Below are 106,155 nucleotides of genomic sequence, written 5' to 3' on the forward strand. Positions count from 1 at the left end.
AGGTTTAGCGCATAGTATGAAGTCGATTTCATTTTTATCTCACCATTGGGGCTCTTCCAGGTCCACTTCCTGTTTTCTCGTTTGTGGAAGAAGGTATTCATGATCCGTAAATTATTTCTATCCGCGAATTCGACTAATAACTCTCCCCTGCTATTTCTAGAGCCTATCCCATAGTCACCTACCGCGTGGTCGTCAGCCTGCTTCTTGCTCACCTTCGCATTGAAGTCGCCCATCAGTACAGTGTACTGCGATTTTACTCTATTCATTGCTGATTCTACGTCCTCATAGAAGCTTTCAACGGTCTGGTCATCATGGCTGGATGTGGGTGCGTAGGCCTGCACTACTTTCAGCTTGTACCTCCTATTCAGCCTAATTACTATAGCTGCTACCCTCTCGTTAATACTGTAGAACTCCTCTACGTTGCCAGCTATATCCTTATTAATGAGGAAACCCACACCTAGTTCTCGTCTATCCTCTAACCCGCGATAGCACAGTATGTGTCCGTCCTTTAGTACTGTATACGCCTCACCTGTCCTCCTAACTTCGCTAAGCCCTATCACATCCCATTTAATTCCCGCTAGTTCCTCGAACAGCACTGCTAGGCTAGCCTCACTAGCTAAAGTTCTAGCGTTAAACGTTGCCAGGTTCAGATTCCAATGGCGGCCTGTCCGGAGCCAGAGATTCTTAGCACCCTCCGCTGCGTCACAGGTCTGACCGCCGCCGTGGTTAGTTGCTCTGCAGCCGCTGGGGACTGAGGGCCGAGGGTTAATTGGTTTGATCATAGAAGGTTGTGGCCAAGTACTACACCAGGGTGGCCAAATCCTGCTCTGGTGAGAGAGTGCGTTGTCGGTTCTGGTCACCGAGATAAGGCCGCACTCCAGGCCTGGTTATGCAATTCCATCGACACGCGGATTTTTTTTTTTTGCATCTATGAGGAAACAAACCAAATGCACCGATTGTTCATAATGCCTGGAAATTTGCCTTAACCAAGTTTCTAAGCACGAGTCCGCTGTACATTCCACAACCCACAAACAGGAAAATGCAACACTTTACTGTTTCAAGATGCAAAGACTGCCCCCTCACAGTGAAGTAACATAACTAACCCTTTAAGACGCAATTTATGCTCTGCTATCGAGAAAGAGGTGAAAGTTCATGTGTGTATATTTGCAACTCCCTATGTCACAAAAACCAGATGAATGGCTAAAAGACTTTAGGAATTCACGCACATTACATGTTTCCATGCTCATCGGATTTAAGCCCTATCCTTCAAAAAAAATACATTTATTCCCAATTAATAACTATCATCCAAAGCTGTTACCGCGGTGCAAAATCAGCAACAGTGTCCTTTACTAAAACACTCCATGTGTGAGAGAAGAAAAAGTTACAGCACCAGACAGCACTTTGTAGGTGCACCGTAGAACTTTGCGACATTCATTTTTACTTCTTTCTCAAAAGTGATCCGTTTTATCTAGGCATGAAATGGCCGTACGATTCTGTCTTGCAGGGATTACAAATGCAGCCGACATCACTGATTCCACGAACACAGCTCTAGACGCTTTGAAAAAAGTTTGAAAAGTCATGTGCACAATCATAGATGCCGTGGCACAAAGGGTTAAGCTTGTAATTTCACAGACTGAACAAAATTTCAGAATGCGACACAAAGCATACACTTAGAAGTATACATATGTGATTAGTAGCTCCCTTCGAATTTAAAATATCCAAAAGGAGTGAGAGAGAAAGTTCTCGCAGTCTAAACTGGTATGCGAGTTTTAACATTCGGGAGCTGTATAGAGGCTATGAGGGATGCTATAAAGGTGTGCTCCAGGTTAATTTCTACCTTCTTGGGATTTTCTAACATGCAAGAGATCCGTGGTTCAAATCAATGTGCCATCACAACTCTCCAGCTGTAAAAAACAAACAGAAAATGGGTGCACCGAATTGAACAACCAAGCTTGTCCCCTGCCCAGAGCACAAGTGAGGCCATGCTAGTCAAAGCTCAACCCAACTACTATAAAGGCTCATTGAGGGAACAGTGAATACCAGAACAGGATTTGGCAACCAAGGTGCAGTAACTAGCCATCACCTCCTGTATGCAATTATACAAATACAGTATTTAACCAGCACCCTCAGTTCACAGTGGCTGCAGAGCTACTGACCAAAAGAGGTCAGACCCGTTACACAGCAGAAGATGCTAAGAATCTTTGGATCTGGCAATAACTGATGGTGGCCGTAACTAGTGAAGGACACAGTTATTGGAGGTCAATGGGAGAGGCTCTCATCCTGCTGTGAAGACAGTTAGGCTGATGGTGCTGATTACAACACTGCACTGCACACAGGTCGCTACAGTCGGGACTCGATCTTGTGACATGAGATCAGCAGCCAAACATAAAAGCCATTGAGCTACCGAGGCCGAGGCAAGTTACATTCCAGAGATTTGAAGCCCTGATGATGAGCGGGCATAGATGTAAACTGAATGGCAAGGAAACCTTGTAAGAAAAAAAAAAGGAGATAGTCGGTCATTTGGTGTCTACATGCCAAAGGTACGATGTGAGTTATGAGGTGTGCTGTAGAAGAGTGTTACAAGTTCATTTCATCCAACATACACTGAAATCTCAAAACATGAATGCTTTGACATTTCGCTTCCATTAAAATAAGGCCGCTGTGGCCAGGATCAGGTGTGCATGACTGCCGAGACATTGTGACAGGTGGAAAGCCACACAATTCAAGCAAGACCAACATACTAGTTAATGGCACATAAAAACAGGGTCTTCCTTCAGGGTTCATGACCATGTTTTACTGATCATGAAGCCCCATAAATTTCATGATCTACATCATGATGAATGACTTCACGATCTATTGATTATGAAGTCATGACCAGAGGTAACAGCAGCTCGTGACATCAGAGATTCATAATTCATGACCTACTTCACAATCTACTGGCAAAGTCAAAAAACGTCAGATGCATGTGCTAAATAGACAAAAAAGGTTGCCTTAATATTAGCAAAGCAACACTTTATCTTCCTTACGATGCATACCACAGCAAAGAGATGCTAGTACAACTGAATAATTTAGATAAAAGCTATGGATCTCAAAAAGTAATATCACATACAACTGAAAACTACAAGGAGACCATTTAAATATCATGCCTGCGATATGTAATCACAAATTAAAGGAACATCAAAGAAAATTTGTGTGTTTTTTATTATACACTTGTCAAGTGCACAGTACAACAGACACCACAAACGAATGGCCTGGGTCACTAAGACCAAGTTATATGCCACGAAAAACAAACTAAATACACAATGCCCAAGAGGAGTTCCTATCAATCTCATGATGCAAACAAACATGCTGTTGATCTTCTTCATCCCATGTTTTTCCTGTTGCCACTGCCTCTTCGGTTCTCTGAAACAAGTCATTCCCCACACGTCTCAGCCTTTGCAACTATAACCTCTGAGGAGATATGCTCCTAACATCTAAAAAAACCAAACACTTGAAGCGCACAAACTGACGAGGATGAAGAAAGAAGACGTGACACACATGATGGTCCTCATGTGCATCACGTCTTCTTTCTTCGTCCCCGTCTGAGCACTTCCAAGTTTTTGGAATGTCTTACCAACACGCCCAAGCAATCACTTTGCTGTCCTAACATCTGCTTGTCGTGCTTTTTTCTTTTCACTTCATTTATTAGGACCCAATTACAAGCAATTGGAGGGGGCCAAAGTAAGAGCCGCTATTGTATTGCACGATTCTAACGTGCACCTTTTTAAAATAAAAAGGCATTCGAATTTGAATGCACAATAGAATCAGAGTCACAAACCAAAATGAAAAATGGTAATTTCCCGATTTTCGGGCTCAAAATATACCTGGGCATTACAATAAGGGGTGCATAAAGATCATGCAAATATGGTACTTCGCAGCATGACTGCTGGAGCAAGCCTTAATGCAAGAGCGGATTCCAGCTGATGCACATAATACACAGGGTGCCATTAATTTTGAGGATACTTTTCTTTTCAATAAAGAGCTGCCTTTCTCTCTATGGCACCTTGACTACACCATCAGGTGCAGTTCTAGCCATGAACGAGCCAAAATGAGGGTACTGGTTGAGAAAAAACGACAACCCGCGTGAAGGGTCAATGTAATGAACATTTTGAGCACTTTAAGGAGCTCTTCAGCTTTGTGAGTACAACAAAACGAAGATATATTGGTGAATAAAAATGAGGGCACACTTGCTTAAGGGGGTTAAACAACACTTTAGGCAAATACAGCCTCCTGCAACGTGCAATTAATGTGAGAAACGCCAAACTTTTCTACAGGCATGACTATTGAGCGTATCAGTAAGTGGCATGCCACTGCTGAACTACACTTTGTGCAAGTAAAAAAAGAATATAGAAACAAAGAAGAAAAAATGTTTTCAACAAACTCCAAGGCAACTGTTGACAGGCCTACATGTGCAGTGCTTGCAGTGGCACACACTGCACGTGTAGACCTGAAGCCAATGTCAGAAAAGTGAAAAAGAGATGTGGCAGAATTCAAGGGGTTTCTAAGATGCTAAATAAATAACCTTGCTTGCGAAGGTTTACAAAAGGCAATATTCGCAAAAAACAAACAAACAAACAAAAACAACTTTTTCGATGTGTTTGCACATAGCTCCGAACAGGTGTGTGCAACATAATTCTGAGTGTGTGACTTTACACAGTGCACTACTACATCTCAAGGAATCCACCTGGAAGCCAGGGATGTAAATTTTTTTCCAAATACTATAATTTTTCAACTTATGAAGGCTGATGTACCTGGCTGTGAGCTATTATCTACGAATCAATTTTGGTTGTCCACTTCTGCCCCATGGTGTGTACGGCAGGCAGCTACATTGTGGGGCTTAGTCACAAGATAGTTGGCTAACCGACGGGCAATAAAAGTGACTACAGCTCTACTCCTTTTTTTTTTACTTCTTCAGTAAATCTTGGATACTAATCGTAACATGGCCAAAATAACTGACAACTACGCTGGCAAGCTCACCTTAAACAATTACTACTAGCTGCAATCAAAAAGCAGTGAACATCAAACCTACTCATCTGCGGCCGTCATTGGGCATTTGCGACTACACACCTCTTCTGTACTTCCTTCTCAAATGATGTCCCCACTGCATCAAATTCTGCACTTACAACCACACAGAGCAGAACCATATTGGTCACAGGATTGTTTTAATTGTTCACAACTTGTCATGCTTTTCTGTACTTTTGCTCTGCTATTCAAATCTCACACTAAACAAACTGCTCTAAGCAACAAAATATTTCACCTCACTCCGGGTACCAGCCTTTCTAGCAAACAATTCATAAAACTCAGCCAATCAACTTTCTTGTTGTGAAGTAGACACCACCCATAGTGCACTAAGGCTAGCAGTGAGTTGCCCCGGGGCAGGTCAAAGATTATTGTCTGCCTTAGCAACGCTTTGTGTCTGGTACGATTTGCATATTTCATATGCCTAACAGATCCCGTATCGGATGGGACTGGCACAACTTAAATACTAAACTCCTGTGACCCCTCCACTCTGAGGTTTAAAAACTTTTTCATTACTGTGTCCATTGGGCATCATTAGCCCTCTAATGACTTTACGCACAGATTTCAGAAGCTTCTGCATTGCTTACTGGAATGCTGCATGTCTGGCTTGCAGTTAGACAACTGAAGTTTCCCCTTTTCCCGCGAGGCGGCATTTTTTTACTGCGCGCCGAAGAAATGATACTGATTCCACTGCCCACTAACAACTTTGCCACTCGACTTCGGAGCTTTCCGCATTGCATATGGCCATGTTGCACTATCTAGATTTTAGTTAGGCAACTGAAGTTTCTTGTTCTGCATAGTTTTTTTTTCTCCGCGAGGGGGATTTTTTTTAGTACACTTCGAAAATGCAGTAGCATCAAAGTCACTGCATGCTTGGTGCATGCGCAACACAAGCACCAAGACGTCTCAAACCTCAGGACTCTGTTTTGTCTGCGATTGATTTTATTGCTGACCCAAGCAGCAGTGAGTCTGAAGATGGTGCCCTTCAGTCAGAATTCATTTCTGACAGCAACAATGACGGAAACCAGCCTGGAACACAAGCGGCCACACTCCACTGCCCAACTATAGGATTTCCAGTTATTGCTTTGTAGCAAGAATAATATTCAAGATTGAACTTTGATTTTTTTCACAGATAGTGGCCAATAGAATGGCAAACATTTTGCATATCTCAGAAAAGTTTTAACATTTTTTTCTTTTTAGATACAAGAGTACCTCTATAAGTTTTGTTCAATTTTTTCTAAAATCTTGTTTTTGGCTAATAAAATTGTGTGGTGCAAGGCAAAATCCATTATTCAAACTTATATGCCTAAGAAGCACATTTATTTAGCTTTATTCTCGCACATTGCATTAAATTATAAATGTAATAGTTTTTACAATAAAAATAAAAACTTCTGAAACTTACAAAAAAACGGTCATTTTCCCCACGGTAGGGAAAAAGTTAAAAACCACATGTCAAGTTCTCATATCGAAGGCCGCGCTGTCTTAATGCGAACTTACTAAGTGTGATACCAACAGCCCCAAGAAAAGAGAGATTTAGAAACACACTATGTTTCTTTGATCTAGTTATATGCACTTCTTGAAATGGGCGGAATGGTGCCTCTGAGAATTTATGCTAAAAAGACAAAGTACAACAGATTCCCACTCACCGTCCTTCCAGTCATCCATGGCACGCTTGTAGTCCAGAGCACCTTGGTCATCAGCTTCAACCAGCTCTTCCTTCTGAGCCTCCTCCTCCTCCAGCTCCCGTGATGCCTTCTCTGGATCAGTTGCCCAGTCCTGCAGGCTCCAGCTGTGCAAGAGGGCATGCGTGAACCAACACAAGACCATTGGCCTACATATCTGTGTGCGCTCCTGCATTACAGTGTAAGCTGATATATGGCCAGGCGCCACCCCTAAGATCTCAAGGTCGAAGTTGGCAAGGAATGATGTCATTGCATGGCAAGGTCACACTATCGTAGCTGGTTACATGTCTTATGTGACATCACGCTTAGCTCTCTTTGTTGCGGCTAGAACTCAGTAACTGCAGAACTGAACACATTTTCCTGTCATCTTCTTTCTTCCATACCTCGCTTACTCACACAGCTAACACAGAAACTCAAGTCACATTCCATCAATGCAACTTAATCTTTTGGATAGATTTAAGTTACCTAAGATTCTTACACCTCTCCACTGTTCTTTTGATGACTGCGTTCAGGCACCACCCCAAAACATGAAGGACCTGGGAAGTATAAGCGCACACTGCTATGTCAAAGCATGATAACCCAAGCTTTCAATTGGTAAATCAAGAGCAGGGTAAAACCAATAGATTCACTATTTGTGCGCAATGACACAGGAAAAGAAAAAAAATAAGGCATCATGAGAATGGCTGGCAGAAGGGCTCTGTATGCCTTCAACAATCTGTGCATGTAACCAATGCTGCCTCAAAACAACCATATAAACGTCAGAATGAAAACTGGCTGCTCTCAACCTTGCAGTAATAGCATAATACTGTGCAATAAGATGCAACTAAGGTAGATGGAGCATTATTTCAGTGACTGTTCATGCACTGTAGGGAAACGATATCAACAAACTAGTTGCCCCTCAATGTAAGCAACCTTTCTTTCAGTAATATGCAGCCCCATTAGTTTGAGGGTACATGAACTGGGAAAAGAAAGGAATGTCCGTGTTCTCATCAATCCATCATCTTTACCATCAGCCTGACTGCACCCACTGCAGGGCAAAGGCTTCTCCCATGTATCTCCATGTATCTCCAGTTAATCCTGTCCTTTGGGAGCTGCAGCCAGCGTATCCCCGCAAACTTCTTAATCTCTTCCACCCACCTAACTTTCTGCCGTCCCCTGTTACTCTTGCCTTCTCTTGGAATCCACTCCAGCGGCTATCTTGCCTTCGTATTACATGCCCTGCCCAAGCCCATTTCTTTCTCTTGATTTTGACTAGGATGCCATTAACATGTCTTTGTTCCCTCACCCACCGGCTTAGCTTCCGGTCTCTCAATGTTACACCTATCATTTTTCTTTCCATAGCTCGCTGCGTTGTCCTTAACTTAGGCTGAACCCATTTTGTTAGCCTCCATGTTTCTGCTAGTAGGTGAGTACCGGTAAGATACAGCTGTCGTATACTTTTCTTTTGAAGGGTATGGACAAACAGCCATTCATGATCTGAGAGAACCTGCCATATGCGGTCCACCCCGTTCTTATTCTTCTAGTTATTTCCCTCTCATGATCTGGATCAGCGGCCACCACTTGCCCTAAGTAGACGTATTTCGTTACCAATTGTGAACTGCTGTTCCCTTGCGAGACTGTTGAACATTACATTACTTAGGTTTTCTGCACGTTAATTTTGAGACCTACCATTATGCTCTGCCTGTCTAACTCATTTATCATGCTTTGCAGCTCATCTCCTGAGTGACTTAGGAAGTCTATGTCATCAGCAAATCGCAAATTACTCCGCTATTCTCCATTAACTCTTATCCCCAACTGTTCCAAATCCAGGCCTTGGAACACCTCCCGTAAACAGCCGGTGAATGGCATTGGCGAGATCGTGTCTCCCTGCCTGACACCGTTCCTTATTGCTGACTTTATGAAGGACTATGGTAGCTGTGCAGTCATTACAGGTATCTTTCGGTATTTTCATGTAAGACTCTTCTACACCCTGATTCCGCAATACCTGCATGACTGCTGAGGTTTCCATTGAGTCAGATGCTTTCTCAGGCTATATATAGGGGCTGGTTGTATTCTTCCCATTTCTCTATCACCTGATTGATTGTGTGAATACAATCTATCATAAAATATCCTTTACAAAACCTGCCTGATCATTTGGTTGATTAAAGTCTAAGGTTGCATTGACTCTTTTAGTGATTACCTTAGCAAATACCTTGTAGGCAAAGGACAGTAAGCTGATCGGCCTGTATTTTTCAAGTCCTTGACATTTCCATTTTTTATGAATTAAAATAATGTTAGGCTTCTTCCAAGCTTCTGGTATGGTCAAGGTCATAAGGCACTGCATATACAGAGTGGCTAGTTTTTCTAGCACAATCTCTCCGCCGTCCTTCAACAGACCTGCTGTTACCTGATCCTTACCAGCTGATTTCCCCCTTTGCATTGCTCCTAAGGCATTCTTTATTTCCTCTTTCGTTACTGGCAGGATGTCCCATTGCTGTGCTCTACTGCCTCTCTCATTAACGTTCTGATTACTTTGACTACTGTATAGATTTTTGTAGAACTCTTCGGCTACTTTAACTCTTTTATCCATATTGCTAATGACATTGCCCTCTTTCTCTCTAACACACACAGGCTACCTCCGTTCTTTAGAGCATGCTTGATTTTCTCCATGTTTAACTTCCTTATGTCAAATACCTTATGCTTATTTATTAACTTTGATAGCTCTGCCGTTCTATTTTATCCGAAGGGTTAGATGCTTTCATGCTTTGGCATTTCTTAATCAAATTTTTCGTCTCCTGAGATAGCTTGCCGGTATCCTGTCGAGCCATCCTACCTACATCTACTACGCACTCCGTTACGATAGCTGTGAGATTATCGTTCAGTGTTTGAACTTTAAGATTGTATTTTTCAGTTAAAGACAAATATCTGTTCTGCAGTAATATCCTAATACATCAATGACTAAGTCATTGATCCCTTTTTTAAAATATTTTTGGAAAAAGTCACACAACTATGCAATAACCATCATAAAAAAGCATCATGCTCACGGTTTGACAGCAGAACTGTTTGACGACTCCTGCTGTGCATGTTCGGGGTAGCGCTTAGCATAGAACTCGTCCACCGTCATGCTGGGAATGCTTGGGTAGCCCACTCCGTACACTCGCTTTTGAACTTCATTGCGGGTTATGATGATGGGCCGCAGTGGCTGCAAGGCAAAGATACCTTTTTTTGACAGTGTGTCAAAAGTGGACAATGCCAGCCAGGTGAGCAGGTCTTCGTGCTCTCAAGAATGCGACACTGCCTTGGAAAACAAGGGGCCAGTATGACGCTCAGAGGATGCACCAGTTCACTGAGCAAAGCCTCCAGGCTCATCACAGAGCTAAATAATCTTTCTTGATTTAAGAGCCTGCAGGGGAACCTTTCAGTAAGCCAGTGCATGCAGACCTAATGCAGTAAGGCAGCGCATGCAGACATAATACAAATGTAATTCCCTTTTTTTCAACTCTATGGAAACACATCTTACGGCTATGCATTTATCAAGTGCAGCCTGTAGCGGCAGCTTGCCCTAAAAGCTTTCTAAGCAGAACATGACCTAAAAAATTTCAATTTCTGAACTAAAAAGTAACACAGATTCAGAAATAATGATAATAAAAATAGCAAAAAAAGTGAATTAAAGCAAGGATATTTAAGCTGCAATCTGCTTCATACAAAACACAGTGCTTATCCACTGTGCCACAGCACTGATGCATAGGATTGCTTTTAGTTGTGCTTTCATCCATTGTCATAACATGCGTCCATTTTTCCACTAGGTGTGGCTAACTAGCTGGAAGCTGTGCCTTTCAGACAACAGAGTCATGCGTAGCAACACCGATGTGCTGGGCACAAATGAAGTGAGCTGAGCTAAAGTCCCTAGGTAGTTCTCTAGGTAGCAAGCAGTGACAAGTTCGTCACGTGCAGTCATTTTCTAAACTTGCATACTCGAGGGTGGCATTGATAACCACTGTTATGCAGTTTACACAACTTTGACAGAGTGCCGGCCGAATCGATTAGTTGAGAGAAAAAGCTCCTTTTGTGAAGAAAAGATGCAACATGTTCTCTATTCTCTTCCTTGAACTTCTTACATTTTCCCTCAAAAATGGAAGCCGAGTCGCATTCTTTATAAAGTTCATGTAAAATGCTGGCATAACAACCCCACCAGTTCAGAAGCAGCTGCCATCTTACATTTACTTTTTATATGTATACTATTTCGTTATGAAGAGAAAAAAATGAGGGGGAAAAAGGGGGAGTGGTCTACCTGTCTTCCATTATGTTAGAGCTCATCAACCCGCCCCCTGAAAAAGATAGGGGAAGAAGAATAAAAGATAGGATGAGGTGGGATAAGCACTTTTCATTCTTGTATTACACTTGCATTATTGGCCGATTCTAGAACATACACTAGTGCCGGTGAGCAGCCTTAGAAAGAAAATGGTGGATGCCAGATGTTGCCCATTACAAAGGTCTTCACTACTTAGTTTCTTTTTTTTTTTTAAATTGTAATCAGCGATTTTTAGGGCACAATTTCACTTCTGCAGCTCTCCCTTTTAAATCTCTTCATCCCTTCCCTCCAACACAGTTAAGGTGTGCACCTGATGTGAGACAGCCCCACACATTTCCTTTTTCATAACCTCCTCTTACTCTTTATTTAAGCCTGCATGGCAAGTGCATCTTTCCTTTGCTAAAATTCTTGTCACTGCAAGCCGCTGTACTTCCTGCCCATAACAGCACTGCATAGCACAATACAGTAATCCCTCAGTATAACGAAATCACCTTACTTGAAATTTCTTCCGGTCCTAAACCAAACGGATGCATTTTAAGCCTCATTGCTCGAAGTGCATGAATAGCTTGACCCGCTAAGAGCGAAGTCTCATGCAGGCACAAAAGAGGCCACAAAATTACCAAACCTACGACCAATGACACTGACCGCAGACGTGCCGGGCAACGAACTGAGCTGCCATAGTCGTCGCTAAGCCTAACCGTTTCACATCGGCCAAAGCAGACGAAACTCTCGAAAGCGTGCAAACGTCATTCCCGAGAGTTTTCGTTTCAAACGAGAAGGCAACCCGCAGGTTGCACTTGCAAGTGGGAACAACGGTGTTTGTCGAGCTGCTGCCTGGTTGCATGCCCTTTGCAGTGTTTGACGCGAGGAGTTACACTAACAAATCGGGAAGACGACTTTGGGGAAGCCGGTATAGAAATTTTGCTCGCCGCTCGCTAAAACCGGCTTGCATCGCAATAAAACATCGCCCCTAGCTTCGTTGCACTCTTCCCGATGCGAATCGACCGATAACTTGCCGAAAACATGAAAAACCCGTGCGTCACCAGCAGCGAGTCCGGCTGTCAACATGGCAGGTCAAAGCAACCATGGTGTTCCCTCGGCGATTTTCTCAAGCTGGTCATGCTCGAATCGCACCATCCGACTAGACAAATGGTCTAAATCAGTGGTAGGGTCATTGAATTCTGTTCCTAGACATTTGTCAACGGCGCAGATGCGACGCTACAAATACCGACACTCGTACAGTAGAATTAGCACAGTGTCGTCGGCAACGGTGCACCCAATGACTCTTGCTTTGCGAACTTCACGGCTGTACATCTCAGGAAAAAATTGCCCAGTAATCCCGCAAAGCACCTACTGCAAATCCGTTCGGTTTTTACGATCACGCTGCGTACACATGCACAATGAGCTGCTAATTGTTTTTTGAGTACACCAAGCACACACACTCAGACTTGAGCCTTGGCATTTGCGGCACTTTCCGGCGAGACACTCTTGTAGCCTTCAGTGACCCCCTCCATAAAAGCGGCTACTGCCTTTGAGATTCCAAATACACTGAAGGTTGAATGCATGGGCGGCGACCATTGCCTCGTACAATGCTTGGTCAGATTAGAGCAGGGGCTGCATGTGCCCCGGTAAGAACTTGAAACAGCCAAAGCTCACTACCTTTTCCGCACCTGAATAAAGTTTTGCTTCACTGAATACATTCTATTTTGACATCCATGCAGTTGCGGAGCAATTAAAGCTCGACTGCTTTAGCTTTTCTCAGGTTGCAGCTTATATCGAATTACCGCTTATAACGAATTTTTTCGCTGTCCTGCTGACTTCGTTATAACAGCAGGAACATACAGGGCATGTGCTCACATTTTGTGCTCATGATTATTAAGCAAGAAAGTAGTTAATCGTGTAAATTAAGTGGCAAGTAGCAGAAGCAGCAATTAACTCTTTCACTACTGTGCCACAGGCCATCAGTCATAAATGATCATCGTTCTGAACTTGCCAGCAAAATTCAAGACAGCGCTCATGGATTTCATGAAATTCAAGATGGCGCGGTCCCCCTCTCACCTAGCCCCTCTAAAAGTTTCCTGTTAATCTGCCCATCTGCCACACAGAAGGCCTAAGCCAGGTGCCCAAAGCTACAAGGTAAAGAGGATGACATGAGCCTCTCGAAACGACCACACCGACCTTTTTTGGCTGTTGCTGAGTAGACACCTCGTGTGTTGGCTTTCCTTCTGCTTTCATCTTGGCCATGTACTGCAGGATGGGCTTCTCCTCTGAGGGGTGACAATAAAGCGAACTAAAATCAAGCTCTGGCAATCCAACCACCAGGCTGGGCAAGCAGGGCTGCCCAGGATGTTTCAACAAACCTTCAATGCTCCGAAGTTCCTCGATGGAATTGTTGACCCAGTATTTCAGCAACACAGTGTAGTACTCTCTCTGCAAGTTTTTTGGGGAAAAAAAAGAAAGGAAAGGCAACACCAAACAATTCATCAGTTCTTGCTCTGTATTAAACCCCCCCGCACATTCAAGGAAACAAATGCAATATGGAAAGTATCCAGAAATGTAAAGCTTCAGAAAAACATCCGTGGCCAAAACTTCTAGTACACTGCAGTGGTGGCCTAGAGGTTAGCATCCAACTCTTTCTTTCTTTCTTTCTTTCTTTCTTTTTATTTTGACAGAACTGGTTACAATACAAGACCGAATAACACACATTGGTATAAAGCACTGCCAAGGTAGACGAGGCAAAAAGCGTTTAATGCACGCCTGACGAGGCCTCCTCTCCGGAATATTGCATCAGGACAGACGAGTGGCCGGTCGCGCCAACAACAAGAAAGAATAAGGAGGCAGCAAAACTGTGCAGTTACAAAACAATCAGAAAGATTCGGTACAAGACGCCATTATTAGAAACATCAATCACTAAGCAGGTAGAATACAATGCAAAGGCAATACTCAAGATACAATGGAATACCGTACATAAAAAAAACACTTAAGAAAAAATCAAACAAATTAAAACAGCATACATCAAAACAGCGCAGTTATGCTTTATCTAGTAAAAAAGTTTTAACTTGTCTCTTAAAACTGTTACTTAAAACTTAAAACTAAAAACTCTTAAAACTCGCATGTGGAAGGTGTGGGGTTCAATCCCGAGTGCCGCCAGGTACCCACCGGTGATACAATGCGTACAAGTTGCCCCTGGCCTCGTGCTCGGCTTAATCAGGGTGAAATGCTAGGGAAATGGGCCTTGATCCTACCTTGAGCAAATGGAAAATACCTTGTGCCATGGCGCACTTTGGCCGCAGATGCCCTTGAGCCATAAAAATTCACTATCGTCAAAACTTCTAGTACAGCTATAACTGTTTGTCAAGAAGAGGACATCGAGTGCCCTGCTAGATACCAACTGCTCTAGACAAAAAATCTTTCCGCCGATAGCTCGCTGTTCAGTCAGTCACAGTGAAATAATAAAAAATGTACAATGCCCATTTAAATGAGAAAAATAGTATTCACAGAGCATGAAGCACCCTGTTTTTACATCTCATTACCAAGACAATATAAGACAATTATTATACTTTCTTTGTGCAGTTATGAAGGAAAAGTAGTTCCCTTCAGAAGTCTGAAATTAGCTTGCCTGTAACAGGTAAAAAAACTAGGAACAACTTTGTGCTACCAACAGCATTCAATGATTTTTCACGCCAGCTGCCATGGTACCTTGCACCTGATTCCACATGTGGGTGTATAATTCTACTCCTGAGCAGTTTACTTGATCCACCATGGCAGAGAGGCGTGAGCACCGTGGTGGCTGGCCGTGGTAGAGGTTAGGGCCCTTGGCTACTGAGCGGAGTACTCGAACCAGACCACGTCAGCCGCATTTCGATGATGGATGTGGAGGGGAAATGCAAAAGGCGCTCCTGTGCTGCAGATGTCAGTGCATGCTAAAGATCCCTAGGTGGTCGAAATTATTCTGAAGCACTCCACTGCAGCACCCCTTTCTTCCTTTCTTCTTTCACTTCCTCCTTTATCCCTTCCCTTACTACAGGCTGTTTGGGCATCCACAGAGTTATGTGAGACAGTTACTGAGCCATTTCCTTTCCTCAAAAGCCATATTCTATTTCATTTTCATTTTACTTCTCTAGAGGAGTTATACAAGGCGATTTTTTAACCTTTACGAATTTTAATTTTAAAAACTGCGAGAGATACATTGGTGCAGCCTATGAACTGGATTGTAAGTAAGGCGGACATTGTGCACCTCATATGAATGAATAATTAATTAAATAATTAGCTAAAATTAACTAATACACTTTTTATTTTTGATTTTAGGGGGCAAGGTTATACTGCAAAATTGATGGCTGTCAACAACGACATGCAAGTTTCAGCAACAGTGTACTTGACTTCCTGCCACCGTACACTACTTTGGTGCTTCAACCCTTGGACCTGAGGATAATCCGCGCGCTGAAGGTCAGTTGTAAGGAACATCTGATTCGATATTGCGCGTTGATAGAAGGCTGTGGTCGCAGCTGTTTGGAGTCCATCGATACATTGAAAAATGTGTTTTCTTTGAGGCAATTCACGCCTATTTCGCTTGATAATCTGCACACAGTAAGTGGCTACGATAGAAATACATTATTTCCCATCTCAATGTGTATGTATACTATTAAATTTACTGCTACTTTTGCACTGAATTACGCGTTATATCAAACTATTAGTCGATTCTTTGCGAGTGTGATATATGCGAGTTCGACTGTAGTACTATTGCGTCCCCAAAGCAGCTTGTGGGTAGCAACATTACCGGCGAGATGTATGTTACTGCTCTGGAGAGCTTGGAAAGTGCCGTAATTGTCTAGTTTGAATAATCAGACGTGCATAACAAACTTACACTGCATGACTTTGTAATTTTGGCTGTAACACGGGAACTCCACTTACTAGAAATCTATGATATAATGAGCGCAATCCATATGAGCATCAGGTTCGTTACAAGTGGGCTCGACTGTATTCCTAATAGAGCACCTCTAGTTGCAATTCTTCAATGCTCTACTTTGCTGCTAACAGTTTTTGCTCTGCAGGTCCTTCCAGTCAGAGGGAACCTTATTACGAGCAAATGTTCAAACTGTTATTATGAGCAAAGGATGGACAAACTGAGTTGTTCAATGATACTTGCTTTGATTTTGTTGGATTTGTTTCTCGAGACCAACAGAACACCACATCCACAGAATTCATTTTTGGTCGGCCAAACAAACACATCACGACTCAAGAAACGTAAATGGAACTCGATGGAAACAAATAGGAACCGCAGGATACCCACACGATTCCCAGCAGCTACACTAGTATTATTCATTCATTGCTCTTCCTAAAAGGATACTGAGGACAATCTGAAGTTGGCCTCTATCGGCTGATTACTATGCTCTAATTGCAAGGGGGCTACTTTCATCGAAAACCGAGCTTTTGTAAAGCCAGAGACGTGGCCAAAATCTGAAATACAGGCATCACTACCGCATGTCACTGCACAAACTGCGATACTCTCAATGCTTTCTTTTTTTTTGGGGTGGGGGGGGGGGGGATATCTTGAGGCTAGGTGACACTGCCATTTTTTGATCACCGGTTTCTTTTTACCACCGAAGTCACAAGCTTGAATTGAGTGGCAGCAATAAGCTTCTTCCATTTTATAACTACAGTATTCGCAATAATAAATGCACCTTTTCCTGTCAAACAAACATCAACATAGCTCCAAATAGCCAAACATCTGATTTTTACTAACAAAGAAAACTGGATGTAGTTGTCCTCAGTGTCTTAGCTGACACAGTGATAAATATGCACCGTAGATCATAAAACCATGCTCTCCTACGATGCACACACCAGGGTCTCGTCGTCAATGTTGGGGTTGTCCATGAGGTCCTTGAGCTGCCGCTGCCGCTCCTCCATGGCTTTCTGCTCTGTGAAGCGAGCGATCTTCTCTTTCCGTTTCCTGGTGCAAACCGAAACCCCGTCACAGAGTCAGGTGATTTGGAAGTGCCTCACAGAAGAAGCGAATTCAAGTTCAAAAAAAGGCAGCCATGACTATGAACTCCCTCAGAATGAACCCGCATGAGCGGCAACTCCATATACACCCCATATTTTAGTTTCATCACAAGGCCCAGCCATTTTGGGCTCGCAAAGGGATCCTGAAACTGGTTCAAGCTGCAGCCTCTTTGCCCTTAGGGGTTTCTCTTTTCTTCCAAAGTGCTGCTAACATAGCGCAAGGTACAGGCACGGGTCCAACATAGAATGCAAAACTTCCTTCATACACAGTATATCATTATGCCATCACAATGCTTCCTTTAACTTAAGGGGGGAGGTGAGGATCGGAGTGAAATTCCTTATTTTTTGTAGTAGAGCAATGAAATTTGGCCCGGTTATTGGGAATTGTGCTGAATGACTAATTTCAAAGTTTCATTGATATATTTTGAGTAGTTTTGACATTACAAATGTTTATTTGCACCCTACTTGCAGAAAGCCTGGCGTGACAAAGAAACGTGGTAGAAGCCCATAGTTGCTTTTATATTTTGGCCAATTGAATAGTTCATGCAGTGACAACGTTCTGCAAATATTTTTATCACCCGTATTTTTTTTTTACACAGGACATTATACCCATGTTTGAAAAATGTGGTCATTATCAACATGCCAATTTAGCTAACAGTAAAAAAGTTGAGATAGTTATTAAAAATATAGGAATGTCACTGCATGGAGAATTTACTAAGAAATACAGTGCTACAAACCCCATGCAAATCCCACAAGGCATAGCTGTTCTATGCTTTCTGCAAGCAAGACAGTCGGCTCAAAACTCACTTCTGAGAAAACTGGCTCTAAAGTTTTGCAAGCACTGCAGATTTATTAGAAAGCACCAGAGCTGTAATATTTTGCACCATTGCTGTCAGGCATCTTCTTGCACCTTTGCCTCTTTGCTTGGTGGGCTTTCGATGCCTTCTTCTGGTGTTTTTGGTCCTTTTCTTGAGCCCTCTGGACAGCAAGGGCTCCATGATGCACACCCAAGGTGGCATACATTGCCGAGTAGGCTCCTTGGCTCCCTGAATTGTACTTCACGACTACCTCATTTACTACAGTCTCTATCGCAAAAAGCGAGGCATGCTCGTCCTTTGACAGCACTGACCAAACTTCCATTCAGTTGAGGACGCTGCGCGAAGGGAGTTGCGAACGCTGCATGTCTGCACTTCTCCCGTCACTGCCGACGACACGGAACGCGGCTCGAGGTGCGCCTGAATGGTGCTACGTTCGGGCGACGATTTGTCCGGTGAATCTTCAGCTATCGCACCGTAGCTCGTCGACGGATGGGGCTCACTCGAAGGCTGCGTGTCCGTGTCGCACGATGCGCCAGAAACAGGACAGCGTCTCTGCCAACATCGCCTCCAACGCTGCGATCTCGGCTACCCATTCGTGCGGCTGTACGCAAAGGTGCAAGAGACTCCGCTGGCGCATCTTCCGTCGACTGGGTTATCAGCGTCGATGGCACAGGGCGACTGTCAGCTTCGCTGCTGGTGTAACGCGGTGCAAGATAGCGCGGCCCATTTCCGTATGTTCATTTGGGTGCTCCGCTTCTCCCGTTGGCCGCCATCTTTTTCTCATCGTACGAGGCTTGCACTTCCATTTTCCGAATGCGTACTTCGTCAAAAATTTATTTTCAAATGAGCGACGATCCATTACTAACCTGGGGGCTATCAGAAATCCTAATTCTTCGTGTCAAATGAAAACTCCGGCGTGGTTTGCGAAGCAGAAAACGGTGGTCCGCTGTGGTTGCCAGCTTGCCCACTACCGCAGCAGCAACCAATGGAGGGCGCTTTTCAGACCGGCAGCCAATCGGAGGGCCGCTTTCATTGGAGGGCCCCTGTGACCACCCCTGGCATACCCGCGCTTCTTTTGTGTTTGTGCGAATGTTACAAGATGGCAACGACTGAAGAATTCAGAAACAAAACGGCGGAACTTTGAGCTTTCAAACGATACCAAGATGGCAGCGCTCGGTGGTGGGAAAGATGAGATATGGCTCCGCGAACTGCGGTGATTTTGTGAGACTTATAACTGTTTTCTCGCCCTGCACACTGACAAATTAAAATTTTTCGGGCACTTTTAGTACGTTTTCAGCGAAACCATTTTGATACAACGTAGATTAGGGGTTGCAGATACCGAAACGCGTGGTTTCCAAAAATCGACTTTTTCCGCAATTTTCGCGACCTGATCCCCGTGTCCTTTCTTAAACCAAACACAGCCTAAAACCAAAGTGCAAAGACTGATGGTGCCGCATCAACAATAGATAATGAACGAAAGACGTGACATATATCACCCATGTTTACTAACAAAGCAATAACAGGATGTTCAAGTGCTAGGATTTGCTGTACAAGTCCTTGCAGCTTTAAAATGCCAAGACAACATAAATAAGGGCAAATTAATGCATGATACATATATACTGTATTATTCCACCCTTATCAAGTGATTTTGGGCTGCCTGCTACGATCATAGTTCAACATGCGATGTGCTGTTAATATTCATTTCGATCACGTATTAGGCTGTGTGACACCACTCCTATGAAAGCCCTAGTTAGGATGACAGCATATCTAAATGAAATAAAAAATAAAAGCCTGCAGTGCAAAAAGACGCAAAAATCATGCTTATATATTTAGCGTTTAAATACCAACACTGTTTTAAACGGACACTGAGGAGAACTCCATTCAACTACTGTTCACAGTAAAAATTGACTCTCAGACTCTTTCTGGCTGTGCTGACATTTGTGCTGTAGCAAGACATGCATTTACTGCTCAGAAATTGGATTTAAAAATCTTCAAATCCCTCATTTCAACTTGTGACATCCTCATCGAAAAAGATTGGTTAAAGGGCGGTGTAGTGTAACCTCTGGGATCCATGCACAAAAAAAAAAAATCCATGTCCTGCATAGATTTTACATATGAATATGGCCGGTGATCACGACACCTGTTTTGCGTTATGGTCTTTTCTAGCTACCCACCACGGTGGCTCAGTGGTTAGGGTGCTCGGCTACTGATCCGGAGTAGCCGGGATCCAACCAGACCGCGGCCGCGTTTCGTTTCGATGAGGGCAAAACCCAAAAGGCACCCTCACTGATCCCGACATAGGCCAGACAATTACTGCGCCATTTCCTTTCCTCAAAAAGCATGTTTATTTTTTCTTTTCTAGCTTATAACAGCCCTGTGGTCCATTTGTGATTAGATCGCGGCACCCTATTGATACAGGCCAAGTTCTACTTGTCCTCAGTGTCCTTTTAAGCAAGGGCCCTGAACCTACAGCCACTGAGCACCAGATATCAACTCAAGCATATAAACAGTTGTCGCAGAAATAACTACACAGGAGAAAGCACGAACGAAATGTTTTGGTATCAAAAGTACTTTTTTTTTCCTTTGTGACCCACTATGCATAAGGCCCCTAATTTTGTGTGGCGGAAAATTACAAATTCTGCAAGAAGCCTCCCATGTATTAATGCATGCGGCCTGCCGCCATGCCGCCACTTCTTGACTGGATGATTATTGCTGCAGTTTTATGCCCGTTCGCCCCCTTTTTTGATTTCAGCACTCTTCACAGCTCCTTCACTGCCTTCTCTCCTTTCTCAATGAACTGTGCAGCCTTCTTTCCATATTTGTAGAAACTCGTTCTCGCCAGCATGTGCCGCGCAGTTCGCCCCGACAACTAGTGGCGTCGAGAAGTTGGCTTTTCCTGGCACCCCACAAGCTTGGTGGGTGAGCTTGCTGTGAACATATCGAAGAACAGTGAAAAAAAAAATTGTGCTATATTTGTGATTCCGTTCCAAATATAATGACCGGTGCTTTCTGAAACACATTATTCAAGGATAAAGTTTCACGCTATATTTGCGAAAATACAGTAATACTGGTTTCAACTGACACCAGTATCATGACTAATCCCAAGAAGCTTGCGCGCTGTCGCCAGAGCCACAGCGCTTGACGCGTTAGCTGGCTGGATTACAAGGGGAGCAAGCATGTCAAGTCGTTAGCAAAATTTTGTCCGTTACAAGATTATACGTTTCGAAGGAATTCACACGACAAAAAAAAATCCCATCCCCAGCATTTTATCATTTCTATTGATGTCCTTAAAGGAACACTGAGGAGAAATTGAAGTTGGCTTGTATCGATAGAATACCAGCTCCTGATCACAAAAACACCGCTCTTATTGAAAACAAAGCTCTTGTAAGGTAGAAAATAGCAAGAACCAAAATAAAGGTATCGCCGCCACAGGCCAATCTCGCAAGTACAAGCGTGGTGACGCCATAGCACAAGAGACGCCACCTTGGAGGAATTTTCCTTCCTACATGGGCGTGCGAATCTCTGAGGCTGACAAAGGAAGGTTGCGCGGTTCAATATTGAAGTAAGTTTTATTTTAAAACTGATAGTGCACTTTTATCACACAAGGAAGGCAGACAAAAGACAACCTGAAAGTTGGAAGCAAAGAAAACCGATGCTTGGCAGCGCCACAGGCAGCCAGGAGAGTTCGATTTGTTATGGCGCTTCGCGTCTATGAGCTTTGCGTGCTCCGTGGTTTTGTTTTTGACACGCCTCGATTTACAAGCGCCGAACAGCAGAGGAACTCCAAGCGTCGCTTCAAGTGCTAGTTAACCTTTGAAGGAGCCTGTTAAGGCTTGTCAGATGATTGCCACGGTTGATGAAAAACTATGATGGCACAATGGTCGGTGATCGTACAAGGCAACACTTGTGTATTCGCACGCTCGCCCGGCAAAACATTCCCGGCTGTGCCAGTCAACTTCAAACTACTTAACAGAAATCGTTTATTAGGGACGGGAGACAAGGTACAAGGCAGTTCAGAAAAATTTCTGATGGCCTAGCTCTGCTAGCGAAAGCGCGGAGATTTCTGCATCAGATGAGTGCATTCACTAGATGCGCCTTTATTGATGGTTGCAACTTGAGCCGTCGTGGCGGAGTGGTAGCGTCTCCGCCTCAAACGCCAAAGGCCCTGGTTCGATTCCGAACCTCGGCACAGGATTTCTTTTTTTATTCAGTGAGTGGGCGGGGGGTTTCAGTGGCTCCCATAGATGCCGCCACCGAATACGTTGGTTAGCGGTTCAGCGCAGGCTCTGTTAAGACGCGTTTATGCTCCGGCGTAACACGTGTGCGCGCTGCACGGCGACGTCACGTCGGCCAAAGTGAGACTTTCTATACTCAAACTGCGCTTGACCGCCGACACGTTCGGCGGCTTCGGCGCACTCTGACCGCACTGGCGGGAAGACTTGGAGCATGTCTCTATTTCGCACCGAGTGCGCCAGCGGCCGCCGGCCCGGCCAGACTGATTCGGCTCCGCGGCGAGGTGCGTGTTGTGACGTAATTCAATAGCGTCGGCAGTTGGGCGGAGCTGTTCTTTTCGAGCTCGGCAAATTTAATCCAGTCACAGTACATATCTAAAGGTACATGCAAGTGGGCGAGAGAGCCCGATCCAGTGGACCCGTTGGATCTAGCGGAAGCCGTTGAAGAGTCGTGCGCCTGCTTTAAATTCAAGCCGCCAACTTTAAACGCGACCGCCCTTGAGCACCCATCCATTTTTTTTTGGCAAAAAAATAAATAAATAACTTGGCCCTTGCAACTGTGGGAGACCTCAACACCGCCTGCTGTGCCGTGCAACCACGCCGTTCAAGGAATCACAATTCTTTGGCCCCAAAGCACTGGCCGGCCTCCGACGGGCGCAACGCGGTGACCTTGTCCTTGCCACTCGCGACTCCCCGCATTGGGGTTATGATATTTAGTTTGCAACGGCTGCTCACTAATAAAGGAGGAAACGACCCGCCGGCGCCTAACCTAACCGTGCTCCCTCAAAAGCATTGCACGCTCTGTGGGGCTGAGGTCGCTGAAATGCAGGCCAGAGTTTTTGCGAGAACTACGTCGTCGGGTTCGGGAACAGGGTCCATGGTAACGCCGGCAAGACGCCGGTGCAAACGTAAACGAAGCGACGGTAGTGACCCCCGATAGATGCTTTCAACGTGCGGTGGCGGTAGCTTTCATTTCGGCAGCTGCTAGACCGCACCGCTTGCCGCCAGAAATCATGGAGTCTCCCTTTATGTCATGTTTCACGTCACTCCATCCTGTGACGTCTTAAGAGTTGTCGGTGACGTCATAAGAGTTCTCGAGTTTGAATTGGAGTGGCGGGAAAAACTTTTTCAACTTCGAATCCAAATTTCTTTGAAATAAATGCATCTTTCGCTCCCGGACAAGCGGCAACAAAGCCATGAAATGCCGAACTATCAGATTTCGCTAACAAAAAAAGTTTGATAGGGTTCTCCTCAGTGTCCCTTTAAACACAATGCAATAAAAAAAAATGTGGCTGCTAATACAATACTCCGCAAAATATGCCACAATCCGCGATTTTCTGTGGACTCACAGGAAATCAGGGCCCTTACCTATGCAAAATGCAAGCTCAAATTGCTGCTGCCATGCGCTCCGCACTTAAGCAACAGCTCATACTTGACACAAGCTTCAAGGCCTTTCAAAACAGCAATGGAAAGGTGTAAAAGATCAAGGCAACTCAGAGAATCTAGAACTGAAAGAATGGAATTCCAACCTGCAAGCATCCACAAGGCTGTCAGCTTCCGACTTCTTTGGACTAGCAGCATCAGCTTTCTTATCACACGCATCTTCGTCCTTTGCCTCGGGGAGTTCGTAGCTGGTGACCCCATACTGCCGGCAGCGTGTCAGGTAGTCACGGAAGTAAACCTGTCCAACAACATGTGCTATCAGCCAACACTGAAATGCAGACAAGACAACTGAAATGGAAACAGCAAAAAAAAAAAAAAATTTAGATGAGGGGGACTAAATACTAGTGCACTTTATTTTAACTTCGATGGTGTGAAGACAGTTTCGTGGATGAGTTATTGCACCCCGCCTGTATTTCTTCTCCGGCAGCTAATATCTTTTTAATTCTTGTGTTCGCGTTACAAGCACCCTGTTTACATTTCATTTGCTGCTCATAGTAAATTATACAACACAGTGATGCACCAAGCAACCAGGAGTGGCCACTGGCTGCACAAGATGGTGAGGAAAAACGCCCACAGACATCTGTGATGACATGCTCCAAAAAGCAAGAGCAGTGCACAGATGAATGGCGTTGAGCCGTATCCTGATTCATTCAGGTTGGACAGGTCGCATTATCTAGCAAACACTCACATAACTATGTAACACATTATTAGTGCTGTCGAGCGCATTCGATCATCAACACTAAACACTGGCTTTCAAATTTCACAGTAATGGATCGTCTCTCATCATGTCTAGGTTCAATAACATTACCTGGCTGTAACTCTTCCTACTGTGAAATGCATTTTGTAAGCACGACGCATGTCTCCAGTTAGACGCGCTAAAGATGCATGCGAAGTACAAAAGACTATTTTAGATGTTTTGCATCCCACAATACATATTGAATGCCTGCCCATCTAAACAGCCAAATACACAGAACATGGCTGCTGTTCTGCACTTGTACTACTACACAGAAATAGTAGGCTGCTATAGTGCAAGGTACAAAACATGAAGAAATATATATATATATATATATATATATATATATATATATATATATATATATATATATATATATATATATATATAAAACTCCCAAACTGTCAGCCAGCCGACCCTGATGACAACTGTAAAAGCTCCACAGGTGCTCTCTCGATCCGATGTTGAAATTAAGTGCAATTAAAGAAGGCGATCATAATCCTGTTTTTACTCATCGGATATGGCGATGTGCATACAGATTTGTATGAAATTTAAAAGGCTTGTCAACAAAATGAGTTACTCTGAACTGTAGAACATCACGTATTGTCAAACATAAGAAAAGGGTTCCTAGAAATAGCATTAAAATAATTAATAACATGTTCAATAGAAGAAAACTTTCTGGATGTCAACACTGGTACAGTAGTTATGAAGACCATGTCAGTTTCTTTCTCTCAACACAACCATTTCTGTTTCAACTGCATGTAATTTTATTCTGCTTGATGCTTTTGTGCATCTTTCCGTCGTGACAGTCTCATCCGAGCTTGTTTGCTCGCAGTGTAACAATGAAACAACAACTATGAGCATTCCGATACGATAGGGATGCGACCGAAAGTGTCGTTTAAAGATATGCAGTCGGCAAAGCAAAGAAAGTCTTCTTTTTTCAGTCAATTTAGCTCCCTACAATGTTTAGCATGTGGTTGGAAGGTGACCAGTGATGTGATTGACAGAAGTCACCTCGCATCAGCTTTTGGAGCAGCCAAAAGTGCTTTCTGGTGCAGAAAAGTGAGCGTTTGGCGCAGATATATGCTGTATTTTCTGGAGTACAATTCGCGGTTCTTTTCTAGATTTTTCGTCGCTGCAACTTATATACAGTCAAAAATTACGTGCCACCACATGCCATCTCTTGGCATTCCCATGAACTATGTTTTAAAAAAGAACACCGATGCCGAAAAGAGGAAAAGAAAAGAGTTCTTAGAAAGTTTCAGTGCATCGCAGTCCACTACCATGATTTGCTTCCGCGGGGACCCAGCTGCACCTGCGCAGTGACAAGTGTGTGCTCCTCGATCAAGGCAATCTGTGCATGTGCATGTAGCTCCCTGCGGAAGCAGTTCACGGTAGCAGAATGGGGATCATGCTATGTTAAAACAGTATTTTTAAATGTTATCCTGTGGGCAGAATCACATAACCTTGCTACAACCAGACAGAATGCAGCAGCAGCATGTAGCGTGCACCGCCGCCACATCCAGTACAGTCACATTCTCGAAAGTTTGGATTTCAGCGTCATATTCGTACGGCGTCTCATGCATCGTGCGTTGTTCGCCTGCGAGGCGAAGAAGCTACAATGCAAAAGGTTCCATGCCATTGAATATGTGCTGCAAAATGGAAACCGGCAGCAGGGAGAATATTGAACATGAATGAAAAAAATAATATCTAAGACTGCCGTAAGCCCACAAGAATGCTCCGGTCGATAAGCCAACAAAAAAGGCAGGCCTCGTGAAGAATTAAGGTACGCCTGTCAGAGCTCGAGGATCACACTCATCGCCGAAGCAATCCTAAGTGCGTTTTTATAGCGCTTATCGAATTTAGTCAACATTTATTTTTAACGCGGATTACAGAGGCTATGCAGCACCACCATTCACTTCAAATCGGTGGTAGCCCATCTTTTTTGGTAAGGACCTCACGAGTTTGAATCGACTGGCAGGAAGATTCTTAAATGAAATTTGCTTGGCAATAAATGCGTCCTTTGTTCCAGGACAAATGTACAGTCTGAACGAGCCACAGAATCGATTTCTACTGGTAATAATAACTGGGTGCTGTCCTGAGTGTCCCTTTAAGTTGGCTTTTAATTAAACACAATTTTCTCCCCAATCAAATGCATCCTTTGCAGCCGGACAAACGTCACAGCACCCAGAAAGAGCTATAGAATTGACTTATTAAGAATAAAAATTATGGTTTATGGGAGTTTAGCGTCCCAAAGCGACTCAGGCTATGAGAGACGCCGCAGTGAAGGGCTCCGGAAATTTCGACCACCTGGTGTTCTTTAGCGTGCACTGACATAGCACAGTACACGGGCCTCGAGAATTTCGCCTCCATCAAAATTTGACCGCTGCGGCAGAGATCGAGCCCACGCTTTCGGGTCAGCAGCCGAGCGCCATAACCACTGAAGCCACCGCAGCTGCTTAAGAACAAAAATTGAATGCAGTTGTTCTCAGCATCCCTTTAACATTAAAACGAGAGAGACGTTGAGGACAAGTGCATTCAATTTTTGTTCCTAAGCAACCGCCGCGGTGGCTCAGTGCTTATGGCGCTCGGCTGCTGACCTGAAAGACGCGGTTCATCCCTTTAACATTAAAACCAGCGATGGCTGTACAGCTGTCGGTTAGAATGCAGAAAAATATGCCTTCAAGGATTCACAGTTGCTAAGCTATCACATTGTATAGAGAAATGAGCAACTGTAAAAAAAAACTATTCCCAAAAATCCCTTCTTTCTCATAACCTCAATGTATAAGCAGTTTCAATTACCATTGGTTCGACAGTTGAAAGAAAAAACGCCAAATATTTTGGCAGGGGAACACAAGGGTTAACTAGCCCTATGCAGAATCTCCTAATGAAGATTACCTGAACAGAGTCCCATCTGACACAGGTAATCCTCAATTAGGTGAGAACACATCACACAGTAGGGGCCAAAAATTTTGTGTCTCCAGATATGACCAACTGGGAACAAATAAAAAGTAAGCAGGTATTCTACTTTGATACCGAAGACTACACTGAGGCTGCCCGACTCATTAAGTCACTGGAAGCTTTAAGCATAGCCTATACCGCCTGGCACTACCACATACAGTATCCACTAGCCTCGTGTGTACATGCGTCAATGGCCCAGGCAAGCTGCAGGCCAAGTAAAGATGCATGAGGCACTCCAGGGGCCATCTACACACGTGTACTGGTAGCTGGCAGTTGCGGTAAATGGTAGCACTAGGCAGTATATTACGCTATGCTATATTATGCTATGACTCTATCATTTCTGTGACATTATTTACAAGTAAAAAAACCGGATGGCGCAGTATTTTTTTGTACAATAGATAATGAACAAAGGATGCAAATTTTCGTCTCATAGCCCTGTTAACGTTGGTGACCTCCTTTTAATATTGAAGTCCTACACCTGACAATAACCTCAAAAGTAGCTTCATGCTTTCAGAAACTGAGAGTGCAACTCCAAGGCAGAGATTTGTGCCTTCACACACTTGCACACATGACGTTGACTCGGGTTTTTCACCACGACTCAGAGGGAATAGACCACAGCATAGAAATTTTCTGTGACCAGCGTTAAGCGAGTTTACTTGGCAGTTCCAAACTGCCAATCCTAATAAAAAGAACAGAACACATCGAATCTGGCAGTTAAGTGCATGTAAGCAGATGATAGGTGCAAGGCATCAGCACATAAACTACAAGGCAATTTTAAACTGCTCATTCTTAACGTTGCGTGGCTGCCTAATGGCAGATCTGTAAAGTACGAAAATAGAATATACTAACGTAGTTTTTGTTTTATGAAACAGAAAATGTTAAGGCAGTTTTAGTGACAAGTGCATCTGTCTAGTGGCACGGCCGGGACATTCAACTGAGCAAGTTCCACTCGGCCAGCTGTAGCTATCGCGTCACTCCAGGTTTAACCAGAGCTAAACCACTGCCAATTTTTTAAAACTAGTCCCACCATAGTATTTGCACATCTGTCAAGCACTAGCGTGCATGATCAGCACTTTATTTTTGCTTTACTCAAGACCAGTGGTAGCATTACTAGGGATGGGTGTGACGTGAGAAAGCCAACTGAACGAATTATGGAAGAAATCCATTGCTTGGCAAAATAATTTCAAGCACTGTAGTAAAGTTGCGCAAGTAATACCTATGAAACTAGAGAATAATTCCAAAGTGCTTGCTCAAGACACACCTCTGATAACCGCAGGATTTCACTTCGGTCTGTAGTAACCTTCTTCTGGGTCAGAGATCCAAGCAATGCTGGCAACAGGAGAAATCTGCAGCATTGGAAAGTAAGGGTTGCAATTACGGCGATGAACACAAGACATGCAAAAAACTGGCGTGGACACTGAAGCTCCGCCTTACAGGTACGACATGTAGCGTTAATGAGTTAATGCCCCCATATGCAGAATTGGTCATTCTATACTCAACATTCATAGGTCCCTGGGAGTCCTGATACCACTCCTGGTGCAGTGGTGCAGCAGTTAAGCGATGGCCGTGCAATGGCAGGCATTGCCATTGGTGGGGCTTGTGCAACCTAGGTTGCTCTTCCTGAGCAACCTTGCACTGCCAATCATTAATTTAACTGCCTCCTGCCACGGTAATCAGTTTGCTCATAATCCGGTGAGCAGGTTGTGATGACGCCACAAGGTCACGTGACTTAGGCTTCCCACCTAGGTAGCATCTCCAGGGATTTTTTGCTCACAATGCGGACACCAATGATGCCGATGCCACATTTTCTGCGCAATGGGAGCCCTAAAGCTATTGCTTTAAAATCCTCACATTGTCATGAGTAACAGCACAGCACTTTTGGATATGTTGCAAGACCCACCAATCAGTAGAAAGCGCCAAAATTTCTATCAGTGCATGAGGCGTAGCATAAAAGTGGGCTAAAAAACATGTGCACCTTATTTCATCCCATGGCGTGGTATAAACAAACCACAAACAAAGCTGAGATTTTTGCAGTAGCCTTTCTCAGAGGAGGCTTTCCAGCACTCTTCTGATGCACTAAAAGAACAAACAAAGGCAGTTCTCAGTGCACTAAATCCCATTGAAATATTTGCCAAGCTGTGCGTCCTCAGTAATGCACGGTGATAACCAAGACACATCTTTGGGCAAACTGAGTCTCTCCTTAAGCTGGCACAATCTGCCTAGTTGCTGGGTAGCAGAGAAGATGAATTCTGGACAGCACAAGGTTGAACAAGGGGAACGAGGGAATCATCAGTTTGCTGAGCAATGTTTCAATAATAGGTCACGCTGGGATGTTGGTTTGCGAACTGAGGTTTTCCTCTTACTCCCGTTTTTTTTTTTTGTGCCAGTTGCCTAGCTGTGACATTTTTACTGCCTGGAAAAGCTGCCTATTCCAATTATCAGCCATAACAATCAGGGAAGCATACTGGCACTGAAATTTCGAACAGCTAGTAAAGCATGCTGTAACTGAAATATTTTAACGGCACTGAAAAATAAGCAAGAACTTGTGCATTTCACTATAAAAGCTTTCTACAAGGCATCCTACAACACACAGAGGACTCCTAGGGGATTTCGCTATGGTTTTCCTTCTCTATGCTTGTTCCGCTACTCTGGGTGATGCTTCCCTTGCAGCACATAAATCACAACGGTGACCTTTCGCAGCAGCATAGGTGTGTGTATATTTGGTTTGGGCATGAAACTAAATTTAAGGTCTACTTGTTTTGGCTGCACTTTCTGCACCAGTTCAGGAGGCGCAGCACTTTCGCACTCGATTGGCTTTGTGCTGCACGAGTTCTTCCACACTAGCCTCCTGGCGAGTTCTTTTCGTGCAAGCAGTGCAAGGTGCTTAGTGTGCTCCATAGCAGATGGCTCCACGGCCATGCTTGCTTTGGTGAGTGGCATTAAGACGGCCGCGTACCTGTGCTAGGCGCAGCACCTGTTGCGTGCCCTCACCAATGACCTGGAATGACAGTGCATGTGTATGCATGCCTGTGTACGCACGTGTAAGCGACAGGCTGGCAGGTGCACTGCATAGGGGGTTCCCAGCCTCGCATTTTGCTTTACACCATTTCTCTTTTGTGAGCAAATATTATTATTACACGCAGCACGATGGAGCGTTTGTATAAGAAGTAGATGGTGAGATGTTTTTAATACGTGAATGATGACAATGTTTGTGATGACTTGCTGCAACATCATCTGCACCTCCGCTTACAGTAGTGAATGTCTCTGAGGTCGCTGTTAGCCGACGCCTTCGCCTGCCAGTCTCTCACAGTCACTCCGCCACACCGTCCACCGACAGTGAACACGAGTTGTTGTTCAAGTTATCAGGCAACTCTTTTCTGCTGTAACTGGCGGACAACTGCCAATTCAGATAGAATGGCAAAAGCATGAAACACATGTATAACCTGTCAAAGGTCATCTCGTGCAACAGTCTGAATAACTTCTTGAATTCAAAGTTTGTTGCCTCTTTGAAGTACCTGTCAGCCTGCGCCACTATGCGAAACACAAAGGATAGTGCGGTATCAAATTCTCCATCCCTTTTGGAATTAACAAACTTAATGGCCGCTCTACGAGATACACGACTTCGAACAAATGCACAGCGTTCAATACAATTAGTACAACACCACACTGAGAGTACTAGTATGGAGGTTAGAAGAGGCAGTGTGAAGGGCGACGTATCAGCTCCTTGTGAGTGAGAGGCGCGATGTACGATGAAACTTGCCGGCCCCGCAAGGGGCGCTGAAGCGCACTGGTCTGCAAGGACAAGTCACCGCACGGGTGGGTACAGTAGCGCGGGTGAGGTCCACTGGGCAAGTGTAAACATGTAGACTGCATGGAGCGAGCTCGTTTGCATATGGATCGCTACCACTTTGAAAGTCACACGTGTGCCACTGTGATTATTTTGAAATGTGAAGTTGGTGATATTGTACTGTTCCTGTGCTATGTTTTGAACATGTTTTGTACCCGCAAGCAGAAGCAGGTAAAGAATGTGCAGTACCAAGGCCTCCCTTTTTCAGACCACCTAAAGACGCAACTCAACGCGAACTGCGGTAGTGAAATATCAAATGTGCTAACAAGGACAAACATTTTTAAAATTGTGCGACTCACCTCTTCACGCCTCCAGTATAATATTTCTTAGTCAACCTTCCGTCTTTTTTAGTGCCGTCTGGTCTCCTTTTCATACTCCGCAGATATGTTACATGCAGTCCCTCCTTGATCCCATAAACATTCATTTGACAGATGTCCGTCAAATGTATAATAACTCATCTTCTGTCCAGATTGAATTCGATGACATTTTCCCATCGGATGCAAAGCTGCAGCCCTTCCCGCTTCTTCAGGGTCTGTTGCAGGACCACCTAAGGTCCTTTCCCTCTCATGTTCTTATTGCTACCGATGCCTCACAGGATCGCGAAAAGGCAGGTGTGGGAATTTTTTTGCCTTCACTGGGTTGGTCTTTTTCTCTTTGTCTTCCTGACTTCACTCCAATTTATCTGGCTGAATTATTAGCAGTAATCTTAGCCTTACGAAAATTAGAAACTACCATTTTTGAGGTCGTGGTTATGACGGACTCTCTGTCGATTTGCTCTTTGTTACCCTCACCCACTGAGTCTCAGGCATTACGCCTCTTTAAGTTCCTGATTCCACTCCATCTAAATTTGGTAAGGTTGCTTTGGGTGCCAGGTCACATGGGCTTTCATTTAAATGAGGTTGCAGATTCCTTAGCAAGAGCCTCTCTCTGCGGCCCAATTGTTGCTGTTCTGCTAACCTATGCATATATACAGCTGCGGTGAGGTTTCGCAGCTACACAATATTTCAGGAATTTATTGCTTTGGCTCTTGCATCATCTCCCGAATATCAGCATCTTCTGCATCCTTGGAGTAGCAAAGACTGGTGCTCGCGCAGACTAGACGTCTCTTTCACGCATTTGCGTTGCCGGGTTCCCCTTCTAAATTTCTACCTTCACAGATCTGGTCTGAAGGCCTCCCCATTGTGCCCTTTTTGTGCTGAACCTGAGGCAATAGCTCACTTCCTGCTGTTCTGCCACCGCTTCTCTCACTTGAGGAAGCGTCTTTTGCAAATTCCATTTCATCAACTGGGTTTGCCTGTGTCCTCCGCGGTTGCTCTTTCCATTGGCGCTTCTTTGCTTGGACGAAGCGACAGGAGTGTGCGCTCTGCTGTGCAAAATTTCCTTCAAGAAAACGCAGCGACTACCATTCTAATTTCTTTTTCCCGCTCTCAGTCTGTACGACATTGAAACATTACAGGCATTGTATACTATTATGCACATTAAGCCATTGTCCTGTCTTCGATCTCCAAGTTAACAGGACCCCCTGTCCTTGCGTTTTCCAATCTATCAGCCTACATACTATTACCACTCCTTTTCCCTTCAAAACTTTCCTGTATCCAGCAATTGACCGCCTGTATCTTGGCCACTCCCCTGCAGTGGGTATGTGCCAGCAACGTCTGAATACTACTACTACTACTACTACTACTACTACTACTACTGCTACTACTACTCTGCGGGCCCCGCCGGCTCCCGCACGTCACACTGCCCCTTCTAGCCACCATAGCACTGGTGTCAGGCTACACTCGCGCCGCAAGAACTGGCGCTGCACTGGCATGACACTTTTGTGAGCTAATGGAGAATGTGCGGCCAAACTGAAGATGCCTCTAAATACCTTTCAAAAAGTTACTACTGCCATGTGTGCACCACCTGCAGCAATGCCTTCGTACAGCGTTACACTTTCGCTCTGTGCGCAGTCATGCACTCATTTCTGAACGCGCTTTTTAACTCACATTTCAACAACCTTTGAACACAAATATTCAGCATGCCATACAGCATTTTATAAGGAGCAGAGATTCTAAAAAAACAAAACATGAAGAGCATGACAATATAGGCATGACGCAAAGTTAAGACATCACGACTGCAATGGCTAAAATAGGTTCCCAATCTAGTACAACCAAAATAAGTGGGGGCTTTAAATGGCACATGCAAAGCAGTGACAAACATATGAGGACAGGGATACATCACTTAACTTTGTAAAAACTGTCTTACTTGAGATGTGAAGTGGCTACTTCTTCGATTTCTTCATTTTCACTGAAGATCGCGAGTTCACTGACGAGATGCGTCGCATTTTCAAACTGTGACGTTGCCTCGCGAACTTTGTCCTAGACAAAAGACCAGCATATATGAATATAAAAAACCGTGCACAGAATAGTTTGCTGCATACTCAAAACAACGACACGTTATTTGCCGACTACTGAGGCGCGCAGCACTTGGCACATCCACAGACGACAATGATGAACCCCGAGGAGTTCAGTACAAACAAGAGGTTAGTAGTCAAAAGCGCCGTTACAAATCTGCTCACTTGGTAGGCTTTGTCATTTGCGCTGACTGTCGACTTTTCGATTTCTAGAAACAAATTAAATCCACTGTCAAAGAGGTCGTTTAAAGAACCCAAATTGCCTTCTCCGCTACCGTTGCTGTCACCCATTATGGAGTCCCCCAGGTTAGACAACTGAAACCAGCAATTTAGTCTCAACAGTATGTTTCGTATTTGACAATACTTTTCTTTACGGCTGTTAAAAAAGGCTAACTACTCTACATAATAATATACTTTGTTGCTAGAACGTACTAAAATTTTATTTATATTTGACAACATTAAAGGTGATACAAAATGTACCAGAAACTTCGGCAGTAAAACTAATCCTAGCGGTATGTAAGTACGTTAGGCATCATGGCGGCTTCCAGTCAGTCGCGGGTTTTGATCCGTTCTGTTCTCAGTGAGCTGCGAAAAAGCCTGCCGCAGGTGCGTAGCTCTTTGTATTCTGTAGACCAAAGCGCAAAGTTTCGTTTTTGTGTGCTAAAATAACTTTCAAACATATGCGACTGAACGCTGTGCCATAATTGCATTGGTCGTTGGTGAGCAGCCGCGACTCGAACCGTTACACACGCTTTTCTTGCTAGCCGGTCTAAAGCTTTAAATTCCAAACAGTTGACTGATATTACTCTGGTTTTATGAAAAGAAATCAACCCTTAGCTATTAGTCTTTTGGGGCTTTTCCGTCTCATTTTAGTGGGCAAATATGAGGTCAAGTGTATTTGGCGTGTGTCTCAGAAATCCGTGCAGTGTTTTGAAACAGTGCGCAGTTGAGCGTGTTTCGAACCTGTTAAGGACGTGATCGTGTTTGTAGTTGAGATTTCGCCTTTTTTTTTTTTTCAACGTAAGATCCGTTCGATTCGCCTGCATTCGCTGTACCAGTTCTGCATGGTTCTGCGGCAGTGCCGCCTAGGTTCCGTGAGCGCGCAGCGCCCCGTTCAGGCAGTTCAAATACAGCTTGGCACTGGCTGCTTCCAAAACGAATGGTGTGGTGCAGGCCTGGTTGTCTGCTAGTCTTGGCGTCGCAGCAAGTGGCAGGCAGCTGTGTGCCGGTCACCTTAACTGCCGCCGACGTCCCGAACTGCGTAAAGAACTTTCCAACAGCCCATCGCAGTGAAATGTAACCACGAACCAGCCTCGATGCGTGTGCTTCGATGTGTTTCGCGCCAGCGAAACGCACGTGTGTTCTTTTAGAACACAACTGAGGTGTGCGCGCGCCGAGTTACGTGCATTATGCTGCATGCACTTGTTTGATTTCTAATTAACATACTTGGTGTCAAGTATTGTTATTGTAATTATGCCTTAATTGGTCTGAAGGAAAAACGCCAGTGATAGGTCCGTCGCGAGGTCCACGAACCCCCACCTTCTGTTGCAACCTTCTCAGGTGGAGCCCTAATTATAGGGCTCCAGCGATTCCTGAGTCAAGCACCATTCTCTTTGACGAGTGGAATAACTTAAGTCTCTTCGCCATTTATCACAACAAGTAAGCCATCGTCTCCTACAATGGTGGCTGCAGCTGTACGATTTTGGCACAGACCACTGATGAGGTGGAGTTTTCCAGAACATTTTTCTGAACTATACCTGCATGACATCTGAATATTTTTTAAACAAATGGCCAAGGGCAGAACTGCAAAAACCAGTTCATGTAATGCAGGCAAATTGAACTTTATCGATCCAGTAAATTAGGCGCAAGGCACTGTTCCGTTCAGCTGGCTGCATGTCGTCTTCCACACAGTAAGTTTAGCGGATTGAAAGCGTTATTTGTACCCTGCGATCCTTGGTTGTGCCTCTAGTCGATGTTGTGTACACTCTGAAGTACTAAAATAGAGGGTCATGTAAGCAGGATAAACGTGAAGGATGCATGAAGTTGGGATGAAGGAAAAGGTGAGTCTGTAATGACTGTGTGTCTAGCCCCACTGTGATCTGTTATTAGAGACAGTAAGTTCCTAATGAATTTTTATTTTGCAATATTTTCTACTTACTGAAAATGGCTTAGTGGTGCCTGTGCAAATTTTTTAGAGTTCATGACAGTTTGCAGGGTAATACTGCTTCGTCTTTCAGCCTTCGGATCATCTCTGTGTCTGTTTTCTTATTGGGAGATACATGCACATTATATTTAGTTCTGCAACTCTCTTCCATCCATCCCCTGGTCCTCAATTTTTAGAGGGATGGTTCCTTAGGCAACTTATTATGGAGAACTTGATGCGCTTAAATTTTTGTTCTCATCTTGAGGGTAAGAATTTTCATTTCCTCTCTAAGTGATGCTGTTTTAGTTGTTAATTTACGTTGCTTCTACTGGCTGTCAGTATTGCACTTTGATAACTGTGGCAATAAAAAAAAGATTATGAGCTGTGCTACAGGTGTTACAGCAATACTACGGTACAGGAGAATAAAAAGGCCATGGTGAGTTGGCAATATATTGTGGTCACGGTGTGTAATAAGTTAGAATGAGCAGAAGAAGCTACTGTACATATGCATGCTCAGTGCCTTCTGTGTATTCATTTTTTTTTATGCTGCTGTACCACAACACCTTGGTGCTATAGTAGTTGTAAAAAAAAAAAAAACTATATTAAGGGGAGTTTTGGTGTGCTTAGCAAAGATGAGGCTTAAACTACCATAGTACAATTCTGGGCTCATACACTTGGTGCTTCCATCACTCCCTTTTGCTAATCAATTCGGTTAAGCTTCTGAAAATCTTATTTTCTTCCATCTTACAGTTAAACTCATTACTTGATCTACTCTGTGTTAAATTCTTTTTCTGTTTGTTAGCAGCTGGCAGTATTGGTCATCATTTTGTTTTTTAAATAACGACCATATGAGGATGAAGTTATTTTTCATTCTGGTGAAAGTGAAGGCCATTAATGTGATCAGTGACGCTACCTCACAACATTGCCCACACCAAGAAAAACTACCGAAGGATGCTAGCATCGATTGAAGCTTCCTTGTGTCCAGCCGCTAGTTGGCGCCAAGCTGAAGAACCCTCTGGCCTATCGTTCAAAAATGTTGTTCACCAGAAACCACAGTGCCTTATATGCAAGATCTGGTGAAGAAGATGGAGCAATCTGTGTGTAATTCATTGCATGAAGTCTGGAGCCTGGTTTGTTCACAGAAGGAATGTGCTGACGAGTGGGGCTTGCTTAAGAAAACATGTACTGAGGTGGCGCTCCCTATTGTCCTTCACTGTGGCTGCTCCGTGAAGGCTGGCTCACTGATTAGTTTGTCACCTTTGTGGCCACTGATTGCAGGAGCAGTTTTGCGTTCAAGCAAGGAGCAGGCCCTAGGAAAGTGCCTCATGAGCCCCTGTGTCACCTGTGCCTACCTGGCGGAAAGAACCGATGGACTTCAAAGTCTTGGCCCTTTTCGAATCGTCCTGTCCATGCCGTGCTGACCGTTGGAACTTTGAATCCTGCCCTGTATTCAAAGCGTGCGCCCTCGCTTCCAACATGCCTGGACCCAGCGCCAGTCAAAGTGTGTCAAGTCTGCAGAAGGTGACGCAGGAATGTTCGGTCACACTGCAGCGGCTAGAAGACATGGTGCCTGGGTTCCGGTACAAAACAAGAACAGCACGTGCTTTGGCAAGAAAAGAGCATCGCTTGAGAGCAGAGGTGTGCGCAAACGGTACAGGAGCAGTGGCAGCCAATGATGACTGGATACGAGACATTGTCCATAGAGAGCTGCGGCGCCGCCGAAGTGATGAGCATAGAGTGATCAAGCGTGGGTGGGGATATACCGTTACATGCAAGGACTTGAAAACCGTGCTGGGCACGGGCTGGGTGAATGATGTTGTCATTGACTTCTACATGGGACTTGTCACCGAGCGTGCGGCAGAGCATCCTGATGGCCTTCGTGTGCATGCTCTGACAGCACACTTTTTTAGTGTGCTCCGTAACCGTGGCTACGACGCTGTGCGTCGCTGGACCGATAGTGTGGACCTGTTTTCTTTCGACCTATTGCTGGTGCCCATCCACGATCTGGACCACTGGTCACTTGCTGTTTTGAACATGTCTAACCGGTCATTTGACTTTTATGACTCAATGGGTCGCAAGAATTGGAACTGCTACCAGATCTTGATGGCCTATCTGCGGAAAGAACACAAGGATAAGCGGAAATCTCCTCTTGTGCCTGATGGAAAATGGGACTGCCAGTATGTTAAGGGCATTCCACAGCAAACAAACAATCATGACTGTGGGGTGTTCGTGTGCCTTTATGCGGAATGCCTTTCCCGTGGTGCGCCTTTCAACTTCACAGCTAAGGACATTCAGCGAATGAGATATAGAATTGCCTATGAGATAATTTCTGGGAAACTGATGGAACGTTAAGACTACAGTATCTTCCTCTCCAGAAAAAGAAAATGTTTCTACTTAAGGTCTGAGGCTACTTTTCTGGAAAATTTTTCAGTACCAGATAGGAACAGAAGTTTAGTTGTCTGTGTTAAAGACCTTGTTCTATCCAAAGTCTCCGTGACGCTCACGCTCTTCGCTTTTTTAAGTACTGCCAATATTTGAAGCACGCCGCCACTTTTTTTCCGCTTCTGCAAATTACATTTCCAGTTCTGTTTTTACGGTTTTCGCCACAAGTCGCGTCCAGTCTATTTCTGCGTGTATTCGAGCATCTGTGCATCGGCTCGCCTCTGCATAGCATATGTCAGCAGTCGGGCAAATTTTGTGCTATTTCGCCACTACGGTGTTTCTCGGCCTCAAGGCTTTGGTCAGCGCTTTCTTCCGGGCAAAGCGGTGAACTACTCTGTGTAGTGGGTCGGTCATGGTGTCATCTCATTTCGAAAGCACAAAATGGCAGCTCTTCCATTCTAGACCGGACGGTTGATACTGGAGACACTTTGCAGAGAAGGAAGTGCCGGGGGCGGGGGAAGGTTGGCAGTACTTAACCCGGACAGCAGAAACGCTATGGGGAGGCTTTAGTTTTATGAAAAACAAAATGTCAAAGCAGACTTTTTATGAAAAAAGTTATTTTTATTTTTATTTTTTAAGTTGTACTAAATATACCTCTGATGCCAGCAGTCTCAACTTTAATCTAGTTCAACTCACTGTTATACACATAAAGACAGGAGCTGTGCAGTGTACCAAGATAATTGATGCCAACAATTGTTATTGTGTGAAAGGTGATTGACCATAACCAATCATTTCCATATAGGCATCGTTTCAAGAAAAAATGCAGCAGTGTAAAAACAAGTTACACACTCATTAATTGTGGTTCATTGCACAACTAAATATATAAGAAGTAAGTGCACAAAGTATGAATAAAATTTTTCTACATGTATAAAGTTAGGATTTCTCACTTAAGAAGGAAAAGCAAGAAAGTGAGTTTTGAGAAAAACGAGAGAAGATTAGGAATAACTACAAATGCCATAAATGAATGTCCAAGACAGTTAATCTATTATGCTTAAAGCTCAGCTCCTCCTTAGTCTTGCTCTTGCATGCCTGGCAGCTCACTTTTCTTTCTAGTTTTTTTGGGTTTTTTTTTGGCATCAGTAAACCAGAATGAAGATTTCTAGATACGCTGTTGGTCAACTGTCAGGCAAGCTATCTGTGTGGGTGGACCAGGCTTGATCCCTATGTGCTTCAAAACATCTGGCGCACCTATGTGACCATTGTTGAAATGACATATGCCATGATGCAAACTAGTGTTATCCTGACGTGTTCGTATCCTGACGCAAGTTATTAAATACAAAGAAAAGTAGGCATGGATGGTGAGGAACAATTATTGTGAGTCTAAACTGAAAAAACGAACAAGAAGAAAGTAACTAATAATGAAAAAAATTATGTTTTTGTTTAGCTGGAAGACTTCGGAAAAAGTTTTAGTTTCGCGAGGTGCGTAGGGGGTTACGACTTTGGCTGTATCTTTGTAATGGTATTAACTAGAAAGAATTTTTGTTGCATTGATTTAGGAGTGAATTGGCATTTTCGTAAACCAAAATTTGAAAACTGAATTTTTATCAAAACTGCCTTTTTTTAAAAGTGGCCTCATACCTTAAAAGAGTTATGTGTTGCAATTTGCAGCATCCAGTGCCTATTTTCTAACATGGCTGACTAAGTCTCCCCTGGTTAGGAAACTCATATACTTGACTTCTGAGCACTTTAAATATCCCCTTCATGCACTGTGTCCGCACGTGTGGATATGTCCTGAGCACTGTCAATCCTCGTCTACACAAGGCACAATTTCCACAAATATGGACACAGTAAAATCCATTATAGTCTTAAAAATCTTGTTTACAAAGTTACTGAGTCATGAACATACAGGCATGAACACAGGAATAATTTTTTTTTAAGAGTGGCTTTGTGTTTTAGGGTAGCGGTGGGAAGGCTCTGGTCAGTGTCACTTGCTTGTTTTGCAAGCGTAAATGCTTTAAAGTTCCCCAAATGTGTTGATTTGTTTGTGTAACTTATATTGAGTCATGATGTGTATAGACCAGTACTCAACAGATTGCATAATTAATCACTGGGGAAGGTTGGAATTTTTTTGTGCAATCATTATAAAATTATGAAATTTTTCTTCCATTGGATTAAGTTGCACCTGAAGGGGATATCTACAATCTTACACTCATGTAGGCTGTGCTAGTTTTTTTTTTTTTCTTCAATGCAATTTACTCAAGTCATGTACACCTCTCCATTGCTGATACATCAAAGCTAGGTTTGTTACATGTTTGCACAACAGTGCAAAATTCCTTCATGAACTCTTTGAAAGCTTCACTCATGCTGGCTGCACTGAGCCGAAGTTTTTTTTTTTCAGTCTGATACAGATTGCTTATTTCATTATACCTTTCAGTTGCTTACATAGAAGAGTAAAAGACGATTCGCTCTTTGGACCACTCTAAACAAGTGCAAATTGTGAAGCGGCCAAAGCCCTGTGCATGCTTGGGCCCTCTGCATATACAAAGGCCAACAAAACTAGGGAAAGTTTTCATCGTGTTTTAACAGGATGCCTGTTTGTTCTTTGTTGTGTGCGAGTTGACTGCTCAGGTCTCACTCTTAGTCGGTTGGTGTTTTTCTCTTACAGTGGATTGTAAACGGTATGTGGGTCGTGCATACAGCGGGAAGCCCCTGGTAATGAGTTGTGTTTGAGAGCCGTGATCAGTCGAAGGCACGTAACTGACACTCTAAACCTACTAGCCATGCTCTTCACAGGCCAAGCCATGCAAGCTCGCATCTGATTATTTTAAATGGCTAGCTACTCCATTGAGCTTGTTGCTATATGTGAGAAGGGCTATGTGATGGGAGAGATTTGGGTTCTCATGTCGTCCGTATTGTTGTACAGTTTAATACCAAATTTGCTTGAAGAAAGTTCAATGGAAGTATTGGATTAAGGGAATTAAGGCAGAACTGGATGCTACTTTATATGTCCTTGTTGTGGTTAATTTCTAACAGTTGATGATAAACTTCAAATGCTCTTTCTGCATTGTCTGACTTGCTCCAAAGGTTGGAACAGGCTTCCTTGCATAACCTTTTGCAGCACAGTATATACGTCTTTGTATGTGACATTTAAAATTTTTTACAATGCGTCTAGTAGTGTTGTCATGAATTTAGTGGTCCTGGCTACATTTTAAATTTCCGCTGAGCAGAATGGTAGGGCTATTTTGCATCTAAAAAATACAATCGCTTTTCCAAACCAAAAAATAGAAATGGAGATCACTGAGCCCTACTGTGCTCTTAGGTGTCTGGTGCTGCCACTTCCTCTGTGACATGGTGGTCACTATAGCTGAGTTTTTGTTGCGGAATTATCTTCAGATGGTAAGGAATGCAACTAATTAGGCATAAATGTGTGTGTTAGAAGAATAAGGCTGCAAATCCGTAAGCATGGAGGTGTGAGGCATGCATAAATTCGTAAAACTTTTGAACCATTCAAGCTTTTTCGTGTAATAGATCGTTGTTAATGTACATATGAATTTTCAGATTTTTCTTCATAGTAGAACATACCATGTGTCTGAAAGGGTTAAGCTGTTGAAGATGTGTCATCCATGGTTGCTAGCAGTGTTGAACCGTTGCCAGGATACAGCAATCTACTCATGGTTGTTTGCTAAAGACACTAAAATTGCATGATGAAGTAACTTTGGTAATGATTCATGGTCAGGGGAATCGCTATTCAATGAGACATGTTCCTTTAAAATGTGCACGTGTCACTACAAAACATGCCTTACATTCCACTGCCAAAATTCACAGTGAACTTTCTCGCCAACTCAGTCAGCGATGGGCTGGCAAAAACTATAGTTGTATACAACTCAAGGACGAAGAGGCAAGTGCCTCTCAATGGAGACCCTCTAGACTGTGGTGTGGGCTGATTGTCATGACGTTCCTGTTAATTTCTTTACAAATGCTCAGCCACCTGATGTGTTGCAATAGCAGGTGCAAGGGCATCAATATGGTGGCGATGTCATGACAGTCGGTCAACACGATTGGCTGGAGGGCCTCCATATAGGGGCACTTGCCGCTGAGTTCTTGAGTTGTATCCGATTAAAGCTCCCATATGACTTTGAAGTGAAGCTGAGGCTTCTGGTGCAGTCACTCATTTTGCTTCTGTGCAAGTTTGCTGCAGTGAGATGGCTGTGCACCATCCGCACAGTGGGGAATGTTTAGAGTACACAGCCAGCTTGCCTCGTCAAGCCAGTGCCAAGGTGCATTAAAGAAAAAAAGTTGTTTGTGCAAGTTTTGTTTGTGCCCGTTATCTTGCCAAGGAATGTACTTATGTTGCTGAGAAGGGCTACTGCTTTTTTGGAGGTACCAGGTCGAGTGAAAGGAGGAAACAGAGAAAAGGCCTTGAAGGCAACACAAAGTTAGGTCTTAAGAAGCCATAGTAGTGCTAAGGTGCCTAATCGGAACTTTGTTGTACATGCAGAGAAGTTAGGTGGTGGTGTGTGCAAGTAGAGAGTGTGTGCGTGGATGATGAGAGGTTGTGGTTTGTATGAATGATTTGGTGCACGGAGGCAGCGCAGTCGAACCTTAGAAAAATGAGCAGGAAGCCACGAGGTACGTCCGCACAGCAAAGTCGAGATGCGTCTACCTCCCAGCATTCCCAGATTAGCCCAATGACTGCCGTTTCCTCTAAAACTATGTACATGTCTTATAAGGTACTGTGCTGCATTAATTCTAACCTCATGCATATATCAGCTGTTCCTTCTAATGCAGTGTGGATTTGTGGTAACAAAGTTTCTCATTGAACAAACTCTTTTTATGGGATTGGTTTTGTACATACGCTTGAGGTGCTGTCTTGCAGACATTTTGTAAATTGTTGTTGGGGTGCCAGTTGTTAAGTGCAGATGTGAAAGCTGTTGCACATCATAAGTCTCTGTAAATAAATGTTCATGTATTTTTTTACTGTTAAATTTTTTCCTGCACACTTGTTATTTCAGCTTGACCATTCTATCTGCTTTGGAAAGGACATTGCACATATGCTAGGGCAATGGGCACCTTCTCCAGTGAACGGGTGATATATATAGGCCACTTGGGTGTACAAAACCGCCATCTTAATTGTAAAAAAGAAATAGTTTTGTGGAAAGGAAAGACCCAGTAACTGTCTCACTTCTTGGTGGACAGCTCACTTGCAACAGGAGGAAAAAAATAATTTGTCTTAGTACAATGGAAGGGATGGCATGAAGGAGGGAGTGCAAGGAGGGGAGAGAAAGGTGCTGTAGTGGAGTGCTCTGGAATAGTTTTGACCACCTGGGGAACTTTGGTGGTTTTAATATGTGATAGGATTAGGAGGGTAGTTAAGGTGAACTGCCCAGTGTCTGTGTGAAGCCGCCACCTGCCAACCGTGGCAGGCGGTGTTTAGGACGATTTCCAGGAAATCGCTTGTGAACGTCTAATTGTGTCCTCTCCTCAGTCCCTCGTCCGTATTTTTGGCCTGTCTTCTTCACAACAGCCGTCCCCTCGCCTCGTCTCCACGTATAGAGGAGAAGAGGGAGACTCTGGTCCAAGAATGACTCAGAAAAACTGAATAACAGGTTAGGAATAAAAATCGAATAAGGATAGAATCAGAATTTGAGTACATTGGTATGTGAAAGACAATTGAGTCAGAACTAGAAGAGATTGGCAGGTGAGAGAAAATTGCTTCTGCATTTCCACCACATCAATCCAGCTGGTAGTGCCAAATTCTTTTCGAACATTTTGAGTTGATAGCTTGTCACGTCACAGACCCTTAGGGTCCCCTCTCTCTGCTGCAACAAATTGTTTTGCTGAATACTGACTGGAAGTATTTTGAAACAGTGAAAATAGCCAACTGAATCTCTGTCCATATTGAGGGACGATGCTTTTGCATGATGCAGCAGTTACGTCACAAACATTACTTAAAAAGCACTCGTATGCATGTTGAATGGCTGAAGCAGTGACTGAAAACTATGAATCTGAATTGAGCCCACAGAGACACCAAACTTTTATTGATTTGCCCCGGAATGATACATTGCATGGGTGCCATTTGGTGTAACCAGAACCAAGAGGAAAACTTACAATATAAGTTTCATTATAATATGGTAACCTCGAAAAAAGTTACCCCGATAGACCATGAGCCCATGGACCAGGCGTCGCGTGACGTCTCATTTCCGGTTCGTCTGATTCATACCTGGCCAACAATGTTGGTAAACTAGCATAGGGAATAACCATGGACATGTATAATTCGTTATCGCCATGTGCAAAGGTGAGGGTCGGTCGGAGGAGCGACGGTAAGTGCATTAGACATGCGCGCTGCCTTTCTACCTACGCGGACCAGGCGCGAGTCAAACAGAGCGGGAGTAGGATGTCACGTGACGCCTGGTCCGCGAGTAAACGGTCCGGGCGTCTTTTGTGTTTCGCCTCCATCTAAACACGGCCGCCACGGCAGGAATTGAACCCGCGGCTTTGGGCTTAGCTGACGAGACTGAGCCACTGCGGCGAGAATTTTTTGGCGTACTATTCGAACCGGCAGTCCGGAGCAGCTGTCAGAATCCGCGAAGGAGCAAGATATCCGTCGGGGTCCAGTCAGAACTCGTGGTCTGAATCTAAGGCGCCCGCTGAAACATGCTCCTCTGTTTCGTAGAGTAAGAAAACTTGCTCCCGACCGCCGATTGGAGAGCGCCATTAATTGGGTGTATAGTTGGAAAGTTCAAATATACGTGCTGAAATAAGAATTTCAGCAAGCTCGACAAATGAAAAGCTATGAGCTCATTGAAAGACAAAAAATTAAGAAGCAAAACGAAAAATTCCTGGAGTTAAAACGCGAATTCAGAAACAAAGTTGAGAAAATTACGGCTATACTTCGGGAAGCAGCATTTCAGATATGCGTTGCTTCTGTGCAGCTGCTTTGTTAGCACTCCATTGTCACACAGAGAATGCCTTTCTAGGTCTGCATTGTGTAGTTGCGCTCTGGTACAGAGTTGCCTGGTCTGTGCGGTAGGGACGGCGACCCGGGCCTTATCGGAAGAGCGAGCTCAGTCAGCTGTAGCTGATTGGGGTGAGGCTGTCGGCAGATGTCAATCCTATTTGCCTGCGGTCCACTGGTCTGGCTGAGTCGGCTAATCAGCTTCCTGCTTTGAGGGCCGGGCTCGCTGACAACGCAGTTTTCCATCTCGGCCGCATAAACCACGAGGGCACTGGGGCTACCGAGCCGGAGTACCCAGGTTCACCCGACCGCAGCGACCGTGTTTCGATGGAGGCGAAACTCAAAAGACTCCAATGTGCTATTGATGTCAGTGCAGTGAAAGACCCCCAGGTGGCCTAAATTATTCCGGAGCTCTCCACAACTGCGCCTCTTTTCCTCCCACTTTCCCCCTTCTGTCACGGCGCGGTTGAGCTAGGTGTCCCCCTTGAAGTGAGAGTTACTGCGCCATTTCCTTTCCTCAAAAACCAGTTTTTTTTCAGGTGTCCACCATAAGTGAGATACAACCTCTGCAGAAGGGTTGAAATGCGGGCCAGTTGGTTCATAGTAACTTGAAAAAAACCAGTCACAAAAGACAAGGGTCGTGAACACTCCTTCTCTTGTCCCTTGTCTTTTGTGACCGTTTTTTTCACAATACAACCTTTGTCCGTAAAGTTCCGAGACTGAGTACCCCCCCAAAAAAGCGTTTAACATTGGAATCGTTTGTGCAGCACCCCTTCGAAATAGTATTCCTTGCAGTCTATACACAGCTTCCAACGCTTCCTGAGATCTTTGAAACAGTTGGAAAACGCTTCTTTTGGCAGGGCTGTCAGCTCCTTTGTCGTGGCATGTTGAATGGCCTCCACGCTCCCCATCCAGCGGACTTTTAGGCCTCTGTTCACACGAGGAAACCGGAAAAAATCGCATGGGGAGAGGTCAGGCGAGTATGGCAGATGGGGAAGTAAAGTATTGCTGTGCTTGGCGAGAACATTTATCACGCTGAGAGCAGTGTGCGACCTTACGTTATCGTGGAGAAGGCTCCATTGTCCAGATGCCCATAAGCCAGGGCGACGGCGTCGCAGTGCATCACGCATGTGTTGGAGCACGCGGATATAAAACTCCTTATTCACCGTCTGCCCTTGTGAGAAGAACCCGTGGTGTATGACAACTCTGGCATCGAAAACAAACTATCAGCATCGTCTTTGTTTCTGTCTTCATTCGCCGCACCTTTCTCGACGCCGGAGAGCTTGTGGACCGCCATTGGGCGCTCTGCCTCTTGGTTTGAGGATCGTATAGAAAACACCATGTTTCTTCTTAGCTTTGATGCTGTCGACGAATGCAGCATCCTTCTCTGCCTCGGAGAGAAAGTCAGCGCTCACTGATGCCCGCGTGTCCTTCTGGTCCTGTGTGAGGGAGTGCAGCACAAGTCTGGCATTCAGCTTTCGTTTCCCCAAGTTCTCACGCAAAATTTGGTGGCATGTTGTCTTACTAATTTCGAGAGCATCGATAGCATGCGGACTGTAATGGTGCGGTCTTGCTGTACGATTTCCCTGATCCGAACCACGTTGTTTTCATTCCGTTACGTTGAAGGGCGCCCTGCCTTGTGTCGTGTCGTCTTCCACCGCTATTCTCTCCGAAACGAACCTCTTGTGCCACTCGAAAACTCGCGCCCGCGATAATGTCTCGTTGCCTTAAGCGTCACGAAGGAGCTCATACGTCTGTGTGGCTGTCTTGCCAAGCTTCACACAGAATTTATTTTTACGCGCTGTTCGAGGTGGACGTCCATCTCTCGACATTCACTCACAGTAGAATGCGCAGGCGACTAGTGACAACGTATTTTTTTACATGCATTGCCACCTAGCGGCTGCCACAACAATTAAGATAAATAGCTCAGGTTAGCCCGAAAAGATGGCGCTATACATAGGTACCAACATTTGTTTCGGGGAATCATGTCTATCGGAGTTCCCGGGTTCGAACCCGACCGCGGCGGCTGCGTTTTTATGGAGGAAAAACGCTAAGGCGCCCGTGTGCTGTGCGATGTCAGTGCAGGTTAAAGATCCCCAGGTGGTCGAAATTATTCCGGAGCCCTCCACTGCAGCACCTCTTCTTCCTTTCTTCTTTCACTCCCTCCTTTATCCCTTCCCTTACGGCGCGGTTCAGGTGTCCAACGATATATGAGACAGATACTGCGTCATTTCCTTCCCCCAAAACCAATTATTATTATTATTATTATCATCATCATCATCATCATCATCATCATTTCTAGAGAAGAAAATAAATCAGTCTCGAAACTTTACGGACAAACGTTGTAGGTACTGCGCCTCTCCTTTCCTCGTAACCAATTTTAACTGCCTCCTGCTGAGGAAGCCATCATAATTAGAGGAGGAGGAGGAAAAACTATTTATATTTGATATTAAAATGTGTTATTAGCGGTCGCGGGCTGTCTTCATGTTCCGATGAGTTATTGCAGCCCGTCTTAACAGGGTTGGGGCCCCTGGTCCAGGGCTCCACTGAGATATGCCGCCAGGTAGGCTCTCCGCACCAGTCCGCGCTGGACGGCCGGGTGCATTCAACGTTGTTGCAAGCTGTTGCGTCTGTTAAGGTGCTGTTAACGTTGCATGTCATGGTTGTCATGCCTTGGGCAGCGCGCTTCTCCATCTGGCTGTGCTTCATGGTTGCAAATTGTATTAGAAAATGAAAGCAGTAACTATCTCATTTCTCAGTGGACACCTCAGCAGCGCCATGAGGGAAGGGAGGAGAAGTAAAAACATTTATTAAGAGCATAAATACTGAGTGGGGTCTGTAGGAAAACCCATTGGTAGCCATCATAATCCGGTTCCTCTCAACCAGAGATTTCTGGTCGAGGGGACTGTGGCTATGAAGGGTTGCCTCCCAGCGCTCGGGATTGCTGTCCAAGTCTCGGTTTTCTTGACATTCCCAAACTGTGTGAAAGAGTGTGCCAACTGCTCCACAGAAAAGGCAGGACGAATCGTATGTGTCTGTATACCATTTACTCATTAAGTATGTATAGGGCAAAGTATTAGTTTGTAGTCGCCAGATTATGTGCTCTTCAAATTTGGCAAGGCTCTTGTGAGGAAGAGGGTATTTCCCTCTTATGATCTCATAGTGCTCCATAATTTCTGCATAGCTTAGTAAGGGTGAGGGGTTAATTGTATCAGAGGCTGCGTGCCAGATGCTCGGAGGAAAGCTCGAGCAGCTGTGTTGGACGCCTCGTTGCCCGTCGTTGAGAGGCGCCCTGGCGTCCAGAAGGTCTGGACGTCGGAAGGTTTAGACGCTTCCAAAATTATCCAACACGGAGCGCTCACGCGACCCCTGAGGTAACTACGTACAGCTGCTTGTGAGTCGGGCATAACCGTTACCTCGCTATTGTGTGGTATCGCTAGTGCGGTAGCTGCTTCTTCAGCCGATGTGGTACCACCTCTTGGATAAGGCTGCTTACGATAATATCCCCCCCCCCCGGGGGGGGTGAAACTGCTGCAACTGCGGTGACCCCGTTAACGGGTCCAGCCGCATCGACGTAAATCGTGTCTTTGCTTCCATCCCAACGCTTACAGAGGTGTTAAGCTCTGGCTTGTCTGCGTCCTCTGTTCTGTTCCTCATCCATGCGCTTTGGTATGTGTGATCTCATCTGCTTGGACATGTCGATCTTTTCGGCTCTTGTCTTTTCTCTGTCGGTCGTTTTTTGTGCTGTTGCAGCCATGTTTCGTCTGCGTCGTACCTCCGACCTTCGAAGCACCGACGCTGCTGTCGGGGCGGGCGCGTACTCAGCGGGGATTCCATGCATCTTCCCCCATACCTTTCGGTGCGAACCGGATTGGAAAGTTGTTTCTCTCTCGCCTATAAATTCTTTGCTTAGGCTTTTGTTTTTAATTATTTTGTTTGTCGATGAACTGATTTCTTTTTTTTTAGAGGAAATGTGGGAGGGGTGGGGGGCTGCCTTCTTAGTTTCCGCGACTAGCGCTAACTCCAAAAGGGTTTGAAGCAAAGCGGGAAGTGGCGCCCTTGACGTATTCGTATCGCTTTTGCTCCGTTAGAAATATTTGTGCGATTTTTTTTCCTTTTCTGCAATACGCAGATACATTCTTCTTGAATTCATTTGCAAATTGTAAAATGGCCTAGGCCCAACTGCAAGCCCAACGAACTGAAAAAACAGTGGTCGGTGTTGTTTTCCACCTCATGTCCGCTGCCGAAACCACCGATGCGTTTCCCCACCACCTACCCGAAATGTCCATTTCTGAAAATGAAATTATTCAGTATTACTGGTGTAAGAAGAGATAAGAACTCTATAGCCAATTGTCAAGGATTGCTGCTTAGGTGTCAACTCTGTTATCGGTGTGCACGCCCAGTAAAGAAAAAAAACACTGGGTCCAATAGCAAAAATTCCAATTGAAACCAATTGGACCAAGACCCATTGTGTTTGCGCCACCCATTAGGATTCGACCAATTGAGCCCTACTGCTGGTTCCTAGCTAGAAATATATATATATATATATATATATATATATATATATATATATATATATATATATATATATATATATATATATATATATATATATATATATATTTCTACAACGGAATTGAAACTATAATGACACTCTTCTATGAATATCAAACGAGACCAACAATCATGCATTACACACAGGAACATTATAGGCAGTTCTCAACATATATCCAGAGAAAACACTTTTGCAGTTACTTACATGCCAATATCGTGAGGCCCTATTGCTGGGGCCCGTGGCGGTTGACAATTAAGCGAAGTTATCTCATTTAAGAATGCCCGTGGTGATGGTGAAAACGATGAAAATAATTCACAAGATTAAGCTTCTAATATCTCTTCTACAGAATTTAATTAGATTAGTGTTTGGTTTTATAGACACACACACAAGATCTCAGTGAAGGACATCGTTGACTTGCACTTAGATTTTCCAATTGGATCGCCCAATCGGAACCAACTGGAGCTTCCAATTGGGATACCAGCTTTTAATTGAGTTTGTGGGTTCCAATTGGGAGCTCCAATTGCTTTCAGGTTGTTCCAATTGGGCTGGGAGTGCCGAAACTAGTTGGATAATCCAAATGGAAATGCAGAACGAATTGGGGTGCCCAACTGGAACTAGTAAAACCAAATGGACTACCCAATTGGATTCATGAGCTTAATTGGCTGACCTGTTGGGCCCAACTGGTTGCAATCTGAACCAAATCGTATGCCCAGTTGGACCCATTGTTTTTTGACCGGGCGGTTGTTGGCTTGTGCTGCGAAGCGGTTCACCTGAATTGCTATGCATGGTCTTCACTGTATTCAGTGTACGAGAACACCTGTTAGTGCAAATAGCACGAAAGACTGGAGAGAACACTTAAGCTCCTCCTTGAGGTATGACGCGATAGCGTTAACGAGTTGATCTCCATATATGCAGAATTAGTCACTCTCTACTTTGCATTCATAGCTCCCTGGGAGTCCTCATTCCACTCCTGGGGGGGGGGGGCAGCGGTTAAGCGATGCATCACTGCCCCGGTTGGGGCATGTGAGGTCTAGGTTGCTCTTCTTCCAGAGCAACCTCTCGCGACCAGTCATTAATTTACCTCTTACCTGCAACGGTGTACAGGCTGTGATGACGTCAGAAAAACACCTCTGGGGATCTTTCGCTCATGCCGACGACGCCGCCGCCCGATTTTCCGCTTAACGTGGCCCTTAACGCTATCGCGTTAAAAGGAACATGAAAAGGGAAACAGCCAGCTGTTCCCATTGAGCGGCGAGGCACTTTCCTGGCACCAAGCTCGTCAAGCTTGAGTTTGGCGTTTGTGTATGTTTAGAATGTACGTATACAACTTTGTATGTACACTTCCTTGTGAAATCGTCAGATTGTACTGAAAAGCAGATTGAAACAATCTTATACTGCTGTACAAACTGACGCATGTAGTTGAGAGGTGCAAAAAGGTGTACTTCCACGTGTGACGAGAAAGATGCTGTACTTCTTTTTACTCGGGTAGCAGCAATAGTGTGTCAGAAAAATACATTCTAAGAGTACCTTGAAGTTACGCTTAGAAAGAAATTAACTTGGCGAACGCGCATCTTTGCTATTTATTTCACAGCGCTTTAAATCTTGTTGTTCCTCAGAGAAAGCTTGGGGCTGAACAAGTCAGTAGCGAGTTGCCACTGCATTTGGGCTGCACAGCAAGAGTACCAAACAAAAGATAATAAACATTTTCGCGGATGACCGAAGAAAGAAGGGGATGTTGATCTGGCAAATGCAGGAGAGAAGACCCGTCTGTATAGGGTCCCGGGAAAGTCAGGCTAGTGGCCTCGTCATTTTTTTTTTATCTGGAAATAAAAACAAGCTTGTCAAAGTGTGTAACAATTCGCAGTACGATGAGTGCTAGGCACACCAACGAGCATTCACTGGCCATAATTTTCGTCAGAGCAAGTACAGTTTAAACAATCAGTTTTTTTCCGAAACTATGTCTGGAAACAAGCGAGATTGCAAAGCAGCTGGAACGTCACTTTCTTATTCGTATTTTCGATTGTTTTGGTACGAACGTGCCTTTTTTTTCGATGTCTTACATTTGAACATGCTTGTTATTCGGCTAATAACGTTTTTTTTTTGCAATAAGCCCCTCCCGCTTGGGCGAAATTAAAAGCAATTGGGGCACGTCAGCTCCGCCCGCCTTTAAGAATATGAATCGATAGCGTTAAAGGGACTATGCAATAAATTAATTGAGATCATGTAAAGCAGACGAGAGATAGGCATTTCATCACTCGTCGCCCCAACGCAAGAATTTTCAAGCTAGCATCAATAACAACGACGATATAGACGATTAAAAATAACACTCCTCTTCTCCCCCTCAACTCGTACACGCGGGGCACCAGACAAAAATAAAGAAAACAGCTCGGGGACTGGGCCCCGCCTATGAACACGTCATCCGCTGACGTTCGGTTTGCAACTTCCGGTTGTCGCACCCAGTGCCCCAGCAGCAGCGTCAGCGGCGTGATTGCGGCGCGCGTCGGGTTTCTTTGCTCGTCGTCTGTTGTAGTTAGCAGTAATGGACCCGGACCTCGAGGCGCGACTGCTCGCTTTTACGGCCGCGATGGACATCGAGCCCTATGCGTTGACGCCGTACCGGCTGAACGCCAGCGACGACAGTAGCGAATCGGCGAGCAGTGGCTCCGGAACTCCCGACAGAAGGAGGCGGCAGAGTAAAATTGAAACCATGTGCGCGAAGGCAATGCCCTGGCTCGCGCTTGCCGAAGAGGGTCGCGCGGCGGCACGAGCAGACGGTTTTCACGGCTTCCGGAAGTGTGCCCGTGACGTGGCTGCCGTGGGTTCAGCTAATGACAGCGTGTGGTGGCCTGGTGACGAAATGGGTACAGTGACGTCTTTTTTCACGATTTTAGTTTCAAAATCGGTCACTACGAGCACCAATCCGCCCGCGAATTTAAAAAAAAAAACGCGGTTTTTAAAAATTCATAATAAATTGCCGGCTCAGTTCCGAAGACTCATACTTGGTATGAATTCTTCTTAGCATCATTTCTAAGCATTGAAAACATTTACAAGCGACATTTTATGCATTGCATAGTCCCTTTAAGGGTCCCAGCAGCGGCTTCTCTTGCCCACGCAGACACTGACACTGTTTCCATATGATGTGGAAGACCGCACAACATACATATAAAGCTCCGCGTTAACCTAGCTGTATGAACATGCTTGCGCTGCTAGCGGTGGAGTTTTGTTAGTTGCAGTTTGTCGATAATTTCATGTTCGAGGTACCGTTTTTTTTTTCTGGAAAATTGCTGTGCATCTTTTTGGGGCTATCAGTGCACATTTCCACATCCTGCAGCCGTCGTCCTGTCAGCGGGATCAAGGAGGAATATAGCTAACATGTTTTAACAGTGCACATCGTAACTACCGGGCAGAGGTTACACTGGACGAATGCGGCTCAAGTAGGTTTCGTACCTCTAGAGCATACGAAACAGCACTCGTGTTTATGCGAACAGGGATTTACGACTCTTGGCCGCCCCAGTCTAACGAATGCTGTCACCACTGTAACCGTACCAGTGGCACGGCTCATGATGAACCAGCAGTGCAGCTCTCAAGTGAAACGTGTCAGACTCGCCATGCGCAGCGTCGTTTGACGGTGAACAACTTGGAATTTGAGGTCGCGCCGTCCCCTGACGATTGTGCCCACGCATACGAACCGTGCAGAAACCGCTGCGTAGCCACCTGGCGGCGCGCTACCTGCTGTCCGAGGCGCGCAAGCACCAGACGACCGAGAAGCGGCTGTGCCGGGCCCACCAGGAGCTCCAGGCCAAGATGGACACCTACCGCTGCTACCTGGCTAGCTCGCGCAGGGGCAGGGTGAGTGGCTCCGCTGACGGAGTTCCTTCATTGATGGTGTTGCTTTATTGAAGCATCTAGTATCTATTAGACACCCTCATCATATATCATGCACCGTATTACCGTTACCGCTACCGGAGCACCGGCAGTCCGCGCGCCGTCAGTGCGCATGCGCAGATCACTTAGAGCGACCTGGCAGCTGCTCATGCGTCTGCCGCATCACCAACAATCAGCGCGTGCGCGCTGGAGGTGGGCGGGCTCCCGATACTTCGATAACGGTAAACAGGCGCTTTACAGCAACAGCAGTCCCGGTCTGCCCACATTCATCGCCATGTTTAGGTCAGCGGTCACTGTCAGCCAGCGTGAAATTGCCATGCACGAATGCGCCAAGTGACTGCTGCCAGTCGCATTGTGCTGGACCGATATAGAGGGAGCGAGTGAGGGAGCAACCTTATTGGAAGCCCATTACGGAGGTGTCGATGGTGATGTGTTGGGCATGGCTTAGATAGAAAACGCTATGGAGGGGCTTTAGGCTCACCATGACCAACTGTTCACCTAGTCGGCCTGAGGTAAGCAAGCGTTCCAGTAGGAGGGAGAGGAGAGGGGGAGGCAGAGTGAAGGGTTATGGTGCGGGCAAAAAGGAAAAAAAGGTGAAGAAAAAAAAACACAGGGTAATCAAGACGTGATGCGACGATTCAGCGTTAGCTGTATTGGTTGTACATTTCGCTTTTACATCGATATGGCCTTCCCATAGCGTCTTTGAATTCGATGGTTTTTTTTCGTCCATTTTAGAGCCCAGTTTTTATGCGCCCGTTGATTGGTTGAGCGGCGCCCCTCGCCGTCGGCCTCGGCGTAACCTGCAGAGCGAACGAGCAGCACATAGGAGGATGAAAAAGAGCGAACGCGGAGCTCAGCGGAGGATAAGAGTACGGCGATAGTGAGGAGGGTGCGAGGAGGAGAGCGGAAAAAGTGGATACGGCTGCAGCCACAAGACGGGTCCCGCGGCGGCGACCGGCTAAGAGATGGCGCCAGAGCGCGCGCGCGCTGGTGGTGGTAATGGTGGCTGACCCGACAACGTGGCCTCGGAGTTACTGGATCCGACACTGCGAACCGCAGGGACACTAACTTACGGAGCACGGACTTTCAAGTGGACAGTTAACGTGCACCCCCCCCCCCCCCCCTTTCCGCCCTCTGACTTTTTCTTGACCATGCTTTCTTTTTTTATTCTTTCTATGTAACGGTTTGAGGGGAAAACTGTCGCCCACCCGATGCATAGGGAACAGCCACATAATCATCATCACCGCTCCGTCGTCTGAGGAGAGGCACAGGGCCGCTGTGCTCTGCCCAGGCCGGAACACAGAGCCGCCTCGGTTCGGCACTGCGTGTTCCGTATATGCGGTCGCCTACGGTTCAAATGCCGCAGCAGCAGTAGCGTAATCACTGGCCTATTTTTTCGTTCCGCGGCCGCGCGGGTTTCTCGTAAAGGGAGGCTTTAGGAGGGTGCAGGCTCGTAGGTTGGAGATGCATTTGGAGGAGGGTGCCTGTGAGTGGGTGGACTGAGGCTTGTAGGTGGGAGGTGCTTTTGGTGGAGATTGATGCTGGGTGGAAGGTGGGTGGGCGGTGGCTTGTGGTAGCATACACATTTTTACCGGATCGTGCCTGCATGGAGGTGCAACCAGCAGAGGGTGCTTCCGGAGAGTGGTGGCTTCACACACATACGCACAGACCACTGGTTTTTGGGAAAAGAGGACTGTACTGGTAATTCTGTAACGAGGGATTCGTATACTCGGGGCCGAAACTCAGTTCCCGCTTTGATCCTGCCCGTTGCACTCTGAACTTCCCCACCGAAGTGTGTGTTTACTGTTTCTTTCACTGAAATAAATGGCGCAGTAAGCCGGAAGATACTGCGCTTATGTGTGCCGCACTTTTCAGTTGCTTGTGCAGTATGTGTGATTCCTTGCCTTTGCGTAGCTTTTCCGTTATGCTTCTGAGCAACCTCCTCGTTTCCTCCCGTCTTTTGTAAATATAGGGGTTGGAGTTTTCGGTTAAAAAAAATCCATAAGCGTACGCCGAATTATTTTTTTAAATTTCGGTTTAACCGAGAAAGGTCAATATCCTTCAGCATACGCCATAGCTTGTTGGCTGTTATGTACGGGTTGCAATCAGTCACAGTCGAGAATTAAAGCGTTGTTTGCCACGATAGTGGTGAGACTATTCCGTTGGATTAAGTAGTGTAGTGTCCTTTTAAGGCATTGCCACGCTACTTTAGAATAACCCCGAGTTCAAAACGAGAGGCTCCACTACCTCGACAAGCTTCATGCACTAGCGTAATGCCCTCTGCTCACAGGCTGTCATTGCCTTATTAGAGCAGTTACTTCGTGAAGCAGCTTTCGTGCGGCGTTAATTGCTCTGACAATAGTAACCCTATCAAGCCGCCGCCAATTCTAAGCGTTAAGAAAAAAAAATAATTTCGACCACCTGGAGATCTTTAACGTGCACTGACATCGCACAGCACACGGTCAGTGCACGTTAAAGATCCCCAAGTGGTCGAAATTATTCCGGAGCCCTCCACTGCGGCACCTCTTTCTTCCTGTCTTCTTTTACTCCCTCCTTTATCTAAAAACCAATTTAATTTAAGACCCCTCCTTCTGGATTTCGTCCAAGGCCACTTTCTTTATTTCATTCCAATGCGAAAATTATTTCTTGTGTGAAGAGTTTACGGCTTTCACAGTTCGTTCCGTGACAACGAGTGAGCAGTGTGTCGCAAGCGCACCCTTTGAACTTTCGTTGGTCTTTGGAGATAGCTAGGCTGTTGGGTTCGGTGCGCTGTTTGTGTTGACAGCACTTGCATGGCAGCGCTTAGTGCATCGTAGTGCATCGGTAATGCATTGCCGCTGACAGGGGCTGCGTTGAGAAGGGATGTGCGTGGAGAAGGGATGTCCTAGAGGACTTTTCGAACTTTGATTTGAATCTGTCGTCTTTCGCTACTGTTTCTTAGTACTGTCTCTTAAGGAGGCAGGACGTATTGAACAAACTTCGCGTAATAACACAGCTCAGGCTATAGGGGCTTATTTACGCTTGGCAGTTATGTGTTTTCGGGTGCCCTAAAACCCCATACTCCGTTTCATGCGTAGCAGACAACGCTATGGAGGCTGCGGAAGTAGTGCTTCCGCAAAACCGTATTACTCCGCCACGTATCTTTTGTTCTTCTCGAAGCCTCGGCGGGTGTTTGAACGAAAACAAAGAGCGGTATGAAATGAAGTGGTACCACCGAAAATCACGGTCAAAGCTGTGAGGCGCCCAGTACTCGGGCGTTCTGGATATAACTGTCACCTGATGTGAACTACTTTTTGGGCGCGGATAGTGTAAGAGCGATTCGGCCTACTAGCCGCGTACGTACCGCCACATGTAATTCTTCGCGAACTCTCGATCAGTCGCAGGACGAAATTGTGTCAAGAGGTAAAACGAAGTGCAGGGGTTGCTAGTCGCAGTACTTGAGGTCTGCTGTAACGAAATGTGCCTGTGTCCACTTAGGTTGTATGCCGAACTACTTTTTTTGCGCGGGATTTAGCTTGCGCGAACAGGCGCGCTGGCTTTGGCAGCGTTGATTGCTATGTTATGAAATGGAGTATAGTGCTATGGGCGTTCTTATATTCGCTATTTTGAAAGAAATGCCGTGAGGAAAGCAGTGCCTGAATGTCGTGAAGGCGAGAGCACGTGACTGACTTGAGCACATCCTTTTTCCTCTCAGTGCTTTTAACCGACTTTGTGTAAAGAGTAGGTTCCTCCCCTAAAAAAATGCATCAACAGTCCCGTCCTCCCCACCATCCATCTTCTTGAAGGGACATTGAGTACAACCCCATGCCATTTTTGTTTGTACCACAATTTTGTTTGTTTTTTTGCGGCCCTTGTCGTCGATTCGGCAGCAAAATATATAGTATACATCGCCGATGGTCCTGGTAATGACGTCGAGTACATTAGGGCTTCGTGATCACCGATTAGAAGTGTATGGCGGCGTGGTCAGGCTCAGAGATCTGCGTACAAAAAAATGGCTATGGTTTAGCTCTGGTTAAACCTGGAGTGACGCGAGAGCTACATCTGAGCTCTCGCCGCCGCCTCCTGGTTTCGTTCCAACGCCGAGCCCTGGCTTCTTTCAGAGCCGCCGAGCTCAGTTTGTCCTCTCCACCGCTCTCCATCTTTGCCCCGGCGGCTCCGCTGAGCCGCCTACTTATACAGCTGCGGCACCTCTCCACATCCCCCCCCCCCTCCCCACTCGACACGGCGCATGCGCACAGCTGCTGCAGCTCGGTTTCACCGGCGCGCCGCGCCGCCGGCAGCAGCAGCTACTCCGCACCACGTGACCAACCACGTGACCACGGCGCCGCCACGGAACTCAAGCGGTGCTACGCTGAAGGCTCGAAGAGCTGGCGTAGTGTAGCTCTCGCTACAAAAGCACTTCACGTCCCCGAAGTCAGTTTGTTAAAGCGACGCTTGGCGGCGACACCTCTGTTTTATTTTTGTATTTTTTTCTAGCTTGTAAAAGTATTTTGGGGTAAAAACAGAAGGCAGTAATCAGTCGATATGGGCCAGCTGCACTTTCTCCTTGGTGTTCCTTTAAAACATTCTCTAGACAAAAGCTTTTGACTGCGGCGCCGCTCTGGTGACATATGGCTTTTTTCTCTCACTTTGCAGGAGCTCTACTTACAGTACCACGCTCGTGGGGAGCGAAGTGTTGAGGAGTCTGCTCGCCTCGTGGGGCTGGGTCTCCCGGAGCCCTTTGACAAGACCCGAGACTGCTGAAGGCTGCTGCCTCACATGGCCAGTTAGTTTGTTTTGGATGCGTAGAGCAGGAGCGGCAGGCCAAATTTGACGCGTCCCGATGCGAGCGGGTTGCTACCGCCCAGGAGGACGAGTTTCCTGCTGAAGAGAACAAAACTTCGTTGTAGTGTTATTGGGCCACACTTCAAATAAACGCCGCTTGTTTCAAACTTGTTCTGGCATTTGTGATGGCTGTCATGTAGCGTTTAGTGACGGGGCCTTGGAAGTTAACACGATGGACCTCTTTCTGCGCCCGCGTGCAACATGGCAGGGAATCTTCTAACGAACATGATGTGCAGGGCGATCATACTGTGTTCTTGCTTTCTTGCATATATGCATATGCACCTCTGCAACAGTAGTATATATGCCTGTGCCACATTTAGTGATAGCTGTCAGGCGCCCGTTCCTGGCTTGCGCGTCGTAGTCGTCCGGCGTCGTCGCCATCGGCGTAAATAGTGGGTGCGCACGGTCAACCTGTGTCGCATAAGCCTACGGGTGGCTCTGTTTCGAACAGCCGCCTGCCAAAACTAAATGCGTAGACAGCTATCGCTGAATCTCGCCTTACACAGCCGTAACCGTCCTGTGAATTTTACAGCGATAGCTATTAGGCGACCGTCCCTGGCTTTCTCATCAGCGTCGGCGTAAGCGGTGGGTGCGTTAATGTCACGGTCACGTAACATTCATGTCACGTGACGTGGTATGTCAACTCACCCACCGGTCATTAACGCACTCGCCTTATATTACGGTCAACCTGGGTCGCATAAGCCTACGGGTGGCTCTTTTTGGAACAGCCGCCTGCCGGTGCAGGGGTGCATCACTTGACCACTATACGCCACTGCGATATGAGGTAACTGTGTTTCTTCTACCTCAAAGTTCCATCAAACTAAACGCCTAAACAGCTGTCGCTGAATCGCGTTACACAGTTGTAACTGTCCTGTGAGTTTTTTTACCATGGCGGTGCGGCTTAGCTGTTGGCAATTTGCTCATCGACATTTGTTATGAGACATGCGAGACACGAGTACTGTAAATCCGACGTGCTCGTTATGCTCCGCAACTCTCTCAAAGATGAAGCGCGTTGCTGAGTGTGGTGACTTACTTCAATATGACATCAATGTGCAGTACGAAAATAGCGTTACAGTTTCGTCGAATGTGAATGTGGAAATGCCAGACTTGGTATTTTTTGAGGGCAATAAAAATGAAATGCAACAGGGTAAAAATTAGTAATGTGCAGAGGCAGTTCATTACTCCCAAAATCGACAGTTTTTAACTTAGCCATGCCATTGTTATTCCGGCCGACCTATCCACCCTTCCGCACATTAAAGATGTATATCTATGTCTTTCTTACTATCTTACTATATGTCATTGCTACCACGCCTGACGCACGCCTATCTTGCTGTCATCTAATGTCACTGTACGATGCTATCTACCTCCATTGAACCAGGGATATAGTATAGTAAGTATGAAAAATAAAAGTATGAAAATAAGTGGCAAGTTATGAAAGCCTCTAACCCTATAGACCGGATACAACTGTCAGAACTGTGAAAACAATCAATGAGCGTAAGGTAAACGACATTAGGAAGTATAATATGGAAAGAGTCGAGCAGGCTCCAAAGAAGGGAGGCAGCCTTAAAGCGGACAAGAGGAAATCGGTCGTTGGGCTAAATCAGATGTACGCCGGCCCTTAGAGAAAAAGACAAAGTCATTACAAATATGGATAAAATAGTTATAATAACGGAAGAATTCGACACAGGTCTCTACAATAGCCCAAATAGGATACTAATTATGAAGCCAGGGACGTGGAAGAACCGGACATCCCGCTGGTAATGAAAGGAAGTATACAAATCCTTGCATGGAATGAAAACAGGAAGAGGGGCTGGTGACGACCATGTAAATCCAGGTTTCTTGAAATAAGGTGGGGAGATTGTGGTAGAAACTAATATTAGTCACCCTGCATACGCAATGCCTTGTGACCTCGAGCTTACGGGAATCTTGGAAGAACGCTAAGATTATCTGAATCCATAGAAATGGGACGTCAGGGACTTGAAAAATAAGACTCATCAGCTTACTGTCCGTTGTTTACATGCTGTTTACTAAGCTGATCACTAATTAAATTAGATCAACCTTAGAGTTCAATGAAATAGAGACTAGGTGATGGAGAAAAACGCAGAATATAACCATGCTCTGTACTTCTCCTTCTTCTTCTCCTCAAGTAATCACATACCCACGTGGGGGGGATTGGCCAAGGTATAGAGTAGAATGCCAATGAAGCATTTGCGTGGGGAAGGAAACGTCAGAAGACTGAATCAAGATAATGCCCTTCGTTTTTCTTTTTGCTGAATAACCCAATTTGAATCCCAATTTGAACTAAAATAATATCGTCCGATTTTTACCCCCGAATTCTTAAAAAATAAAACCCTAAACAGAAGGGCCCTATCTATCTATACATAACCATTATATATTACAAAAAAAACATTTGACTTAGTCGAAACCTCGGAAGTAAAGCAGGCATTGAAAACTAGGGTGTTGAAGAGGGCTCTGGAATAAACGGAAGAGTAAGGATGGGGTGAAGTGCATCTGGGACGCACTCTGAAGTGACAAACAGCTCTCTGCCGATATCCCACAAGGAAGGACTAAGTAGCTTAACGGTACTCAGCTGTGAGGGAGAAATGTAGAGACCAATGAAAAGGGTTCAACTGAGGACAAGGCAGCGAGCTAAGGGAAGGAAAATTATTGGTGGAACATTAACGGAGAGGAAGAGAACAGAGTGGGTCACGGAACAAAAGCGAATTAATGACATCGAAGGCGAGATCAAGAAGAAATGGCCATGGGTAGGGCCTACAATGCGAACCAAAATAACTAATGGTCGTAAGGGACCGAACACTGAAATTTAAGAACCCAAGTTTTTTTCGGCACAACGAAAAGCTTGTTACATAAGGTGCTCGGTTCTGCAACGGAAACGTTGTAGGAGACATTTCCCAAGAATTGTGAAATCAGTGCGTGCACCCATTGTTATGTATCCCGATTGTGGAAACTATGATCAGCAAGCGCGCGATGGCGGTTGAACGTTCGCAAAAGCGCTGTACCGAAAACTAATACAAATCTCACCCGCCAGACAGTAATAAGATATGTTTTAGTATAGAGTAGCGCGTCCATTTTTGTTTCCACACTTAATGCTGTTACGGCACGGGATGTTCGTTCCGCCGAGGAAAGTTTTTGTGGACCGTGGTTACCGCTCCATCCAGGAACTTCAAAACAATGTGGCGTCATCTAGCGAGAAAAGCTAAAATCAGATGGTCAACGACGCGAAGGCAGCGTTGCTTTTCATCGAAGGGCGCACTGGATAGAGTGTAGACTATAAAATATGAACACTCCTGAAAGAAAAAAAATACCACTGTGCACTTAAAACAAGCGAGATTATACTGAGATAGAGTCACGTGGTAGACTACGCTGATAATGAGGGGTTTCACCGAAAGATGGCTCTTTATGTGATTTTCAATGCGAAATTAAAATTATAAATCATCGTTTCTTTCATATTGCAGTGCTTGGTACTTACAGTATAATGCATGTTTTGAAGACATTTCTCACCACCACACAAACAATTGTCTTCCTCGGATGCCATTGACTGGAGGAGACTACAAACAAACACACATCTTAGTCTTCACATTTTACACAAGATCAGACCCATACAATACCTAAGTTACTGTCCTTGGTGCTGAGCAAGCCCCATGCTCTACTCGACCCACGAGCAGTGCGAGGAGGCATTGACCAGAGACAAGGTGGACCAGCAAGCCTGCGTAATCCAGCTAGTCCGCAAGTCAGCTGCCGCCAGCGGAGCCCTGGACTGTAGGGACCCCGACCACCCGGCTCCTGCGAATTGCTCTAGTCTGAATAAAAGTTCTCTCTCTCTCACTCTCTCTCTCTCTTTGGGGGAAAGCCGTTTAAAAAATAATCAATACACAAATATGCATGTCGCCCATATATGGGGTGTAACTCCGTTTGCCTTATGCCAGGATTGTGTTCCGTTTCAGATTGCTTGGGGGAAAGCCAGTAAAAAACAATCAATACACAAATATGCATGTAGCCCATATATGGGGTGTAACTCCGTTTGCGTTATGTCAGGATTGTGTTCCGTTTCAGATTGCTCCGGAATACACTTGTGACCTTCACTCAGGATGACGTGATAGATCGTACCGTGCCGTTCGCCTTCATAGTTATCGTACTGGGTTGGTCTTGAACGGTGACCAAAGTGATGGAATCCTTTCCGAGGCCTTCCGCGAGTGCCTCCAAATCATTGCTTTAGCACTGGAAAGTCCATGCGAACGAAAACCCGGCGTCCGTCTCTCGGTATACATCGTTCAAGAAAGCAGGAAAGAATTACCACTCTTATCGCCATGAGCCGGATTCGAACCCGCGGTGGTGTGAACAGAGCAGCCTCGCTTGTCGCTGCTTTGGGCCACTCGGCTATCCACCCTTTGGTCTCTACATATGTTTTTCAGTGTAAAAAAAACAGTGAAGCAAAAAAAAGTTCTCAATGACAATACAATAACATTAGAAGCGGCAGCCAAAACGAAGGCTGCGTTGTGTTTGAAAGGCGTTTTAGGTTAGCCGTGCGCAGAGAAAGGCTGTGGCGATAGCTGAGTGAGCTGGCTAACTCAGCCAGTGCAACAGCCTTTATACCCGCGTGTTAAACTGTCCTGCCAGCCTCTCGCGCTGTTTTGATTTTGCGCATGTGTTTACCTGCCATGCCTGTGATAACTGATTTCACATTGGGTATATAAGCAGTGGTTGTCTCAGATATAAAAACCGGCTGGAAATTTGCGCTGTGTCCTGTCCTCACGCCTCTTTATTCTTCAATCGCTTTGCGCAAGTTTATTCCTTTGATTGCTGTTATGAACCAACTCGCCCAGACAAAAATGCGTTTTGGAAATCGTTCATGAACTTTCAACCGTGCGCGATCTGTTTTCTTCTACCGCGCACAAACGCAAGTGTAAGCGGGAATTTGGACGCACTAGCCAAAGTTCGAAGGCGTTGCCGGTTTGAAGCCTGCGTTTTGATGGCACTTGATCAAACGTTTCATCCATCAGGACATCTCGTGTGAACGTATTGTACAATATCCCAAACAATTTCAAAGATTTGGAAAACATGCCAAACAGACTCATCCACGCGTGTCCAACTTCCAGCCTCTCGCGCTGTTGTTCTAGTTTGCTCAGCTGCGCCGAGAGGGAGCCACATATCTGTGGCACAGGCTCTAGTTATTGTTACTGCACAGAGAGGGTGCCAATAGTGCACCGACGAAATCGGAGCCCATATGCTAACGCATTCCCCTCCCCCTCAATCGCATTGATTGCCTGTGAATATTAGAGCGGAAGCTCTACTCCTCCCGTACAAAGCTGAAGGCCATGTGGCTATAAAGTTTAACCTTGACACCAGGGGGAGCGGAGGTTTGGCTCTGACGCCATGCCACGTGACTCGCCAGGCCTCGTCACAGCTGCGCGCTTTGAGCCGACTACGCTCGCTCGCCTCGCAACTATCGAATCACGTGACAGCTGCGTATGCGGAGACGACGGCACTCTCGCAACTGCCGGAAATCGCGTGGCGCGCCGTTCGCTGTATGAAAGTGTGCGACGTGTGCTTACCCTCACACAAAACCATGGATGGGCAACGTGCCGGAACTATATGCTTCGATGATGTATCGTCGCCGCCAAGCGGAATCTGATGATCCTTACGACATGGAAAGACCTCAGATTGGATAACCGTGCTTAACAGAGCTTTCGCTCGTCTTACTAGGCTCAGCCGGGATAAAGCACAGCTATTTTTTTTCTCTTCGAATGTGTTGGTCTCGCGTTACCACATATTATCAGGTCACCTTCAAGAGCTCGCCTTGCATAATCTCTTCAGTGCCAGTGTACTTAGCCATCTTTGTATTCGTATACAATACCAGACGAGCTTGTTTTATCTTCTGTCCAGTTTCGTATACGTAAGATTTACCGGTCGGCAGCAGCACGTAGGTACGACATTTGATTCGCTCGTTTTATATAAACTCTTTCCTTACAGATTGTCCATCGCGATTATTCGCAACCTACGTATGTGCTTTTTTTCCCTGATGCGAGTTCTACCATTTTCAAGATGTCGAAAGTATATACAGTAACCAGAAGAATAATTTAACAAGAAATGTCTTTCTCTACAACTTTGACGGGCAGCGAATGATTGCCGCTCTGCGAACCTATTTATAAGGTTAACTGACGGCATGCTACAGAGCCTATAGCTACACGAGAGACAACGATAATATGCGCGACGTGTGCACTTCGTGGGCACTTCATTAGTGCGGCCTAACAGCTAGACCTATGGCAGCTGTCTCTCCGTTTGCTGAATGCGAGAACCCGCCGCGGTGGCTCAGTGGTTAGGACGCTCGGTTACTGATCCGGAGTTCCCGGGTTCGAACCCGACCGCGGCGGCTGCGTTTCGATGGGGGCGGAACGCTAAGGCGCCCGTGTGCTGTGCGAGGTCAGTGCACTTTAAAGATCCATCGGTGGTCGAAATTATTCCGGAGCCCTCCACTACGGCACCTCTTTCTTCCTTTCTTCTCTCAGTCCCTCCGCTATCCCTTCCCTTACGGCGCGGTCCAGGTGTCCGCCGATATGTGAGACAAATATTGTGCCCTTTCCCCAAAAACCAATTTTCCAGAAGCTGCTTGCTTATTAATTTTAGCGCGAAGGCACTACTTCACGAGGACAAACCGGCTCACCCAGCTTGTGTGAAGCTCCGCCTTGGGGGTGACTTTGGGCAAATCATAAATACGTAAGCAAAATAAATATTCGAACCCGCGGCGTCGCGAACGGATCAGCTTCGCCGGCTACTGCGGGAAAGCACTATGCTACCGCAGCTGCCGACCACGCCTCGTGTGAAAGTGCAACACTCTCGCGCGCTGCGCACTGCACATTGTCTTCTTCAGCAACTGATACTACTATCAATCTAATATTAGCGCTTTGAGATATGCGGCGTTAGTGGCAGAGAGATGTGCGCTGCATGCATTGCCGTGCATTGACACCGGTGTGGCAGAAACACGACACTAGTGCAACACGCGTTGGCGCAGACACTGCAGAAACACGGCGCTAGAGCATAGGCCCCCGAAGTACATTGGATAAATTGGCACTGACGATGAAAAAGTTGAAGACGTGCATAACTGGCTGCCTGGGTCTGTGGATACCTCAATCGCGCCTTCAGGTACTTGGCGATGGTGTCCACCTGCAGAAAACTGCTTTCGCGCGATATTTCGTGCTTAGCAATGCCAAACTGCCAATCATTTTTTTTTCTATCCACGCAGGCCGTGGTTCTTCATTTGCATCACTAAGGCACATAGCGTAAGTTAGCGAAAAATACAGGCGCTTTTCTGTATTAAATCCCAGGAGTGATCTGCTGGTTGATCGAACTTATGGCGTTCGTGTAATTGAGTTTATGACGTCGCTAATTCGTGCGACTAGAGTTACTGAATAAGTACCTGGAGTTGCGCGCTTGTTTTCCCTGCGCCGCTCGTGCCTCTATTGGCTAAATGCGAGAACATGTTGTAAAAGCATCCATTAATTGCAGAGAAGCCAACTCCTTTACATCGTTTAGCACATAGACCTACTAACTACCAACTAGACGTTGCTGACAGTCCATTCGCACACCTACCGTTCTCGTGCTTAGCGGTATTTTACTTTGTCCGAGTGCACATGTTAACTGAAAGCGATGTTTTCTTATCAATAATACTCAATTTTGTCACAGGTGTTCGCCGAATGTTAAAAGAAAACATTTCTGATTTGTGTAGTTTACAACATGGCGAGTATTCTGTTCGTAACTCATTGAGATAGGCCTTTGTGCAGCCGACGCATACTAGCGAGCTGTGCCATTCATGTCAGCAGTAATCTCGGGCCAGTGTGCTGCTGCTGTGGTCACAACTTCCAACTTTTCGCGCAGTTTCTCCGAAATACAGAAAGAATCGTTAACCCAGTTTGGCTGAATGCTGCTCCGCTCGCATCTTTCCGGCATTACACTGGTGCTGTTGCATGAGCAATGTGCCGCTGCTCCATCAAGTGGTGACAGACTGCTTTGGTCTGCGTCATAGTAGTTACTGCCTCGTGCTGTTGATGCGAGGGTTGCCATCCGGTCGTATTTGAAAACGTATCCATGCGTTTCGAAACAATCACGGTTGTACGTTCTCGGTGGGGTATGAACCAAGCTCTTAGAAACACAGGTTTGATTAGTGGCCAGACAGTTTGGAGCATAGCCAGCATCCCAAATGAGGAACTGCTTGAAGTTTTGCTCATCCCATTGTCCGTCGAGCGAAAATGCGTACAATGCTTTGTAGATGGCACCTGCCTGCAAAAGCGACATACCATGGTCGTGACAAAACTGGGCGCCGGAGGTTGCGGTGAAATTGTCGCTCTTCGACATCCAGTATTGCAAGCTTCCAAGGAATGCCGGTTGGTTGACGCACCGGCGGAAGGACTGGCCAAGGTTGCGTTGTTTGCTGCCATCGCAGATCACGGGGTAGGTTTCACTGCAGTTTCGCTTGAAGAACCATGGTACTAGATGTCCAAGCCAGACCGTCACGCAGGACACGTTTCAATCGGTTTCTTGAGTGTCGAACGCAATGACGCCGTTTAATACGCTCAAGTCTTTGTCCTGGAAATCGATCCAGAACTGCAAGTCAGTACGAATTATGCCATTGTGTCCTGCATTCCTGGTACGTTCACTGGTTCTGCTGACTGCGCATTACACCCGTGAATAGCTTTTGCCGCTTCGGCAGCTTGCTAGGAATAGCAGTACTACACTTGTTTCGGACCTTCCTCGGTTGCCATGCATCTAGACCCGTTTGAAAGGTAGAAGTCCATCTCGCACACTACAGCGATGTTGCAGTAAACACAGCTGTTGGGTGCATCTGACGTCTTGGCGTGAAGGTCTTGCGGGTCGCGGTGTTCCCACGATATGATCTTCGCTTCTCCGTATGCATCGTCCATCCAAATGCCCTGGTTTTCCAATTCGAGGCGCCTCACTACTTCGTAAAGGCGGTCCATAGGCGTATTCTGCGCGATCAACCACCTCATGGACAGGGCTACGCAGGGAAGCTTCGCCTCGTTGGCATTCAGCGGTCCCTGCAGGCCCAGTACGTAACAGTAGATACGCAGTGGCGCTGTGTCGAAGTAGATGCATTTCACGGGTCTTGGCTCGAGATTTGGCGATGTGTACCATTGGGGGCCTGGAGCTTTTCAGGGGCAGCGGTGGCGAATGGCTCATCCTGGATCTTGTGGAAGGCGATCACAGTATGTGGGACATTCGCGCTGCAGAGAACCAGTAGGACATGAAAATGGGCGCCAGTCAATGGGAGCACGGCGCTCGGTTTTCTAGACGGGCTTGTTGCGGAAGTTAGGAAGCGAACACCGGCAGCTGCGCATCTACCAGTCATTGTGCTCGTCACTGGCCCAAGACCGTCGTTGTTGTTGTTGTTGCCCTCACACAATGGCACGTATACCCACAAGGGGGATTGGCGATAACCAGGCGGTGACTATTTAAATGACCAGTTGCATGTGGCAAGCATGGGATGACCTACCAAAATTTGGATCGCACAGGTTCCGTAGCCGAGGTGGTTGCAGGAGGTTAGGGGGGTCATACAAACTAAAATTTAGGCAAAGAAGGGGTAGGGATTACTATAAGTGGTTGTAAAAACCGAAATACAGAAGCTGATAATGGGATGGGCAGGACGAAAGCTCATGATGGTAGACGTTTTGATTCTAGGAGATAATTTTGAATGGCAGAGCAAACATTCCCATTGTTATGGCCAAGCATAGAAGCGCCAAGAGACAGAACAACCGCAGAAGACAGGCGAAAACTGAGATTCGGTATTGGAACTTCTAATAGTCGCCTCCTAATCGATGAGCAGCGACGGCAAAAAAGAAGAAAGTGCTCTATTGTTTCCGGCTCCGCACAATACGGACACAATGGGGAGATTACGACAAAATATTCGCGCCAAGCGTGAACTTTGAAAAATGTGTCAATGAAAAACAGCAGAAGAAGATTTAAAGTAAAGTAACAAACAGCGTTCTGGTGAAAAAAGAAGAGCTCGAAGAATTTTGAAAGGGTTAGCAAATCAATCTTCCAGTTGCAATTATGTAATCATGAAGAATCCCACAGATTTAGCCAAATGCAAATCTCTTGGCGCTCGCACCGAACGATAATAACACTGGCAGAGATAACGGGAGCCCTAACCTGGAAAGAGGGACCTCCAGGTAAATCTTTCTCTGAAGTGCGAACTGTGGACAGTAGAGGAGAAAATGGTCTACAGATTCGGCTTCCCTGCATGAACCACATAGGTTTGTCGGTGTCCACCTACATCGGTATAGATATAAATTGAAACCGGGAATCCTGCCCCACAGCCACGTCACTGATACCTTACACAGCCTGGTTTTACACGAACGGACGTTCCAATTATATGCTAAGTGCTGATAATCAGTTGTATTTAGCAAGGGATCGCGTAACCTGGCCGATATGTGTTGGAACCGCTGAAACCTGGAAATCGTCAGTAGACTGAAATTCGGGTCGGGATGTGTCATTGACACGTCAAAACCCGACCTTCCCAAGTAATCAGCCACCTCGTTTGAATGAATACCTGCATGGCCAGGCACACAGACAAAACGGACTTCCTTCAGAGTGCATGGGTCAAAAAATCGTAGAAAACGGCTCAAAAAATCATCTCGTGAAATTTTAAGGAAGACTAGAACTGACAAACAATCTGCGAGGATGACAACGTGTGACACGTGATATGGAATTTCGTGCAGGGGCCATTCCAAGAGCCAAAAATTCCGCAAATAATATAGGAATATAATCTGGGATGCGGAAGGAACAGCTCCATGCCAAATCCTGTGAAAAGATGCCGACTGCAGCTTTTTGGCAGCTCACGGAGGCATCGGTAGAAAGCACCGTATGATGGGGGTATTCCTCTATGTGATCAGAAAAAAGAACGTTTGAAATGTTTGCGGGCTTGTGTTTCGCATGAGATGGAAAGATGTGGTCAAAATGGAATTCCACTGCTGCCGGCCTGTCATCAATCCACTGCAAAGAACTGAGATCAACACCAATCGGTGATTAAAGTTTCTGACTTAACGTAATCTGTGACAATTGATACCGTGGCCAATGATAAAAAAATAATAAGGCCGGCTGAGACAGAAAAATCGGAGTACTGACATCAGTCACCGGGTCCAACGACCTGACGAAAGTTCGCACCGTGAGTATTTGAAAGGGGGAATTTAGCTCAGGGATACGGGCTTCGATATAAAGCAGGGCGTTTGAAATTGATTTTGGGGAACCAAGGCAGAGACGTAGAGCGCGCCTTTTCAATAAGATTAAGGGCTGAGTCTTGTAGTTTGCGCTACCAGAGAACAGAATACAACCAATCTGAAGTATGGGTCTTACGTAGGCTTTGTATAGCAACAGTAATGTGTCGCGGCGCATCCGAAACTTTTTATTGGCGATTCGTGTCAGCCGGCCTAGAGCGCGTTCTCCTTTAAACACATTGTTGTTTATATGAAGGCTCCAATCTAACGCTGGGTTATAAGTAACACCTAGATCTTTAACGGATTCCACTTGTGGAATCTGGTTAGAACGATGGACTAATGAAATTTGCAAAGGCGTGTCTGGAGGAATTACTAATACGCCGCAATTGTTAACAGTCAGGGAAAAATTAATATGGTGCAACCATACTCCAGGAACATCCAAATATCCCTGCGTAATCTGATAAAGGGAATGCATATCCCTGGCCGAGGAGCAAAAAGCTATGTCATCTGCATACACGAATTGGGATGTCACTGACCAAAATATTAAAAAGCAATGGTGGTAGCACCGATCCTTGCGGCACACCTCTTGATTGATAACTTGTATTAGAACATAGGGTACCCTCTGCGCAGTAAAGAATCTGTCCTTCAGAAATTCAGATATCCACGCATAAATGTAGGTTGGAGGATGACCCTGTGCAAGTCTGCTAAGTAAAATAGTATGTTCTACACTGTCATAGGCTTTTGCTACATCAAGAGTCACCAAAGCTGAAGCTTCCCTTCTGCGTAGCGAGAGCCGGATTCAAATCTCTAGATCCACATGCGCGGACCATGTAGAACATAATAATAATAATAATAATTGGTTTTTTGGGAAAAGGAAATGGCGCAGTATCTGTCTCATATATCTTTGGACACCTGAGCCGCGCCGTAAGGGAAGGGATAAAGGAGGGAGTGAAAGAAGAAAGGAAGGAGGAGGTGCCGTAGTGGAGGGCTCCGGAATAATTTCGACCACCTGGGGATCTTTAACGTGCACTGACATCGCACAGCACACGGGCGCCTTAGCGTTTTTCCTCCATAAAAACGCAGCCGCCGCGGTAGAACATCCGCGACGAAAGCCAATCTGGGCTGAGCTGAGACCGTTAACTTCATGAAGATGTTTTATGAGGTGACTATGCACTTTTCCTTTGATTTTAATCATTAAAGTTAACCTACCTACCTACCTATTTTTCGATTAATTTGACTAAATTTGAACTCAGCGCTACATTATCTAAGACATATCCTTTCCCTGCATCATTCATCAATAAAATATCCTTCGCTATCTTCCAAAGGCTTGGAATTCATGAATTTTTCAACGAAGCATTGACAATATCTAAGAGGTCGCTTGTAAACTCCTGGGCTAAAATTTTAATCATACCAACAGTGACACCATCTTGTCCTCCACCTGCAGGATGCAAAATTTCCGGGACTGATAGCTCTGATGCGTCAACCTCAGTATAATCCGAAGCGGGTGAGGTTGTGCATAAAGGAACGCTTCTCTGTGCCTGGAAACGTAACGCCAATCCCTGAACAATGCTCTCCAGGGTTTCCTGAGCCTTTTGTGGTGGTAACACTGCTGAAGTAGTGAGGTGAGGGACTAGAGAACTGTTGTTACGTTCAATGAATCAGCACAAGGCCTTCCGATCACGAGGATTTGAAAGATATGTGTTTAAATTTTGGTCATACTCCTCCTTGGCTTTTGTAATTGTTCTTTTGAAAGATGCAGATAAGGATTTGTAATTTAACCAATTAGCTGGACTCTGGTTGCAGGATAGCCTCTTCCAGGCCGCTTTTCTGCGACGATAGGCCTTCTCGCATTCTTCTGTCCACCAAGGAGACGGCTGTTTATTAAAGGCGGCTGCGGGCACAGTGAATATTGAGCGGTCTACTGCATTTTGAAAAAAAGAAACTGTCTGCTGAGCTCTGCCATTCCAGCTTTTACTAACTATAGAGGCAAGTGAGGTGGATATAAAATTTTTATAAATATTGTGGTTGACAAATTTATGGGTTACACAACTATTTTTGAGCGGAGATAACCGGATAGTGGAAGTTATAGGAAAGTGGTCACTAGATGTACCCGAATCCTGTGCCGACCAATCAGTCACCTCTAGCCTACCCGCTGATAATGCTAAGTCAATGGCTGAGCATAAAGGTCATTTCTCCCCACTTGCAGCAGCGTACAGCATTTGCAGACAGCCACGACCAGAGAAGTTGGCCGCAGCGATCAGTACGACTTCCCCAGTCACCATGGTGGGGATTAAAATCTTCTGCGATGACTACACTGCTTGCGCCAGTCACCAAGCTGTCTAAACAGTCTGTCCTGTCTACACCTAAAGGAAAATAGACATTAGCAAGTGTAATATCGGCACAATGCGGAAATGAAATTTTGATCTCTAAAAGCTCACACTCGGGGAGAATTTTCATAGAGATAGATGCCTGATGGCATATATGCTAGATAGCATGGTTACCAATCCAACTCCCCTGCCAACATTTCGGTCTGACCCGAACACTCGAAAGTTTCTAATTGAAAATGATTTATAAGGTGATAAACCACGACATTTCTTGTAAAAGCACAATAGCAAGGTTACGCTTGTGAATAAGTAGTATCAGATCTGGAAGAAAAGGCAGTACAGAGCAGCAATTCCATTTTAACACTTTGATACCTGCCATGATCATTGACCAGTTGAAGAGGCAGAAACCGCCTCTTTGAGGATATTGTAACGAAGACAGGACCGGCACAGATCACAGTCTCAGCGAAGTCCAGCGCACAGCAGGGAACTCACAAGATGGCTGTCCGAACCACACACACACTTCGTCTTTGTCCATCGGCACACGCACACTTCGTCTTCATCGTCGGCGCGCTCCCATGAGCACGCGCCATTACCCCCTCCATCAAGGCGGCGGCTCGACGCCGGAAACGAACACGGACAGCAAAGGTAATGTTCGGTATAGACGGCGGACGGCAGAGAATACAGAGAGCTGTAAAGCTGGTAAAGCGGCGGGTTGCAGCCTGTCATGGTAGGGCTTCATGCGCACCACGTGGACAGTCTCGGTCGGATGGCGCCGACGTGGTGAGGAGGTCGTGTCCCGCGGAAAAACTTCGTATGTGACATCACTTATACGACGAACCACCTCGTACGGACCGAAGTAGCGTCGGAGGATCTTTTCGGAGAGTCCGCGGCGGCGCACAGGTGTCCATACCCATACAGAGTCGCCGGGCTCGTACCGAACGCATCGGTATCGGAGGTTGTAGCGACCAGCGTCGAGTTGTTGTTGATGTCGAATCCGGCACCTTGCGAGTTGGCGGGCTTCTTCAGCCCGCTGGACGAATGTGTCAACGTCAGCGTAGGGGCCGATGTCTCCGTCGTTGTGAGCAGCGGGTAGCATAGCATCCAGCATGGTAGTGACACACCGTCCGTAGACCAGCTGGAAAGGTGTAAGACGGGTAGTCTCCTGTTCTGCCGTATTGTAGGCGAAGGTTGCATAAGGAAGAACTTCGTCCCACGTACGATGCTCAAAGTCGACATACATAGCAAGCATATCTGCAAGCGTCCGGTTGAGGCGTTCAGTCAAGCCGTTTGTTTGGGGATGATAGGCTGTTGTCTTCCGGTGACTGGTGGGGGTGAGTTCGAAGAGAGATTGCATTAATGCCGCCGTAAAGGCGGTTCCACGGTCCGTGATGACGACTGATGGCGCACCGTGACGCAAGACGATTGATGTCATAAAAAACTGAGCCACTTCTGCAGCACTAGCGTGGGGGAGCGCCTGTGTCTCGGCGTACCGCGTTAAGTAGTCCGTCACCACAACAATCCATTTGTTCCCAGAGGAAGACAATGGGAATGGGCCCAGCAAGTCCATGCCCACTTGTTGGAAAGGTGTTGTAGGCGGTGGGATGGGCTGGAGAAGCCCTACGGGTTTAACTGGTGGTGTCTTTCGTCGCTGGCAGTCACGGCAGGTCCTCACATATTGCTGGACTGATGAGAGCAACTTTGGCCAGTAATACTTCGCACAAATGCGGGCATACGTCCGTGTAACACCCAAATGGCCAGCCGATGGCTCGTCGTGGCAGGCGTGCAAGATTTCTGGACGGAGTTCGGATGGCACAACCAGAAGAAAGGTTTCCGTGTTATGGGCGAAGTTCCTCTTGTAAAGGACGCCATCTCGGAGACTGTAGGAACCCAAACCTCGAACGAAAAGCCGCGGAACAGCGACGTTAAGGCCCTCCAGATGCTCGATTAGCGAACGCAACTCTGAGTCAGCCCGTTGACGCCGGGCCATATCGGACGACGTGACGAGAGCAAAAAACGGGAAGTCGTCCTCCGTTTCGGCCGGAGCAACGTCGGCAGGTGCACGTGACAAGCAATCGGCGTCATTGTGCTTACGGCCGGACTTGTACACTACCGTGATGTCGTATTCCTGGAGGCGAAGGCTCTATCTCGCAAGCCGTCCCGAAGGGTCTTTGAGATTGGCTAGCCAGCAATGGCGCGTTTCGTGACACGATTCAACTTCCGATAATCGACGCAGAATCGCAAGGTGTTATCTTTTTTCTTCACCAATACCACAGGCGAAGCCCAGGGGCTCGTGGACGGCTGGACTACGTCGTCTGCAAGCATTTCTTGCACTTGGGATCGTATAGCCTCCCGTTCCACCGGCGACACTCTGTACGGGTGTTGGGATATGGGGCTAGTCTCCTCGTTGACGATGATGCGGTGTTTGGCTACCGGGGTGCGCCCTACCTTTGATGTCGTGGCGAAGCACTCTGCGAAATCGTGAAGGAGCTCTAACAAGCGCTGCTTCTGACCCATCGACAAGCCGGGATTAATGTCCACGGTAGACAGAACGGTTGCTGCATCGCGTCCGTCCGGCGACGGTAGCTCCAGAGCACATATTTCTGCGGGCTCAACGAAGTCGGTAACGTATGCGACGGCCGTTCCTTTCGCAATAGGCTGGAACTCTGTTCCGAAGTTGGTGATCAAGAGTGTCGCAGAGCGATCCCGTAAGCGAACAAGCCCTCTTGCAGCGCAGATCCCTTTCTCGAGTAGAAGGCTGACGTTTCTCTCTGCCATAACGTCTCGATCACCGGGCGAGTCACTTTGCACGGGGACCATCATGCTGCACCGCGGAGGCACCGTCACGTCATCAGCAGCAATACGCAGGGCGGGTATCCTGGAGTCGTCTGGGTCGGCTATTTCAATTGCTTGCGTCGGCGAAAACGTCATGCTCGGCTCTTGTAAATTGATAACGGCGCCGTTAGCTTGTAAAAAGTCCAGGCCGAGAATGACATCGCGCGAACAGTGAGGTAGGACAACAAAGTCACAAACGTAAATAAATCCGTCGATTGTAACTCTCCCCGTACACCGGCCAACAGGGGTAATTAGGTGCCCACCAGCTGTGCGAATCTGAGGCCCAGTCCACGCGGTTAAAACTTTCCTCAGTTCTTTTGCTAGCTCGTTGCTCATAACCGAATAGTCCGCTCCCGTATCAACCAATGCCGTAACCGCTAAATCGTCGATATCGACCGGTAAGTTCGAAGCTGCACATCCTTTGTGATCGTCACGTGTCCTCGTTTGATAGCCGTCGTCTGGTCGGGAACGCGATGGAGGATGTTCGGCTGTTCGCTCGTCAGCGGCCTTACCTCCGCAGGCCGCTGGGTCTAGTTTCCCCGGCGAGGACTCGGTGAGCGGCTGAAACGGCTTGTCGAAGGACGGGGACTCGGCGAACGATAGCGGGTAGAAGTTGGTGGGCGGTAGTCAGGGCGAGGGAAATCAGTGTGAGTGTGATCCCGGCGCGTTGACAGGTGGTCCTCAATTTCGCGGGACCGTTCGCCATTGGGCGGACAGGGGACTTGCGGATGAAATCCGCGAATTCTAGCTCGACGATAAGGGCACCACCGCAAGATATGGCCAGCCTCACCGCAGTGGTAGCAAAGGGGCCGCTGGTCAGGTGCCCGCCACACGTCCGTCTTCCGCAGCCTGGCTTCGGGCAACACAGGGACAGGCGGGGGCCGCGGCTGGAAAGCAGATGCAGATGGGCTGGTGCTCCAAGGGGCGAGGTCGCAGTTCTGTCGGAGTACCGACGCGTACGACTGGCGCGGGGGCGTCGGTGTAAGGGCAGCAGGGGCAACAGGTTCAGGAACCACCTGCTGCACTTCCTCTCGGATAATTTGTGCTAACGATGGACACTGCGGCTGCGACTGGGCAGAGAGGCGCATTTTGTGCAGCTCTTCTTTGACGATAGATCGAACCAGCTCCCGAAGGGTGTCAGCGGAGTCGCTGGAGGCTGGCGCAAAGTCGGCAGTTGATACGGTGTTCACGGCGCGATTGTAATAGCGGGCGCGTTGTTGCAGGGTCTTTTCGACGGTAGTGGCCTCCGATAGAAACTCCGAAGTGGTGTTCGGTGGGTTTCGCACAAGCCCAGCAAACAGTTCTTCTTTTATCCTGCGCATCAGGTGGCGCACTTTCTTGTCCTCGGCCATGTTTGGATCCGCCCTTCTGAACAGTCGTGTCATGTCCTCATAATACATTGCGACGCTCTCATTGGGTCGCTGGTTCCTTGACTGCAGCGCCGACTCAGCTCGTTCCCGACGGTCGGTGTTGACGTAGGTCGCCAGCAACTGGCTACGGAACCGTTCCCAAGAAGGAAACGTTGTCTCGTGGTTCTCGTACCACGTCCGCGCCGAGTCGTCAAGAGCGAAGTAAACATTGTGCAGCTTCCGCTCCGCATCCCAGCCGTTGTACCTGGCAACGCGCTCTAACTGGTCAAGCCAGTCCTCCGCGTCCTCAAACACTTCGCCATGGAAGGTCGGCGGCGTTCGCGGCTGGAGGACCAGGAAATGAGCAGCTGAGTTCCCGTTGTCAGCCATAGCTGCCGCGTCTCCGTTGCTAGCCATAGGTGCCGCGTCAGTCCTGCGCGTCGCAGCTGGAGCCCTGGTCCTAGGGGATAACGGACCGTACTCTGGTGACTGACCTTGGATTCGGCGGCTCATACTGCGATGAATCGGAGTCAAATCCGTGTTCATAGAGAGCCTTCGGGGCACGTAGATGTTGGAAAGTACCCAGCTCCTCCACCAAAAATGTAACGAAGACAGGACCGGCACAGATCACAGTCTCAGCGAAGTCCAGCGCACAGCAGGGAACTCACAAGATGGCTGTCCGAACCACACACACACTTCGTCTTTGTCCACCGGCACACGCACACTTCGTCTTCATCGTCGGCGCGCTCCCATGAGCACGCGCCAATATGAACCTGGGGAAGAAGTTTGAGTGGCTTTTTTAGCTTTCATCTGGGGAAAACTAGATTTAGATGATGACGAGGTAGCACGGCGCCTCTGCATAGGGTACGACATTTCGGCACCTCTTGTGCAGATTTCGTGCAACATTCACTTGTATGAATCAAATAAAGGACGGATTGACCGAATTAATATTGGAGACCAATTTTTGCAAAGCTCTGCTATAATAAGGACGGCTATCTGGATGGTTGTGGTGGATGGTGGTGGCTATCTGGAAGGTGGCTACCTGATATGGTGGTGGTGGATGGTGGATGGTTGTTGTTGTTGTTGTTGTTGTCCTCACACAATGGCACATACCCACAAGGGGGATTGGCCATAACCAGGCGGTGACTATTTAAATGACCAGTTGCATGTGGCAAGCATGGGACGACCTACCAAAATTTGGATCGCACAGTTTCCATAGCCGAGGTGGTTGCAGGAGGTTAGGGGGGCATACAAACTAAAATTTAGGCAAAGAAGGGGAAGGGATTACTGTAAGTGGTTGTAAAAACCGAAATACAGAAGCTGATAATGGGATGGGCAGGACGAAAGCTCATGATGGTAGACGTTTTGATTCTAGGAGATAATTTTGAACGGCAGAGCAAACATTCCCATTGGTATGGTCAAGCATAGAAGCGCCTAGAGACAGAACAACCGCAGAAGACAGGCGCAAACTGAGATTCTGTATTGGAACTTCTAATAGTCGCCTCCTAATCGATGAGTAGCGACGGCAAAAAAGAAGAAAGTGCTCTATTGTTTCCGGCTCCGCACAATACGGACACAATGGGGAGACCGCCAGACCAGGCCTGTAGAGGTAAAAATTTAGTTGCGGCACCCGGCAACGAAGCCTCGTGAAGGAAACTTCAAGATTGCGCGATCGTCAGACTGAGCTTCTCCAAGGGAACAGTAGGTGCTGGAAGTCGTCCAAGGAAGAAAGCGCTGATGCGCCCAATTCGTTCATTACAGTGTACCGTCGAAAGCTTGCCGCCGTGATGTAAGCAGTTGTTGGAAGCGGGTCAACAATCGGTCCACTCAGGGCTGCCTTCGCTAAAGCATCAGCTGATTCATTCAATAGAAGACCCCTGTGCCCAGGAACTCAAAGAAATCGAATCGATGTGATGTGTGGAGGGATCAGGAATTTTAGTATCCGAAAGAGCTGCGATTCAGTGGACGTCGAGAGGGAAGTGCATAAAGATAACGAGTCCGTAATTATTATTACTGCTGATAAAGAAATTGGTACCTTGCGCAGAGCGAGAACCACTGCTAGAAACTCAGCCAGATAGATAGGAGTGAAATCTTGGAGACGGAGAGAAAGACCAGTCAAGGGACTGGGAGTAAATACCTACACCTGCCTTTTCTGCACACACCGAGCCATCAGTCGCAATTGCAACATGTGAGCTGAAGGTCGACAAATAACCCTGCAACATACCATTTAACCATGAGAAAGGCAGTAATTTTGCATTACATGGATAAATGTCATCGTAGATGATAGGCACAGTTGCGGGGATGGACCGCACCGGAACAATTTCAGGTATTCGCACGCAGTTGAGTGGGCCCAGCAAAGATTCAACGAAACAGATTTGGGGAGTTTGAAGGTGAGACCATCCGACACCCAAGAACTCCGCTCGCTGCCCTAGGAAGATCAACTCGGATGCATGCTGCTCCGAGTCGCAAAACTTTAAAAACGTTTGTACTGTCAAAAGGCGAAACCTTGCAGTAAGAGACGGCACCCACGCTTCCAGATACAAAACATTGTTTGCCACGTATTTAGGGAGACCCAAACACAGGCGCAGAGCTTCTCGCTCTAAGAGCAGAAGTGGGCGCAGTTTGTATGCAGCTGCTCCAGAAAACAAAACGCAACCGAATTCCAAGATTGGCCGGATGTACATTTTGTAAATCAGCAGAAGAGCATGTCTGCGCATACCGCAGCGAGGGCTACTCATCCTTCGCAGAAGGCCTACCGCCCGAATCTCTTTCGCAGCAACCTGATCTATATGTGACCGCCAAGAGAGAGAGGAGTCATAAGTTACCCCGAGATACTTTAGGGAACATACCTGAGGAATGGCATGATGACGATAAGACAATGAAATGTGTACCTGTTGAGTAACCGGAAAAGGTAACAAAGCGCACTTGTTTACATTGACTTAAGTGTAATTCAGATAACCATCGGTCAAGGGAATTTAACTATGACTGTAAAACCATATACACATAATGTAAATCACTCGCAGCAGCAAAGAAAGCTATACCGTCTGCATACACGTACGTAGTCACGTCAGGGGAAGTCGGAATCGAACTGAGTAAGAGGTTGAATAGAACAGGGGAGAGAACTGCACCTTGAGGCACACCTCTAGATTGATGAAATTTCCTTGTAGAAACTCCGCGTTGACAACAATAAAATTCTATGTCAGCCAGGAAAGCTGACACCCATTCCAAAAAATAACTTGGCAAGCCCAGAGCCCGTAGTCTGTACATCAGAGGCCCATGTTCGACACTGTCATATGCTTTCGAGATGTCTAGAGTTACCAGCGCAGCATACTGTCGACGCCGGCGCGCTAGTCGGACATGGCTTTCGAGGTCAGTATGCGCACACCATATAGAGCACCCAGGCTTGAAACCAATCTGAAAGGGGTTAAGTAGTCCCTTTTCAGTAATAATGGGCATGATTCGTCCATACAGCACGCGTTCAACCAATTTCACCAGATTCGATGTCAATAAAATTGGTCGAATGTTCGCCTGGCTTTTTAAGCACCGGGATAATTTTGGAAACACGCCATACATCCGGGATCCATGGGGTTCTAATAGAGTAATTTACCAGCTCCAATATTGCATTGGGGGATTCGTCGAACAGTATTTTAATCATCGCAGAGGTGGCACGGTCAGGACCAGGAGCTGCAGAAGGTAACCGATTTATCACCTGGGAGGGCTCAGAAACCGAGACATTAAGGAAATCATCATAGTGATTCCCAAGCAGTTGTGGGCGAGAGAGCGCAGCCGAAAAACGGTGTTCCAAGCCTTTGCCAATTTCTTCTAATGACCTGGCAAGCTCTACTGGAGTCAGCACATTAGAGGGAATGTTGTGAGGCGGTGGCAGCCTGTTCCTTGACCTCAGAAAGCGAAACAAGGCTTGTCTGTTATTATATTTTGATGGATGGTCATAATTCTCTTCATCATATTTTTCGTTTGCCCTAGCGACTGTGCGCTTGAAGGTAGCTGCAAGAAACTTATAATCGATCCAATTCCGGGGACATTGATTATGGATAAGTTTCTTCCAGGCTGCCTTGCGCCGCCTATAATCCTTTTACCATTCTGCATTCCACCAAGGGCTCAGAGAAGTGCCTATGCTATCGCACACTGTAAACTCTGATTGCCTCCGTACCCGATCTAAAATAGAGCATTAGCCTAACACCCTGCTCTCCTGAGACAAATTCGGCAAAGAGTGTAGTTCTGAACTGAGTGAACTTTTGAACTTGTTGTAATCGACTAGGGTGCAACTGAATCCGCCGATAGAAGTCATCGGACACACAGTGTCAAAAGTGAGTGGGAAATGGTCACTGTTTGTTGCAGAGTCAACCGGAGTCCAGGAGGAAACTGCTACCCCTGGGGTTGAAAACGTTAAATCCAATGCTGATCGAGAGTGCCCACGGAGAAAGGTCGGAAAACCCGAGTTATGACAGTTTAGGTTATTCACACAAGCCCAATCCCATAAACGCAAACCGCACTGGTCTGTTCGATAACCCCAAGTCAAGTGATGCGAATTGAAATCCCCAACAAGCAACACATGTGATCTGCTGACAGAGAGTAAGGAATCTAATGGCCGTGTATCATGAACCCCAGATGGAAAATATACATTTGCGACGGTAATGGGATGGAAACCAGGAACTGAAAGATCCACTGCCTGAATTTCGCAATGAGCGTCCACACGCTGAAACACCAATCGTGCCTTGTGACAGAATCTGGATGAAACCAGCAGAAGCAAACCGCCCCCCCCCCCCCCCTTGATGGGCGGTCTATTCTAAAAATTCGATAATGTTCCATTTGAAATGAAAACTCTTTCGACAACCAGGTTTCTTGAAGCGCAATGACATGAGGAGAAAATCGATTTGAAAGAGTTACTAAATCCGTGAAGGCTGATTGAATGGAACGGCAGTTCCACTGAAGCACTCTCAGAGACCCTATTCTGCCGAGAGATCTGCAGCAGCAATTGCCTTTTCCAAAATGCTGTGGTGACCAGTTTTTCCTGAATTACTCTTTTTTGTTTTGGATTGAGGGGAGCTAGACGGACCAGCAACGGCCAAAGGAGACCGGCTACGTTTCTGAGCTCGAGCATCGAGCTCCATCAGCTCAACACACCAATCAAATGCTCCGGTCTTGACTTCAGGTACAAGAGTTGGAGGCGTGCGCTCTTTTTGCGGCTGCATTGAAAGAAGGGAAGGCGTCTCCGCACTGAGTTCAGTAGGTACTGCAGGATCCACAGATGACTTCAACGTAGCATTGGAGGTCATTATTGAAGAGGTCATTTGCGCCACCATGACTTGCGATATGCACTCTGTTACTGAATTCACTAGCCGATCCATGATCTTGGCCATTGCCTTTTCAACCGCTGTAACGATCGCATCTGACAGGCTTGAATCCACGACCGCAGTCGTCTGCCGTGCTGCCACACTTGAGTACCCGTACGTCCTTTCCTTAACAATAGCCATAGCCTCGCGCCTTGAGCACCGGCGCTTTTCTAACACTTCCAGCACCTTAACGTCTTCAGCCCTTGCAGGACAATTAGAATATGTGGCGGAGTGACTACCGCTGCACAAGCAACACATCTCATCTTTTGAACACCGTCCTTCACGGTCATGATTACCACCACACACACTGCACCTTGAGCTCGACTTGCAGGCGTTCGCGCTGTGGCCAAACCTCCAGCAGTTGCGGCATTGAAGTGGCCTTGAAGAATACGGATCGACCCTGAAAACCAGGGGCCACACCTTCAACTCAGATGGACAGGAGAGACCCGCAAAAGTGGCAATTACCGTTTCAGTTGGAAGTTTTGTTTCCTCGACGACCCGAGTGCACCGATGTACAGAAATCACCCCTGCGGAGGAGAGTTTCTCTAGCGTTTCCTTAGGGCTAAGGCGTGGGTCAACCCCTCGCACCAGACCTTTAGAGCACGCCAAGTGCGGCGGTATAAATGCGCTTACCGACTGGCTTCCAAAAGCTGTGCACGTTAACAAATCCATGATGCAAGCCTGGTCTGCCGACCTGCACACCACGCCTCCTCTGCCGTACTGCCGGACATCAGATTTTTAAGAAGTGAGGCGTTATCGCCTGTAGCGCAGTCTGAACTGCATCCGGGTTATTGAGTCGAAAGGCGCCACCATCCGATGGAACCAAGGCCACGGGAAGAGTGCCGACGCCACCCCGAAAGAAGGCGTCCAGGGGGAGTTGGTTAGGGGGGAGGCTGGCCGACCAGTGGGAGTTCCCCTGGCCAGGAGAGGACGTCGACATGCGCCCCTAGCTACCTGCAAGCGCCCTGCAAAAGCGAAAGACAATCAAGCAATCAGAAGCTAGTGATACTAACAGTCACCGCCCAGTGAGACCACGCCCGCCTGTGGTCTTCCGCTTCGGTAGGCCAAATATCCGCTTCGTGATCTTCTTCTTCTTCTTCTTCTCCTCAAGTAATATGGCACATACCCACGTGGGGGGGATTGGCCAAGGTATAGAGTAGAATGCCAATAAGCATTTGCGCGGGGAAGGAAACGTCAGAAGACTGAATCAAGCTAAAAAAAAAGGAAAAATAAAATGAATTCAAGAGGTATGAGTCATCCGGAATAGAATCAATCTAGCCTTTTTTGGACATGCGAAAGAATTTTGTATATAGCTAACAAGATAATCGATTAGTTGCACTTATGTAATCGTGAAGGTAGCCGCATACACTGCTTAACGGGAATCCCTTGGCACTCGCACCGAACGATAGAAGAACTGTAAGAGACAGAGGCAGTCCTAGTCTCGAAAGAGGAACCTCCAGATATTGCTTTATCTGAACCGCGAACCGCCGGCAAGAGAGGAGAAAATGATCGATTGATTCAAGTTGCCCACATGATACACAAAGGTTTGTCGCAGCGAACCCGCACCTGCATAAGTACAAGTTTAAGTGAGGGATTCTACATCGCAGGAGCGTCATGGACACTTCACAAAGCCTTGACTTACACCACCGGATATTCCATGGGTACTTTAGGTGTTGAAAGTCCACGGTATTGAGCAACGGATCACTCAAAGTGGCTGAAATATTTTGGAACCGCTGGAAACGTGAAGCTGCTAACAGAATGAGGTGAGGGACGGGATATATTACAGGTGCGCTGAGAGCTGACCTTGCCAATAAATCAGCCACCTCGTTAAAATAGACGCCTGAATGCCCAGGTACCCAGACCAAACGGATCTCGCGCACTGTGCTCGGAACAAAAAACCTAAGTGAACGAGTCAAGAAAGGTTTTTCCGAATTTTGGAGAGAGACAATAACTGAAAGGCAGTCTGTGAGAATAAGAACCCGTGCGACATGTCTGGGAATTTTGAGAAGAGCCAAACCAATGGCCAAAAACTCTGCGAAGAATATAGGAGTATAATCAGGGATACGAACGGAGTAGCTGCAATCTAGATCCTGCGAATATATGCCAATCGCCGCCTTCTCACAGCTGCCGGAGGCATCAGTGGAGAGAACAGTATGATGTGGAAAATTCTGTAGGTGTTCAGAAAGAAGACCATTTAGGGTATGTGCGGGCATATGCTTCGCATGGGACGGGAAAATAAAGTCGTAATAGAAGACGGGATCAGCCTGCGTGTCAGCAACTCGTTGCAAGGAGATCAGATCAACCTGAAGCGGAGCTAACAGATTCTGCGTGAACCTAACTTGCGGAAGCTGATAACGTGGCCAGTGATTAGTCAAAAAAAGGTGTGGTTGGGATACAAAAATTGGAATACTAACGCCTGGGGCCGGGTCAAAAGACTTGAGGAAAGTACGCACTGTTAGAAGTTGGAAGCGGGAATAGAGGTTGGGGATACGCGCTTCCAGATAAAGGACAGCGTTGGAAGCTGATTTTGGGAGCCCGAGGCATAGCCGTAGGGCACGTCTTTCCAGTAAGGCTAATGGCTGCAGCTTGTAGTTCGCGCTACCAGAGAACAAGGGGCAACCAAATTCCAGAATCGGTCTCATATAAGCCTTATAGCGCAACAGTAGCGTGTCACGACGCATGCCAAACTTTTTTATTGCCAACTCGGGTCAAACGGCCCAGTGCACGTTCCCCTTTAATAACATTATTCTTAATATGGTGTCGCCAGTCCAAATTTTGGTCATAAGTAACACCTAGGTATTTAACCGACTCCACCTGCGGAATTGGAGCGGAGCGGTAGGCTAGCGAGATGTACATAGGAGCGTCGGGTGGAAATACCAGCACGCCGCATTTGCTGACATTAAGTGATAAATTGATTTGGTCCAACCAGACTTCAAGAGCATTCAGATATGCCTGCAAATACCCGTAGAGCACATGAATATCATTTGCTGATGCGAAAAAAGCTATATCATCTGCGTATACATAAACTGTAACGTTAGGATGAATGGGGATGTCCCGAACTAATATGTTGAAAAGCAGCGGAGAAAGAACAGAGCCTTGCGGCACACCTCTTGATTGACCATAGGTATTAGAACAAAAAGATCCGTCTGTACAGAAGAAAAATCTATCTTTTAGAAATTCACAAATCCAGGCGTAGAGGTAATGCGGTGGTTGTAGTTGAGCACGCTTGTTAATGAGGACTGTGTGCTCCACGCTGTCATAGGCCTTCGCAACGTCAAGCGTCACCAAGGCCGAAACTTCTCTCTGGCGCATTGAGAGTCGTATTCGGCTCTCGAGATCCACATGCGCGGACCATATGGAACAACCGCGACGAAAGCCAATCTGTGCGGGGCTGAGGCCGTTAATATGATGAACATGCTTTGTGAGGCGACTGTGTACTACTCTTTCTATTAGCTTTACTAAATTTGAGGTTAAAGCAATCGGCCGAATATTGTCTAATCGAAATCCATTGTCTGCATTTTTTAAAAGTAAAATTATTTTCGCAATTTTCCAACTGTGGGGAATCCAAGAGGTTTCCAATGACGCATTTACAATATCTAGAAGGTGAGTTGGAAAGTCGTGCGCTAAAATCTTTAACATGCCCACAGTAATCCCGTCAGATCCCGGAGCAGCAGAGTGCATCGAGGAAACAATTTGCAGGAGCTCCGACACGTCGACCTCAGGATAGTCCGAGCTGGGGGTGAGAGTGTGCAAAGGTTCTGCTTTCTGTACCTGGAAACGTAAGGCCAGCCCCTGCGCGATGCGTTCAAGGTTTTGCTTAGCCTCCTGCGGAGACATTACCATTGACCTTATGCGATTGGAGGCCGGAGAGCTGTTATTCTGCGCCATGAATCTATAGAGAGCCTTCTTATTCTGGGGTTTTGAGAGATACGTGTTTAAATTTTGATTATAATCCTCCTTTGCCTTTTTAACAGTTCTTTTGAAACATGCAGAGAAGAACTTATAATTTATCCAATTAGCTGGGCTCTGATTATAGGAAAGGCTTTTCCAGGCTGCTTTTCTACGACGATAAGCTTTCTCACACTCCTCCGTCCACCAAGGAGACGGCTGTCTGGCAGGAGCAGTAGTGCACACCGAGAATACAGAGCTCTCAGCAGCATCTTGCAGAGAGGTAATTGTCCGCTGAGCTCTTTGTGCTCGACCTGAGCTAACTATGGAGGGGAGTGAGGCAGATATCAATTTTTTGTACATAATGTGGTTTACAAATTTCATGGTTGCACCACCTTTTCTGATAGGCGAGGATATAATAGAAAAGGTTATTGGAAAGTGGTCACTAGATGTACCTGAGTCTTCAGTTGACCATGCAGATACGCCAACCCCACGAGATGCTAATGTCAAATCTATGATTGAACGGGCTCCTCCTCGCATAAATGTTACTGCTCCGGAATTACAGCAGCGCACTGCATTCATTGACATCCAGGACCACAGAAGCTGGCCGCAGGAGTCAGAGCGACTATCCCAGACACTGTGGTGCGAATTAAAATCTCCTGCGATGACTGTGCTGTTTGCGCCGCTCAGTAAGGTATCCAAACAGTCTGTCCTGTGAACACCGATTGGGAAGTAGACGTTAGCAATAGTGACTTTGGCGCACTGTGGAAGGGAGATTTCAACCGCCAACAACTCACAGTCAGGTCGCATAACTGTCTGCGAGATTGATGCCCGGTGACATATTTTCGTAGAGATCATAGTTATTAACCCACCACCCCTGCCATTAACGCGATCTACCCTGAAAACACGAAACTTTTTAAATGTGAATGATTTAAGTGAAGAGAGCCACGTTTCTTGTAAAATCACAATATCTGGATTATGTTCATGAAGAAGTAATTCAAGATCCGGTAAAGAAGAAAGTACGGAGCGACAATTCCACTGCATAACTTTTAGACCCGCCATGATTATCGACTGGTTAAAGAGGAATCAACAGCCTCCTTCAGCACATCAGTCTGGGGAATTAATTTGGGGGGTCCTTTCTTTGCTTTGACTTGCGGAACAGCTGACTTCGAGGGTGAGGAAGAAGCTCGACGCTTCTGGGAAGTGGTGAGCATTTCAACGTCCATGCTACAAGTATCTACGTGAGCGACACTGTCAGGAGCGCTGTTGGCAGGCGGTACTTGGGGCACGGTAGGAGGCGACATGGAATGACTCTTACTAGCAGCACTTGGGAGTGATGCCGGCGTAGCCGCCGAAACATGTGATTCAGTAGGCAGAGATTGGCCAGCAACAAGTTGAGATTGAGCCTCGGTGAAACTGCCCAGCATTCGCTCGACCACCACAGAAAGAGCCTGTTCTGCTGAGGACACTATTGAAGTAGTCAAACTTGACGGTATATCAGCAACAGAGCTTCGCGCACGGCTGGCATATGTATTATCCCTCCGATCCAGAAGTGCATAAGCATCTGCTCTCGAACATCGTTTCGCTTGAATGATATCGAGCAGGCTTTGTTCGTCGGCTCGTTTCGAGCAGTTGACATCATCAGCTGAGTGGTTGCTCTTGCATAGGCAACACTGGGGCTGATCAGAGGCGCAGCTGTCATCTGAATGCCCTTCTCCACAAACCCGGCAGCGGGTCGCCGACTTACACGCTTTACCACTGTGACCACAACGCCAACAGTTGTTGCACTGAAGAGGACGGGGCTGCAGAGGGTCCACACGATACACTATCGGCCAAACCTTGAGTTCAGAAGGACAGGAGGAACCAGCAAACGTAGTGATAACTGACTCTGTCGCAACACGCACACCATTGAATTCTCTACTGCACCGGTAGACAGAAAGAACCCCCACACCTGCATCCTGAAACTCCTTCAGTATATCCTGCGGAGAAGATGCTGGGTCCACGCCACGAACAATACCTTTGGAACATGCGAGCTGTTCCGGGATGAAGGCTTTAACCGCTAATGACTGAAAAATTTTGCACTGGAGCAGGTCTGTGACACAATCAATGTCAGCGGACCTGCAAACAATGCCTCTCCGGCCGAACGGTCGCACCTCAGAGATCTGGAGGTAGTGGGTAGTGAGAGATCTTAGCTCCTGCTGAAGGACCTTGGGGCTTTTCATCTTGATCGTTCCCTCACCGATCGGCACGATAGCCACAGGGATGATGTCAATTCCATTTTTACGAAAATTTTCTAACGGCAAGCTTTGGGTGGGCAAGCTGGCAAACCAGGTTGCCGACCCTCCACCCGGGGAGGTCAGCGACATACCTGAGCCAAACGCTTCGTGATCGAAGAGGCAGCTACTTCTTCTTCTTCTTCTTCTTCTTCTTCTCCTCAAGTAATATGGCACATACCCACGTGGGGGGATTGGCCAAGGTATAGAGTAAAATGCCAATGAAGCATTTGCGCGGGGAAGGAAACATCAGAAGACTGAATCAAGATAAAAAATTGGAAAAAATAAAATGAATTAAAGAGGTATGAGTCATCCGGAATAGAATCAATCTAGCCTTTTTTGGACATGCGAAAGAATTTTGTATATAGCTAACAAGATAATCGATTAGTTGCACTAATGTAATCGTGAAGGCCGCCGCATACACTGCCTAACGGGAATCCCTTGGCGCTCGCACCGAACGATAGAAGAACTGTAAGAGTGAGAGGCAGTCCTAGTCTCGAAAGAGGAACCTCCAGATATTGCTTTCTCTGAACCGCGAACCGCCGGCAAGAGAGGAGAAAATGATCGATTGATTCAACTTGCCCACATGATACACAAAGGTTTGTCGCAGCGAACCCGCACCTGCATAAGTACAAGTTTAAGTGAGGGATTCTACATCGCAGGAGCGTCATGGACACTTCACAAAGCCTTGACTTACACCACCGGATATTCCATGGGTACTTTAGGTGTTGAAAGTCCACGGTATTGAGCAACGGATCACTCAAAGTGGCTGAAATATGTTGGAACCGCTGGAAACGTGAAGCTGCTAACAGAATGAGGTGAGGGACGGGATATATTACAGGTGCGCTGAGAGCTGACCTTGCCAATAAATCAGCCACCTCGTTAAAATAGACGCCTGAATGCCCAGGTACCCAGACCAAACGGATCTCGCGCACTGTGCTCGGAACAAAAAACCTAAGTGAACGAGTCAAGAAAGGTTTTTCCGAATTTTGGAGAGAGACAATAACTGAAAGGCAGTCTGTGAGAATAAGAACCCGTGCGACATGTCTGGGAATTTTGAGAAGAGCCAAACCAATGGCCAAAAACTCTGCGAAGAATATAGGAGTATAATCAGGGATACGAACGGAGTAGCTGCAATCTAGATCCTGCGAATATATGCCAATCGCCGCCTTCTCACAGCTGCCGGAGGCATCAGTGGAGAGAACAGTATGATGTGGAAAATTCTGTAGGTGTTCAGAAAGAAGACCATTTAGGGTATGTGCGGGCATATGCTTCGCATGGGACGGGAAAATAAAGTCGTAATAGAAGACGGGATCAGCCTGCGTGTCAGCAACTCGTTGCAAGGAGATCAGATCAACCTGAAGCGGAGCTAACAGATTCTGCGTGAACCTAACTTGCGGAAGCTGATAACGTGGCCAGTGATTAGTCAAAAAAAGGTGTGGTTGGGATACAAAAATTGGAATACTAACGCCTGGGGCCGGGTCAAAAGACTTGAGGAAAGTACGCACTGTTAGAAGTTGGAAGCGGGAATAGAGGTTGGGGATACGCGCTTCCAGATAAAGGACAGCGTTGGAAGCTGATTTTGGGAGCCCGAGGCATAGCCGTAGGGCACGTCTTTCCAGTAAGGCTAATGGCTGCAGCTTGTAGTTCGCGCTACCAGAGAACAAGGGGCAACCAAATTCCAGAATCGGTCTCATATAAGCCTTATAGCGCAACAGTAGCGTGTCACGACGCATGCCAAACTTTTTTATTGCCAACTCGGGTCAAACGGCCCAGTGCACGTTCCCCTTTAATAACATTATTCTTAATATGGTGCCGCCAGTCCAAATTTTGGTCATAAGTAACACCTAGGTATTTAACCGACTCCACCTGCGGAATTGGAGTGGAGCGGTAGGCTAGCGAGATGTACATAGGAGCGTCGGGTGGAAATACCAGCACGCCGCATTTGCTGACATTAAGTGATAAATTGATTTGGTCCAACCAGACTTCAAGAGCATTCAGATATGCCTGCAAATACCCGTAGAGCACATGAATATCATTTGCTGATGCGAAAAAAGCTATATCATCTGCGTATACATAAACTGTAACGTTAGGATGAATGGGGATGTCCCGAACTAATATGTTGAAAAGCAGCGGAGAAAGAACAGAGCCTTGCGGCACACCTCTTGATTGACCATAGGTATTAGAACAAAAAGATCCGTCTGTACAGAAGAAAAATCTATCTTTTAGAAATTCACAAATCCAGGCGTAGAGGTAATGCGGTGGTTGTAGTTGAGCACGCTTGTTAATGAGGACTGTGTGCTCCACGCTGTCATAGGCCTTCGCAACGTCAAGCGTCACCAAGGCCGAAACTTCTCTCTGGCGCATTGAGAGTCGTATTCGGCTCTCGAGATCCACATGCGCGGACCATATGGAACAACCGCGACGAAAGCCAATCTGTGCGGGGCTGAGGCCGTTAATATGATGAACATGCTTTGTGAGGCGACTGTGTACTACTCTTTCTATTAGCTTTACTAAATTTGAGGTTAAAGCAATCGGCCGAATATTGTCTAATTGAAATCCATTGTCTGCATTTTTTAAAAGTAAAATTATTTTCGCAATTTTCCAACTGTGAGGAATCCAAGAGGTTTCCAATGACGCATTTACAATATCCAGAAGGTAAGTTGGAAAGTCGTGCGCTAAAATCTTTAACATGCCCACAGTAATCCCGTCAGATCCCGGAGCAGCAGAGTGCATCGAGGAAACAATTTGCAGGAGCTCCGACACGTCGACCTCAGGATAGTCCGAGCTGGGGGTGAGAGTGTGCAAAGGTTCTGCTTTCTGTACCTGGAAACTTAAGGCCAGCCCCTGCGCGATGCGTTCAAGGTTTTGCTTAGCCTCCTGCGGAGACATTACCATTGACCTTATGCGATTGGAGGCCGGAGAGCTGTTATTCTGCGCCATGAATCTATAGAGAGCCTTCTTATTCTGGGGTTTTGAGAGATACGTGTTTAAATTTTGATTATAATCCTCCTTTGCCTTTTTAACAGTTCTTTTGAAACATGCAGAGAAGAACTTATAATTTATCCAATTAGCTGGGCTCTGATTATAGGAAAGGCTTTTCCAGGCTGCTTTTCTACGACGATAAGCTTTCTCACACTCCTCCGTCCACCAAGGAGACGGCTGTCTGGCAGGAGCAGTAGTGCACACCGAGAATACAGTGCTCTCAGCAGCATCTTGCAGAGAGGTAATTGTCCGCTGAGCTCTTTGTGCTCGACCTGAGCTAACTATGGAGGGGAGTGAGGCAGATATCAATTTTTTGTACATAATGTGGTTTACAAATTTCATGGTTGCACCACCTTTTCTGATAGGCGAGGATATAATAGAAAAGGTTATTGGAAAGTGGTCACTAGATGTACCTGAGCCTTCAGTTGACCATGCAGATACGCCAACCCCACGAGATGCTAATGTCAAATCTATGATTGAACGGGCTCCTCCTCGCATAAATGTTACTGCTCCGGAATTACAGCAGCGCACTGCATTCATTGACATCCAGGACCACAGAAGCTGGCCGCAGGAGTCAGAGCGACTATCCCAGACACTGTGGTGCGAATTAAAATCTCCTGCGATGACTGTGCTGTTTGCGCCGCTCAGTAAGGTATCCAAACAGTCTGTCCTGTGAACACCGATTGGGAAGTAGACGTTAGCAATAGTGACTTTGGCGCACTGTGGAAGGGAGATTTCAACCGCCAACAACTCACAGTCAGGTCGCATAACTGTCTGCGAGATTGATGCCCGGTGACATATTTTCGTAGAGATCATAGTTATTAACCCACCACCCCTGCCATTAACGCGATCTACCCTGAAAACACGAAACTTTTTAAATGTGAATGATTTAAGTGAAGAGAGCCACGTTTCTTGTAAAATCACAATATCTGGATTATGTTCATGAAGAAGTAATTCAAGATCCGGTAAAGAAGAAAGTACGGAGCGACAATTCCACTGCATAACTTTTAGACCCGCCATGATTATCGACTGGTTAAAGAGGAATCAACAGCCTCCTTCAGCACATCAGTCTGGGGAATTAATTTGGGGGGTCCTTTCTTTGCTTTGACTTGCGGAACAGCTGACTTCGAGGGTGAGGAAGAAGCTCGACGCTTCTGGGAAGTGGTGAGCATTTCAACGTCCATGCTACAAGTATCTACGTGAGCGACACTGTCAGGAGCGCTGTTGGCAGGCGGTACTTGGGGCACGGTAGGAGGCGACATGGAATGACTCTTACTAGCAGCACTTGGGAGTGATGCCGGCGTAGCCGCCGAAACATGTGATTCAGTAGGCAGAGATTGGCCAGCAACAAGTTGAGATTGAGCCTCGGTGAAACTGCCCAGCATTCGCTCGACCACCACAGAAAGAGCCTGTTCTACTGAGGACACTATTGAAGTAGTCAAACTTGACGGTATATCAGCAACAGAGCTTCGCGCACGGCTGGCATATGTATTATCCCTCCGATCCAGAAGTGCATAAGCATCTGCTCTCGAACATCGTTTCGCTTGAATGATATCGAGCAGGCTTTGTTCGTCGGCTCGTTTCGAGCAGTTGACATCATCAGCTGAGTGGTTGCTCTTGCATAGGCAACACTGGGGCTGATCAGAGGCGCAGCTGTCATCTGAATGCCCTTCTCCACAAATCCGGCAGCGGGTCGCCGACTTACACGCTTTACCACTGTGACCACAACGCCAACAGTTGTTGCACTGAAGAGGACGGGGCTGCAGAGGGTCCACACGATACACTATCGGCCAAACCTTGAGTTCAGAAGGACAGGAGGAACCAGCAAACGTAGTGATAACTGACTCTGTCGCAACACGCACACCATTGAATTCTCTACTGCACCGGTAGACAGAAAGAACCCCCACACCTGCATCCTGAAACTCCTTCAGTATATCCTGCGGAGAAGATGCTGGGTCCACGCCACGAACAATACCTTTGGAACATGCGAGCTGTTCCGGGATGAAGGCTTTAACCGCTAATGACTGAAAAATTTTGCACTGGAGCAGGTCTGTGACACAATCAATGTCAGCGGACCTGCAAACAATGCCTCTCCGGCCGAACGGTCGCACCTCAGAGATCTGGAGGTAGTGGGTAGTGAGAGATCTTAGCTCCTGCTGAAGGACCTTGGGGCTTCTCATCTTGATCGTTCCCTCACCGATCGGCACGATAGCCACAGGGATGATGTCAATTCCATTTTTACGAAAATTTTCTAGCGGCAAGCTTTGTGTGGGCAAGCTGGCAAACCAGGTTGCGGTCCCTCCACCCGGGAAGGTCAGCGACATACCTGAGCCAAACGCACCCTCAAATGCACATTAACCTGGCCTACAGACCTAACCTGAGACCTGGCCAAACCCCCCCCCCCCCCCCCACAGAACGGCCTCACCAGAGATGTCCACGTAGGCACCACCAGGACACCACAGTTGAGCTCGAAGCCAAGCACCAGCAAGAACCAAAGCTATTTCAGCTACTGGTCTTCTTACCTCTTCTTCTTCGCGTCTTTTGCCGTTCGCTTCTGGAGCTGTAAGGAAGGGAGGGCTGCCAGAATGCGGGCAGAAACGTATAGTTTCCGGTGTTATGCGCTAGGCATACAAAAAATAAGTTAGGGATATAGGAAAATAGTAGCGCTTGTTAAATGGCCGATTTGTTTGTCTCGAAGCGACCTGAAAGGCGAAAATGAAGTGGAGTGGACTTAAAAATGAGTGGAGAGAGAGGAAAAAAGCAGTTTATTAAAGAGCGACATATTAAGCGATCAAAAGATCCTGGATATGGAGCACCAGGGCACGTTGGTCGTCCAGTTGGTCCGACGCCAGCCAGATTCTCCACATAGGAGGAATGGGTAGGGGCAGTGTTGTAGGTGTCACCGAAAAAAAGTAACTAAATACGTAACTCGTTACGGCGAAAAAGAAAGGAACACGTTACCGCCATACGTTAGCTACAAAAAAATGTAACGCGTTACCATTACCGGTACCGAATAAAAGTACCGCACGTTACTTTTCCGTTACTTCATGGCCACAAATTTTAATTAGGGCTTCTTCGCTGTAAGAACTAACGATAACAATTTGATAGAGCTCATATTTCCTACAAGAATTCTAGCCGAAACAACGATTTTACCGGAAATCTTGATTTAACGAGACTACTTAGCACAAATGTTCAGAAGGTTAGCAATGTCACAGTGGTCTAAACATGCCTATAGAGCTCCATGTGATGGCTTCTAACTCTGTGGCACACGGAGAAGCCATTTTCTTACTAACATTAAACAAAGAATGACATTTCATCATCAATTCTAACTTCACAAACCAAACATCGCTGAACTCTCGACAAATTTACAGTAATTCTGAAAAATGTGATGTTCAAAAATGCTTGGCATGGTTCCGCTCTTTTAAGTGTTGCATGTGTGTGCGGTTTGGGAAGGGAAGTGTGTGAATGCGTGTTCGTGCACGTGTTTCGTGCTTTATGGGTATCTATTTTTTTTTTTCAGTTGGGATCGTCGTCAAGGCCAGGTGTTTTCTGATGTGCAACAAGGGTCGTCGAGAGCAGCTGTGCATTTTGTTTATTTGCAACATCGCGTTAGGCGCTTTTTTTTCTGAAAAAGAGGCGGAGGGGGGACAATTGAAATAAAAAGTGACTATAGTAACGTGACACATCAAGTTACCGAAAAATGTTAACGTAAGCATATTACCCGTTACAGTTCCGAAATGGTAACGAGTACGTTACTAAGTTACAGAAAAAAGTAACACGTTACCGGTAACGCCGTTACTTGTAACGCGTTCCCGCCAACACTGGGTAGGGGGATGTGGAGATGGAAAGAAGGGAGCTCGGAGGGCTACTAAGCACTGAAAAAGACAGCGCTTCCGATTGGCAAAAGGTGAGGGGCAGTTGGGGCAGGAGGGGTCAGACCGCATGCGAAAGAGGAGCAGGCGAGCTCGGGTGAGAAGGGTGTTGGTGTGAAGCTTGCGGAGAGTAAGAGTCTGGGCGACGCTGAGTTGTGGTTGGGGAGTGTCTGAAAGGAGTCACGGAGGTGTGTGCACTGTCCACAAGCTCGTCTGCGAAGCTCTTATCTGGGCGCCTGCGATCCCCTGATCAAATCCCCCTGGCTGTGAAGAGGTTCTGCGCCGCAAACGCACTAGTAATGAAATGAGTATATGTGATGACGAGATGAAGAAAGGTTAACAGATCTTAACTAGATCACGCTTTTTTCAGTGAACAGTGAAAACAGGTTTAATATCAAATGTTGCGTGTATTATAGATCTGCATGTTACAAGGGTGTACACCGTGCATGTAGCGTTATCTTGTTGCCTGCCTCTGGCCTAGATATCAGGCGCACTGGTTGTTGCCGACTTTCCATTCTCATGCACACTACAGAAAGCGAGGAAGGGGGGGGGGGAGGCGCTATAGCCTGTGGATTTTGTATTCCGACGATATCAGTTTGTATTCCGACGATATCATATACAGTCAGCCATTCTCACCTCTTGAATATGCTAGCAATTGCGTCAATCTTTCGCATAGCTCGTATGAATCAAAGGACGGACTCAGTGAATTAATATTGGAGACCAATTTATTCCCGACCTCGCGAGAAAACTGCGCGGGACAGCCAGGGCGGGGAAATGAGCCTCAGAAGTGAGGCTAATTTCGAGTGGCAGCCGGAAGCCGTATTTACAGCGGTTCTAAAGTGGATCTTCCACCTCGTGTTATAACGTATGTGTATGAAATTATTCACGGCCAACCGATGAACGCTCTTTTCACGACCTATTTGCATTGTTTGCGGGGCTTCACAAAATTTTAATGTCGTGCGGGATGTTCGTACCTCGCATCTGACGCCATGAAGCCTTTTTGCATCCTCAGGCTCGATGTATAATGGACCATGAGAAATGCTGTCTGGCTGTCTGTAGCTGTGAGATCAGTCACATGATTTCTGCCAGGGCTTTTTTCATCGAATATGGCGGGTTCACAGTTCTGGCACTAAGTTTGCGGTAGTCATGGACCGCTCTCGTTATTGCGGTTAAGTGGTTCGAAAGGTCTATTACGAGTGTCGGCGCCGTGTATTGGATCTGACAGTCTCGCAATGAATTATTTGGAATAGACTTTATTAGACTTGCGGTCTGCATATGAGGATCAGAACGAGCATTCCGCAACGGGGTATATATATAGTCTCCGAATTCGAACGAGTACCTTGCGTGCGGACGCAGCTTGAGCTCGTAGTTTCGAAAACTGTGTGGTGGGTAGTAAAACCTTCACGGTTTTTATCATTTTGCGATTTTCTGCACGAGTTCGGGCCCTCTTGCCGAAGACGGCTGTATCGGGACTAACATAGTCACTGCTGCTTTCATCTCGTCGGACTCCAAATTTTGAAATCAGTTGTATTCTCCACAAGTGGCAGCCATGCTAGTGATAGAACCGAAGGCCTCCTCATATAATTATGTAGCCCAGGGAGGAAAGCCCAACCTACAACTTTTGCTACCTTGTTGACGAAACCTCTAGTTGTGCAACTTGCGTGTATTTATCTTACTCTCCACTGAAGAACTTGATGTGCCGTTGTTTTTGCTCGCGACTACAACAGTGTATGCTTGCCTTCATCGAACAGCACAAGGATAAGTGAACGTCAAAGATTTACTTCATTTGTTCATTGAACGCTTCATTATCAAACAGGACAAAGATCTAGCGTCTTCCAAGACGCAGCGATGATTAACGAAACGCACAGTTCCGTCTGCGCCGAGCGTCTAAGCAAATACGCGTCTCTCGGTGTAATCACAGGCGACAACTACGCACCGCACTTCAAGATCAAGTCATGGGTGTCTTGTAGGGAAGGCATGAATCCTCCCATGGTCTATAATACACTACGTTTACACAAAACAGGTCATTTTAAATCGCAGTACGCAACAAGAATCTGTGAACGAAGCCCGCCTTGGAACGTGGCATTTGGAGAGCGGGGCGCTGGCGCACAGCCATCGCCCGGAGCTCGCCCATCTGCCCTAGGGCATGACCGGGGCTGTGGCAGGCGGCCCCAGGAAGGCGTCCAGCAAGCGGCAGCGGCGCAGCAGCCGCTCTTCGAGCAACGCGTCGAGCGGTGCCAGCGAGTGCATCCACAGGGGCAACCACGCCCAGGAACGCAGGAAGGGTGGCAGCCAGTGCGGGTGGTGCCGTTGGGCCGTGTTCAGCGCCACCAGGAGAAAGGCGGCCAGCAGGAGCGGCACGCCCACGGCACTGAACAAGGTGCTGCCTGTGCGCCGGGTGAAGAACGGGGGAAGATGTTTAGAACGGATTCATCAGGTGTCGCAGGAAGCACGGCGGATGGAGGTAGCGAAGGGTTCTCGCAAGTTTTCATAGACAGCCAGGAGATTTCTTAGCCTAAATCTCGGAGCGCAATTGTGTCTGTGCTTAGTCTTATTCGAAATGCAGCCTCCGCAGCTGGCATCAAATCTGCGAAATAGTGCTGAGAAGCTAATGCCACATGCGCAGAGCCACCGTAGCGGAACAATGGGGAGGAGGATGAAAAAAACTTTTTTGTTGCCACCTGGAAAATAAATGCTTCGCAGGAGGGAAAATATACTTCGGTGCCGACTGTCTCGCCTATGCAGTTTCTGCGGAATTCGACGAGGCAAGATTACAAGAGATACAATGCTGTTTTATTTCCATAATGCAGCCAGCTCTGTGAAGAATGTAATCACTGAACAATGTAAACATCAAGGTGAGACGTCGATTACATTATCTGCCACTGAACAATGGAAACGTGAAGGTGAGACGTTAATTACGTTATCTCATCACAGTGAACCGGTGGATCTTGTTCAGCTCGTAAACGTTTTCCGGCGTATTCTTTAGACATAGGTGTCTTTGACACGTCCTTTTTAAATAAAAAAATTTAATATTTACAGACGCCTCAAGAGAAGGTTCGTTGCAGCATAGAGAGACATATGAACAGGTATTACCCGACAATATATTATATTCACACTATCAATCAGGTGATAGAGAAATGCGCTGAACATAGCCGACACCTATTTATAGCCTTCATAGATTACGAGCACGCATTTGAATTAGTCGACACCTCAGCAGTTTTGCACGCGTTTAGGAATCAGGCTGTGGAAGATCCCTGATGTAAAAATACTGGAAGGTATCTGCTCAGCTCCCATAGTCCTCCATAAAATCAGCAATAAAATTCCAATAAGGAAGGGCGTCAGGCAAGGATTCACGATCTCGCCAATGCTATTCAGCGCCTGTTTACAGGAGGTATTTCGAGGCCTGAATAGGGTACAGTTGGGATTAAGAGTTGATGGAGAATACATAAATAATCTGCGATTCGCTGATGCCACTGCCTTGCTATGTTACTCTAGAGATGAACTGCAAATCATGATAAATGACAGACAGGCAGAGCAGAACAATGGGCCTAAAAATTAACATGCAGAAAACCAAAGCAATGTTCAAAAGTCTCGGAAGGAAGGAGCAGTTCACCCGCCGCGGTGGCTCAATGGTTAAGGCGCTCGGCTACTGATCCGGAGTACCCGGGTTCGAACCCAATCGCGGCGGCCGCGTTTCGACGGAGGCGAAATGCAAAGGCACCCGTGTGCTGGGCGATGTGAGTGCACGTTAAAGATCCCCAGGTGGTCGAAACTATTCCGGAGCCCCCCCACTACGGCACCTCTTTCTTCCTTTCTTCTCTTAGTCCCTCCTTTATCCATTCCCCTACGGCGCGGTTCAGGTGTCATTTGCATGTCATTTTCAGGTGTAAATTTTCATTTCCAATTTTCAATTTTCAAGCAGCAGTTTACAATCGGTAGCGAGGTGCTGCAAGTGGTAAAGGAACACGTCTACTAAGGGAAGGTAGTGACCGCAGATTGAATAACGAGAGTCGCTTAACTAGTAGAATAAGATAGGAGTGGAGTGCATTTGACAGGGCCTCTCAGATCATTAGTGACGGTTTACAAATGTTTCTCAAGAAAAAAGTATATAACTGCTGTATCTTACCAGGACCTGCCTACGGGGCAGACAGGTGATAGGCGTAACGTTAAGAGACCAGAAGCGGGCAGAGTGGGTGAGGGAACAAAAGCGGGGTAATGACATCACAGTCGAAAGCACGGAGAAGAAATGGGCTTGGGCTGGGCATGTAATGCGAAGGCAAGAAAAACGCTGGTCCGTAAGGGCAACGGAGTGGATTCCAAGAGAAGGGAAGCGTAGCGGGTGGCGGCAGAAAGTTACGTCGGCGGATGAAATTAAGAAGCATGCGCGGATAGGGCGGCCGCATCTGACACAGGACAGGTTAACTGGAGAGATATGGGAGAGGACTTTTCCCTGCAGTGGGCGTAGTCAAGCTGCTGATGATGACGACGACTAGTAGTTATGACAGACCTAAAATGAGGCATAGTGGGAGTGCCTAGCCGTGAAAGGAAATAAACTACCTTCTATTTTTTTTTGACGAACAGACTACTTGAGCACTGAGCCGGTGCTAAGATGGTGGAACGAGATGGGAAGAGTTAGCACAGCGTGAGAAGCAGCCCGTCCGTCACGAGAAAAAAATAATGGCAGGGTTTTAGAGTAGTTAAACCGAGAAGATGTGCGAAAGCATGTTAGCCTGTATGGCTCATTGTTTTGCTTTGGTGAGTCGTCAGCACGTCTGGCGGCCATTTTAGATTCGGGTTAAGTTCTGATCGAGGTTGAACTGATCTGATCTGTTCGCGCCGCAGATGGAATTTGATGAAGACAACGACGTACAATGAATAGCGCGTGGTTTTGTTGCTGTTTGGATCTGCACCACACCCTGGCCAGTCCGCCGCCGTGGGTATGTATGTGCCATCGTTTTTAAGGCGACAACAATGGCAACACGAGACGCGATCGGTTGCAGCGATAGCATACTGCTCTGCAGGAACAGTGGCCAGAGAAACTTATCTGTTCACGCCGCTGCGGGCTTGAATCCCAGTCGCGGCAATATTAATTATACTTATTTATTCAAGGTGAAGGTCAAGGCTTCAGCGATGAATTGGCTTTTGCGGCTTTGGTCGTGAAGTACAGCTTTCGCTCTAAACACTCGCAGGATAGTCCTCACTGTGAAAAGCGGTATTCAGTGGCAGCTGTTGAGGTATTTTCATTTCGCAATATGACGTAAGGAATTTGAAGGCGACATGCGTGATTGGTTTGGTTTATAGGGGTTTAACGTCCCAAAGCAACTCAGGCTATGAGAGACGCCGCAGTGAAGGGCTCCGGAATTTCGACCACCTGGGGTTCTTTAACGTGCACTGACATCGCACAGTACACGGGCCTCTAGAATTTCGCCTCCATCGAAATTCGACCACCGCGGCCGGGATTAAACCCGCGTCTTTCGGGCCGGCAGCCGAGTGCCATAAACACTCAGCCACCGCAGCGGCACAGCGACATGCGTGAGTACACTTTATAGCGTTCCGCACATGGTCGTTCTATGACTAGCACTGTTCACCAGTCCGCCGATCTAGGCGCGTTGCGCTACCGTCGCTGAGCCTCTCCTCGGGCAGCGCGCTTCGCACCACCCGCAAAAGTCGGAGTGTGCTAGTTAATCCATCCGCTCTTGCCATACCCTCCCTCCTCCTTCTCTTCTTCCACCATGGTTACCACGCTCCGGTTACGCCGACTACATCGTTACTACTACGACGCGAAATCCAGGGAATGAGCCTTGCACAGCTGTCGCTGTAAAATACGATCAAAAGAAATCTCTCGCCAATTCTTCGCCTCATATATAAGCCTGGCCTTCAGCCCTTTTATTCGCAGCGTACAAGGGCTAATGGCGCAGTGCGCTGCGCCTCTAAGGAAGACGTCGCTACTGGGCATCAGGTTCAGAGGGATTTCTGAAGCACTGAGATAGTCACAAGGCTTTGCAAAATATCCCTTGCGATTGATAAGGAGATTAACTGCCGGAACACGGCTGGCGCAGTTCAGGTGTCCATCCTGAGCGAGACGCACTGCGCCATCTCTTTCGTCACACCTTGCTTCTCTCACATTATAGTCCAGCTTGCTGAGTGTTTCAAGCCATATAGCCGCGCTCGCGCGCTTTAAGACGCGCGTTGGCTGCGCCAACAGAGGCGAGTCACTGCAGAGGTCGATTCTTATCCATACATACGCGTGTACACACTTCGGAAAACGCTCCACTCACCGGCGAAGGAGAGCAGCAGCGCCAACAGCGGCAGCGTGACGAACACGGCCAGCAGGTAGGCGACGGCGAACCAGCGATAGTGGGCCGCCGTGGCCGCCAGGAGCTGCGCCAGCGGCACCGGGAACCGCATGAACGGCACCGGGTAGAAGAGCAGCGCGCCGTACACGTTGAAGAAGCTGTGGCACAGGGCCAGCTGGAGCGTGTCGGGCGTCGGGTCGCCGGCAAGCGCCGCCAGCAGGCCCGTGCTGGTGGTGCCAATGTTGGCGCCCACCAGCACGGGGTAGACCCGCTGCATCCCCGCCACGTGGTCGCCGGCCGACGCGGCGAGCAGCGCCAGCGCCGAGCTCAGCGCCGTGCTGCTCTGCATCACGAGCGTGGCCACCAGGCCGAGGCAGAAGCAGGCGTAGCCTTCGAGGAGGCCTTGCGGCATCCGCGACAGCGCCACCTGGAGCCGCACAGCGGGGCTCAGCGTGCGCGCCAGCAGGCTCAGGCAGCCCAGCATGAGCAGCAGCGACAGGAAGAGGAGCACCAGGCCGGACGCCTGGTCCCCCAGCTGCAGCCGCGCCAGCGCGTTCTGGCCTGCGACAATGGCAGTTGCCTTCCTGCAGGTCTTCCATATACCCAACAATTCCGGACAAAGGCATCTTTGAGCGGGAAACTGTTTATGAACGCCATTTTTTTATACAATGTAAGATTTCCCTATTCAATAAATATTTCCGCAGATCACCCGACGGAAGTTATGTATTTTTGTTTATTAACGGTTTTGCTATCGTCAAAAGCGTTCCCCATTGGTTTCTATGGCTGTCTCAACTGTTGTATGCGATAGATAGAAACATTTAAAAGAATGATTTTGCTAAACTTCAGAAGAATGGGTTATCTTCAATATTTCTATAACAGTGTCGTACAATCTTCTAATTTCTGAAAATTTTTGTCCGAAACTGTTGTACATGGTCAGCCTTGGAAGTTCTAATGAATGTACTCTTTAGGTTTTCTGCATGTTCCGCATATATAAATTTATGGTTAGTATACGGTTTGGAAGTCGTGCTTTCAGTATGCTTTATTCCAGATAGAGGCTGGAAATCTGGTCACTTCAAAGGTTCGACACCCAGACAACAGCGAAAACGGACAAAAGACCATTTTGGAAAACGCCTTCATACGCTTTGTGCTGACAAATTATCTTGATGGCAGGGCGGTTTAGGAACAGTAGTACCAGAAAGGGGGCTATTAGCTGAGCAGTGCTACCCGGTACGGTCCGCAAAAAAAGCGCGTCTGTTTCAGAGTTTCTATATATAACTATAAAGAAGTATTGTTGGTTGTGCGGCGAGCCATGCTGAGCGACCTGATTGAGCGCTTTCCATCCTATCCCATATTCTGGACCCGTTACTGCCCAACAGGGACTAAGCATCGGCTAGTGTCAAGAGTTCGAGTAAGCGTCTAAGTACGTGTAGCTATATAGCTTATTTAGCCTGAGCGTACACACTGAAGTCGATTTAATTTTACGGGGCTGTCCTCGGACAACGCTTAACAAGAGGGCTAGCCGCATACGCAGTTCGCAGGTGACACCGCGTGACGTAAATTCTCATTTGCGTCATTTGCCCACCTGACATAGACATCAAGGAGACGTCTCTCCTGTCGCCAACGTTAGATAAGACCAATGCAGCGTACTTACAAGGTCTCACACAGCGACTTCCGTTGAAGGCGCAGCACGTGCGTACGGTGTGTATTACAAAGCCGCTGCCGTCGGAATGCTCGATGGCCATCTTCTGAGGCGGCTTGGCTTCTTCCAGCTGCAATAACAAGGTGTTCTGTCCAGTGTGTACGTGTTTACTACACGGGTGCACCAAATGTAACAGGCACGACCCTGTATGCCACTCGTCCTCCGATGGCACGAACAACACGCACCTGAACGATGAAGCTGGTCAGCGGCCGGGTAAGCGCACGCAGGTGGTTGTACCGGTGCAGACGATGCTTGCGGTCGAGGGCCTCCACTGCCATTCTGGACGACGATTCTAAGAACGCTGCGGGGACAAGCGTTTGCGGGTTGTAACCGAGGTGCCCATTGTAGGTGGAGTGCTTTCTCTGCTAAGCACGAAGGGCTCGTCTCTCACCGAAGGTGACCTCGAAGGGAAGCAGCACGACTAGCGTGAGCCAGTTGAAGAGGCAGTGCGCTGTGGCCACGGCGAAGGCCCTGCGCAGCTCGTCGCGTCGCGTCACTTGAGACAGCGCGGCGACGCTGCTCGTCACAGAGCTGCCCAGGTTGGCACCCATCACGATCGGTATAGCCTGCTTCACGCTCAACACTGCAACGGGGAATCAAGGATGGACATCTGCACAAACTAACCTCTTAATTATACGCACGTGAAGAATATAGTAAGAAAGCACGCGTGGTGGCGGTGAAAAGGATGCACTAGTCGAGCAAAAAATAATAATAAAAAATAATTGGTTTTGGAGAAAAAGAAATGGCGCAGTAGTGTCACATATGTCGGTGGACACCGGAACCGCTCCGTAAGGAAGGAAGGTGGAAGTGAAAAGGGAAAGAGAGAAGGAGGTGCCGTAGTGGAGGTCCCCGGAAAATTTCTGCCACCTGGGGATCTTTAAAATGCCGCCTTAAAACAAAACACGCGTTGTCTAGTGGCGTGCAATATCGTTATCTTCAATGTCAAACAGCTTGCATGCACATCGACAAGCGATCCCAGGGACATGCGCTATAGAAAGAGTGCGAATTTAAAATCGCCACATGCAAAATTCAGCCTAAATTCGCTAAAGGCCTTTTATATCTTGTGCGCGATATGTGCGAGCGACGACAGATGTGTTTTTGTGATGTGATGTCCCTAACTCGCGGTATAGCGAAGACTTTTTGACGCGCTCGGCTTTCATTGTTGCCAGGCAGAGCCCCAGACGTAAACTTTTGCAGTAATCTTCAATGTTGTTCTGATCTGCAACTCGCAGCAGTATAGATTTGAGTTTTCTTTCATCATCATCATCACCATCAGCAGCAGCAGCAACAGCAGCATGACTACACCAACTGCAGGGCAAATGCCTCTTCCATGTCTTTACAATTAACCCTGTCATTTGCCACCGGGGCCCAACCTATGCCTGCAAACTTCTTAATCTCATCCGCCCACCTAACCTTCTGCCGCTCCCTGCTACCATGCGATCTCTTGGAATCCAGTCCGTCACCCTTAAGGAGCAGCGGTTATCTTGCCTTCGCATTTCATGCCCTGCCCAAGCCCATTTCTTCCTCTTGATTTCGACTCGGACGTCAATAACCCGAATTTGTTCCCTTAACACTCCGCCCGCTTCCGATCTCTTAACGTTACACCTACCATTTTTCTTTCCTTGGGTCGCTACGTTGTCCGTTTTCTTCAGCTTCCATGTTTCTGCCCCGTAGAAGAGTACTGGTAAGATAAAGCTGTTGTACACTTTTCTATTGACCATTCAGGTCAACTACTCATTAACTTCCATATGAGAGTCGCCATACTGTTACAAAAATTAAAGCTATTAACCTTTCGCAAGAGCTTCGCAGTCAAAGAATAAATCCTCTCTGGGGCAGCTCTAATAACGATTGCTCTACGCCACTCTGCTAAGGTTCCTAAGTCGGCTGTAAGCGACGAAATGTGACTAAGCTGGGCGCTTGGTCAGCGCGAAATGCCTTTCATATACAAGCTAAAGCTAGGACGAGGGAGCGGCGAGGTCGCTTTTTCGAAGCAAGAATCATGCGAGGCACGCACACTGGGATCCGACCAAGGTGATGGTGATAGATGTGGACGATGACGAACTCTGTACGAGCACGGTGACGAGCAGACCCGTCATTATGCCCACGACGGGGTTGCGGATCACGTCGCTCTTGGGGCCGCGGCTCAGCGACTGCTGTCCGGCGAAGAGCTTGAAGGCCGAGCTCATCAGGTCCAGCGAGACTAGGAACAGGTACCAGCACCCCAGCAGAATGGCCATCTTGGCCGTCGTGGAGGCCATGAACTGCGCCGAGCCTTCTGCGTATGGGTCGGGTGCTACATGCAGGTCATCGCTATTTCAGGCGTCCACATATACCTGCGTTAGCCTGGAGCTCACGATGAAGTTCAGGCAACTGAAAGCTGCAGTATGCACTGCTGATTCTCAGTGATAGGCCAGTAGACAAAAACCACAAGAGCATATAAGGATCGGAGGGCGTGGTGACTGTGTGAGCTCTGCGTCCTTATATCCATCCCTGGAAATGTGTCTGCTGTCTAATGTAAATCTGTTGCAACCTGTCACATAGTTTGTGCATACCCAGCAATTCTGGGCATAAGCATTTTTTAGCGGGAAACCGTTTATGAACGCAATTTTTTCATATAATGTAAGATTTCACTATAAAAACCAATATATCAGCATATCACCCAACGGCAGTCTTGTATATTTTTTAATTCATGTTTTTGCTATCGTCAAAAGCGTTCCCCATTGGTTTTCTATGGCAGTCTTAACTGTTCGATGCGAGCGATGGAAACACTTTAAAAGAAAGATTTTACTACAATTTGAATAGTGGACCTTTGCCTTTAATATTTCCATAACAATATCTTTCACTATCAAAACTTTTTGCCAGAGAAAGCTGGACTTGGAAACCTGTCGTTTTCCCATGGTTTGACGACATGGTTAATACTTTTGCTCGACAGCGAGCTCCTGCAAACACTACATCACGTTGCAAACAGGCGTTAACGCCGGTTCGACATATCATTTAAAGTGAAAAAGGCCAATCTGTATTCCCTTACCCGCATATACATGGTGTCCTAATAATAACATTCACCCAATCCGAGTCCCACCTCTACCCCACACAGTTCCTTCTGTTGTTCAGTTTGCCTGACATAGTTATGTTATAACAGGAGCATCGATGTCCAATCGACAGATCAGTCATTTCTTGATCCTACCCTGTGTATTGTACTTGCATCACCGCTGCCGGGCACGCGTTACGAATTAACACTCACGACAGCAGTTGCATGATTTCATTCACTATGTGTAAGTGTACTATACTAAAATGACTCTATGCTTATGCGGCTTTGTAAAGCGCATGGTCTTCACCTTCTCCTCCATCTGGCTGCCGGTTGCTGACGTCGGGGTCCTCCACCTGCAGCAAGGAGCGCACCGACAGAACACTCGAGAAGGTCGCCTCGCAGCTCTCGCCGCCGCCCCCACCTTCGCCCTTGGCTGAGGAACCAGCGACGGCGGGCATGGCGGCCGCATTCTTCGGCTGGCGCTCTTCCGGGACCACACCGGGCGTCAGAGGACGCTGGAAAAAGCTGGGTATGGTCAAGCGCGGTGGCCGCGGCAGCGCACCGGGCGCTGAGTGGGGCTGCCTGCGGTCGCCGAGCGTCGTGCTCATCTTTCCGACAGCCCGGGCAACTGGCTGCGCCAAAGAGGTCGAAGGAACTGTGGCAGTAGCCGAAGAATCCAAAGACCTCCTGGTCGCCTTGCTGGACTCCCGGTACGAGGGGCTCCGGAAGGTTGTTTCTTCTTGTACCGGCTGTGGTACGACTGCAGCTCTCTGCGTGCTGCGTGTGTTCGCAGTGACGCTAA

The 106,155-nt window shown here is 46.8% G+C and overlaps 3 protein-coding genes across 5 annotated transcripts in view; 1 reads left to right on the forward strand and 2 right to left on the reverse strand.

The window, feature by feature from the left end:
* Positions 1–3,182: 3,182 nt before the first annotated feature.
* Positions 3,183–33,783, reverse strand: Tap42 (immunoglobulin binding protein Tap42). Its single transcript, XM_077627628.1, has 10 exons — positions 33,629–33,783; positions 33,316–33,428; positions 28,483–28,567; positions 23,614–23,765; positions 16,873–16,981; positions 13,392–13,461; positions 13,210–13,298; positions 9,764–9,921; positions 6,705–6,847; positions 3,183–3,402 (listed from the first exon to the last, which is right to left on the reverse strand). The coding sequence occupies exons 1-10, from the start codon at positions 33,752–33,754 to the stop codon at positions 3,362–3,364; spliced, it is 1,086 nt and encodes a 361-aa protein (XP_077483754.1). The 5' UTR covers positions 33,755–33,783; the 3' UTR covers positions 3,183–3,361.
* Positions 33,784–33,970: 187 nt separating this feature from the next.
* On the forward strand, positions 33,971–58,318 carry LOC144093886 (protein FMC1 homolog). 3 transcript variants are annotated; one of them, XM_077627630.1, is made up of 3 exons: positions 33,988–34,069; positions 53,195–53,347; positions 58,019–58,318. In XM_077627630.1, exons 1-3 carry the CDS (start codon positions 33,998–34,000, stop codon positions 58,124–58,126), a joined length of 333 nt encoding a protein of 110 aa, XP_077483756.1. In that variant the 5' UTR covers positions 33,988–33,997; the 3' UTR covers positions 58,127–58,318. The 3 variants fall into 3 exon arrangements, with proteins under 3 accessions (XP_077483755.1, XP_077483756.1, XP_077483757.1); XM_077627631.1 differs by lacking the exon at positions 33,988–34,069 and adding an exon at positions 52,202–52,359; XM_077627629.1 differs by lacking the exons at positions 53,195–53,347; positions 58,019–58,318 and adding an exon at positions 36,885–42,991 and having other exon boundaries at positions 33,971–34,069.
* A 38,056-nt stretch (positions 58,319–96,374) lies between these two features.
* The window catches only part of LOC144094856 (sodium-dependent phosphate transport protein 2C-like), a 10,063-nt gene continuing 282 nt past the window's right edge, over positions 96,375–106,155 (reverse strand). Inside the window, exons 1-7 of the mRNA XM_077628737.1 lie at positions 105,661–106,155; positions 104,340–104,600; positions 102,717–102,908; positions 102,511–102,626; positions 102,278–102,395; positions 100,609–101,187; positions 96,375–96,717 (exon numbers count right to left, since the gene is read on the reverse strand). The exon at positions 105,661–106,155 is cut by the window's right edge and continues 282 nt beyond it. Coding sequence (XP_077484863.1) covers positions 96,470–96,717; positions 100,609–101,187; positions 102,278–102,395; positions 102,511–102,626; positions 102,717–102,908; positions 104,340–104,600; positions 105,661–106,155 — 2,009 coding nt within the window. The 3' untranslated portion in view covers positions 96,375–96,469. The remainder of the gene's footprint in view (positions 96,718–100,608; positions 101,188–102,277; positions 102,396–102,510; positions 102,627–102,716; positions 102,909–104,339; positions 104,601–105,660) is intronic.

This window comes from Amblyomma americanum, chromosome 6, assembly GCF_052857255.1.
Source record: "Amblyomma americanum isolate KBUSLIRL-KWMA chromosome 6, ASM5285725v1, whole genome shotgun sequence".
NCBI classification, from domain to species: domain Eukaryota; kingdom Metazoa; phylum Arthropoda; class Arachnida; order Ixodida; family Ixodidae; genus Amblyomma; species Amblyomma americanum.

What these genes read in the sequence shown, in the direction of transcription:
- Tap42 (XM_077627628.1), bottom strand. Translation starts at nt 33,754, where the DNA reads ATGGGTGACAGCAACGGTAGCGGAGAAGGCAATTTGGGTTCTTTAAAC. An exon ending in CAAATGACAAAGCCTACCAA is followed by an intron (nt 33,429 to 33,628) that starts GTGAGCAGATTT and finishes TCTTTTGTCTAG; the next exon opens with GACAAAGTTCGCGAGGCAAC. An exon ending in ACATTGACGACGAGACCCTG is followed by an intron (nt 13,462 to 16,872) that starts GTGTGTGCATCG and finishes AAAAACTTGCAG; the next exon opens with AGAGAGTACTACACTGTGTT.
- LOC144093886 (XM_077627629.1), top strand. Translation starts at nt 36,975, where the DNA reads ATGGACTTCAAAGTCTTGGCCCTTTTCGAATCGTCCTGTCCATGCCGT.